This window comes from Coffea arabica, chromosome 9e (assembly GCF_036785885.1).
Source record: "Coffea arabica cultivar ET-39 chromosome 9e, Coffea Arabica ET-39 HiFi, whole genome shotgun sequence".
NCBI classification, from domain to species: Eukaryota; Viridiplantae; Streptophyta; class Magnoliopsida; order Gentianales; family Rubiaceae; genus Coffea; species Coffea arabica.
This window is the reverse complement of record NC_092327.1, coordinates 31,488,610-31,612,575: the sequence shown is the minus strand read 5'-3', so window position 1 is coordinate 31,612,575 and position 123,966 is coordinate 31,488,610. Positions and strand designations below refer to the sequence as shown.

At 34.1% G+C, this 123,966-nt stretch overlaps 11 protein-coding genes and 1 long non-coding RNA gene across 18 annotated transcripts in view; 7 read left to right on the top strand and 5 right to left on the bottom strand.

Annotated features, from left to right (window-relative positions):
* The first annotated feature begins 5,918 nt into the window (after nucleotides 1-5,918).
* On the top strand, nucleotides 5,919-7,638 carry LOC113709548 (O-acetylstemmadenine oxidase-like). The gene has a single exon (XM_027232336.2). It carries the CDS (start codon nucleotides 5,919-5,921, stop codon nucleotides 7,500-7,502), a length of 1,584 nt encoding a protein of 527 aa, XP_027088137.1. The 3' UTR covers nucleotides 7,503-7,638.
* A 5,861-nt stretch (nucleotides 7,639-13,499) lies between these two features.
* Nucleotides 13,500-15,391, top strand: LOC113709513 (O-acetylstemmadenine oxidase-like). Its single transcript, XM_027232289.2, has one exon. It carries the CDS (start codon nucleotides 13,608-13,610, stop codon nucleotides 15,294-15,296), a length of 1,689 nt encoding a protein of 562 aa, XP_027088090.1. The 5' UTR covers nucleotides 13,500-13,607; the 3' UTR covers nucleotides 15,297-15,391.
* Nucleotides 15,392-17,379: 1,988 nt separating this feature from the next.
* Nucleotides 17,380-18,044, top strand: LOC113708211 (monolignol oxidoreductase AtBBE-like 13). The gene is made up of 3 exons (XM_072065763.1): nucleotides 17,380-17,452; nucleotides 17,505-17,558; nucleotides 17,614-18,044. Exons 1-3 carry the CDS (start codon nucleotides 17,380-17,382, stop codon nucleotides 18,042-18,044), a joined length of 558 nt encoding a protein of 185 aa, XP_071921864.1.
* Nucleotides 18,045-24,459: 6,415 nt separating this feature from the next.
* On the top strand, nucleotides 24,460-26,032 carry LOC113709872 (berberine bridge enzyme-like 22). Its single transcript, XM_027232721.2, has one exon. The coding sequence runs from the start codon at nucleotides 24,467-24,469 to the stop codon at nucleotides 26,030-26,032; it is 1,566 nt and encodes a 521-aa protein (XP_027088522.2). The 5' UTR covers nucleotides 24,460-24,466.
* Nucleotides 26,033-28,930: 2,898 nt separating this feature from the next.
* On the top strand, nucleotides 28,931-31,042 carry LOC140014820 (uncharacterized). The gene is made up of 3 exons (XR_011821518.1): nucleotides 28,931-29,182; nucleotides 30,384-30,475; nucleotides 30,587-31,042. It is a non-coding gene; the product is annotated as an uncharacterized lncRNA (long non-coding RNA).
* Nucleotides 31,043-37,467: 6,425 nt separating this feature from the next.
* Nucleotides 37,468-48,955, bottom strand: LOC113710231 (uncharacterized). Of its 2 annotated transcripts, XM_072066557.1 has the most exons (9): nucleotides 48,805-48,955; nucleotides 48,529-48,584; nucleotides 48,291-48,426; nucleotides 46,336-47,618; nucleotides 43,432-44,993; nucleotides 42,254-42,381; nucleotides 41,418-42,172; nucleotides 38,960-39,069; nucleotides 37,468-38,185 (listed from the first exon to the last, which is right to left on the bottom strand). In XM_072066557.1, the coding sequence occupies exons 2-9, from the start codon at nucleotides 48,580-48,582 to the stop codon at nucleotides 37,846-37,848; spliced, it is 4,368 nt and encodes a 1,455-aa protein (XP_071922658.1). In that variant the 5' UTR covers nucleotides 48,583-48,584; nucleotides 48,805-48,955; the 3' UTR covers nucleotides 37,468-37,845. The 2 variants fall into 2 exon arrangements, with proteins under 2 accessions (XP_071922658.1, XP_027088921.2); XM_027233120.2 differs by having other exon boundaries at nucleotides 48,529-48,955.
* An 8,966-nt stretch (nucleotides 48,956-57,921) lies between these two features.
* On the bottom strand, nucleotides 57,922-64,603 carry LOC113710593 (dihydroceramide fatty acyl 2-hydroxylase FAH1-like). 3 transcript variants are annotated; one of them, XM_072065869.1, is made up of 9 exons: nucleotides 64,445-64,603; nucleotides 64,175-64,308; nucleotides 63,094-63,241; nucleotides 62,818-62,880; nucleotides 61,203-61,295; nucleotides 60,880-61,076; nucleotides 60,656-60,761; nucleotides 58,776-58,922; nucleotides 57,922-58,447 (listed from the first exon to the last, which is right to left on the bottom strand). In XM_072065869.1, the coding sequence occupies exons 3-9, from the start codon at nucleotides 63,097-63,099 to the stop codon at nucleotides 58,328-58,330; spliced, it is 732 nt and encodes a 243-aa protein (XP_071921970.1). In that variant the 5' UTR covers nucleotides 63,100-63,241; nucleotides 64,175-64,308; nucleotides 64,445-64,603; the 3' UTR covers nucleotides 57,922-58,327. The 3 variants fall into 3 exon arrangements, with proteins under 3 accessions (XP_071921970.1, XP_071921969.1, XP_071921971.1); XM_072065868.1 differs by having other exon boundaries at nucleotides 64,175-64,576; XM_072065870.1 differs by lacking the exon at nucleotides 63,094-63,241 and having other exon boundaries at nucleotides 64,175-64,574.
* Nucleotides 64,604-71,479: 6,876 nt separating this feature from the next.
* Nucleotides 71,480-77,913, top strand: LOC113710434 (uncharacterized). 3 transcript variants are annotated; one of them, XM_072065595.1, is made up of 3 exons: nucleotides 71,480-71,849; nucleotides 72,153-72,259; nucleotides 76,622-77,913. In XM_072065595.1, exon 3 carries the CDS (start codon nucleotides 76,749-76,751, stop codon nucleotides 77,664-77,666), a length of 918 nt encoding a protein of 305 aa, XP_071921696.1. In that variant the 5' UTR covers nucleotides 71,480-71,849; nucleotides 72,153-72,259; nucleotides 76,622-76,748; the 3' UTR covers nucleotides 77,667-77,913. The 3 variants fall into 3 exon arrangements, with proteins under 3 accessions (XP_071921696.1, XP_071921695.1, XP_071921694.1); XM_072065594.1 differs by lacking the exon at nucleotides 72,153-72,259 and having other exon boundaries at nucleotides 76,632-77,913; XM_072065593.1 differs by lacking the exon at nucleotides 72,153-72,259.
* A 7,424-nt stretch (nucleotides 77,914-85,337) lies between these two features.
* LOC113709463 (dihydroceramide fatty acyl 2-hydroxylase FAH1-like) lies at nucleotides 85,338-89,108 on the bottom strand. The gene is made up of 7 exons (XM_027232232.2): nucleotides 88,648-89,108; nucleotides 87,673-87,731; nucleotides 87,422-87,514; nucleotides 86,874-87,070; nucleotides 86,486-86,591; nucleotides 85,844-85,990; nucleotides 85,338-85,725 (listed from the first exon to the last, which is right to left on the bottom strand). The coding sequence occupies exons 2-7, from the start codon at nucleotides 87,721-87,723 to the stop codon at nucleotides 85,609-85,611; spliced, it is 711 nt and encodes a 236-aa protein (XP_027088033.2). The 5' UTR covers nucleotides 87,724-87,731; nucleotides 88,648-89,108; the 3' UTR covers nucleotides 85,338-85,608.
* A 3,138-nt stretch (nucleotides 89,109-92,246) lies between these two features.
* LOC113709873 (uncharacterized) lies at nucleotides 92,247-94,297 on the bottom strand. Its single transcript, XM_072066246.1, has one exon. The coding sequence runs from the start codon at nucleotides 93,830-93,832 to the stop codon at nucleotides 92,477-92,479; it is 1,356 nt and encodes a 451-aa protein (XP_071922347.1). The 5' UTR covers nucleotides 93,833-94,297; the 3' UTR covers nucleotides 92,247-92,476.
* Nucleotides 94,298-115,371: 21,074 nt separating this feature from the next.
* On the top strand, nucleotides 115,372-118,550 carry LOC113709368 (tubulin beta-5 chain). The gene is made up of 3 exons (XM_027232117.2): nucleotides 115,372-115,900; nucleotides 116,727-116,996; nucleotides 117,676-118,550. The coding sequence occupies exons 1-3, from the start codon at nucleotides 115,507-115,509 to the stop codon at nucleotides 118,350-118,352; spliced, it is 1,341 nt and encodes a 446-aa protein (XP_027087918.2). The 5' UTR covers nucleotides 115,372-115,506; the 3' UTR covers nucleotides 118,353-118,550.
* Nucleotides 118,551-123,341: 4,791 nt separating this feature from the next.
* LOC113709875 (cytochrome P450 CYP749A22-like) overlaps nucleotides 123,342-123,966 on the bottom strand; it is a 5,198-nt gene continuing 4,573 nt past the window's right edge. For both annotated transcript variants that reach the window (XM_072065458.1, XM_027232723.2), the window contains exon 5: nucleotides 123,342-123,869. In XM_072065458.1, the coding sequence (XP_071921559.1) occupies nucleotides 123,438-123,869 (432 nt within the window). In that variant the 3' untranslated portion in view covers nucleotides 123,342-123,437. The remainder of the gene's footprint in view (nucleotides 123,870-123,966) is intronic.

The window sequence follows — 123,966 nt, the reverse complement described above, 5'->3', positions numbered from 1 at the left end:
AATAATTCAGAATGTAATTAGTTGAACTCCATAACATAATATTACATAAGTTAAATCAATGGGCCATAGGGGAATTTTACCGTTGCCATAGGGCCCACCTTCAATGGATTTACACGCATCATATCCATGATGCGTGTAATCTCCATGACACGGCTCCCCATGCGGTGTAATGGCTCCCCATTACACGGGCGTTGTGGCTGCCCTAACGGGTACTGATTGAACACTTATTAACATGCATAAAACTTACCTATCAGGTATATACACATACTAACAATTATTATCGTTCCTTACATTTTTATACTTTCCCTATTTTATTTTATCTACCCTCCTTATATTTATTTACTTTTTCTAACTTATCTTATATTTTAAAAAATATAACACTTGAAATATATTTTAACGAGTGCACAAGTTAAACAGACCCTTAAAACATATTAGTAATATTTCATGTGATTCGCAGATGATTCTTTTATCTTTAATACAAGTATTGTGTACAATTTTCATAATTTAGCAATGGTATCATATAGAATTACTAAATCATTTAGTCCGTCAAATCATCTAATCATTTAATAGGTATTTTACATTCATTATGTTTATCCAGTTTAGTCCATTAAATCATCTAATCATATACCATGTCAATAGATTAGTTGATTTGATATTATGATTTAGCCTTTTTTCCTTTTTCTTTTTTATTTTCATCCTTGTAGATTCCTTTGAATTTTTTGGGTAGTTAGGTTTCCCTACTCTCTCCAAAACAAATTAAGCACAGGCAACAATAACTTTTTTTTATCCTAAAATCACCTTTTTCTAGTATTCATATGAATATATATTGACGATCTTGGAATTAGAATTAGAAGTGTACCTCCACTTTTGATTGTAAAAGAGTAGTCAATTTTTATCTCTTCTAACATAGCTATTCTTGATAAGCACTTGAATTTCTTTTAACTTTTATACTTTAAGATCTTTTATTCCTAAAGTTTAGTTCTCTTCAGTTTTTTAAAAAAATGTTCACTATACTGAATCTTACCATATTTTCGTATTCCTTTTTTCTTCAAATTTTAGAAAAATGACTTCTTATAGATTTCTCAGTTTACCAAAATTACTATATAGTAAATCTGTCCTAAATGTTAAATTAAGAACAAATTGAATACAATCAATTTTTAGACATAAGAAAATTTAAATGCTTAACAAATTAGAGTACTATTATATTAGTTCTACCTTTTTCTCTTCCTCTTTTCCTTCGTCATATACTAATGGGGTTCAATTGTCTTGTGATTTGGGAGCTGTGAATGGTGTCATTGTCTTGTACTCACAGATGGAAAATCATGAACCTGGATGGTAACAGGTAGGCTTAGTTGTTCGTGCCCAATAAATAATACCCTATATGCGAACAGGCCCATCAGTTGAGGCCTCGTTCAAACCTTAGCTCATTATCTTTGTAGACAAGGCCTTAAGATGACCCAAGGAGGGAACCTTTAACAAAACCCATAAAACATGACTAGATTTGTTTGTTTAATCAAGCAATAGGAATTAGCCCAAAACTATAATTACGAAAAGAGTGTAACAAGCATTCATTGATCATTGAGCAATTGGGGCGAGTCGTACCTCGCAACAGATCTTTTGTCCCACATTCTATGCTATTCTCTGTCCCACTTTTTATTTATATTGCTATTTCTTCTACATAAATATCATGTTTTAATTCTTTTTTGTTTCCTTAAAATTCAATAACTATTAATTGAGTAATACACAGAATTTAACAAACTCAAAAAATCAAAATGCATAAAAAATGAGATTTTTTATGAATTTTCTGCTATATTTTTTAATTTTCTATTATATATTGCTTTTTTGAAACTGCTGTATTTATTTTGTACTCAATTAATAGTTATTGGATCTTAAGGAAACAAAAAGAATTAAAACATGATGTTTATGTAGGAGAAATAGCAATATAATAAAAAGTGAGACAGAGAGTGGTATAGGATGTGGGACAGATGATCCGTTACGGTCATACCTTGTCTATTGTCTCCTTGGTAATAGACAAGAAATTGACCTATAACCCTTTTTTTTTTTTTTAATTAATCGTCAACTCCTGAATATCTACGGCAATTTTGTCAATAAACGCTACTCTAACTCATAACAGAAGAGGGTTTAACTAAGCCAAACGGAATTAGAGGCAGAGGAGCCCACCTTTAAATAAAAAGAGTGCACTACTGCATACTATTTGAATTTTATTGCAAGTATATAGTTTTGAATTCCTGACCTGTAGTTAGATCTGCACCTTATGTTTCACCTAGTGGCCCACCATCGCAAACGATTTCCTTCTCTTAAAAAAAAAAAAGAAGAGCTGATTGGTCAATTTCTTTTTTCAAAAAAGATAGAAGTGCTAAGATTTTGTGAAAGAATGAAAGTTTTCCATTTCAAATTGGTAGAGAAAAGCTTTTTTCGAGTTAAGCAATCCTAAACTTAATTGAGTATACGTTTCCTATGGAGAAGTAAATTATACTCTAGACAAGTTGGTTAAGATTGCAGGTTAATTGGATTATCACTCCTAAAATTTTGCCAAATTATAAAGTTTACCCAGAATTTTTATCAAATTACAATCAAACCCCTTAAATCACAAACATTTTTATCAAAATGCCCCTTCACGTAAACTGTAGTTTGGTTCATTTAGATTAGATCATATATTTCCCTCACATAAATCCAATTATACCAATTTCCACAAATATTAACACTATCATACAATTATGGATTTGACATTTTAATTGACAATAGATTACTTAGGTAATCAAATATTGGCCAATTATCTAATCACCCAAAATAATCTTAGACAATAAATTCAGGAAATACTCATGAGCATAAATAACAATAAAAACAAATTCATATCTCACAATTATTGTCGAACCAAATCTTGACTATCTTTCGACTAGACTGACACCTTAGTTGCTTCTCATGGAGAAAACCAGCCAAAACAAAGTAAAACAGAGTTTTTGTTCTTGAGAAAAGCAGAACGAAGAAGGAAAGTTTTAGTATGAGAGATATATCCATCTTCTTTCTTCCCCTCTATTTATTCTATCCTAAAATTATCTCTAAACTAATTTCTTAAAAAGAATTATCTCTAAACTAATTTCCTAAGAAGAAGAAATATCCCTAGTCAACTACGTATCTAATAAGATAAGATAATAAGATGAGACAGTTGTTTTTTTTTTTTGGTTGCCTGCCACAGTATCCAGGGCTTTGCCCTGACTAATCCGTTGGTCGACCCGGGTCGCACACCTGGCTGTGGTGGGTGAGTCTCCCAACAAGGATAGCTGCATACGCCAGGTTTCGAACCCGAGACCTGCTTAAGCGGAACCAAGCTGCTTACCACTTGGCCCAACCCCAGTTGGTGATGAGACAGTTGTTGAAGGAGTATTATCAGAAGTATAAGCGCATGCCAAAACTCTCAAAACATCCTTTGTACTTAGACATAGGATGTTAATAACTAATGAAATTTTCAAACGCCTGCACCTTTGATAAATGCTATTTAGGATAAATTTGAATTGTTATACTTATTTTCACTTGAACTATATCTTCATTTAGGGATACGCAATTTTTTCCACCCGAAATAGACAGGAAGAAGTGTCCATTTTTATAGTATAACTAAACCTTAAATTCCAGTCAGTGCTTCTGTTGTAATTTAAGACCTTCGTCAAATGACAAATTGCAAGGTTACAATCCGTAACTCGCCATCAAGTCATGAACACATATTGGGTGCAATTTTGTTCGTTTCATTTTGGGTTCAATTCGAATTTAATATAGTTATGGTGTCATTGTTTTAAAATTAAGAGAAGCCGCTGCACACTGGAGCTTTTGTCAAATGTAATACTACTAGAAAGAGCTGCAGGCGATTAATAATTCTACTTATTTTGACCAGATTTATCCTTATAAAATCCAGCACCCAGAATTTACGCTTATCACATTTATTTTTTCAACAAAGCGTTGAGGAAGTTATCTAAGGGGGACTCACCAAAATCCAACATCCAAGCAATTGCTAACTGGAAGGGAACTCAATGGATCGTAAACACTCACACTCGGCTCTCTACTGAACCGATGTGGGAGAAAGGAGACACATAACTTATCACATTTATTAAGTTGAAGTAAATATTCAAACTTAGACAACTGTGAAACACAATGCAGCTGTCAAGTTTATCAACCACTTGAATATTCCAGCATATATAGACAACCCAAAAATGTTGAAATCCTACTTTGGGATTTAATAGTTGACTTTCACTCACACCATTAAAGAGAGGGGACATACAAATGGGCAACTTGAAAGATGTGATGCACAAAATCTTTATGCGCTGTGTTTTTTTTTTTTTTTTTTTATAAATTTGAAGCAAAACCCTTTACAGGAAAAAGTCAAACTTTTCACAATTTTGGCATAGCCAACAAAAGAAAATGCCTTTGATGGTACGAAGCCAACCTTATTGCTTCATTCACCCGTCTTAATGGAAATAATAGCTATCTCGATTTACATATTTTTACTGCACATTTCAAAGTCTAGCTTTCTTAATCATAATCCAGGACTCCTGTATTTGCCACTAACAAGTAACACCAACAAAATTAGGTTTACAACTCCTATTGGGTCGAATCGGGCTGGCTCCATGTAAGTTGTTCATTTCAAAACTAATTTTTGTACTTTAAAATAAATTGACGACTTAGATCTAGGTCATATCAGGTTAACTCGATCTGAGGCATCAGTTGCTTTGATCTCCAATCTCTGCAATTATAGTGAAACAACTCTCTTTAAACCCTTGGTCTTTTACCTCTACACTACAAGAAAAAGTTCCTACGAGGAACATATTAGTGGATTCTATATAGTAAAGTCAAGCTATCAGATTCTGTTTTAGCCAAGTAATAGGTAGCTTAATTTTTATGTTTTTAGTTTTTCTTTTGGTAAGATTGCTACTAAGCAACATTAATAGATTACAACTAAGGGTGCATTTGATAAAATTGAAGTTTGAAATCTAAAATCTGAATCCATTAAATTATTGAATTATGAAGTATTAAATCTAATACATTTAAGTGTATATCGTATTCAATGATAAGTGAATAGCTTATTACTTAATTTTGGAAGCAAGTTTTGCTTAATAAATTCAGTGCTACTTAATTAATTCAGATATTTAATTTTTTATTATTAAACAGTTTGAATATATTTAAGATCTGAATCCGTTAAATTTAAGTATTGAATTGAGTTATCAAACAAGATCTAAATAACATTTATAGGCTGAATTCATATTCGCTCAACTGAAAGAAAAGTGAGCTTTTAAGTTTTAACACGCCTAGAAGTAAACATTAAGTAGCACATACAAACTCTTTTCTTCCTAGAATTCCAATTAAATTAGTAGATACATTAATTAGATAACGCTGAAATTCCTATATCAACTCTCAAGCTCTCCTAACTCCCTTTGTCCTTGTAAGTTTTAACATCTCTATTGGACCAAATGAGAAACGAGACATACAAATTGATTTTGGCCTTTCCCCCCTTCCCAAAGCTGATGATGAAACTGGACCGGTGGACAAATTGTTTAAAATGGACCACTGAGTGTTCCCTGTATGGGCCCCTCCTGGGTAGTTCGGTTGGTCACGAGATCCTCTTTAGGTACCATTGTTCATTCTCCTCCACCAGGGATCGAGTTCCAGTGGTTACCGGTTCGAGAAGATGTGGCCTCTCCTCTCGGACCTCAGGGGGATTAGTCGGGTCCAGCATACCCGAAGCCCGAATACCCCTGAGTAGACAAAAAAAAAAGAAAAAGAGTGTTCCCTGTATGGTTTGACTCTGACTAGGGACTTTTCTTCAAATCTTCCAACATGGCCAATCAGGGATAGTATATATATTTGCCATAGTAGGAAGGAAAAGAAGTAGATATTGAACAAAGAAAGAAATGGAGAAAAAACATATCTCCTTAGTTTTAACTTTCATTTCCCTGTTCCTTCTTACTTCATCATCACATTCATATTTGATCCTTGATAATTTCATTGAATGCTTTTCACATGATTTTCCATTGTCTACTACATCGCTGGATGTTATACATACTCCAAGCAATTCCTCTTACTCATCCCTCTTGGAATCTCCGATCAGAAACCTAAGATTTCTCACTTCCACTACCCCTAAACCACTAGCTGTCATAACACCTTCCACTTATGATCATGTCCAGGCCACAGTTACGTGTTGTAGAAAACATGGAGTACAAATTCGAACACGAAGTGGCGGCCATGACTACGAGGGCCTGTCCTATACATCTAACGTTCCTTTCATCATACTTGATCTTGTAAACCTTAGAGCAATAGATGTCAACTCGGAGGAAAACAGTGCATGGGTTCAGTCTGGAGCTTCCCTTGGCGAATTGTATTATTGGATTTCGCAGAAAAGCCCAAGCCATGGCTTTCCAGCTGGAATTTGTCCAACAATTGGAGTTGGTGGACACTTCAGTGGAGGTGGCTATGGTACCATATCGAGAAAATATGGATTAGCAGCTGATAATGTTCTTGATGCAGTCATAGTTAATGCTGACGGGCAAATTCTTGATAGAAAATCCATGGGGGAAGACTTGTTTTGGGCAATCAGAGGAGGTGGAGGATCAAGTTTTGGAGTCATAGTTGCCTGGAAAATCAAAATTTCCTATGTTCCACCACTTGTAACAGTTTTTAGCCCATCCAGGACTCTAGACCAAGGTGCTACTAATCTTGTTTACAAGTGGGAACAAATTGCAAACAAGCTCCCTGAAGATTTATTCATCAGGTTAGTTATAGTAGCGGATGGAGAAGGAAAGAATAGAACAATTCGAGTTACTTTCAACTCATTATTCCTTGGGAGGACTGATCAACTTCTCGAAGTAATGAAAGAAAGTTTTCCTGAACTTGGTTTGATAAAAGAAGATTGTAGGGAGATGAGTTGGATTGAAACAATACTTTATTTTGACAATAGAAATGGGCAAACCATAGATGGCCTTAAAAATAGGGTACCTGACCCAAAGGGTTTCTTCAAAGCAACTTCAGATTATGTGGAGGAACCATTATCTCAGGCAGCATTAGAGAAGCTATGGAAATGGTGCTTGGAGGAAGAAAGACCTGCACTTATTTTTGAACCCTATGGAGGAATAATGGATAAGATACCCGAGTGGCAACTTCCATTTCCCCATAGAAAAGGTAATTTGTATAATATTCAGTACTTTGTACAGTGGAGTGTTGGAAGTAATGAAGCATCAGAAAGGCACATAAATTGGATGAGAAGGTTGTATCAACATATGACCCCATATGTATCAAAAGGACCAAGAAGGGCTTACTTGAATTACAGGGATCTAGATTTTGGTGTTCATAGTAATATTTCTGGTACAACTTACTCAGAAGCCAAAAAATGGGGAGCCAAGTATTTTAGCAAAAATTATAGGGCATTGGCATTCATCAAGGGTAAAGTTGATCCTGAAAATTTCTTCAATGATGAGCAAAGCATTCCTCCCTTTAAGTGAAGGGGGTGTGGCCCTTTTACCTTTGTTCTCTCTCTTGTATCATTAGTAAAGTTGTGTAGGTTCAATAAATTTACATATGTAAGGCTTTATTGATGTTTATTTTCTTCGTGCAAAATGAATAAAACGAGAAATTTTATTCTTATGTGAAGAACTCTTTTGAAATTTGACTTGCATATAGGCCTTGCTATTCTCTACTTATTAGGCTTCTCTTTGACTTTCCCAAGTTATTAGTCCTTGTACCGTCACGCTTTTGTTCCATGAGAGTTCCTGTTTCAAAAGAGAAAAGTCCCAAAGTGATCAAATTCTAATAGTTGAAAATTTAATTTGAAGGAAGAACTCAATCTTGATTACTAATTAACTATTAGTCGTGGAGGCTAGTGGTCAAAGAGTTGAACTCTCGCCTCACAAAAATCAGAATTCAATCCTAGTGAGGGAATAGGGCAATAATGGCCAGCCCCTGAACTTGCATTAACATGAATAGACATGGTATTGCAATCGACTCTTATGGGGGAATCTTGATTACTTATTTTCTTCTCATGAATCATAATATAACAAACATTTGGATAGCTGTATTGTTTAAAGAAATTCTAAGAGCAGAACAATGCAGTTAGCCAAAAGCAGCCACGACAATATCTTATACTTTTCTCATTATACAAGACAAGAACTTTAATTGCATAGCAAGTCAATGTTTTCAGTCTTTCAAGATTTAGACTAGTTTAATCAATTGGAAAATTGCAACAAATTGCAATTTTGACTACGGAATTATTGCTTTTTTTTTTTTCATATTATTGCTTCAGTGTTAGTTTTGCCTCTTCCTCCAAAAACTAATGAAATCTTTAATTAGCAGCTGAAGCAACCGCAGTTGAAAGATAATTTCCAGATCTATTGAATCCCTAAGTATACGGAGGAAAACAAAATCAAACATGATCTATTGAAGTTAGTCTAGCTCGTAAGAAATCAAATATATATAGGGGTCCTACTTCTGGATAATTTCCATTTGTTTATACAATCAACATCTGTCGGATCCTCTAAATATTAGTCTTTCAAGATTAATTACGCTAGTTTAATCTATTGGAAAATTGTGTGAGATTGTTTAAATTGTATATAATTGTTTCCGTTGAAAATTAAAGCCATGGAGAAAAAGCCTATGCGTTACTGTCACAGACAGCTAATAAATTCAAATAAGAAAATAAGAAACCACGTTCGACATACTAGTATACATTGAATGTACATCTTAAAGACTTAAACATTACTTTTTCTGTTATCAAAAAAAAAAAAAAACACTACTTGTTCTTTCTTCTCTTTTTTTTTCGAAAGACACACTATTAAGCACCTTTTTTTTTTAGTGTAAGCAGAAGGACTCGAACCCGAGACCTCTTGCTTACACTCCCACCCCCCATACCACCCAACCCATCCCTCCCCCAACACTATTAAGCACCTTAAACATTACTTAGGTTTTGTTCTCAATTCTTTTATATTTTACAAAATCTAATTATAGAAACTGATTACAGAGAATAATCAGAATCAGTAAAAGCTTTTTCTTTTGCATGAGTATAGATTTTAGCTTTTTCTAATAGTTAAAAATTTTGTAATTAAAATCCAAAAGTAATCGAAAACATCACAAAATTTAATTTATCTAAAATCACAATCTATCATTAATTAAAATAATTAATCGAGAAAGAAATCCTTGGTTTGGGACAGGCTTAAATTGGGCTGATCTGTCAAACAGCACCCATGTGTAGTTGAGCTAGCTTTTAGGCCTATATTCACCTTTGCAACGCTTATACTAATTGTGCAGCGTCAGCTCAGCCTTGTTATTTTTGGGCTCAACCATTTGAGCCCGATTCAACTGCGCCAACCCAGTCAAGAATGGGGGAAGGAGAATAAATTGCAATGTTGCAGTACTGTCGAGAAAATCATTAAGGTTGTTAATAAACCATCATTCATGATCAATAGGCTAGGGTTCATTTAATAAAAGCTGAAAACTGAATATAAAATCTAAACAATGAAATTTCAAGTGTTGAATATATTAAGCAACTACATTGCAAAAATTAATCAAAGCTTCGTTTCATAGAACTAAAACATTGCATGCTTGAATTTAATTACATTAATAAGAGTGGTATTATAACATAGTATATACTTCAAAAAACTAGAGTTCCTTTTATTATTTTTTTCGAAAACTAAACTTTAGTATATATATATACATACATACATACAGACATATATACATATGTATGAACATACGTACGTATATACACATAGCAAGGCCTTAAAAAATAGCATATACTTCAAATAACTAAAGTTCTACTTATTTTTCTTTTCAGAAACTAAAGTGTAGTGTAGGGTGTGTATGTATGTAAAGTTCAATGCGCGTATATATATATATATATATATATATATATATATATATATATATCAGAAATTAAAGGTCTGTGTGTGTGTGTGTGTGTATGGACACACATATGTATGTATGTATATGTAGTTATGATAATGAATTAAGATGAGAGTTGTTAGATTCGAATTTCTACTAGTCTCAATTTTGATTGTTTGACAACTACACACGAAGGCCTTAAAAAAAAAAAAGAAAGAAAGAAACTACATACCAAGGCCTCGCTGGACACTGACATGTTCAGATTTTGCTTTCATCTTCACTAGAGGAACCAATATCGGTTTATAGCTGAAACTAGGACTAAAGCAACTTGTTTGTTGACACACAAAGGGAATTAGTGGCCGGCCTACAGTAATTTGTAAGATATCCTTTAATAGTATACGAGATTATGGTAAATATGGGATGGATTAATAACTTTATGGTGCAAAGTTTTATATGCAAGTTTGCAACAATTAGTAATTTGAAGGTGTCAAACATCCAAGAAAAAAAAGTTAAAATTGCAAAACGAGAATGCAGAAAAATATTACGGGTACAATGTGAAATTAGTATAATTTGTTATTGATAAATATTTATTGTGTTTTCGGCAATGATTTTTAGCAGCCCAAGAACTTATGCTAATTTCACTGCCGCTGATGTTGTGGCTAAGCATGCTATCATTGGAACATGCTGATGTGGTTGGCGAGCTATTGTACGGGGTAAAATTTATTTAGTTCGCACTTTTGGATAGTCACTACGAATTTTCTTATCAACAAAAAAACGTGCTATAATTGAAAGAAACTGAACTGACTGATTGTAAATCGATTTGATTGAACTGATTAAAATAAGAAGTACACTTACAGACAACTGCTATTTGTTTTGTATTGAAAGATCTTGAGGACTTAAAATTATTGTGGGAAAGCGACCCAAAGGAGAAGAAATGATAAAGAAAATGGAAGACAACAGCTTGGGATTAAACTGTTTCAACGACCCACACATTCCTTTTTTTTTTTTGGTGATAAAAGGGACTACCGACACATTCCATGGCAATCTCATCGTAGCATTATGCCGATGAACTACAACACCACGCTTTCCGGCCCCCTCTTTCTCTGCTGGCCTATTCCCTTTGCCTTCTTTTTATTCTCAATCTTTTCTCTATCGTTCTTCCTCTACAGGAGGGAAATCTTGGCCTCATCTTCCTTCCTCTTATTTTATTTTTGTTTTTGCTTAATAAAATCTCTCCGTAATTATTCTAATGAGTGTTTTCTCTCTCTCTTAATGTTTATTAGTAAGAATCGCCGTCTCTCTTAGGTTATTTTAGTGAGAGTTTTGTTTAATTTTTTGTTTTTTTTCCTTCAAATCTAGACGATCAGTTCTATCTATTAGATATGAAATTTTTTGGATCTGAAATTTGTTGGAACTTCTTGTCAGATCTCAGCATTAGTTTTGAACTGGAACCAGTTGTACAGTAGATCTGATGGAATGGACATGCACAAATATTTATGAAGCAATATGTGTAACTGGTCATATTTGATTTGACGATTTATGACTCATAGTGTAATTTTTTATATTTTATAACTCTATTAAATTTAATAATTTTTTAGATGAGATATATCTATGACATGTTCTATGCATTTTTTTTGTCATTAATGTAGAATTTACTGATTCCCTCCGGCCAGAGTACCTATCACTGATGACTTTCACTGATATCGGCTGTCATTTTGACCGATTACTTGGCCTATTATTTTGAGCCAATTTGTCTTAAATTAAGTCGTAATCTATCAATTGATATTTACCAATTTCATCAGCGACTGGAAACATTTATATTGGCAGTGTTGAGAACTACAAATATTTTGAACTCATGGCCAAGAAGCCCATAATTTCAGCCAATAAGGATAGACCGATGAGGATTTTATTAGTGGAACAATGTGAAGATTCAATTCTTTTGCAATTTTTTTTGCTACAGGTACAATAAATTATTGAGGTTTTCAAATTGATTGGACACAGCTACTCTTTTTTTTTCATTTAGAGATGTCCCAACCTTATTTAGCCAAACTAATCGCTTAAAACTAGCATAGTCCTGCCCAAGAATATCAGAGAGGTATCTCACAGGAGTCGAATCTGGACCTTGCAGTAAAGATTGACGGCTAGTCCAGACCGAGCTACCCGTGGGGGCTAACATAGCTACTCCTCTTACTCATACTCTTGCCGTTTGCCAATTTGAGCTTTCTTTCTACACTGTCATTAGTTACTATACTTTACAATATTTATCAAGAAAATATGTTAAACAATAATGATTTAACATACAAGTTGAATGACTAGTAAGACCAAAGAATATAGGATAATTCTTTTTTCTTTTCTTGTACTTTCATTTTCTATTTACTAGATAAACTCCGATTCCCATACCGATGAAATAAAATTATAACCCTCAACCTTGAAAATATACAACTTGTCCGGTAAAGACTAATCAAATGTTAGAAAGGTTAATTCTAACCAAAAATAATTATAATGGCATTATTGCCCTTCTATTATCATTGAAAATCAAATTATGTATATAATTGTTTCACATTATAGTGGCAAAGAAATACCTAAAACTCTAATATGCTTTAATAGTAGTCAAACTTTAGCACTGAAAATAGACATTCTTTTTAGTAAAATCATCTTAATAAAGGATAAAAAAAATATAATAATTTCCATTTGGATTGATAATGCAAATGTCTTAAGACATCTATTCTATTGTCATTAGGTATGTTACTCTAAATGATATACTTTCTTGCTACAGAGCAAGTGTTTTAAGTCTAATAAAATTATCCACGTCATTATAATATAATTAAAACAATATATTCATCAAATTTTTGTGATCTTGCATCTATAATCACGTTTTGAAGTACAAATCACGGCAGAGTGCTTTTAAACAAAAAAAAAAAAAAATTGAAGCATTGTCCAAGAAATATAAAAAAATATTTTGACACCAAATCCATTAATTTCTATACATACCTCGTTTCCTTTTTATTCTTTGAGATTAAAGTCTTGAGGCCAATACTCATAATTTTGAAAAGAGATTAAAACCATAAGCTTATCTATAATGCATTGTGAAAATTTATAACAATACAAGTCGCTTACTCCATCTAGAGCACATAAATTATGAAAATAACATTTAGAGAATTTTAAATTAATTGTGAAACAATATGAAACTTATTTTCAAGAATTACATGGGATTTTTGTCAAATAGAATGAAGCATATTTGGTCTTAAACATTACAATTTGTACGGTAATCATATGGTCATTTACGCATACTTAAATACAATTATCAATTGTTAAGAAAAAATGCTATTTATTTCACCAAACCACCGATTTTTTTTTTATATGATAACACTTAAATTTTGAAAATATATGCTTTGCACCCTGAACTTTGGGGAAGCCACATTTACAATAGGGGCAATTTTGTATAGAAGTGTGATGCTCGCATTAAAAAATATTAACGATATTATCTTGAGAGCAAAGTGAATATATTTAAAATCAGTAGTGGTAAAGTGTGACTATTCCCGAAATTCGAAGAGGCAAAGCCCTATTAACCCCAAAATATATGCATGTTGGTGCACGCGGCTTGAAGTTCCATCTACAGCCTGTGACTTGTTTGATCCACCAGCCACTTATTATATTTCAAAATCCAGCTAAATCAGCCATGATATGAGCTGTAGGAGAGACAACAAAAATAGAACATTGTGGAAGCTAAAGAAATGGAGAAAAAGAACATCTCCGTGATTTTATTACTACTGTTTTTCAGTTCCCATTTCCTTCTAATTTCATCATATTCTGAGCTGATCCTCAATACTTTTACTGAATGCCTATCCCAAGATTTTGAATCATCTACCTCAATACTGAACATTCTATTTACACCAAGAAATTCTTCATATCAATCTCTTTTGGATTATCCCATTCAAAACCTGAGATACCTTAACTCATCCAGCACAAAACCTCTAGCTATAGTTACCCCTTTAAATTATTCCCACGTCCAGGCCACAATTACTTGTTGCGAGAAGCATGGACTACAAGTTCGAATCAGAAGTGGAGGCCATGACTATGAAGGTCTGTCCTACACTTCAACAGTTTCTTTTGTCATTCTTGATCTTCAAAATCTTAGATCAATCAGCGTTGACTTGGAAGAAAAGAGCGCATGGGTTGAATCAGGAGCTACTGTCGGCGAATTGTATTATTGGATTGCACAGAAAAGTCCAAGTTTCGGATTCCCAGCTGGAATTTGCCCAACAGTTGGTGTTGGTGGACACTTCAGTGGAGGTGGCTTTGGTACCATGATAAGAAAATATGGACTAGCGGCTGATAATATTCTTGATGCTGTCATTATCGACGTTAAAGGACGAATTCTTGATAGAAAATCCATGGGAGAAGACCTGTTCTGGGCTATCAGAGGAGGTGGAGGATCAAGTTTTGGTGTCATAGTCGCTTGGAAGATTAAGCTTTTGTATGTCCCGCAGATTGTTACTGTTTTTAGCACCGGAAGGACCCTAGCCCAAGGGGCCACTGACCTCGTTTACAAGTGGCAACATATAGGACATAAGCTTCCTCAAGATCTATTCATCAGGGTGATTATAGAAGCTAATGGAGAAGGGGAAAATCGAACAATTCGAACCACATTCAACTCATTATTTCTTGGTAGAATTGATAAACTAGTTGATATAATGAAGGAAAGTTTTCCTGAACTTGGCTTGAGAAAAGAAGACTGCATTGAGTTGAGTTGGATTGAATCAGCACTGTATTTCTGGGGATACAAAGAGGGAAAAACCATAGAAGCCCTTAGAGATAGAGTGCCTGAACCAAAGAGCTTTTTCAAGGCTACATCTGATTTTGTCAAGGAACCATTGTCTCATGCTGCGCTAGAACAGTTGTGGAAATGGTGCTTGGAAGAAGAGAAACCAATAGTGATTTTTGATCCTTTCGGAGGAAGAATGGATGAGATTCCAGAGTCAGAAATTCCATTTCCCCATAGAAAAGGTAATCTATTTAATATTCAGTATTTGGTGAAGTGGGATAACCAAGACACTGAAGCATCAGAAAGGCACATAAATTGGATCAGAAGGCTGTACAAAAATATGACCCCACATGCATCAAAAGGTCCAAGAAGTGCTTATTTTAATTACAGAGATCTTGACTTTGGTGTTGAAAATATTTCTGGGGCTAGCTTTGTAGAAGCCAAAAAATGGGGTGACAAGTATTTCAGTGGCAATTTCGGGAGATTGGCAATAGTTAAGGGTGAAGCCGACCCACAAAATTTCTTCAGTGACGAACAAAGCATCCCACCTCTTATTTGTCCAAGCCACAGTATATTGAGTCATCAAAATGGAGCATACACTCTTGATTCGTGTTCTCCGGGTAAGTTGCAACCTTGGTCCCTTGTGGCTTCTTTGTGAGGCACAGCAAGATTCAAGTGTAGCTGGTCTTATAGTTTATTTGTCGGTAGAAATTTAAAAAGGGGACAACTCTCTCTGTTTTTTTCTTGGAACAACTCTCTTATTCAAGTGTGCAAATTAATTTTATGATATTTCAATTTTACAGATATAGAATATTTTCCAATTTCCTCAAGTTAATGATTTTTTATTTTTACATATACTCAAGTTATTGATCGTTGTGAAGGAAAAAGAATTAGTAAAGTAAAGTTGTCATCAAATCTCAACGTGCATAAATGAGCATGGTTTTTAATTATCTTTTTGTTTTTTCAACTATTTTTTATCTCATCTGCAATATATTAGAGAAAGTGCTGCAGTAGAATTCTAAAAATATTTTTCAAACAATCTTCTATATATCTTGGCCAACATATTTTCATTTTAACTTGGGAGTTTGACTATCTTTTATCCCGGAATAATGTTGCAAGATGAGGTATATTTCTGAGTGGACAAGGCTTTGGAATGTTTAACTTGGCTTTTGTAACTGTTCCCTTTGAAACAACATGCCTTGTGTTTGCTCCATTGAATATGATTGCTTTATCTTTGTCCCTCAAGTATTTATATATTTGGTTGGGAACAATTATCATTATTTTGTTTGTCTATATATGAGTCTCGTATTAAGTTATTTTCTGAAACGAAAATTTAGAAGGTAACACTAACCTTGTTTTTTCATTTGTATCATTGTAATACGTACAAGGTAAAGAGTTGGCTCACAAATTTCTTGTGGGTAAAAATGAATTTATAAACTCTTTGGACTACGTTGTAGTATTTAGGCACGTCAATGGGTCGAATTTTATCCAAATCCAACCTGAACCCAATATATTTGAATAAGATTTGGGTTTAATTGTTAAATTTAGATTCTATCCAGACCAACATCTCATAAGAGAGTCATGAGTTTGGGTAGGATATGATTTTCTATGATCTAGACTTAAATCCAAATCCATACTAGTTCTCTGTTTGAGTTTGTAATATTGCATTCAATATCTTGAATTAATGTTAAATTTATTATTTGAAAATAAAAATTAGATAGTATTTATGTTATTTTTAAACTCTATATATTTTCAAAATATTTTTATTTTAATTTTTCATTGTATGTTTAGAAAAATATCCATGGATACTCAATTGATACCCAAACCCATGAAGGTATGGATCTAGATTCACCTTTTCAAACCCATAAAATTTTGGGTATGGGTCTGGCTAAATTTAATATATTTGAATCTACCAAGTTATTCAACCTAGATCCTGCCTATTGCCACGCATAGTATTTAGTCTAAACATTAATTAGTGTTTTCTTAGCGAACAAAGATTAATCTTAATAATTGGAAACCATGATCCACCAATTGATGTACACATCCTACCCTTCACTTGTTTGCCTAATAGTCATTCCAACATAGGAATAAATTTCCAGTTATGATGCAGACATTTTCCATATTTAATTTGTTGACTAGGATTAAGCACAACATCTTCCTCTAACATCCTCTCTTTGAAAATCCCAGAGCATGTAGAATTTAATGTCGTTTAATATATATATATCCTCATTAAATTTGTTCTGTTTCTATCTTTTTCTTGTCAGTTACATGTAAAGAAGAATATTTATGTCAAAAGAGATTCACAAATCTGACGTTAATTCTGTGGTAACATAACGAAATGTTCCCTCTAGTTTCTACAATATTTGCTGTATTTTGCTTCCTTTTTTTTTTTTTTTTTTACCGCTGAAGCCCAACAATGGATTCATGGACCAATTGATAACTTTCAAGAATGCCTTTCTACGGAATCTCGCCCATTCACACTGGTAAAACATATAACGCTTAAATTTTGGTCAGAATCATATGAAACCATCCTTCAAGAAAGAGTAAGAAACCTAAGATTTAACTCCACTCTAACACCAAAACCTTACTGCATAATCATCCCAGAAAATGCCCATCATGTTAGAGGAGCCATAATTTGTTGCAAAAAGTTTAAGTTTAGTCTTGAAATTAGAATCCGAAGCGGTGGTCATGATTATGAAGGAATCTCCTATACATCTCCTAGACCTTATGTCCTTCTAGACATGTCGAAAATACGAGAAATCGATGTAGATTTGAAAAATCAGACAGCTTGGGTGGGAACTGGTGCCATACTAGGTGAGTTGTACTATCACATTGCAAATAAAAGTGCAACACCTGCCTTTTCCAGCCGGTGTTTGCCCTAGTGTAGGCATTGGCGGGCATTTCAGTGGAGGGGGACAAGGTATGTTAACGAGGAAATATGGTCTAGCTTGATGCTGTAATTGTTGATGCTCAAGGAAGAATTATTGATCGAAATATGATGGGGGAGGATTTTTTTTGGGCTATTAGAGGAGGAGGAGCAGCGAGTTTCGGAGTTGTAGTCAAATGGAAGATCAAATTAGTGCCAGTACCTCCAATAGTCGCGACATTTGCAGTCACTAGGACACATGAAGAAGGAGCTAACAGGGTTTTTTTTATATGGCAACATTTGATTGATAAATTGCCTAAAGAGATTGTGTTAAGAATTTTGATAACACCAGCTAAGACAGCAACAGGAGAACCAAGCATGAAGGCAGCATTTCAGGGATTATATCTGGGAAGTATTCTTTTGCAGCCTTATGGGGGAATATTCAATGAAATTCCAAGGAGTCAGACTCCTTTCCCTCACAGAGCTGGGACTCTGTACAATGTACATTATTACGCAATGTGGCATGGAGAGAGAACTTAGATCATCAAAGAGAGATTGGATTGGCTGCATAGGATCTATGATTTCATGGGTGATTTCGTCGAAAAACCAAGGACTGCATACCAAATTACAGGGATTTAGATTTGGGAAAGAATGATTATTTGGATGAAAGTTACTCTAAAGCAAGCGTTTGGGGTCGTGCATATTTCAAAGACAATTTCAAGAAATTAGCACAAGTGAAACAGCGGGTGGATCCTGGAAACTTTTTTAGGCATGAGCAAAGCATACCACCTCTTAGGAAGAGGAAAGCAGTATATCCACAAGATTAATAGTTGTCAATGGAATTCATTTACTCTTTCAAAACAACCACCCTGCACATCTTATGGCTAGTTTTCTACATGCTCTATCAATTTCAATTGATTATGATTAATATTGGTATTCTGGAGACTTTGAGAGAGGGAGGAGGAAGAAAAAAGAAAGAAGATCAGGAGTAGTTATTCTACATGGTAGTGTATTTTTAGTACCCTTTTAGTTTCTAGTAATAGCTTAATAAATGCATATTTTCATGGTATAGATGTTCTGGGTTCAAATCCCATTTATTTTCCTTACTTCTTACATTCTACCCTTTCCCTACTGAAATTTTTTTTTTTTTTTTAAAAAAAAGCATTCCTTGACGTTCAATGTTGAAGTGAACTATTAGATCTAATAATTTCCTTTATCTTAGAATCGATATTGTACCTCCAAAATATAATTATGTAATACCTAATGCAGTGAAAAAGATTGTGCAAATATATTGAGAGCTGCGATGATGGATTTGGTGTATGATTATTTTTTCCATTTTTGCTTAGAAGAAAAAAGAATTAAGGGCGATCAGATTAGCAAATTCTCTCTATGCGTATCATTTCCCTAGCTCGGAGTGTCTTAGTACTGGTAGTAACAGAAGTCACTTAGGCAAACATATCATGATGGTCCGAACAAGATGTAACTAAATAAAAAATTGGATTATTAACCTTAACAGTATATATACTATTAATCTTGGATGAATGACATCTATGTAAAATTTGAATTTAAAATTTAACATTTATACATGTTTCATAGATTTAATAATAATAATGTACACACTGTCAGTGTATATAAGATTTATTATAAAAAATTGGATTTAGTTTATATATAACAACTACTATCACAAACTGTACAAAACATCGTTTCAAATCAACTGTTCCGAATTTTGTTTCTGTCCCGTCTGTCCATCCCTATTTAACTATCATGTATATTGTGCTGTTGGATTTATCCCCCAATAGAATCCTAAAAATTATTGATTGTTGGACTATCCCTTTCTCACAAAAACCTGCTAATCTTGTAAAAAAGATTATTAGTGTAAAATCTTTGGCAAACAATTGAAAGAAACTAATTGAGCTGTCATGTGAAACACACATCACCTATTAAAACAACAACAAAGATTACTGCTTTAATTCTTTATCTTTAAGAAGTTATCTACTATTTAGTTTCTTACTATAGTTGGCTAATGTAATATCGTGAATGGAAAACTTGAATTTAGAGGCTTGTAAAGGTTTTTTACCAGTAATTTGGACCCAAAATGTATAAAAGTCTTATAGCTCCTAAAACTGACTCAATATAATTCATTGCCCAAGAAAGAAAAAATTCATACTTCAACAAACATATCAATGTGTGGCGAATCTTAAGATTTTTTATACATTGTTTTGTATTTTTCAAAATTTAGGTGTTGTCCTAGATTGGTGGCACAAAAGTCGAGGTAAGTTTTGTTGTAATTTTATACTCTAACATTTTGCATTTTACTAGATAAAATGTCATAGAAACCTGAAAACCTCAAAGTATATTAGAACTTATTCGGAGTTGTGGTAGCTTACAAAAAGACTTCAATTAGTAGAGCCATTTGTCAAAGTGCTTATTAAGTGCTTAATTATATTGTTTGAGTACATATTTGTATAAGCACTTTTTCTATTTGACGATATGTAATATTAAAATTCTAAAGCATATTTATCTCTTCGCTTATATCAAAATTTATAATGAAATTATTAAAGTTCATTTTTTATTTTTTGAAACATAAAAGTGACTCTAAAAGTATCAAGTTTGAGGTTGCATCAAAAGTACTTTAATGGACAAAAACTCTACTCCTAAATTCTAGGAATGATGTTCGCCAAATATGTTAAAAGTGCTTTTATCTTCTAAAATACTTTCTAGCAAAAGCATCGCAAACGCCCCAAATGAGGCCTTAGAAAGATACCTAATTTAGGATATGAAATTTATGATGTTATTAAAAAGATTGGCAATTTCAAGTTGTGGGTATTTTTCTGCTATATTTTAACCACTACAAGACAAAATTACTTGACTTTATGTTTAAATTTTGGTTTTAGGTTTTTTCAAGGAATCGAAAAATATTTTTCATCATTTTAAAGTTCTATTTGTGAATTTTGTTGACTCTCATAACTGATTTTTTATTTTCTTTTAAATATTTTTTTATGTAGACTAAAGGCATAGAAAGTCATAAAAATGTCTCTTAACTCTGTTAGAAACTCTCATTATTCTATGAAAGGGAACATTGTGGCTAAATTTGCACATAAAAATATCAAAGTGTTGGGTAATTTTTTATGACATTTTAATCAGAAAAAGACATAACAACTTCAATTTATGTTTAAAAGTTTATTTTAGGAGTTTTCAAGAACCAAAAATTATTTTGCTTCATTTAAAAGTGTTTTGGGTGAGTTTTTGGACCTTTAGAAATTATTTTTGTAATTCTAAATATCCTTTGCATACACTAGTCGAACAATAAACTGTAAAAAGCTCTCTTAAGTGTATAAACAACTCTTACTTTTCTACTAAAAGAATCACATTGGGTATTTTTAATGTATAAGGACTAAATAATTTGTAAGAACATCTAAATGAAATTCAATTTTAACTTTTTTTTTTTAAGATTAAGGAGATACTCTAAGCTTTACAGGACCTCATGTAATAGATTAATAGCTAAAAAAAATTTTTTTTTTGCTAGAAAAATGGTTTCTAAGCATGTTGTGGATGTTGCTGTCCTTAAGATTTAATTCGTCCCCACAATTAGTATGCGAAGGGGTTCTAAAAATTAACCGCTACAATATAATACCTATTTGACAACGTTTTGCACCATTGATCAAACTACTTAATATTTGAAGGGCTTGCGAGAATATTTTTCAGAGTGTTTTGTGTAGAGGAGAAAATTTAGGAGAAACAATAGTGAATCTTATGAATTGTTGTATGTCCTTGTAACCATTTCATAGTTATCTATATAAGGGGTTATGTCTGAACAATGAAGAAAACAAATCCCTTATTCAATTCAACAAACAAATGAAGAGTTACGAGAGCCATACATATTCACAAACAAATAACTACACATAATTGACATCGAACAAAAGTGCCATTATTTTGAAGTTCTCCTTCATTTTTCAGTTCAAGACTTGAAGGCTAAACCAAGCACAAAGCTAGCCAAAGTAGAAAACTAAGCAGCCTATCTATAGGGTTGAAAAGCAGTAGTAGTGGGTCGGAGAGTAATGTGTGTGTGTGTGTGGGTAAAATACAAAAAAACTCCATGTGATTTGACAAATATTTAATTTAACTTCCTCTGGTTTGGAACCTACACTATAACTCCCTGTGGTTTTCGACTAAATTGAAAATTGGACTGAAAAGATCTAATTTAACCGTGGTGTGTGAAATGTCAATATTGCACCTACTCTACGTGAGATACTTTCCATTCAATTTTCAATTTAGTCAAAATGGCATGAAGTTATAATGTAGTTTTTTAAACTAGAGGAAGTAAAATTGAACATTTGATAAATCATGAGGAGTTCATTTATATAGGAGCAATATTGATATTTCACTTATAACCGTTAGATTAAATGCTTTTCATCTAATTTTCAATTTAATTGAAACTACATGGAGCTATATTGTAGATTTTCAAATCAAAAGAAGTTAAATTGAGCATTTAGCAAAACACAAGAAGTTTTTTGGTATTTTACATGCGCGCACACGTATGTATAGGAATTGGATTTCAAGAATTCATTCTCAAAAGATGTTAACACACACTAGAGTTTGGATATATTGGTTTTAGTGAAATCCCACTTATCGAGACCCAAAATCCAATTTAGATTGTTACAACAAGTTTTTTTATTTTTCTTTTCCAAAATATGACACTTCTAATCCTACTTAATTTTTTAGCCTCTGGATCTATTACTGGATTTTTTTTTTTCTTTTCTTTTGGTTAGTTGTAAACCTGTGTGGCGCGCGAATAACTCATTGTAAGCATGATGCTTTCCAAAGAGCATTTCTCATCCTTTGCTCGTCCAAATGTACCTTTAGCTAACATCTTGGTATTGAATCTGTTTTTTCTCCAAAAAACAAAAAAGTAGCAGAAATATTCTTACGAATTTATTATAGAAGATCATTAAATTCTAAATGTTCAACTACATACTATTTTTTAAAACAGTTATACTTGAATTTGTTATAATGTTATAGTATTGATTGAGTATTCTAATGCATAGACAGAAGCTAACGAGTATTTTTTTGAGATAGTTTACAATGATTATACACCTAGAATTACATATTTATTTTTTTGATTAATAAAAAAGATGCAGCGATTCATTTTCTCATGAATGAATATCTAATTTTAAACAAAGTTAATGAACTTACCAATGTAATAATTAAAACCACACTATGCAAAGTACGGATACTAAAATCCACAATATGTTAAAAAAGATAAAGTTGTTAGAAAGATTGGAACCATAAGATAAATCCAATTAGATTTTCTCTTCAACTAGATAAAGAGTTAGCAGTTAAAATATAAGTTAAAAAATAAGATACTTAATATATATGAAACACATCTATATAAAAGTTGTTGGAGGAGAGTTGGATATACAAACAGTTAACTCCATATTACCTAATTGGCCCATCACTTCTCTAAAATTAATTATGACTAATAAGAGAGAAAATACTTGATTAAGTTTTTATGCATGTATGCATATATATATATATATATATATATATATATATATTTGTATGCATGTCTGCATATATCTTGATAGTTAGTAATATAATTCAAGAATTTTTAATAATCTGAAAAAAGGGAGAGAGGGATACATCTAATTCATGTCTGATATGTTTAAGGAGGCAGAAAGTTAATGTATAATTTTATTAGTTATTGTGAGCCATTTAATATTAGTTGATTTAGGGGGTGATCCATAATCTTTTTAGTTGTAATAAGTGAGTGATTTAGTTGGTGAGTTGTGAATAACTAATCAAAGGTATTATTAGACATAAGCACAAATTGTAACACCTTAGGAGGTCCCGGGCATTAAATGTGGTAGGATATTACTAGATTAATAGAATTAAATAAGATCTTGTTTTGATCGCGAGTTTTCGCAGAAAAATTTTGGAATATCGATATATTTTCTAATCACCTTTTTTACCTCGCACACATTACATCATTACAGTATATTTTTCTATAAAAACTCCAAAAACTTACAATCCAAATAAGGCCTAAGCAATCTCAAGAACTCAGGTTATTTTGTACGTTTTATCAAATCCTTGAGCCGGAATTATGGAAATATTTAATTGGATAAAGTGCACTACTCGTTACCAAACTTATACAAAACCTTATGTGGTTAATAATACTACTATTTCCTATATCAATTGGGCCATACATACTATTTGCTTGATTAAGAGACAAAAGTCATGGCAAGTTAAGCCCACAATCACATTACTGACAACATCATGGATGAATAATAATATGTGGGCTAGATGAAACTTTCAAAGGGCTTATTCGCTGTGGATGCACTTTTGTCCAAAAATCATCCTAAAGTAAAGCAGAGAAGTCTTACCAAAAAGTTATTACTCAGTTGATTTCCGATTGGTCTAGTGACTGAGGTTGAAACCTCTCCGCGCCTTCCGTTTCTCAAGTCCTAAGCCTCTTGTACAGGAAATTTAAAAAAAAAAAAAAACAAATGATCATTGAGTTTTTAAATCTTTGGAACGTAATAGAATTATCTTAGTAAAAATAAAAAATAAAAGAAGATTCTGAAAACTAGAAAATCACAGCCCTAAAACTGGAAGATATTAATGAGCATGGTGACAAATTTACGATCTCCTTGCAGAACATCAATTATCAATACGCAAGAACCAAACTACATCCAAGATTGTCCATTATTAGCCATGTCCGATTTGCCAAATGGACATTTCAAGATGAGCAAGAGCATGGTTTAGTGTAAGTAAAAGCCGACCAGAAATAACATCTTACTAACAACAAACAACAAACTGACACTTAAATTCAGTCTTGCATTGAAATAATCGTCTCTTCAATAAGAATTAGCTGATTTAAGAGACTCCTTTTCCAAGAACTTTTAAGACTGAATACAGAGCAACTTAATTTGTCATTTGAACAAGAAGGTAGGAGGAACTAAAACATGAATTTTCATGCAATATTTCTTCTTGTACTTTCAATTTGGCTGAAACATTCTGATGGACTACATGAAGGCTTTGTTAAGTGCATGTCCATGCCCATCAATTCTACTAGCAAAATCAGTATTTCCAAATACATTCACACCCCAAACTCCCAATCATACAAAAATCTACTCCAATCTGCTGAGCAAAATCCAAGATGGTACAATTCCACAACTCGTAAACCCCTTTTCATTGTTACACCATATAGCGAAATTGAAATTCAAGCAGCCATTTTGTGCAGTAGAAAAAATGGGCTGCAGATTAGAGTGAAGAGTGGCGGTCATGACTATGAAGGCCTCTCATTTCTCTGCAAAAACCCTTTTGTAATCATTGATCTAATTAATCTTCATGCGATTTCTATCAATTTGGAGGATGAAACTGCGTGGATTCAATCAGGGGCAACTCTTGGAGAATTTTACTATGCTATTTCGCATAAAAGTAGCGTCCATGGATTTCCAGCAGGACTTTGTCCCAGTGTTGGAGTTGGCGGGCACTTTAGCGGAGGTGGGATTGGTACCATGATGAGAAAACATGGCCTTGCAGCTGATAATATTCTAGATGCTTATATAGTTGATGTTAATGGGCGAATCCTTGATAGAAAAGCAATGGGAGAAGGTTTGTTCTGGTCTATCAGAGGCGGGGGAGGAGCTAGTTATGGTGTAATATTCTCCTGGAAGATCAAATTGGTTCGCGTTCCAAACATTGTAACGGTTTTTACCATGCAAAAGAAGTTGGATCAAGAAGGAATGAAGCTGGTCGAAAAATGGCAAGAAGTTGCTCCAAAGCTACCTTTAGATTTATTCATTCGAGTAGTCATCCAAAATGGTGAGAATCAAACTGTTGTAGCGTTATTTAACTCACTGTTTTTAGGACCAAAAGAGAAGCTGGTTCCATTGATGAGCGATGAATTTCCCGAGTTAGGTTTACAGAAACAGAATTGCAATGAGATGAGTTGGATTGAATCTGCCCTGTACTTTGCAGGGTTTTCAAAAGGGCAAGCTTTGGAAGTTTTATTGAATAGGACTATTCAATACAAGAGCAAGTTCAAGGCAAAGACAGATTTTGTTGTCCAACCATTACCAGAAAGTGTGCTGAAGGAAATAAGCGAAAGAATTCCTGAAGAACAGTTAGTTTATTTGATTTTGGATCCTTTGGGAGGAAAAATGGATGAAATATCAGATTATGAAATCCCTTTTCCCCACAGGAAGGGAAATTTGTACAACATTCAGTATTTGGTGAAATGGGAAGAAAATGGCCTTGAAGCATCGACAAGTCAAATAAATTGGATTGGAGACTTGTACGAATATATGAAGCCATATGTGTCCAAATCTCCTAGGGCTGGTTACATTAACTACAGGGATCTTGACTTGGGAATCAATTTGAAAGAAAATGCAAGCTACTCACAAGCTAAAATATGGGGGAAGAAATATTTCAAAGGTAATTTTAAGAGATTAGCCAATGTGAAAAGCCAGGTGGATCCGGGGAACTTCTTCAGCAGTGAACAAAGCATTCCACTTCTTGTACACTGAGTGCAATGTTCTAATCCAATTTATGCTAATGGATTGCCTAGTTCGAACCAGATGCTTTATACTTCTAACTAGCACAAGAAATGTCCATCTACTTGACGCGAATTATGGACAGTTTGTGATGCGGTAACGGAACCGCAGATTTAGAATTTGTTTCACGAAAGAAATCCATAAAAGAATAAATGAAAAAGGATCTTGTTCTAATTCCAAAATAAACAAAATTCAAACCAGAATCTTAATCCTAGGGCGCACTCGAAGGAACATGGCAAAGCCAACAAACGCAACAAGTGTTAATAAAATCAATAATATTATCAAAAGCCTCTATTACAATAGTTCTAATAACCCTATTTATAGGGTTACTTTTAGTAAAGACATAATAGGAAAAGGAAACCTATAAGATAAGGTAATTTCTTAACTAAAAAGTTCCTAAACACCTAATTAAACAAGAAAAAGAACTAATACTAAAATCCTAAGAAAATATAATGAAATAAGAAAATAATTAAAAATATATTAATGTGTCGAATAAGTCGGATGCTAAACATAGCACCCATCTTTGGACCGGTCATGATTTGGAATTGTGCAAACTGCTTTCTCTTATTTTTCTTTGCATGCTTCTTTGACGCCAACAATCACTATAATAATCCTACCAAAACTAATTAAAAAATAGCGATAAAATCATGAAAAGAATCCTAAATTCGAATCTAAATAATTTATTTCGATTGGGACATGCATTCCTGAACTCAAGGGTAACTCATTCCACATCAGACTCCCCTACTTGAAAAGAACTCGCCTTCAAGTTTGAGATTGGCACACGATCCATGAGAAAATGCAGCCATAACTCTTCCACGAATCTTGTAAGGATAATGCTTACGATGGATTCTAAGTGCCCATTTGCGATCTTAGGATCCATATGGAAAGCTCAAACGTTACAACTTTGCTAGCTTTCATTGTCCAAACAAATTTGATAATTTTTCCTAGATTGATAAGGAGCTCAACTTTCTTGGTCTTTACAGGAAAACATTCTTCCATTGGAGAAAATTTGTCAAAAATCATTTCCTTACCAAAAACAAAATTCTCATAATCGAGGACAACAATTGGCTCAATAGATTTAGATGGCAACTCATATGGTGGTAGTGGATTTATAAGTGAAAGAATTTGATTGATTTGAATCTCCCTGAGAGGACTTTTATTTTCGTCATCTGGAATTACAACTGCTCCATAGCCGCTAGACATCAAATTTGCTTGGGGTTTAATAATTGAAATAGGAACCTCCTTTGCCACATTGGCACCTTCAACTTCCTTTATACCTGCATTAAAATTGCAATCCCTGTGTGCAACAGGTAACAAGTTAGTCGTAATCAACTGACTAGATTTGGATTTTGAACCTCGCTTCAATGGCACGAAGATAATATTTTTGCCATCTTTGACAAAACAATAAATATTGTCATATCCATTATGCATTGCATCTACATCATACAGCTATGGTCTACCAAGCAATATATGACAAGCGTCCATATCCACAACATCAACATATTTATCAATTGAAAATGAAACATGACATCTTGAATTTATCTCAACAGGTTCAGCCCCTTTTATCCAACCGACCCTATAAGGCTTCGGATGCTCTTCAACTAACAATTTTAATTCATCAACCAATTTCTTAGAGACCATATTTGAATGGCTACCACCATCAATTACCAAATTAAAGACATGATTAGAAATCCTACACTTGGTTCGAAATAGTTGATTTCTCTAAGACTCATCTTCCTCTAGTGAAAGATTGCGAACCTTATACACGGGTTGCTAGATTACTGGTTTAGACTTTCCTACAACCATAGGGCTTTAGTTTTACGAATTAGATGTTGATGATCAGTGATCCCGTATCGACAATCGTTATAGATCTGATAACTATGAGAATTCGACGAGACTTCACGAACACCAAGCTTGTCAAGAGTGACTCTCCTAACTGCACAACAATGGTGTGTAGATCTCTTGAAATAGCCTTATGCTACAAGCCTATGGTCCAAATTTTGGAGGCGACATTCCAAATGATCTAGGGTAGAGTCAAAGCCCTCTAGGTAGAATGGAATACATCAGGGTTCGTCAAGGAGAAGTTTGATCTGATACCACGGTGGCAGAAGCGTGTAAATAGGACTTGTTTCATGAACGAAATTTATGAAAAGAATAAAGAAAAAAATCACGGTCTAACCCGAAATAAACGAGATTCAAACCAAAATCTTGATCTTAGGGCGCACCCAAAGGAATATGGCAAAGCGAACCAACACAACAAGTGTTAAAAAAATCAATAATGTTATCAAAAGTCTCCATTACAATAGTCCTAATAACCCTATTCATAAAGCTACTTCTAGTAAAGACATAATAGGAAAAAAACCTATAAGATAAGGTAACTTCTTAACTACGAAATCTCCTAAAACACTTAATTAAACTAGAAAACAAACTAATACTAAAATCTTAAGAAAATACAGTGAAATAAGGAAATAACTAAAAAATATACTGCTGTGTCGACTATGCGGGTGCCCGACACAGCGCCTGTTTTTGGACTCGTTATGATCTGACTTGGAATTGTTCGAACTTCTTTCTCTTACTTTTTTTTTTTTTTTGCATGCTCCTTTGACGCCAACAACCACAATAAAATCCTACCACAACTAATTAAAAAAATAACAATGAGTGCGTTTGGCCTGCTAAAATTTGAATTTATTAGTGATAATGCACCTATACCTATTTGGACATGTTAAATAGAACAGCAAATATATTTTGGATTGATTTTATCTCTACTCTTTCCACGTAAGTAGCATGGTGTAGTTTCGTTCCACGTACATATTAGATAAACAGCCCAAAATTGCTGGCCGTTAATTTTGTCCTTTTCTGTCTGCCCTTTGTGTAAGTTGACAAAGCTGCACAAGGCTTTACTCATGTTAGCCAACCACCCGACCTTCTCCTTTACTCTTCAAATTTCCTCATCTCTCTCCACCAAATAATCACAACCATTTATCAGATCTGCATCTTATCCCATAGGGGCCTGGGCAAGCGCATGGTGTTGGACGAAAAACTTATTTGTGGGATTCACGACAAACCACTGATGAGTTAGAAATCATGCTGCCTTTATCCGCGACTCCAGGCTAATCTATAGAGGTAAATAAGAGTTTATCAGCGACACACTCCAGTGACATCCAATGTATTTCCTTGTTCTTTCAATTTTAATTTTTCTGCTATCAACATGTCTTCCCCTTCTACACCTACCAAGGGGAATTTTTTTAGCTTCACGGGAATTTAATTTTCTATCGAACTAATACCAACCTAACGGTCCATGAAAGAGTTGTTATGTGTTGCTGTTCTGATGATGTATTCCAGGCAAACCTACAGCAATCCACTAATACTTCTATCTTTTGTTACAGTATGGTTGTATTGAGTTGGTCAATTGTACGAATTGCACACTATAGTCCATTTTTGCACGGTTATTAAGACATGATTATAAGTTGTATACTACTGTTCTGTATTTTATCTCCAGAACTAGGGTTTGTTTGCTTGTTTAATTTTTTTATAAATTGAAGGCTACTCTGTGGTGGTAATCATTTAAACTATAAATGGATGTGATTGGGATGGCCATGACTATCTGTAATTTCACCCTTATTTATGCTTAGCATGCTACAATTTTAAGCACAAATTAAGAGATGACAAACTCATATGTTACATCTATAGGGCTGAAAATATAGATGCGGCAATTATCTATTGGTCTGGTAATAGCAGCTTGTGAGCTGCTGTTACTATCTTACAATTTTTTTTTTAAATTATTTTAGATGTAGATATTTGTCCCCGTACATTTAAGTTAAAATTCCTAACTTAACTGAAATTGAAAAAGCACTAAGTGACACGTTTGTTTGCTTAATTATATGACTGTTCCAATATCTGTAACACTTTATTCATCCATTTGTGCTTACACTCATAACAAAAAACTTGTCCATGGATTTGAAAATAATCTTCTTTTGTCCTATACATTTTTAAGCTTGAATGGATGTTGGTGTGTGACTTTGTTCAAAAGACGGATATGCAATGTTGATATTACAAAAATTGTCATCTTAACTGGTTCTAGAGTCCGGTAATTCGTACTCCTTAAGTTATTTGTGGTAGCATTGTTGCACCTATTTTCCTTATAGGTATTGCAAACTCCATTGTATTTGTTAAACCAACACTTGTTTAGCCTACAATGCATTAGTCATTCAGCCCATGAATGCAGCTAAGTGCAAAATTGACTTCCTCTGTAAGTCCCTCTAACCTTTATTAGTGTCATATATTCATTCATGGTCTATTACTAAACAAATTTCGCAATTTGAAGCTTCTCCTACTAGTTGCACATCCTATTGCTCTTCCAACTCATCCAGCGGTTCAAATAACTTTCAACTGTGTATGGACAACTACAATCAGCATGTAAAGCACCGAGAACCTTTATGCTGTTCTATTTTTTTTTTTTGGTCCAAACTAGTGACATTTACATGCCGATGTGCATAACAATGGCAAAATTTCTGCTCTTATATGCAGCAAATGAACAAGAAATTGTAGTGGACTTATACCATGGACTTCAACTTCATCACCACATATGTTGATTGGAAGCAAACGAAAAAATGCAACAATCGTAAGGCAAATGACTAGAATTACGATATGCTTGCCGCATATTTGAGGGAACATTTTGAGATGCAAGTCACCGGAGGCCAGTGCCAGTCAAGATTGTATAGGCTCAAGAAAAAGTGGAATGTGTTTTCCAATTTTCGTGGTTTGTCTTCTAAACCTGAGACTGGGATTGGTTGGGACGAAGAAAGTAACTGCTTCATGGCCAGCGACAAGCACTGGCCCCAAATGGAAGCAGTATGCGAGCATATATTTGCATTCCTTTCTCCATGCTCACCCTCCATTTGTGTATCATACTTGCTCAACGTGAAATACCTACTCAATTGCTTTTACTAAAGTTGTTCAAATAAACGTAAATTCTTTCCAATACTTATTTTTATTCCAACCATTTTTGTAATGTCTGAAGCTACAAAATGACCAGTTTCCAGTCCGTTATTCGATATTACATCGACGTACATTCCTCCTAAATGTTTGACATTTATCGGTTGGCTATTAACTAACTTATCGATCTTTAATTTTAAGGTGACCAAAGACTACAAAGACTTCAAAGCTCTTGGAAGTTGCTTCCTATATGATATTTATACTCAAACAACTTTGAAAAAAACTACAACAGGCAGCTACGCCCAGTCCGCAAGTCAACTGGTCCCCGAGGATGAACACCAGCGGTCACTTCTTGGAATGCTACAAAGAGCAAAAGAAAGGCTCCAGTCTCAACTTCGGCGGCCCTTAGCTACCACTATTACCCTTGGGAATGAGATGATGTATACTAATACCTCTGGTACCGGGAGCGACACTTGGAAAGCGTCCCACCTCAAGTTTTGGCACTACTGGTGATCGTGAGGGATCTAGAGGTGCTAAATCAACAAGATTGTCAAGTGATAGGGAAAGACTAGATGATGCAATTAGCAAAATCTTTTGCATCACCACTGCTTCCATGGAGACAAAACACAGTAGGTATGAAGAGGAAGCAAAGTACAGCGTACCGGTAGTGCAGGACATCATGAAGCACATGCAACTTCCAAAATCGATTAAGTTGAAAGCTACCATGTACTTTGCCCGAAAAAAAAATGAGGGACAAAGAATAGCATTCGTACGCTTTGATGAAGCCAAGTGCTGTGATTATATTAAACTCATTATGGAGGAGCTTGGTAGTGGCATGCCCCTGGAGTGAGTGTTCATATGGATAAGGAGTTGGAGGAAAAGGCCGAAGAGTGTTTGTCCATACCTGCCGAAATTGGACTTGTGCCAATTTGCTTTGTAATTTTCAAAATTCAATTCCCATGCCGAACTTTACTTGAACTATCTCTTGGTTGCTTCTTGACTTAATTCTTAATTGTAACGTTTGGTCTACTCGAACCGGGGTGCTTGGTTGAGTGTTCAATGCTGGTTCTTTACTTCTTCTGAGAAACTTATTTGTGGGAATTATCTAATTTTACAAACGGGTGGCATTGGTGTGTGGCTTTATTTAGAGGAGGGTATTTCATTCTACGTTCAAAATAACTAATGGTGCAGGTGCAATTGTGAAAGGGGTCATAATAACCCGTGGCCATGATTGCTTGTTTTTAAATTGGCAAGGCCACGAAGTTATCACACAGCTAAATTAACAAAAACGTTCGAATACTTTTTTGTTAGAATAGCATTACATCAAGTCCAATTGTTCATAATACATTAATTGAAATTGTTTAAATGGCATCATACCGGTAGTGCATTGTGGAAATGTAGTCATGTCTCTATTGTGTGATGTTAGCCTCAAAAGTGCATCTGACATATAAGGACTTATCAACTTTTTTGAAAATACGAGTCATTTTATCAGTTGCAACCAGGCACAGTGCTCAAGTTTGATAGTGCTCAGTTGTGGCATAAGGAACAACTAATGGAATCCAATGTTTGAAGGATGACTTTGCGAAAACAAGTTGGGACTTGCATTTCTAGGGCGATGGCCCCTATCAACAGGGGGGCCGGGTAGAAAGAAACAGTGCGTTCGTGCTCCGAAAAAATATCTGCTCCATACAGTTCTATATTATAGTGTCCTTGCATATGTTTCAAAGCACGAAATTACTCTACTTTGGGGGAAAGAGTTAAGGAGGACTGCCTCTTGGACAAGGCTCCAGTTCATCAAAGGAGAAAACCAAGCAGGTGAGTTCAAGGTTTGGTTGATATTTTATTTTCTTTCTTCAAAACTTGTACAAAAAACTCCCTTGTTGTGTACTTATTGCAGGGGATATAGATTGCCATGAATACAGTAGTGGCATTCATAGCTCAAACAATGACCTAACATCTGATAATGAGGAGGACGACTTGCTAGTTACACTTGTAGCAGAGTTGATACTTTTACATCCGGAGGTATAAAGGTACAGAGGACCGAATATCAAAATTCCACACCATGATGGCTCATTTTCAGGGTGCCAATGGGTTGAACAGTTGATCAATGGTTATTACAAACGAATAATCTTTGGTTGACGATTTCTTCCTACTTTATGACATACTAAAGTACAATAATTACGTACCTCAAAACTATAAAAAAAAAACGAGTCAAAATCGAAGAGGCACTGGCCATGACTTTGGTAATGGTAAGTCATAATGCCCGCAACCGAGTTTTGACAGAGCGTTTCAATAGATTAACGGGGACAATTAACTGAAATGTAAGGGAAATTCTACACGGTCTTTGTATGTTTGTTTCGCAAATAATTTGCCCGTTTGACTACGATCTAGTACATCCAAGAATCGAAAATTCGACAAAATACTTCCCGTGGTTCAAGGTTAGGCTGTGTCTACCAAAATAAGTATGCAAATGTTTGAAGTTCTTTTATCTGAACACAAGCCGTTATAAGAGAGCAAATGTAATTTTAATTGTTGGAAAATGCAGGATGCAGTGGGAGCAATCGATGGCACTCACATTCCTGCGTGCCCGCCCTCGGGTCACTAAATGGCGTACGTAAATCGACTTGGGTTTCAGTAGCAAAATCTTCTGGCAGTTTGTGATTTTGACATGCGATTCACGTACATATACGCTGGATGGAAAGAAAGTGCACATGATGCCCAAGTGGTGGATGATGCTCTATCACACTCGTTGAACTTTCCAATGCCACCTCAAAGTAAAATGTTTTGTAAAGTACGCTTAGAAAAATTAAGGTTAAAGTACTTAAAAGTACGTTAAAGTATATAGTTTGACAGTACTAATTTAAGTACTATTTTTTTGAAATATTTAAACATTTAAAGTACTACAGTCAAACAATATACATTTAAAGTTCTATAACTTTTGCTTCGAGATGGGTTTCTGTTTTAGAATTCAAAGTACTTTAAAGCCACAAGTTTTTTCAAGTACTTATTTAAGTACAATTTTTTTGAAGTACTTTAAACAGTTAAAGTGTTATAGTAAAACATTTAAAGTACTATAACTTTTGCTTAAAAATTCTACAATCATTAGGAACTGACACCTAACTATATACATTTAAGGTAAATACTACCTTGTAGATGCTGCATATAAGAATGTTCCAGGTTTTTTACCACCGTATAAGAATGCAGCACGGGAAGGGGGGTCCAAAAAATGTTTTATTTAGTACGTGCCACTCGAAGTTTAGAAATGTCATTGAACGAACCTTTGGAGTGTTGAAGAATAGATTTAAACTTTTAAAGGGATCAACTCAAGTTTTTACATGACGACTCAAGTTAGTGTTGTTATAACTTGCTATGCATTGAACAACTTTCTTCGCTTAAACCAACCAGGCGACGCCCACTTTCAATTGTACAAGGAGGGCAATGTTGGATTAGAGCACCAAGAGGGTGGCATTGAGAGGGCAAACATTCAGCCATTGAATGCATCCCGAGCTGAAATTATGGCTTGGAAGGTTAGGCAGGATGCGATTGCAACTGAAATGTATGGAGCACAATGTAGGAGGAAACGCTAGACAGTGAGGAGTGTAACTCAGACCTAGCGTTTCACCGAGGGCATTAAGTTATATTTGTGTTTGAAAAAAAGGGCTCAAATGGTTGCCAAGCAAATTTAGATTGTGTATGAATAAACCACTATTCTACTATGGTGTATCCATTAGACAGTAGATAATCATAGATAAGCTTAGGAAGTTCCATGTAATATCCGTAAAGCTGCGTGGTTTGTATTGCTATGGCTGGCTTTTACCATGATTGAATGTTTATTTTATTTGCAACGGTAAATGTGTGTGTGACCGGATGGAATGAGTTTCCTATTGCACTAAATAATTGTCAGGTTATCCAAACACCTATTTGGAATATATTCATGTTGTCCAAACGATTATCTTTCACCCCTACATTTCAAAAAGTCAACAAATAATTATTCAAAGAATTATACCAAATAATCTACTATCGAAACTCACTCAATAAAACCATGAAGATAGTCCTAAATTTGAACCTAAATAATTTATTCTAATGTGGAGGATGCATCCCTGAACCTAAGGGATAACTCGTTCCACATTAGTTTGAAAACAATTGATATCGGCATTTAGGTGTAAAATGTTTTACATAGGCATATGTTAAAACAATTGATATTGGCATTTGGGTGTAAAATGTTTTACATAGGCATATGTTATTGGTTTAACAATGAATAAAACCATGAAACATGTAATTTTGTGAAAAACGTTTACTTGAAGAAAGATTTCTTGACAAGCTTTTACTTAATGGAAGTGAATAATACTTAATGTATTTTTTTCGTCTAATAAATATGTTAGATAGTGTTTGGGAAGAATAAAATAGACTTGACAATATATCTATGGTTAAAACATACAAGGGGTCCTAACTGTTGTCACTTTAGAGAAGTTTGGGATCAGATTTTACCAAAAATATAAAAATTCAAAATGTAAGATACAGAAAACACCACGTAATTCTAATTCAACTAATATGTGCAAACTCATCTGTACTCAAGATGTACAAATGGTTATCAACGAATTACAATATGCTAAAAAATTCTTATATTATTCAGGAATGGTTCACTGGCAACCGTTCCTCAGTGTTTTTAAGATCGGACCGGACCGGACAGTCGAACCAGTTCGACCGTGAACTGCCAATGCTGCCGGTCTGGTTGTATGCTAAACCCGAAGGATGTTAAAGAACCGGTCAAAACCGGTAAAAACTGTTAAACCGGTAAAACCAGGTTGAAACGTAAAAGTTTGATTTTAAGTTTTCTTATCAATATGGCCCACTTTACTAAATAATGAATACATTTGCTCCTTGATTTACTCTTCCACACCAAACGTCCACCAACATAATTGAGAATATCACTCCTCCGTTACCAAACTTCCACCATCATCCAAATTCCACAACCTTATCTTTATCTTATTGAAGTCTAAAGCATCTAGGATTAGTCCAACCATTATATCTTCATCTTTTAAACCTCAATCTCTCATCTTGGTTTCATTCACGTCATTCAAGGCAAAGACCGTAGAATCCAACATCAAGATTTTCTCTGTCTTCTTGAACAAGACCAAGAAGAAGATCAGTTGCATCATCATTAGCGGCAAAAGATACTTAAAAGAAGATCTACACTATATGCTTAGGTATCAAAGATCAAAGTGTTTTATCAATCACTATTGCTTTCCAAGACCAATCTCACTAGATCTGGGGGTGTTCAATGTGGTGGTGGAGGAGATGCACCTCCAACTTCGATCAAAGGCAATTCCCAATTAGATGTTGGTTTTTTTTCGCTCTTTTCTTATTTTCTTCGTTTGTGTTTTGGGGAGTTTGAAACCTCTCCCCAACTCAAAAAATCTGAAATTTATTTCTATGTACTTAAATTCTTTTTTTTTTTTTGGTTTTGGTGAAAAAGACAATTAGTGGCTGATTTCTGCAAAATTGTTTAATGTGATTATTCTTTGTAAATCATGATGATAAATTTGGGATGTTGATGTTATACACTTGTCACCGTAGATCATGTCACTACTGCAGATGGGGTCATTGATGGTGACAGAGATTATTTTTAGAATTTGTAATTTTAAAAAATAAATATAAAAATATTGAATCATTGACCCAGCCAGTTAAACCGATTGAACCGAAAAAAATCGGAACCAGTAACTCAATCGAGTCGTTCACCGGTCCGAGTTTTAAAATATTGTCGTTCCTACCACTCTTCCGATTAAAATTGTACTCTGCAAGGAAGTTGAGGTGGTAAGGCATGCAAGATGCAATGTTATGCTTCCTATTAAACCATACAGTAAGGCATGTCTCCTGTGATACCTTAATTGATTAGCTAATATTAAATGAGAAAACACATATTCTTATGATGTGTGGTGGAACGATTAGTGTACCAAATTTTGGCATCCTAAATCCAATTTCCTAATTTATGGTCAAATGTCTTGCTTTTCAACTATTCAAAAATCTCGTAGAATTTCATTCCAAGCATGCGAGGAACAAAGGTCCAAGCTTCCAAGTTTTATTGCCATTTCCCACCTAGAGCAAATTATTTCCATCACTTACACGACATAAGTTTGACAAATCATAAGGTCTTGTACGGTCACTCGTGCTTCCGAATGCGGCCGATCAAGTCACAATCGCACGCCTGCATAACCAAGGGAGTAATTGAAAATTAACAACTTCTGGCCAAGCACCAACCAGAATTTTGGCATGCTACAAATTTCACCTAGGTAAAATAGCTCTTAATCGATGTAGGTTAGGAAATCAATACCCGATCTTCACATCATTATGTGATGAATTATTGAAGACTTGGCAATTATAATAATTTAGAAGAAAAAATACAAAAAATGCATTATACATTATAGAAGTATTCTTCTTAGCATCATCATCAACACAAGAAAGACAAGTGAACATGTCACAATACTCATTTTATAATGCAGTTCTGAAATTCACATATTTTGAATACTGTTTCAAAAAGAAGGAAAAAGAATAAAGCAAGATTCTCCCTATCCACGTTTCAATACAATGTTGGCACCTGACTTTGCAAATATTTACTAAGTGTGCCTTTGTATTAGCCGCCTAGCATCTAAACCTCTATGGGTACACTTTAACATAAACCCCAGAGATGAGTACAAAATTGATCAACTAGCACTGTCTTCATAGAGATGTATTGCAACACAATTGACATATCTCCCTGTGATATCTACTGGTCGAAGAATCTGCTTCAGCCTCTTCACATGGAGCGAGGAGATGTCAAAATTTTAGCTGCAATATCCACCCTCCAACATGAATCAAGCTGCACTTGCAATAGTCTGATTTGCATTTGTGGAAATGCATTTGCTAGATGAATGAAGAGACCTAAAGGATGATTGTTGCTCATTGCTCAAGGAAGAAAACCACTTTCTTACAGCGTCCATTGCAACTGGTTGATTACCAGTAGCAAAACTCTCAAAATTCGCTTCAACAACTTCTTCAAATGACTTAGCGATTAGATCAAGTAAGGCAAATGCAGAAGCAAACTGGATCAGAAGACCAAAGTCCTTAAATGTGGTGCGGCTGAGAAAAGCAGACAACCATTGCCTGATGCTCTCAACTCCAGAATTCTCATATCCATTGGCATCGACTCCAATCCTGAGTGCATCATAGTACAAATAAATTATTTGATTTAATGGATTAAACCAAGAAACTACCAAGAAGTGCATGTGAATTCAAGGAAAAGAAACCCACAATAATGTGACAGAAACGGTCTTAGTGTTGGCAACGACTAGGCAAGATATGAATTCCAGTGTACCACTAAAAACAATGAGCTATAACTACGCTGACTTATTGCCCTGAAGATGAAATGCAGCACATGCATATTCTCTACCAGTTTCTAACGCATTTTAAGCATCTTCAGCTGATAAGGCATTACCTTGCAACAATCAGGAAATCTCACAAATACTGGAGCACACAATACAACATTACCACCATGGAGACCGAGCCAATTAAAAAATATTTTAAAGTTCACTTAAATATGTACTCTTAAGCCGCATAAGTCAATGACAGCAACTGTTTTTCACCTTCAAATTTACACACTACCTCTTCTTCACTATTGAAGGGAGACTCAAAATTTGTTGGAATACAACTTCAAATGACTCGAGATGATATTTACAACACAATAAATACAAAACCGACTGAACATAAAAGGTGATGAGAACACAATAAGCTCTCAATTGGCAAATCATCAAGACAGTAACAAATCCAAACTCCGGAAGATCAACAAATTATGCTAGTTTCAGGAGACTGCTGTTGCTTAATTCCCTCCTTTTGTAAATTTGAATTAACAACTTGCTATATTACTAAAGTTCATACAACAGTAAGCATTTTTACAGCAATATGATGTACATTTGCATGTTGATGGCTTACCTCCCAAGTTGACCCAGAAGAGTTATAATGGCAGGAAAAAACTGCTCTTGGACACAGTCCAGCATCCGAAAAAGCGGCAAGACAATATTGCCAAATGTCCAGTCCCAGCTCTGTATACGATGGATAAATGGGTAAGATTGAGATAAAACTTCTTTAGTGGAGGGGAAAATTTTGAGACAGAATTAACATCAAACAATGTGTTTGGTTACTTAGGAAGAGAAAACAGGCATCAACTTGTTAAAAATAAAAATATAAAAAAGGAAATGAACAAATGAAAGATTTACAAACTTAGAGATTCACCAAATCATTATAAGATAACAACAGGTTTAAAACTCAGTAATGGACGGGTTTAGAAATTCTCATATACTTCTACTCATTTGGTAGAACATTCCTAACTGCTTAAACCAACTACATTTTGGTTTAAAAGAAAAAGAAACACTTAAGATATACAAAATTATAACTGCTTTTCATATCTGCAGACTTTCCTCACCTACATGCCTCTTTAAATGTGATACATTATAGGATAATAAATGAGCGTGTGAAGTTAACAACATCCTCAATGGACACCATCAAACAAATAAATAGACACTAGACATGAACCAATTAATTCCAAATCAACCTCATAATTTATCCAAAATGTAACAAATAATTCATTACAACAACTTAACATTATTTCCCTAAATTGACACCAAACATGAACCAAATTAATTCCAAATCAACCTCATAATTTATCCAAAAAAAAGTCACAAATAATTGATTACAATAACTTAACATGATTTCCCTAAATATCCATACAGTTTAATATCCAGAGTTAAGAACATTCAAACTACTCCAGATGACATAAGAAAATTACCTCTCTCTCCCAACTAATCAACCTTTCTTTGTTGTTTATGATGTTATAGATTTCTCCAGTTAAACCCAAAATAAACAAAATCACAAAGCTACACAACTATCAGGGTGTTGGTCCAAACTAACTCACAAGAAGAAAGGCAGCCAAAATTGGCAGTCTTTTCAGTTCATTCAATTCGACGATACCAGCATAAGTAGACTTATTAAGTGCTCCACATTTCCAGCTCAATCATGAGTTCCCTGATGAGGGTACTCATAATTGACAAGTGCACAAATTTCATTCCTGGACTACCAACTAAAAACAGGTTCATCTTCATAGAATGGCTAAAGCTATTGAGAAGCACAGATACTTCTAGTATAAATTGGCAGATCATTTTTTGAGATGACTTGAGAAGAGATCCATAAGCAATGATGCAAACACCTAACACTCCATGGACGAGGAAACACTAAAAGCAATACTCCCTTGTTCCACATACAGAAACTTAGGCAGCATACAAAATTGTAGCATGCAAAAATTGAACTAAAATTATTTGCAACAACAATTACATTCTGAAAGCAAATCCAGATTTGGAACATGTCAGAGTTTTAAAAACAAGTTCACTGGAGAAAAGAATTAGAATCTTGTAAGAGCGTGTCTTGAGGGTATTTTGACAAAAATAGCTGATTGGAAGCAGTTGTAGCTCAAAGTTTACGAGTAACAAGCATGCTGTGTTTCTCATAGCTTGCAGCAAGGGAAAATATTGGGTCGGTTACTTTTAATTGGCATTACAACTTGGAAGCACATAATAATATGGCAGGGTAACGCTTCATAAAAATTTAAGTTCTCTACATGGACAGTTAGTCCGTCCTAAATTGAGCCTCAACATGTATGCCCTATATTGAGAAATATCCACTGGGCAGCAATGTTGCTTCACATCATCCCATACACAAGGCAGCCAATTTGGAAAAAGAATTAGCATTAAATTTAATGAGCATCCTTAACAATCCAAATCTAAACAATCATCGTAACAAGATGGTTAAAATCCTTAAAAGGTTAAATTTTTTTTAATTAACAATGAAACAAAGAAGTTACTCGAGGTAATCGGATCAAAACCACTAAAGCAGGTACTAGGATGGCAAAACTGCAGGCAAGCCAAACTCCAAAAAAACTAATCCACGCATATCTATTCTTAAAAATTCATCATTTTAACTTCCACGCAAAATCATTTTTTTAATCCTATGGACAGGACAATCTATCAATAGTTTCTGCCAGAAGTAACTAACAAATTACAGAGGAACTTCGAGATGACCCTCTGCGAATATGCTCCTGCCACAGGTAAAATGACTTGTACCACATCTGAAGAAGTTCCTAAGAAGTTTGCAAAGTGTATTCAACCAGATTCTAAGAAGAATATGCAAAAACAACTTCTTAACCATATTAGCTATCAAGCAACAAAGACATCAAATTTTCCGCGCAAGTGAAGCTTGTTAAAATTCAGAGATGTAGAACCTAGTAATTCCTGAAGAATTTTGAATATAAGATTTACAGATAAGGAAGGAAGATTATATGACAAAAGTTATCAGCTAAATGATAAATGTTTAATAGTCAAAAAGCATTGGAGCAACGTACCACAGAAACTGCCACAAGTTCTAGCAATGAAAGCGTATCAATGAAGTTGATCAAGTTTTCATTAGGAACAAAATTCGATGGAATAGCCTCTCCATGGCATTGAACATCCATCTTTTTCATTTCCAATATCACTGATTGACAACTTGATGAATTCAATGCTTCCATTTGTTCCTTAAGTTTTCCAAGGAGAATGGATACAATAAAATCAACTGAAACCACACCATCCTTAAATGGACATGAACTACATGCTGAAATCTTCATTGATGTCCCAGCAACAGAAGGCAAGCAGGAAATGCAACCGCCTGACAAATCTTGCCTCTCAAGGAACACCACAAAACATTTCAGGACAGACATTTTTAAACTGAAGCCTTCTAGGGTAAAATATTTTGAACTGCAGAGATAGGCAAAGACATGGAGAAGCCTTAGCAGCAACAGAGAATTAATCTTCCTCATGCTAAGTATGTTGCAAGAGACCTCACAAATGAAACCAATTTCATCAACTGCTGCAAATATCGAAGCTAATAATAATCCGCCAGCAAACAGCAAGTCAGTGGAAGCTGGTTGGATGGACCAGAAAATGCAATTATCGTTAAGGACAACCTTGGCTCTTGAATCATGTTGAAGCAACACTCCATGGGATACATCATCATACACCAAGATTTGCCTATTTATAAGGAAATCCTCAATAAGAGACACTAGTTCATGCAAATCACATGATTCCAGAAACATTTTCCTAGTATCGGCATCATTCAGCACTGCAAATACAGACAATTTGAGAAGTAGGATCCAATGAAGCATTATAAGAAAAAAGGACATCCAAAGAAGGGATTACACACCTGCTCGCATTTGTTGAGCAAAAGAATCTATAAAGCCAAGAGAATTGCACACTAAATCGCCATGGTCACCATTTGCAATCTCAGATGTGTAATGCAATAACAGCGAAAAGAACCCTGAGACCCGTTCCCTGGGAAATAGCAAAGAGACGAAAAGCATGTAAGCTTACAATTCAAATGAAGCATAATTACAGCCACCAGATCAATTCCAAGAAAATACATGCAAATTCCACAATATGAAGAAGAACAGAATAATGAAGATTCATCACACCCTTTTCAAGAGAAAATTGATTATAAAATATTGAAAAGGCAAGCTTCTAGCGAACCTTTCCACCAACAAGCCATTTACATACCAACTACTGCCACCCTTACCTGCCCTGCAACCCTAATATTTCAGTAGTATGAATTACCTTGTCCACAGTTCCCATTTTCTGAGACAAAAATTATTATATTTTGTAGCAGAAGAAACTTCAAAATGCAATTGAGTATGACTTCACATGTAACAACATTTAATACACCAGGAATACCAATCAACATCTTTATTATAACATCTACACCAATGAAATGCAATCGAATATGACTTTACATATAATAACATCTATATACCAATGATTATCTATACTAAATGGATAGTAGAGGGTTGGGTGTTAACTGTTTTTTGTCATTTTCTGTATTTCCTCATTTACCCTTCACTAAAAAGCTAAAGAGTACCACATCTTCCTCAAAAAAAAGAACAAAAATATACACTCGCATTTATTGGTGAAAAGAAACCTCCAATGACTGCCTGTAACTTCTTTTTCTTTTAAGGAAAGGAAAACAAAATACTCCCATTTACAAAACCTAAGTAAACCTTTAATATTTGCTAATTATTTTTTTCTTATTACTTTTTCTTCTAATTTTCACACACATAGGGTGTGCCTGCCCCATTAGTGAAGACTATGATTTTTATCTCCTATCCAGTTATCTCACTCTATGCTACTTCCCAAGACATCCCTGCTGAAATAGGTGAAGCACATCCCATGCAGTTGCATTCACAGCCATATTAACTTCTGCAGTAAGAGTACTACACTTCAAGAGTTACAAACTGTGTATAGACAATATTTAGTAAACATAAGACTTCTAAACAAGTTGAATTTAATAAGATCCTACCACACCACCAGGAGTCTAGAAAATACACTTACTGAGTTGAAAGATTGTCGGCCTTCTGTAAAGAAAGCAGAATATTCTGCATCCATAACTTTAACGAAGAGTTACTCGACAACTTTGACATACAATCAGTGATAAAACTGAATATCGTAGAAATGGAGCTGCTGTCATTATTACTTGAGGAAACAGCACAGTATACTGGATACCCATTGAATGCAGCACTCCTGCTTTCACAGGGCATTTTTAACTCAACATTTTTCTGAGCAGTTGATGCCATGATCAAGTTATTGATCTGACTGGAAGAAGAACTGCTCACGCATATAACATCTGAGTCGTAACTCCCATTGTTACCCAAGTTTTCAGAGCTTCCTTTAGTAGCCATCCCAAGTGACAAAATCTTTGAAGCCTCAATGTCCTTCAAATTCCTGTTATTGGAATCAATCTCCAAATTAACCACATCAAAATTGCAAGATGGTACAACATTCTGCTCTGCATTTGAAAATACTTCACATAAACTCTCATCCGGTAGAGATCTAGAAGTACAAATTTCAGTTTCAAAAGTCTCATTAAATGGAAACTCAATATTGCATAGGACAGGAGAAAGGGGAGAAATGGGCTTTCTAATTGCTTTGCAGAATCGGTTTTCATCAATAGGATTGTCCAATTGAACAAGTCCCATGTAATCATGACCAAACACTTCTTCAGCGTTCGTTAGCTCATGCAGCTTGCTTCCAAAATGATTAGTTATGCCGTCCTTCAAAGTCGGGGCAGTTTGAAGTACATCGCATACAGCTGGTGAAGCATTTTCGCAAACATCAGAATCTTCAGCACTGGTTTTCAGGACACAACGGTCACACAAATGAGGTACTGCTACACCTTGTCCATTGGATACTTTTTTCTTCTTATCAGGTCTAACCAACTTGCTATACATATTATCTTGTACCAAAACTCTTTCTCTGAAAGATTTAGGGCATTCACCATCCAACATGCCATGAAGCACAGATAATTTCTCTAAGACCTGCTGATGCCACTTTTGACCTGCTGAATATAAATCTTCAATGGATTCAACTGCATCAGAAACCCTTTTCCTTTTCCTTTTCTTGTAGCTCCCACTCTCAATAGCACCAGATTTAATAGGACTTCCTACACTATTTTCGGCCCCCACTGCAAGTTTTTTGTCATATCTTTTTCTTGTATCGCTTGACAACCTGGAAGCGGTTGGTCCTATAGTTTGTCCATGTGCCAAATTAGCTGATGCAGTGACAGAAAATGTACCTCTTTCCTGTGAGCCGACCAATGGTCTATCAGAAAAAGATGCCGAACTGGAATTTATGGCAGAACTCTGTAACATTTTTCTGTTGGAACCTCTAAGCAGAAGCTCCAAATTAGAATCAATACCTGTAGTGGGACTTAAGTACATCTCTCCAGACACAGGAGGCAACGACACATTTAATCTTTTGTTTCGCTTCAGTGGAGTAGATCCACCCGTAGCAATGCTGGTTATACAACTTGGTTTTACGTGCTCATTCTGAGTGTGAAGTACCAACTGCGATGGTTTGAGGTGAAGATGCTCTTGATCCAAGTCTAGGCCCCCTTCCTGCAACAAGGATATAATCTTTAGCAAATAGAGCCAGGCTACATAAAATTTTGGATGGCCATAGATCCAGAAATGAAAGAAATACTAGAGATATATAAACACGAAACATCAAGCTAATGGGCACAATAACTTCAAATTATTCAATCCTTAAAAAAATTCTAGTATAGAATAAGTCTAGATGGCTAGAAAAAAAAATCTACCCAATTCATCAATTACTTTTCCTAGTAGGTTCTGTATTTCTTTCACTTTTTTCTCCATGCAGTAAGGCAGCCCATGTCTTCAATTCCCAACAGGTTCAGTATACAGTTGAGTAGAAAAAGGCTCACCAACTAATAACTTTGGTAAAAAAGAAATAATAGTCGCTCCATCCCACTGTCTTCCTTCAACTTTCTCACCACCCATAAAATAGACTGGCAACACATTTTCTCCTTGCATAGTTCCAAACTTTCCATTTTCTCTCTGCATACTTCCAAAATTTACATTTTCTCCCTGCATACTTCCCAACTTTCCCTTTATGATAACAATGTATCTAATAGCAGGATATACAAATCAAACACATCAAATTTTTTCAAGACTGCATGGTTATAAGAAATGCATTTCGTGAGATGTCCACATTAAAGGTTCAAGCACTTCGTCGACTAAGCAGTCAGACCAATTACCATCTTTTGGGCATAGGCCAAAGACTTGCATTTTAAATCTCAAGAGCTAGGAGTTATGCTCAAAATAAATGTAAAGACATAAATATCACTGAATATGTTAATAATACTTACTAAAGGAGAAATTTTTTTTTCTATATTGGGAGGAAAGCAGAGATTGCTGATTGATGCTGTGGAATATACTATGCAAATTTTTTTTTTTCTATTTCAAGAAAAAAATGTTAACACCAAATGAAGTAATCGCGTATACATACATACACCACTTAAATACCCACACCTAGACATCCAATGTCCAAAAGACATGTACGCACTCAGTTAAAACTTTAGAAAGGACAAAGCATTCTCATATTTTGCATTTCCAAATCCTAGCAATCTTCAGTTTTTAATTTTCCCTGGAAACTGCTTCCTCTTTCTTTTCTTTTTTTTTTTCCAGTTTCGGGACATAAAAACACTTCCCAATATTCTAATGATCACCTCAATGCATAGTGCATTTTGCAGCATTTTTGGAATGCTATCAAAACTTTCTGAGAGCCTACTAAGGCTTGTCTTTCTTTTTTGAATTTTCTTTTACCTGGTTCAGAGGAATGCCTTGAAAATCACCACTTGGAACTTGCTTTTTACGGATCCCAAATCTCAGCTTGAAAAAAGACCAAGACACAAGTAGAAGAGAAATAAAAAATACACACCTTTTCCAAGTTATTTATACCATCAAATTTGTGAAAGAGGCAGTTGTCCAGTAAGTCTAAGCGCTGTGCAAATGGAATAAACTCCTGCTTTAGGCGATGTACTTCTTGCTGAAGTAGACAATTGCGACCTACTTCCAACTTAGCCACTTCTTTGGCATGCTTTACACGCTTCTTTTCAAACTTCAATTGTTTCCTTAACAGCTTGATTTCAGCAGTTTCATCTTTCAAACTTTTACCAGATGCAGGATGAGATGACTCAAACAATTTACCAGATGAAACAAGTTCCTGAATCTCTCTTTGCACTTCCTCCAACCTTTTTCTATTGCCCTCCAGTTCATGAAACAAATGATCTGCATGATTTTTTTCCTCCATGGCTTTCCTCTTGTATCTTTTTGCAGCCTTCATCTGGTTTTTTGCTTTCTCAATCTCAGATATTGCCTGCTTCTTTTCTCTAACATTTTTCTGCTGCCATTCCCCAAGCTTGTTACGTGCCTCTAGTGCACCAGCTTCACTCTTCCAAGTCAAGGACCCTACTTTACCAGCAAGTTCTGCAAGTCCACCAGGTGGGTTTTCAACGGGAATGTCAACAAACTTTCTGTTAGATACAAGATTAGATATCTGCTTCTCCAATTCTTCAAGCCTATGTTTATTTTTGTCCAACTGCCAAGCCAAAGCATCAGCACGACTTCTCTCATCCATAGCTTTCTTCCAATTTTCCTCCGCAAGCTTACCTTGTTCTGCAGCTTTGGCCTTCTCCATGTCTGCACGCATTCTCTCCTTAGTTGTGTTTTCTTTTTCAGCTTTGAGCTTCTTGTTTTCCTGTTCATGCTTTGCTGTCTCCAACGCCAACTTTGATTTTGCTTCATCCACTTCACATTTTAAGCTCTCCAACTGATGTCGAAGTTCCTCAACCTTTACCCTTTCAATATCAGCAATCCTCTTTTCTTCGCTGGCCTTCTTTTTTTCTGCATTTAATTTTTCTGCTGCATCTCTGGCTTTTTTCCTCTCCTTCTCAACTTTCTCTTTTTCTGTATCTACTCTCTTTCTCTCCTTCTGTAAAAGCTCCTTATGCTTATTTATCTCTGTTTCAGCTTCCGAAACACGTTGTTGCAAATTTGCAACCTCCTCATCCACTCCTTTAGCTGCCAAACCTCCATTCTCCTGCAACAAAAGAATCTGAGACTTCAGAGTAGAAATCTCATGCTCTAAAGTAACTCGTGTAGCAGATTCTAACACTTTATCTTGCTTTTCACTCTCTGCCCGTGCCCGCTCATCCTCAAATGCTGAAATGGAAAAATACTCAAACATAAGCAGACACAAAAAAACAACAAACTGATTCCCACACCAAAAATACACTATCACAAAACTCAAAAAAAATCTTGCACTATGACATTAAAACACGAGTTACTCTCCCAAAATTAAAATCCGATGATATTCAATTAGCATGATTTGTATGAAAATTTCTTAAAGTACTTCATTAGATGCATAAATGAGCTGAAGTCAGGCCTAAATTTAGTTTGTTCAATTTTTAATTGAATTTTATGAAATTATATTTTAATTTGGCTTATTATAATCCAACCTTAGCCCATTGAGCTTTTATCAAGCGAAGGTCAAGTTTTTGCTTGATCAATTCACCTATAAGTCTATAACTTCAAGTTTTATGCTTATTTAACTAATACTGAATCCAGTTCAACCTTAATTTGATTACTTGACGAAGCCATCTCACACAGCCTGATGATCAAGCCGAACTCAGATATAGCACTTTGGTTCGTCTTTCAACCCTAAATGCAAATAAATACAATTATTGTACCTTAACTAACCCTATGCATCATGATCAAAAATTACAATACCCAAAAAAAAAAAAAGCAACCGCAATTTTCTTGAACTTGCACCAGAAAAACAAATCAAAGTAATTTATATAAAAAGAATTATCAACAATTATGAAAACATTGTACCTTTCTTGAGAGCTTGATATTCAGATTTTAGCTTGTCATTTTCCTGCTCAAGAAGTTTGATTCCTTTCCGAAGAGCATTTCGTCCATCTTCAACCTTGGAATGCTTCTCTTTTAATTTCGTATACTTCTCTTTCCACTATCATCATATTCAGAAAAAAATATCACATCAATGATAGAATATTCAAGAAAATTATGCAATAATATTTTTGAAAAATCAGTGAAATGAGGAGAGCTTTACCTGTTGACAGCAGGAGTTGCAAGACTCATCCTTTACCGTAACATCTTCCTCCATTACTAACACCATTACAAAGTGTTAATCAAAGTTAAGATCATCAAAAGCACATCATTCCAAGGAAAAAAATTATGATTCCATATTTGCGGCTGAAGAGCTCACAAAGATGGAGCTTCTTCAGCGATGGTGGAAAGGAAGAGGGCGGCGGAAGCGGAGTAGCGGGAAGTGGGAAGTAGGAGAGGGCTCCTGGACGACGGCGTTTGGGGTTTCTTTAATTCTTACCTTTGAGTAGGGAAGAAATCGCTTACTAATAGAACCAATTGCATACTCTCAGTTCGGTTTATTGTGATATTTGTGGCTTATTTGTTGTGGTTTATTCCTTTCCGGGTGCTTAGTCGGTTTATCCGTTAAGTGGAGGAGTAAAGGACGACTCTGCAATTCTTGCGAAGAACCGGACAAACGAATCAAACCGACTCAAACTGAAGATAATTAATAGTAGCGTTAAATTTTCAAGGGATAATTTCAGAAACCTGTCCCGAGATTTCTAATAATATCATTCAGCTCCCATAAGATTTTTAAAATCTTACTTACCTCTCTTAAATTGACATTTTTGTAACATTTTAACCCCTTTAGAGGAAATATAAGAAAGATAAAACTTTTGTTTCAATACTACTCTTATATTATCCTACTTATGAAATTTATAACGATAATAAAAAAAATAAAATAAGGTTAAATTTTTATAAGGTGTGAATTTCTTGACGTAAAGTATTTATTTTAGTTTTATTAGAACAAAAGCAAAATTTACACCTTAACAAATTTACGCGTATGAAGAGACTATTTCAGTTTTCAATAAAACTTAAACTACGCCATGAATTAAAACATATTTTCCCAAAAAATATCTTGACTTCTTTAATTGTAATTGTGCATGAAATTTTTTAAGGTGTTAATTACTCTCTAAAATCCTCCTAAGTGGTTGATCTTGATTATATTTAATTTATTCATGTCATTTACTATTTCACCTTGACTCCAATGTAAAGAAATATGGATCATTATTAGCTAATAATTTGTTTTTTTAATTTACATTTTTTGCTTTTAAAATTTTATTTTGTTTCGTATTTTTGGTTAAATAGTTATTAAGAGCAAGGGTAATGTTGTCAATTTGTGACCTTTGATAGGAATATTGAGTCTAGTCAAGTTAACAATGGAGGTAAGTGAAATTTTAAAAAATTAAGGGGTGCTGAGTGATTTTATGACAAACCTCAGGGGAATTTTCTGAAATTATCCCAATTTTCCACGCTCAAGTTGGGAGCGGTTGAAATGAGTCGGGCCTAAATTTTCTGGTTTGGTTATGCGTTTGAGAAGATAGAACCGACATAAACTATAAATTGTAGCTGGAATAGGTAATTTGGTATTTACATAACCATATAGATGATAATCCCCATCACTCAAGTATAATAAAAAGAGGGGATGATTTACTGTAACCATCCAGTTTTTCCTATACAAATGCTTTTCTCACCTGCCAATTGTTCTTGGAAGCATGAAAGCGACGAAATCCCGCATAGATTAGGTGCTTCCTATAGACCCAAAACTCAAGGATTTTTACCCAAGAAATGGACCGCTGTTTGATCTGTACTCAATTTGATTTTGCAACCATTCAATTTTTTCCACAAACACCCATCATTCCAAATTTTATTTTGAGGGTTTGATGGGATAGGAAGAGAGTCAGTAGTAGTCATTTAGGTTTTTAGATTTAGCGGGAAAAGTTTCTGAAAATTTTTTGTTTGGATGGAACAAAGCAGTAATAGATAGAGAGGAGTGCCCTATTCTGCCTCTACATGCTCTTCTTTTGGTAAGAAAATTTGTTTGCTTTTTCAAATTTGATTCTTTCATACATAATAATAAGAACAAATAAATAACAAGCAAGCATATATACAGATGTGTTAATAATTTGGGTTATTACGTTTACCACCCTTGAGGTTTGGTCAAACTACTAAATAAACCTCGAAATTTAGCCAAATAACAACCAAACCCTTTGAATGAAAAGATGTATCAAAATACCCTGATGTCTTTCACCATTAAAAATGGTGTTAATCAGAGTTCAAAAATGCCCATGTACATCGAATCTATTCTAAAGCAACAAGATATAGCTTATCAAATGTCAACAAATTTTTTGACTGAAAATCTTAGAAATTCGTGGATCTGGAGAGCTGAAATGGGTTTAGAGGTTTGGGGTCTTTAGGCTCCTAACCTTGCTTAGTTGTAGGCTTGTTTATGTTCTATGCATGATTATTTTGTTATAACTATTGTGGGTTTTGCGCTTGATTTCATTGGGGCACTGGTTTGCCTTCTTTTGATTGGTCTATAGCCACTGTGGGCCAAATGCAAATTTCACTTAAAAAGTCAGGCAGTAGGGAGATACTGCTGCTGCTATCACAGTTGCTCTAAAATATTAGCCAAGAAGATCAAGATAAATTAGAAAAAAGAAATTAAAAAGGGATTAATGAGGGTTTGTCAAAACTATGACATTTTGGACATAGGGGTTTTGGTCTTATCAATAATTCCGTTTACAAGATTTAACAGAAGTTACTCCCAAGGGGCTATCCGTTATTTGGTCAAACTTCAGGGTTTGATCAGTAGTTCGGTTAAACCTCAAGGGAGGTAAATGTAATTAACTCTAATAATTTTGTTGTTGCTTTCTTTCTTCAAATTGAGGTTTTTGGTAAAAGAGAAGAGCTTCGGATAAGGATTGGGTTCATCTGCTAGTTAGTTTTTGTTCTTTTCTAAATATGTAGTCATATATGTTAGAAGATATTGAAAATATTGGATTTTTGGCTAAGTCTTTTCTAAGTGTACTCATAAGCTCTAATTTGGGAGGTAATTCCTGGGACTTGCTGGCTAATGCAGTCCGGGATGGGAATCTAAGAGTACTTGTAAAGCTCCAAGATGTCTATTTTCTTGTATAGTGAGTGATTCGAATGATCTTTCCAACAAAAATAATGGAAAAAAAGAAAGAAGTTGAGAGAAATACTTCAACAAAGTGCAAAAAGTGGTTTTTGTTTTTCCCTAGATGTAGATTTTGAAAACCACTCGCAACAAATTTTTTTTAGACTTTAAGAAATCACATAACGTTTGAAGGTTATTTCGTAGTTTTGTAGCACCTTTTGATGATGATTTCAGTTATTACATTGAAAAATGTGTGAAAATGGTGCAATAGAATGATTAATTAACAAAGACAGTGCAATTTTGTATATTAAAGAACATTTATATCAGTTTCTCCACTAAATGTATGGTTTTTTTTGTACGTCTAATTATACATCCTGTCAAAAAGTTTGTATAAATACCCTTGAATTTGATAACAAGTAGTATATAATTGCATATTTCTTTTACATTTTTTCCCCTTGGTCAAAGCCACATGTTATATATGAGAGTCTTGCAGGCGGCCGTTCCCGTTTTGGTGATGAGTAAAAAGAGTATTTATTTTTTATCGCAACGATAACATTTCTATAATCTACTCTATTCTATTTTAGGGGGAGAGGGAACTTAACCGACATGAAACACCATTGGAGGAAATCATTGAGAGTGGCAAATCATAAATAGTGGCTGGTGGGAGTAAAAAGAGTGCTGAAGAGGGCAAAATTGCATCGTTCATTAATTGACAATGTTAGCAGTTAGCACTGCCTTTTTCACTAATCTTGGCTCTTGGGTAGAAAGGCCTATGAGTCTGACCTTAATATACCTTACCAAGTCTTACACCCAAATTTCCTTTACTCATTTGGCGAAGTGCTTGCTTCACCATGTTGATGCAAATTCGTCCCAGGAGTAGAAAATCTGTACCTTTGACCATCTGTGTCAAAGTAGCTTATGGGCAGCTGAAACACTATAACTACATCCAAGTAGCTTATGGGATGCTGAAACACTATTTTCACCGTAACTTTGCATGGAAAACTTGGAATTGAATGTCATTTGTTGCGTTGAAACTAGATTTGAAGGGCTTTAAACTCATGTAAGTGTCTCATGCTAATTCCTTACCCAAAAATTGGCGAACCTTTAAAATTGACCCTTGTATTTCACTAGATTAAGAAGATAATATAAGTTATCACTTAGGGGTATTGTTTGGAGTTTTTATTGTGGTAAATTAGTGTGATGAATAGTCTTTAGAGCTAAATTGATTATTTTTGTTATATCTAAGTAAGTAAGTAGTAGGCTACAATTTTGAGTCCAAAATACATTTTTTTGTCACAAATTTCTGTTATCATAATCTTCTTCAATTATTTGTTTATTGTATACTAATATTTTAGTCAAAGAAAATATATTTGAAACTTTTCGTTATGTCCGCAATATTTAATTATGCTATTGTATATAACAAATGATGCAATCATTAATAAATGTTATATTTAACTAAATACATAGTGTTTAATTATCTTATCAATAAATACTTAAATGATCTATATACAGATAAGTCAACTTTTCCACCTATCTTGTCCATTAATTACGTTTGGATTTTAAAATAAGAAAGAACAAGATTTTTAGTTTGATCACATGCATTACAATATGTTACATGTAGTTCCAAAATTTTTATTTTGGACTACCCCTAATATTTTAGATAGCACAATTTTAGCCTTAATTGATTATACTATTATATTAATTGTACATGAGTTACATTATTTATTGCTCTATATGTGAATTGCAAATTTAAAAATTATTAGTATGAGCATTTTTTTACATTTTTTATAGGATCTATCGATCCAATCCTGCAACCACAAAAACGATCCTAAGTAGAATCCCGATTTTGAAAGCCTTGCGTCCAACCCCTTTCAATCATCTTCACTTGCATGTGCTATATCAGATATCCACAACCATCAGCACTCTCAAACAGTCTCTTTGGAATTTGCAAGTGAGTTTTCAAGATACCAAAAATTGTTGACTCGGTGTTTCAAAAATAAAAATTTGTTGACTCGGGACTTTGCTTTACAAAAATGTCCCTTTTGAGTTCTATGGACATGTACAATGTTGCAAGCAAATTGAGTAAATGGTGAACCGACTTGGTCAAAGCTCGAACTCAAATTGACTTAACAAAATGTGAATTAGTGTCAGGACTTGGGGGCTTAATTGTAAATAGTAATAAATAATAACAGTTTCTGTTATTGGTAGTTAAGGTGCTGAGTCAGATGACGTCAGCAGGTCAGTTTGTTAAGTTGGTTAGTGATCGTGTAGGTCATTCCTTTATAATGAGCTCTCTGCAATTGCAGAGGCATGAAGAGAAATAACAGAATTGATTCTTCTCCCTCAAGCTTTCACTCTCTGTCTCTCTCTCTTTTCCTTTCTCTCCTACCCTTCTCCCTCTCTTGTTCTTCATTCCACAGCTGCATTGCAGCTCTATCTCAGGAATTCTACTTGAATTCCGGACAATTGGTACCAGAGCAGCGATTCTCGGACTGATTGCAACTATTAACAATGGCGGAAGGCACACGATTCAAGAATATGGATGATCAATTGATGAAACAGGAAGTACGACTGCAGGAAGCTCTGTAAACAATTTTCTCTCTCCAACAGAATCAACAAGAAGTCCAGCAGCAATTGCGGGGAGAGATGGAGAATTCTAACCAAGAAATGAGAGCATTAATCTCAGGCATGGACCAGAAGCTCAACGCATTGATCCAAATTATGGCCAGAGAGAAGCAATTGGAAAAAGATGAGGCAGTTCAACCAGAGAAAACTCCATTTCTACCAACACCCCCAGCACACACGAAGCTCCAGTCTGAGCTTGGTGTTAATCAGTGCTCCAGAGCCAAGCCTTCCAAGGTATTCTTACCAAATCCCCCAAAGATTGAGTTACCTCTTTTCACTGGAGAGAATCCACGCATTTGGCTTCGTAAATGTCAGAAATATTTCCTCACCTACCAAATTCCTCCAGACCAGCAAATGGAAGTAGTTGAGATGTTTTTGGACAGTAAGGCGGATGTATGGTATCAAGGCATCAAAATGGAATTCCCAGAGTTATCTTGGCAACTATTCACTGAATTGCTCGGTGAGAGATTCGCGGAAAAAGGAGCTCGGGATGTAGTAGAAGATTTCAACAAACTGCAGCAAGTAGGGACAGTGGAGGACTACCAGGAAAGGTTTGAGGAATTAAAATCGTTGATGTTAGTTAAAAATCCTCACCTATCCGAATCATATTTCGTTTCAAGCTTCATTAGTGGATTGCGAGATGAAATTAAGACTATGGTAAAAATGTTGAAGCCAAACAAGGTGTCAGATGCTATGGACTTAGCCAGGTTGCAGGAGGAAGCCTGGAGGTTACAGCAGAAATCTGCTAAGGAATTACCAAAGTCGCCTGTTGATCCTAAGTTTGGCTTATACAAAGGTACTGCTGCTGTTCCAAATGCCTATAAAATTTCACCGACTAATGTAATCAAAAGTGAGACTAGTTCAGCTACACCAATCAGGAAAATATCGCCTCAAAAAATACAATTTAGAAGGAATAATGGACTGTGCTTCAAGTGTGGTGAACGTTTTGGGGCAGGGCACCAGTGCAAGAACAGACAACTGAACATGATGGTAGTCGATGAGGAAGATGAAGGAGAATTCTTGGATGCTGTAGGGGAGCAAGATGAAAGGACAGGCAACCCTGGAGAATTGATGGAGGTATCACTCCATGCACTTTCTGAGGCACTGAAGAGGAAAACAATCACTCTCAGGGAAGAAATCAGGGGAGTTCCCATACATATTCTGGTGGACATAGGTAGTTTAGACACCTACATTAGCCACCATCTGGTTAAAGCTCTAGAATTGCCATATGTGGTCACCACTCCTTTCACAGTAGTTTTTGGGGATGGCTCAATGATATCAGGATGCACTAAAAGTCCTAAGGTACTTTGGTCCACTAATAATCACAAATTCTGTTTTGACATGGGGGTCATGGAGCTAGGTGGATAGGATCTGATTTTAGGGGTGGATTGGATGGCTCATTATAGCCCCATCATATTTGACTTCCACAAGCTCATTATAGCTATTCATAGTGAAGCGGAAGAAATCATCCTGCAGGGATGTGTGGTAGAAGCTGAGCTCAATCTGTTGAGAAACAAGGACCTCAGGAACTTCATTAATTACAAACATAGCTGTTACAGTATATCTCAGGGAACAAATCCAGACGCTGAGTCACCTATTGAAGTCAAGGAGTTGTTGGGCAAGTACAAGGATGTGTTTACAGCACCTACAGGCTTACCACCAAAGAGAAGTCTGGATCATGCCATATCCCTCAAATCAGATGCTCAGGCCTTCAAAATCAAGCCTTACAGGTACCCTCACTCACAAAAAACTGAGATAGAAAGGCAAGTTATGGAAATGTTAGACAGTGGGATCATTAAGCATAGTAATAGTCCCTATGCTTCACCTGTGTTGCTGGTCAAAAAGAAAGATGGCACCTGGCGTTTTTGTGTTGACTATAGGCACCTGAATAAATTGACTATCAAGGACAAGTATCCCATCCCTAATATTAAGGAGCTGATAGCTGAGTTATGTGGATCCAAATATCATTCCAAATTAGACTTAAGGGCAGGGTATCACCAGGTTAGAGTTAAAATCCAAGATGTGCATAAGACTGCCTTCCAAATTCATGAAGGGCATTATGAATTCCTAGTCATGCCTTTTGGGCTGACAAATGCTCCAGCCACTTTCCAGGCATTAATGAATTAGGTTTTTCAGACATATCTGCGCAAGTTTGTGTTAATATTTTTTGATGACATACTGGTCTGCAGCAAAGATCTAGATCAGCATGTGAGACACTTGGAGATGGTATTGAAGGTACTGAGAGAGCATCAACTGTATGCCAAACTGTCTAAATGCTCATTTGCTCAGCAGAGGATAGGATTGAATATCTGGGACATATGATTTCATCAGAGGGGGTAAGTATGGAAGAAGGAAAGATCAAAGATGTTCTAGATTGGCCTACCCCCAACTCAGTTAAGGCATTAAGGGGATTCCTAGGCCTTACGGGCTACTATAGGCGATTCATCAAACATTATGGGATCATATGTAGGCCATTGACAGATCTACTCAAAAAGGATAGCTTCTGCTGAAATGAACAAGCAGATGCTGCCTTTAGAAAACTTAAGCAAATCATGTGTACTTCACCAGTTCTCAGACTACCAGATTTTGAGAGGCCATTTGTGATTGAGACAGATGCCAGTAATGGAGGCATAGGTGCAGTGTTGCAGCAGGACTCTCATCCCATAGCTTACCTCAGTAGAGCTCTATCAACAAGGAATTTGGATCTATCTGTCTATGAGAAAGAGTTAATGGCCTTGGTGTTAGCTGTGACCAAATGGAGACATTATTTAGTGGGACACCATTTCATAATTAAGACTGATCACCAGTCATTAAAATATTTGTTGGAACAGAAGTTAACCACACCCCTGCAGCACAAGTGGTTGACTAAACTTTTAGGCCTGGACTATGAGATACAGTATAAGAAGGGTAGTGACAACACTGCTGCTGATGCTCTATCTAGGAAAACGTTCTGTGGCCAGGAAGACCAGCCAGAGAACTCCTTACTAGCAATTTCTGCAGTCAAACCCAAATGGATGGAGGAATTATACAGAAGCTATGAAGGGGATGAGCACTGGCAATCTGTTATAGCTCAATGTCTGCTGGACTCACACACACATAGTGATTATCAGATCTTAGATGGCATCATTAAGTACAAGGGAAAATTGGTAGTAGGGTTAGCAAATGATATCAGGAGCTCCTTACTCAAGGCAGTACATGATACTGCTCTGGGAGGGCACTCAGGCCAAATGGGGACTTATCAGAAGCTGAAAGTCGTATTCTATTAGGAAGGAATGAAGCAAGATGTGATCAAGTTTGTCAGTGCTTGTGACATGTGCCAGAGGTGCAAGCATGAAAATGTGTCTTACCTAGGTTTGTTGCAGGCTTTGACTATCCCTGATAAGGCATGGTTCCACCTCACCATGGACTTCATTGAGAAGTTACCTATGTCACAGGGAATGGATACCATTCTGGTGGTCATAGATCGCTTCACAAAATATGCACATTTTCTGGCACTCAGACATCCTTTTACAGCCACACAGGTTGCACAGCTCTTCCTGGACAGTGTATACAAGCTACATGGATTGCCAGTGTCTATTGTCAGTGATAGAGATAAAATTTTCACTAGCAAATTTTGGCAGGAGTTATTCAGATTGATGGGAGTAGCACTACACCTGAGCTCTTCCTATCATCCCCAAACAGACGGTCAATCAGAAAGACTTACCGGGCCGCGTTTAATAACTATGACTCTAATTCAGTAAGCAGTCGGAAACAATTAGATAAAACAGAAAACAACGGCACGCACCAAAAGCGAAGACGAAATGTAATGGTACATGAGTAGGAAAATACAAGTTTCAGGAGGCAAGCTCTCAAATTTATTCCTCAAATATCCACGGCCCGCTTCCTCAAACATGAGTACATATATCTATAGATATTACTAGTTCCCTAAAACACTGGACACCGAATTAATCAAGGAAAAGATAATACAATTGGACTCGGACACTTTAACCGACATAAGCCCAAGGAGACTAAATACGACTCGGACGTCACACCAATTTTGGACGCTGAACTAAATAATTAAATAAGACTTGGTTTAACTTTCTACATTGCCACCCTTAAACCAAGGTCTTCAAAATCTGCTAGTTTTCTTAGAAAGAAAAATAGCATAAGAAAGAATATTTGGAGAACGAAATAGACCTTAAAATCTGCTATGTGCTTCGAATGATCGCGGCCGAATACTAAGTTATTACACATCAAACTATCTGCTCTTCTCAGCTGGCATTGAGGTTGGTAGTGTTCCAAAGACCTTATCCCATAATGAGGAAGTGATACCAAAGCCTTTATTTTGGATACGAAAGTGATGATTCAAATGATATTTCTGCAAAAGAGAGATGATCAGAAAGATATGCAGATCAAACCACTTGTGCAGTGGAGAAATTCCTACCTTCTTCCAGGTTCAGGTGACAAAACGGCCCCAACTGAATCAAGAATTCATACGGGCAACGGAAAATTTGATTTGTTCATGACAGATCATTCTAGATATGGGGCTAATGCAAGTCTATGCAAATTGTTTCTACTAAAATGATAGCATGTATCTACGATCCGAGTTTGTACATAATTTTTAGTATGTAGATTGTTTTTTACACACATGTAAATGAGAAATGTAATGAGACTCAAGTTGTTCTGATGGATTTGTATCTCTTTACCTTGAGGTTTTTTGGCACTTCACTTGTAGGCTGCCCATGGTGCAAGTAATAATGGGTTACATCATACATCACATAACCCAGTAAACCACCTCCAAACAAAGCAGGAGCAGTAGAAGGAGTAGAAATGAGTTTTACTAAGTTGTAGAACTGCAAAACAAGAAGACAAGTATCAGAAGAAGAAGAAGAATGTGCTGTGCATATACTCCTAAGAATTAACTAAAAGGGGAAGACTTGGAAGAAAGGCCCGAGTTTAAGACTGCTTATCAGACACGTGTAGCTGAAGGCAAGCATAAAATGGATTTGCATTTCTTTTCAAACAATTTTCTGTTATCTGTACTCATTAGCACATGATGTACCGCATTCTCCAGTTATCTCGCATAAATTCAGTCAAAATATTCACTCCATATAGACAAAATATCAACTAAGGTTCCGTTTGATAAAACTGAATCTGAATTCTGAAATCTGAATACTGAAACAATTAATTTATTGAATTTTAAGCACTGAAAAATATATATGAATGTCTGAATTTTAATGCTAAACCTATTTATACTGTTTGATAAATATTTATAGCTGAATGCTTAATAAGTTTAATTTGACAATTTTGCTCTTATATCCTTTCATTCAAAAAAGAAATAGAATCTATGATTTAATTAGTTTAAAATTGTTCGATATGAAAATGACAATATTTATTTTTAAATCAAATTAATATAAAAGATGAAATATATTATATGAGAAGTATGGAGAATATGTGAAAGTCATTAAAAAGGGAGAAAAGAGAAACTAAAAATCGTTAGATAGAGAATATTATGTTGTTTAATTAGATAAGAATTTTGAACATAATTAACAAACAATGGTAGATTTGGTAGATAAGATAAGATAGCTGAAGTAATTCTATTGATTCTTATCAGAATTAAGCATTCAGTTAGGATTCTTGTGCTGAAAAAAATACACACAGGTTCAGCACTGCTTAACAAGTTCAGCAAATAGATTTTCATTTATCAAACACTCAAAACATCTGAATGTCTGAAAAAATTCAGATTCAGCACTTTTTTATGTTATCAAACAGACCCTAAAGCTCAACAAACCTCCAGTGAGAGCTGAAAGAGTAAATTGGAGCACTTTAAGACAACCACCATCCAAAATGGCAGAAAATCAGACACTGAAACCAGACTCGAACTTGTTGTTTAGACAGTTTCAGTAGGTGAAAGTTCATTATGTACTGGTCAGTACCAGTCTAAGCAACTACATTTTCAACATATTCAATGGAATGTCACAAGCAAATTTTTCTCCCTCCATGCATCTTACTCTCGAAGACAACAAATATTCATGTCCAGTGCCTCTTAGATGTCATTGCTAACCCAGTAGCTACTAAATTGTATTTCTAGAATTATGGAGCAGATAACATCTTGCCCTCTCCCTCCCTCTCCCATGGGGCATGAATCTGGTGGCCACCAGCCCGATGTCATCCTCAACCTAAATGCTAGCAAGGGAAGAACTTTGATGCAATGGCTACTCACTTAGGAATAGTACAGAAATCAGCTGCTAGCAGTATGTCACAGTCAAAAACAAGTCTCACAGTTGAGATTCCTATGAAAATTTCATATCCCTGACCTGGAATCCTTTTCAGTCACATGTATCTTTTATGCACTTTTAGTAAATGTGTCAAAAAAATTGCATGATTACATGACCTGACTTGGTCAATTACTGGCAGGAACATTTGTCTGAAAGACATGCGAGGATCCCAGTAACTACCAAATAGCCTTACTATGAATATTGTAAAGCATAGCACGAGTTATTAGTAACGGGAAGGGAGTGAAGAAAGAAAATACAGGCTTTATACAGTATGAATAAAAAACGAAACGCTGCAGAAGGAAACATACAGGTAAGCACAGCACAGCAGTTGCAGCAGGAGGGAAGACAAGGCGCAGACCATCCATGGGGTGCTTATGATGGCAACCATGAAGAAGATAATGTATGGTATTTCCCCTACAACAAGTTTTTACATATTTCATTACATAGAGAAGAAAAAAAACACAAATACAAATAACACCGACAAGAAAGACGACAAACAATTAACATGCCTACACACATAGCAATGACTAACCAATAACTTTTCGTCTTGATGTGGAAAAGGAAACGATGTAGAGTGTATTCTAGCAAAGTCCATACACCGATTCCAGTTACCACCGTCAGAGCTATTTGAGGAAGTGTATGACCCATCACAATCGACTTTGAAACAAACCAACATACAACTGGGAGCCAAACAATGGGGATTACCCACCATTCTGTGCGGGTTAAAAACTATTTCGAGTAAAAATGAAATCAACATCAGCTCTGTGAAGCATGACTTGATAACATACATATAATAATTATTCAAGTGTCAATATAAATGAATAATCATATTATCAAATTCACCAGAGAGTATACCTCCCAAAAGTCACTTCCAAAAAATCGGGGACCTTCCTTGCTAACTATAGGCTGGTGAACCCACTCCTGATAAGATTCTCCAAGATGACCTACCTGTGTAAGATTTCAAAGAATTTCATAAAGCAAATTCAAAAAGTTAAAGTATGGTTTAATTGACTTAAACAAATATATCTCTTATGTGGAACAGCAGCACTAGTATCCATCAGCTAGAAAAGGTTACAAGTCAAAAAGGAAAACATGTTCTGCTGCATGTTAGTAAAACAAACGAATTGGTCTATTATAAGGCAAAATGCCATCTTGCCCAGTTCAACAAACTTTTTATGCCTAGTTTTGTTTGTCCTTTTCACGGCTTGGGGGGTTTTATTTGTTTTGTGGGTGGTGGGGGGGGGGGGCGGCGAAGAAAAATGCAGGACTTAGACCTGTTGATGTTTTCATTTCTCTACCTTATAGTTTCCTCTTTGAACTGAGAATAGAAAGATAAACATGGCTGCATCACTAAATCTAGAGCATAAAAATACAATGCAACTGGCAGGCTATGATATTGCTAACAACAGTTTATTTAAGTACTCACTGCATGGGAAGGACAAAATTAAGGGATGCCATTAACTCAACTTTTGCTTCTATTCACCATAGGAATCTGTCATTTCTAGTGACTGCAAGACACTGAACTAATTACAAGGACTCTAGCATGGGTGTCACGTCTGGGTGCTCCTCTAGGTATCAGATTCATAAACTTTCTAGAATTTGGGATACTGGGACCGCCAAAGAGTCAGGTTTATCTGGATATAGTAGAGAAGATATACATAAACATATACATACATATATTATATTATATTATACATACATACATATATATTATATTATAATGTATAATATTATATTATATATTATACATATATTATATTTTTCGGCTAATAGTGTACTTTATTGAATCTCTTCTGAATGATAACTAGTGAGAGGAGGAAAAGTTTCAGAGAAAAGGCAAGGGTGGACCACAGACATATGATTTAAGGTATTAGGCTACTCATGGAGTGTGTTATTTGCTTGACTATCAAGTAGTGGAGAAGACAATGAAATTGGTATAGTATATAAAATCAATAAAAGTACTTGTGATATATTCAACATCATCGTCATGTGAGCCAATGAGGTTACTCTCAACTTTCTGATACATATTCAATTGCTTATCTTTTATCTTTTGAAATTGAAGTCTTCTGATCTCTCTCACATCTACTACTCCTTGCTTACCCTTTCCCTTTCTTTAATACGCTTTGATTTCAGTGAATCTCTGAAACAAAACCACCATATCCTCTCATCTCCCTCTCCTGCAAGTTCCGATCTTCTTCCCATTCATCTCACACCTGATCGAATTCAGAGCTACCAAGCAGCCAAGTATCAATTTATTTTGACCATGTTTGACACGGATATTACACCTGCACCCTTCACTTGTTACACCGACACTGGTGTTCCAGGGATGAGTTAAGAGTCTGTAAATATAATTCATAATTCCTAGAAGAATAATAGCTTGGCATGCAAAGATTTCAACTCTGTATTCAGACTAAAGCATTAAGACCAAAGATATTGTAAGTGAAAGATAAAAAGAATTAGGAGTTTTCACCTGGAAGACAAGAGGTTTGTTTAAATCAACTGTGAAACCCTGAGCCACCATCTTGGCACCAAACTATAAATGGTGTGACATATCAAAGGAAATGAAAGAATGATTAGGCAGATACAAATAGGATCAAAACCTAGTGAAAGAATTTACACATGATGAAAAATTTAGAATAGCTTTTAGAACCAAGCTGAAGTAATGAAACACAAACGTGAACCGATCATGAATGACAATAATTGAATTGTCACAACTTGATTTAAGAATTTCACACGAGCAACGTACTTCCATCAGGCCTCAAAACCATACAAAGGCAAGCAAAGCAAAGGACACAACACAACTTTATGGAGGAAACAATTCCATTTTATGATGTTCCCTACTCTTCCAATCTGCATCTCCATCCTTTATTCCAAGAACTCCTAACGTATTAATCCTAGGCAAATGACACAAGTAGCCAATTTAGTCGAAGTAATAGTAGGGAAAAATGTACCACTCGAGTGCAGGGGAACTTGATTAAAATGGTACACAAGATCAATTTAACATAAAATAAGTAAGAATAGCAGTTATGGTCCTGCCACAAACCCAACTTATGCCAAATTGAATAGAGCATTAGGACTACAGCATGGAGCTAGAGCCTTTGGTACAAGTACAAACACACAATACCAAAATTTGACATGAGCAAAGGACATAAAGAACACAAGGGAACTCACATTTGCTTGGTATACTGTCATTTTGGAATGCAAGCAATTTCACATTTTTTGTAAAACAATACTAACCGAATTTAGCAGATAACAGAATGATTAGGGATCTTAACCGAATATCTAGTAAAAAAAATCCTGCACAGTGTCAAGTAGATCTTAACATACATATTTTGATCTTGAAGAAATGCCTTTTTGCATATTGAAACACAAAATTGGACACCATCTCAGCAACATCTACTAAACTAACTAGCAACAGATAACAAGAAACACCAAATAGCCAATTAGCTTTGGCTTTCTCCTTGAAACTTTCCAAGATAATACTTCTAATCCAACCATTAGACTGCAAAAAAAGTCACCATTTCACGCTGAGAAATTAAAGAAAAAGAAAAACCATTTTTTTCCCATACTGAAACCACCCTTCAATTCTGATTAAACACATAAGATAGCATCCATCCCAAATGCTGTAAAAATTGGGTCTTTTTCTAAGCTTTTAAATCCAACCCAAAATGCAGGTTACCAATTAGATCAAAACCCAAAAAGGGTTCTCATTATATCACCATTACAACAGATCTACCAACCAAACAATCAATCAAAAACTTCAACTTCTCCAAAAAAGTTCAGAACAAGTAAAAACGAAGATGAAACAATGATAAACAAGCACCGACCCAGAAGAATGCAGGCCTGATCGGTGAAGTCCACAAAGGAATTGGACCCGTTCAGGAAGAGGAAAACTGCGATCCGCAATAGCAATTGCAACAGCAGCAGCAGCAGAAGGCAGGTGTCTTTGCTGCCACCCGTTCTAGTATGGTAGCAGTGAAGAGTTAGGGGACCATTAGGTGGATAATTTATTGCTTAATTTACTAGTATTAGTATGAGTAATAGAGTGATTTTTGTGAATATTTGGAGAAATTTTTGGGGAAAGGATGGATCTTGACCTTAGATTTTGATATCGGCATCGGGGATGGTACCATCAGCCAGCGGATTTGCACGTTAGAATCTTGAGATTGACAGCCTGGCAAGGTGATGGAGATACAACTCATAATTATCTCTGTCCATGTCTTGTTTGTTCGTTGTTGAGAGTCCTGGTCCAACCGGTTTTCTTTTTGAATTTCAAGTTTTTTTTGGTACATTAAATTCTAGGGATAATATAAGAAACCTCTCCCTGAGGCTTTTGACAATTGCACTAGCATCCACTGAATTTTGCAAAATTACACAAACCTTGTTGAGGTTAAGGTTTTGATAACAAAATTAGTCCAATTAAAAAAATAACATTAAAAAATAATTTAAGGAAAGAGATGAAACTTTTATTCCATAAATACTCCTTATGCATATATAAGTTGTATTAGTAAAAGAACAAAAATAATTAATAATTAGGAAAAATGATTAGTTTCATCTCTCACATTTTATAAAAATATTCTTTTCGTCCCTCGCTTTTAAAATGAAGTGAATTCGTTATTGACATTTAAAAACTAAACTATTACATCCCTATACTCAACTTTCAATCTAAATCCAATCACCCAACAACCCGATTACAAATTTCAAGGTTATAATTGGTAAATCATTTGGTTAATTCGACTTAATATTCATATGAAAATTAATGAACTCAAAAAAGGAAAATAAATAATTATAACATAAAAAAGAAGGATTATTCTTTCTTATATTGTCATTGTATATATTGATAGGTCTAAATACCTACCACATCATTTCAATTTAAATTTAAATAACAAACTTGTATGTATGGTATATATCTAGATTCACAAGTATATACACTAACGGTACATGAAAAAATTTACTTCAAAAACAAACTCTACTATTCCAAGACAAAAGAGCGGCCTTTTCTATTATAATTTTTTATTTTTTTCATTTTTTGGTTCAATAAATGTCATGTAAATGTAATGGAGTTGACCTAGTGATCCATCAATACTATCCATGAAATTCGTTACTTGGTTATTGAATGGCTTGATTCATATTAGAAAGTTAGGTTCATGAATGCAATAGATTCAATTTTTAAATGTTAGGGATGAATTTGCTTTGTTTTAAAAGTAATGGATAAAACAATATTTTCCAAAATGTGAGGGACGAAACCAGTTATTTTTTCAAATAATTAATACACACATTTCACCATTCAAAAAAATCATATTCAATAAATTAGATAACACAAATAAACAAAGAAAACTACACTAATGATCACAAGATTTAGCAAAACAAATTAGTCATCTTTTTTAACGTGATGTTTGCTATAATTCTTGTGTTTTTTAATAGAAAAAATTTTCTAATTTTGCCTTTCTTTTCCTTTCTTTCTCCTTTACTTCCACAAAATTACTTTCCAACTATCACAACTTTAAGAGTTTCAAAGAAAATATTCTCATGAACAACCTTTTTTTGTCCTATATTTTTTTCTTCTGTCAAAGTCCTTCTTCTCACATTATGTACAGCTGATTTTTGGTCATTGTCAAATTCTATCAATCACAAAATAGGGTCATTAGGTATATCAATTGGTGTTATTTTGTAATTACAAGTCATCGTTCATTATTAAATAATTTCAACCGTTATTTTCATTAATTAGTTACTAATAGTTAATTAGTGTTCTAATTACTTAATTGTTAGATACTAGTTTCTAATAAGACATTATGTCTTAAGGTAAATGAATAATTTCTCCCCATGTGAGATAAGTAACTAGGCCCACAATTCTAACCAAGAGAGACGAGTGTAATTTTAAAAACCTCAGAGGACACCAATGAAATTGTCAGAAACCTCGATGGAGGTTTCTGAAGTATCCCAAAAAGAAAAGGAAAGAGAAAGAAAAGAAAAATGTCCTTGGAACAACTTGAGGAAATGATCATTTTAGTCTTTCAAATTTTTTTATTAGTGCTTTTTTGTTTTGGAAAGATTTCAAATGGCAATAGAGTCATAAAAGAATCAAGTAGGACACGAAATTAAAGTTTAAGGATTAAATTGACAAAATAAAAATCGAGAAACTAAATTGGCTTTAGTAAAACACGTGAAAGACTAAGGAGCCGTTTGGATTGCTATTTTTTAGAGTTTTGTAAAAAAATGTACTGTATCGATTTGATATATGAGGTAAAATGGTGATTTTTGGTATTGGAAGTTATTTGAAACAAGTTTTTTTGTATTATTTGCCGTAACATTTTTTGTCTTATTATGTATGAGATGTAAACGTGATTTTGAAGATAACAAGTGGTTTGAAAATGTGTTTAAGGAATAATACAAAAAATTATAAATAATGAGTAATCCAATCATAATTTTCTTTTTCATCCTACTAAGAGTTTAGCACTCAATCTCCACTTAGCTCAGATTACATTCCTTCTCTAAAAAAATGTGCTTTATGATATGATATATATAAGACAAAAAAAATTCTGGAGAAATAGAGATATGAATGGTGCCTTGTTAGTGAACAGTCCAAAATATGTAACAAAAATTTGACTATTCAAATGTCATTGGATTATTATGCTTGTGTATTGTGAAAATTTTGTGTATATCAGAAAATAACAGCTATGTTTGGATAGCAAATTTTTTCAAAAAAAATTTCGTTTGCATCATAAGCACACGCAATCCACCTTTTTATATTCTCAACCATCTTTTTATCTCACATACATCACATCACAAAAAATGCTACAGTAATTATTCCAAATAATTATTTGAAATAATACTCTATCCAACAACCTTTTAATTAACCTTTCTCGTTAAAAAGAAAAATAAAAAGTGTGTTTGGATAGGAGATTATTTGGGATAATTTATTGAAAAAAAATGCTGTAATACTTTTTGATGTGATGTATATGAGATAAAAATGTGATTGAAAAATGTGTTTATGATGTAAGTAAATAAATTTGTACAAATAATAAACTATCCATGAAAGATTGGCTCTACTTTTTTCTTCATGTTCTTTGGAACTATGATGAGAAAAAAAGAAGAAGAAGAAGAAGAAAAAGTTCATTAGAATTGATAGTTCTTTGTAAAAAAATTTGTTTAGAAAATATAAGAATAATTTGTATGATATAATGCATGTGAGACAAAAAAAATTTCTGGAAAAATAGAGATATGACTGGTACCTTCTTAGTGAATAGTCCAAAAAAATGTGACAAAAATTTGACTATTCAAATGTCATTGAACTACTATGCTTGTCTATTATGAAATATTTAATTACATCAAAAAGTTATCTTTCTCACTAAAAAGAAAAATAAAGATTGGCTTTATGATGAGACAAAAAGGAAGGAGAAAAAACCGTTTGTTAGAATTGGTAATTCTTTGTAAAAGATTTTGTGATTTCATTATAAACATGTTTTTCAATCATTTTTTTCTACCATAAAATTACAAAAAGTTATAGTGTTATTTTAATTTTTCTAGAATAATCTTCTATCCAAAGAATCGACGAGAAGAGGAAAAAAAATTATGTTATTAGGAGTTTTAGAGACTAAAGAATGGTTAATCTTATATATGTATATATATATATGTGTGTGTGTGTGTGTGTCTATATATATATAATATTAGTCTATTAAAGATTAATTCATTAAAGTCTATACAATTTCTCTACAATGTATAGTGTGAAAACTATTGTGTGCCACTTTTTGAACTATCATTTATGCCTTTACCACTAACAAGTGTTTGATAAACCGATTGAGTACTTAAACTTAATGAATTAATTGTTTTTTCTATTAGTTTTGTTTAATAACAAAATTTCCTTGCATTTGAATTTATTAACCCCTCGTTTGGTACGTAGAAATTGCCTAGAATAGAAAGGTCTTTTTGACTTGTCTATTTTACTTTCGTGTTTAGTATGGGTATTTTAAGTTGAGAGGACCTTTTAAGTTGAAAAGGCATTTCCCCCTTAGAAAACTCATTCAAAATATTTTTTTAAGAACCCCATTCCTTATAAAAATTTTAAGCTCTTTCTAGCTTTATGTTAGAATATCCAAAATTATTGGGGTTAGGTTTATGCTCATACATCTTTTAACTACAATATCAAATTAGGCTTTTATTAATTTATTTGATAATTTACCATAATTTTATTTTTAAAAAATATTCTAGTAATTTAAAATTGATCATAATTTTTTTTACTTTTTTCATGATATCGTTTTTTTAAACATTTGTGCAAATGTATAAGAATTTTTTTACACTTGACATAGATAGTGAAAACAAAATAAAGAGAGAATATGAATGTTCGACTTTATGTGATTTAATTTTTATACGCTTGTAATTATACTAGATTACTATTAATACAAAAAAAAATTAAATAATAGTCATATTTTAGAATTAATAAACTATTATAATTGAATTATTTTAATAAGTACATTAGTCATTCCTAATATACTAAAAAAGGTCAAAGTTCCTTGTATGAGGTAAACAAGTATCATAGCAAGAATAAGGAAAAAAAAAGAGAGTAAAATTATTTAATATTCTATAATAGATTTCAAGGTAATTAAGCCAAATTCGTGCATAATTTAATCCTATTTTGGCATCTAAAAATTGATGATATCAAATATTGAAAATGGAATGAGCATTCCATTCTAACTTGCATATCAAACATTGTAATGAAAATGTTTCTTTCGTTTTATTCTTGCTACAAAGGCATTTTGGTTGAAAAAACTTTTCATTGTGGGCATTCCGACATAAAGAGCCATTTAATTTCTACGCAAAATTTGAGTGAATGTTTGATCACTTAAATTGCTGAATATTTGAACTAGTGTAACATTTATTGTTCTCTCAAAAATTATTGGTTCACATAGCCACACACTTTCATACACACACACACAAAGTCTCTTTCTCCCTCTCTCACATACACATACACATTTTTCACAGTTCAATTTGTTTACCAAATGGGATGATCTAGTTTCATCAGGTCTCTGATTTTCATAGTACACACATACATATAAATATATAAATAAATAAATACACACACACACACACTTGAATACATAAATAAATACATATGAATATTTTTTTTTTTGGTTTTTGGTTCCTTCAAAGTATTTGGAGGAATATTCTGAAATGTGGCGCCAAAAGTTTATAAATTTCCTGACTCCAAAATATGGTTCATCACTTGTTACTTTCTTTTTGGTATCTTTAAAATTTTTTTCAGTTGGGGAAGGATGAGACATAGGGAGTAGGGAAGGAACAGAGATATTTGAATATAAAATCTCTAATTCTTGAAATCTCAACTTTAGCTATTGGACCAAAGTCTCGTCGAATTATATTCTTGTCAGCAAAAATCAAAATTAGTGCACTTCCTTAGCCTGAAGAGAATAATGCATGAGGTGCATGTTTCATTTAACTAGTTAAAAAAAATATATCTACAGCTAAATGCAATTCATAATCGTCAAAGCCCCTGAACAATAAAACACATTGAAATTAATAGAACAAAGCTCTAAAAATATTTAAGGATACGCAAAAATATATCAAGTACTTTGTCATTACAAACAGAAAATGATAACCATTAAAAACCAATTACATAAGGGATTGGGGCAAGTTTTATCTAGTTATTGTACTTTTACATAATTTGGTATACAACAACAAAATATTGCCGTATTAGAGAAAAGAATTAGTGCAAACAAATAAAAAAAATATTCAAGTACAACAACACATTTTGATTGTACACTAGATACTTAAACAACAACATTAGCTAGATGTAACCACGCAAAGCACAATTATATTGGTCCAAGACTACGAGGTCCATTACATATGATAGGAGTAATAAATGACTTCTTGTACAGTTAGCTAAGAGGAAAGTACAAACCTAAAAAAAATAAAAACATCAATTAGTGATAGTCACTAGCGCAATTAATGACCATTTATAAACAGCAGTAGGTAGGAAGACAATTTTAAGCATGTTTTATTGACTCATTCTTTTATTTTTTATTTTTTGTCAAAGTTACCGACTAATATAGGCCTGTTAACGGTTCGGGTCTGGATCTGGTTCCAGATTCGTATCGGACCGTTAAATTTTTTCGGGTACGGGATCATATAATTCCGTTATTCAGATTCGGATCCGAACTCATTTAATCTAACAAAAAAATGGGTTGAATATGGAATATAGTATTTCGATCTGTATCCAATCCGAACCTGTTTAAATAAATAAATATATACATATATATATATGAAAGTAGTTATTTTAATCAGAATTATTTCTCACTCCTATGTGACATGCCTAATTAAAGAGAATTAACGGGTTATGAATCACTTGCGTTTTACCTATATTAAATCTTATTTGGATTATATTATATGTTTAAAAATTATCTCTTATTTTAAAATAACTTTAAAAAATAACTATTCTTATCTTAATGATATTGCTTTAAAAAAATCTAATCTTATGTTAATGATTCTATTTTCTATCAAATTATTACATATAGAACTATACTAAAACCTTTTTCAAATCATAATTATTAAAAATCTTACATATCCCAAATTACTTCCTTTCACTACTATACCGTTGATTAGTATTCAAATTGTTCATATTTCTTCCCTGAATTTTGAATTAATTTAGGATAAAAAAGAGAATTAACTGTTACACTGATAGATTTGCCAATATTGTTGGAAACTGAATATTTATCAATGAAGAAAAATGAATTGCTGGATTTTTTTCTACTTAATTAAATATGAATATATAGTTATAGATTTATGATTATTATAAAAATTTAAATTATCTAAAAGAGTATTTGTAAAAAAATAATATCTATCAAGTTTTTGATATGAGGCACATGATTTGATATATACTATCATATCATAGTGACAAGGATGTAAACAAATTTTTAAAAATTAGTAAATAATTGTACCTTTAAAATATATTAATTTTTTAAATTTAAAATAAATGAATATATAGGATTGTTGTTAATTTTTGTATTTAAATTATTTATATTTGTATAAATTCAGAATAAATAAAAAAAATCATGCTAAGACACGAACAAAATTCTAGTTAATAATTAAAAAAATATATACTAGCAAAACAATAATACTATTCCCAAATTTTCCGATCCCTAATAGTCTAATACCCCAATTTAGCTACACCCCCGCACATCCCTCGTTCCCTCTCACTATCTCCTCTTTCACTCCGCCTCCACCAGTCCGGCGTGAGATGAAATCCCTCACTCCAGTCCGCCGTGAAACGGGCAAGCTTCCAAGACGAAACCCCTCACTCTATCTCTTTCTCGTGCAAGTAAGCCATTTCTGAGCTTCCGCCAGATTGTCCGCTATTTCCGTTGATTGTCGAAGCCACAGCAGCGATTAGCGAGGCCGCCGGCGACACTATTTCTGTCTCTCACGGTTGCAGCTACAAAGAAGCATATTTTCCAGCTCTTCCAGCGGCCCAGCTCTCTCTCTCTCTCACGGGTAATTTTTTTTTTTAAAATTTGTCAATACCCTAAAAGTTTCTGAAAATCCATTCTAGTAGATGGGGAATGCGTGTGTGGTATTTTTTGTGTTTTCATGGTGTTATTGTGTCTTTAAAATTCATGTTTTGGGGAAAAAAAATAAACTTTACTTATTTGTACTGCCTACTAATCCCACCGCTTAAATCTTGACTTGTCCGAAGAAAGCGAAAACTCGATTCCCAGTTCCACTTTCTCGTGCAAATAACGAACAGATCCATTCAATTAAAGAAAATTACAGTAGTATATTCTTTTTCTTGAACAGCAATCACTATACAGTAGGACAGTAATAAGGAAGACTCTTCTTCTCGTCCTAACTCCTAAAGGGCTTTGTGGATTCTCTGTCTTTCTCTGTCTCTATGGCTTTTTTTGGTGAGTCTATCACACTGCTTCTTTGATCTTCTTCTTGTCTGTTTACTGGCTTGCTTGTTTCTGTGATTTCTTAATTCTTTTTGTTGTTGTTGCAAAGTTAAAAGGTCCTTAATTAAAGTAAACGTTGATAATGGGGATGTGGCGTCGAAGAAGTTCTACGGAGGATAAGGATGTCAGGGATTAGAGGTAGGAAGACGCGATGTCGGGATTAGAGGATAAAGGTTTTTTGTTTCAACTTCACTTGTATTGTATTGGTGTTCTTTTCTTTCGCTATTGGTAGATTGTAGTAATAATAAAATACAAACTGCAAGATTAAAACCTCTTCTTGTTTTGCTCAAGCAGCGAAGTAGTTTTGCTTTTTTTGTTTGGATTTTGGTAGTATTTGAAAGGGTTGGGGTTGTGGAGGAGGAAATATTTCAGGATGCAGGTTAATAAGTGAAAGATAATAAATTAATAATATATATATGTATGTATGTGGATAATAGTCTGTAATGGGGATGGGGGTGGTGGGATTATTATTATTATGGGAATATAAGAAGCAGTTTATTGGAGAAGTTTGTAAGGAGCGTGGTAGCAGTAGCAGTAGGATTATTTGCAGAATTTTATAAAGATTTGTTGGTGTTGGGGTGGGGATTGTGTTCTTATTAGTAGCTTGTAAAAAAAAAAATTGTCACAAATTTATATAGTATTAGTAGTAGTAGTGTTTTGATTGGGGGAGTGGAGTGGACGGCGAGCAGCATAGCCACGTAGAGAAAAAGGGAATTGGAGTCAGAGTACATAGTAGTGTTTGTTGCAAAGTTAGGTGTCCTTTGATCCTTTTCGGTCTGATGAGTCACTCATTTGAGTAATCGTGAGTCAGTGAAATGTTTTGCATTGAAGTCTAGGAAATTGGACCCCTTGTAGAGCTGGATGATGGCTCAATCTAATTAAAGGACCTCTAGAAGGAAGCTTTAATGGTTTTTTTTTTTTCGGTTTTCCTTTTTTTTTGTTTTGTTGGGGGGGGGGGGGGGGCTGGGTGGACAAAGATTTGCACAACATTGATAAAAGATTCAAATGCAAGAATGACTTCTAAATTTTGAAGTGTTATGCAGAATGAATGAATTCAAATGCAAGAATGGATAGGTCAAACCCATGCCATCTTAAAGTGTTCATTTTTTCCCCTACCATCTTGAAGTGTTCCCATCCCCTGAAATATTTATATAGAAAAGAAAAAAAATGAGTGGCTGTTTGTCATATTATCTTCGCATGGTAGATTGATCTCGGTTTCATAAAAATATTTTCCTATGCATATGGCTAGACTAGAATTACACATTGCAACTGTATTATTATTTCATTTTAAGAATCCACAACTTAACCATAAATAAAGCTGAGATAAAATATATTAGACCTAGGCCTTATCCTATCAATCTTACAACAAAGCACAAAATATTTACGAGTAAATTTTGTTGCTAGACATGAGCCATTTAGTGAAGTTTTGTAGGGTTGCTCCATCTGCCCTGTAGTGCTTTTGAGTAAAATCAAGCAAATCTAACCATCTGAAATTTGGGTACTTCCTTGATGCCTGTCTCTCTACAAGATCTTCTGGAGGTTTTATTAGTTTGTCTTCTCTAGGACACACAAAATATGCTAGTGATATCTTCTCTTTGTACCTGTTGACGATGGCTCAATGTAAGTAACTCTTGAATTCTCCATTTGATATTGCCTGCATGAGCCAAATTAGACCAATAATTGATGTACAATTGGCTGCTTAGGAATTGGTTAATTTCACTGCTGGAAGAGTGATGTTAGTGCATGCAAAAACTATAGACAGTTGTTCTTTTGACAATAACTTTTATTGGTCCAAAAATAACCTTCTTATTGGCCTTTAATTTAAGAATAACGTGTTGGTTCAAAGCAAGTCGAGGTCTGATTTGGGGACAGTTTCAAGACCCATTACGGCCCTTCAAAAAACTTTATAGGAGAGGAGTTAGTTTCATTCTCTCTAAAACTTTCGATACAACAGTTTCTCTCCCTACATTTTCTTTCTTCACAAATTACATTATTGGCCTTTTTTTACAAGTCATTCCTAGAATATTATTGGTTACCACCTACTTTAAATAGTTGCCATTTTTTTTACTATCAACAACTTTTGCACAAATCTTTGTACACTTGAAATTTCTCAATTCCTGTAAAGGACACATGATCAGTTTTGATTGCAATGATATACGTGTTTTTGGGGGTTCTTGGACAAATTTCATAGTTTTAGTTTCTATGCTATGACAATACAAGGTATTACGTGAGGGTATCTACTATTAATTATAGCTACTATTTTATCACCAAGATTGGGCACCCTAACTGTGACTCACTAACTCAACTTTGCACCCTTAACCATACTTAAGCTTTGTACTGACTCTTATATTAGCCTTCTGAGTTTCAAATAAGATTCTTTGCCCTCTGAAGTCTTTTACCTGTAATGGTTAACAATATTTAGAAAACATGTTGAGGAAATGCACTTTTTTTTTGGTAGAACAACTGTCATCTTTTTAATCAAATTTTGTGTATTATTATGTACGTATCAAAATCCTATGAAGTCTGATTTGAAAGTGTTAAAACATACAAAACGCATATTGATTAACAAATCCTCTAAATTGGGCTTCTCATCATCATTCTAATGATTAAATTCTTCTTTTATGTGCTAATAAATAGCAATAACTGAGCTTCTGACTAGAGACAATTAGGATCAAAGCATGAATTCCTCCAGGGATTTTGTCAACTTATTTCTTGTTCTACCACATAGGCTTCCCTTGACAGACAGGAAGATTACCCCAACTTATTCTATAATCTATCAGAAACGAGAATTCTAGTTCAGGTTTTAGACCAAGAATTCTAGTTCCGGTTTTAGAACAAGGATTCTTGACTTTGGTTCTACTATAAACCAATGTTTAAGCTATTAATGCCAACCTCTCGATAGACACATCAATCATCCTTGCCGTCCATATATGCATACTAATTTAATTACCTTTTCTTGATGATGCTGAGTGTGATGTACCTGAAACATCTTCTTAAACTCAGATTAGTTCTCCAATTATTGTAGCCTCAATTTTGCTATCTTTGACCTTCTTCATAAAAATGGAATCACTAGATCAAAAGTTGCTTTACCAAGAAACAGAGAGACAAGTAGCAGACCATCAGATGTACCAAAGATCTCACTTCTACAGACACGTGTCCACAGGTCCATCCCCTAAAAGAACCTGTAATATAAATTTCCTGTAATATAAATTTTATTTTCTCTGATTGATGAGGCTTTGTTTCTACTTAAACCTAGCATAAGAGTGCTCTCTAACTTGGTGAAGGTTTTTGAATTCCATACCCATCTATTCTGTTCAGTAATAGGGCATTTTCTGTTTCTTTTGCAAGAACCTATTGAGGTAAGTAACAAGGGTCGTGTGATCTTCATCATCAGATTCTGAAATAGGTTATTCTTGTAGATGGCAGTAGTAGATGCAGAAGCCTTAAGCATTCCACTTATTTCTACAAAATTGTTCTGTTTATCTCATCTTCCATCTTTTTCCATCTTTTTCCAATGCTTCTATACTTCTATATTGGAAATTAGAATCCATTAAAAACAGAGGGGGAGGAACGAACACTAAACAGGCAACACACTTTGTGTGAGAGTCAAGTTTCCTTCAATTAATTCCACTTTTATTGCACCTGTAGTTAAATCACACCTGTAGTTAAACTTGTAGTTGATTCCTGCATAGCACCTCAAATTTCAAATTTGACACTTTAATTGCACCTAAAGTGTTTAGTTGTTCAATTAAATGCAATCATTGTTAAACTTGTAGTTGATTCCTGCATAGCACCTCAAATTTTAAATTGACACTTTAATTGCACCCTAAAGTGTTTTAGTTGTTCCAATTAAATGCAATTGTTGATACTAATAAAGAACTTATTGAATCATATTTTATATATTTTAATTGCACCCTAAAGTGTTTTTGTTGTTCCAACTAAATACAATTGTTGATACTATTAAAGAACTTATAGAATCATATTTTATATTTCTTGTTAAAGGATATTTCCCCCCTTTTCTTGACAAATCTAGCTTAATTTCATTTCTTTTCTTCTAACCAATCCTAATTTCATTTCTTTTCTTCTCACCAATAATTTTGACAAATGATTTATTATTTTTGAATAATTAGTTCATACATTTGCATTTGGTGAGCACCCTTGCACAGCATGCACCCGATTGGTTTTTCTAGTTGGGAGATGATTTGAGTATTAGCTTCCATTATGCCTATGATTACTTCAGCTAGTTGAGAGAAACTAGAAATCAGTTTCATTATTTTCTCACCACTGCACTGGTCTAATACACTAATAAATTAGGTCTAAACAGTAGCAGCAGTCTCCGCCTCCTCCTCCACCAGTTGAGGGCTAAGGCTTTTATCTCTCCATCATCTGTGGGGGAGAGGATCCGAAGAAGAAGGGGCAGGCACAAATCACATCATCGACAATGGCAGGTCTACTCTACCACGTGTTCTCATCCTCGGCTCTGCTCTCCTTGGGACTCTACCATCTCATCTGCACCACCAAGAACCACCTCAAGTCTCCCCGAGATTACACCGCCAGACCCTACCACCCTCTCCCCAACGGCGCCCACCGCCTCCTCCGCCATCTCCAGCTCTACCTCCTCATCCTTTGCCTTCTCGTCGCCTTCACCCACCAAACCCTCATTTCCTCCGATTCCGACCCCCTCCTCAAGGGCCGCACCCCCGTCCACCGCTTCACCTCCCTCCAGTCCGCAGCCGTCCTCTTCCTCTTCCTCCTCCTCGCCCTCACCCTCCTCCTGTCTGAGTCCACCCCTCTCCTCCCATCCTTACCTCCAGATCTCTTCTTCGGCCTCGCCTCTGCCATCTTCTTCCTCCACTACTCCATCTCCTCAGCCTCTGCCTCTGTCCAGACCTCCGATCTCCAGGCTGAGTGCGACCGTGTCTCCGCCCGGGTCTCTTCCCTCTCCTCCCTCCTCTGCCTCATCCTCGCCTGCCACCCGAGGCTCTTTTTTGCCGATGCCGGCCTTGCCGCCTCCCTCTGCCTCCAGGGCCTCTGGGTCCTGCAGACGGGCCTCTCCCTCCATGTTGACGCCTTCATCCCGGAGGGCTGCCACAAGCTCCTCGACGTGGTCAGTGGCGTCGAGGGCTCTACCAAGTGTGATCTCGAGGACTCCAAGCTGAGGGCCGTGGCCATCCTAGATCTCGTGTTCGTGGTCCACGTATTCTTTGTGCTTCTCATCCTCACGGTCACCTACGCCGCAGTCGCCAAGACACTAGGCTTGGGGGGAATTAGGGGATTCGGCTCTTACGAGGTCTTGCCTACCGTGGACTTGAATCACAATCACATTCAAATGAAGGCTATGTCAGGAACGCAGGCCTGACCGGCGTTGGAAGAATGTATACATAGCACCATTGGATATACTAGTACCAATTCCCACCCAAAAAAAAAAAAAGAAGAAGAAAAGGGCAGGGTTAGTGTTCCAGCAACCTCCACCTCCTTTTCCTTCGTCTTTTTCTCCTGTCATGACAAACACCTTTGTAATTCTTGGAACTTCTCTTTGTTGGTTCGTAGTAAATTTTTGCTTGCCTTAAGCTTGAAAAAAAAAGTTTCATTATTTTCCTTCAAAAGTTTCAATAGTTTCATTATTTTCTTTTAAAAGTTTTCAATTTTTTCGGCTTCAGTTTCTAATATCTCAAATATGTATTACCATCAAAAGAGCCATCTATTAAAAAAAAAATAAAAAATCAAAGGAGCAATCTAATGAAAATCTAAAACTAGTGCCATTGTTGTGGGACTAATGAATTTCTAGTAGCATATGTTGTCGTACTTGTGATTCAATCAATTTTTTTTACCACATTGATGATTGGAATAAGGTAATATGGATAAAACACTTAAGGTACAAAGTGTCACGAAATTGAAGTTTGGGGGATGCAATATGGTATCAATATAGTTTAAGGTAGGAAAGTGATGTTAAGGTTATATTTTCTATCATCTTTTCTGAACATGATGTTAGGATTATATTTTGTTTGTGTAGTTTAAAAGCGCAGGACTAACTATTAGCTGCGGTGTAACTAACTATTTTGTCTGGGTTGGCGGTGGTTTAGTCCCCTCTGGATTCTTTTTGGGCCTCTTCGGATCCCCCTTCCTCTAATATAGAGTAAGTGTAGGTCTATCGTGTCTGAAAAAAACAAAAACAATTAGTCGCGGTCTAACTAATAAGACAGTTTAGATACAATGAGTCCATATCTTAAGTTTAAATGAACTAGTCTTGTTCTCAGACTATGATTGACCTTATGTTCAAAATGGTCTTAAAAATGTCTACTGAATGATTCTACGAGCAGAAGATATCCTGTTAACAGAAAGAGTAAAAGTTGAATTGATACCTACATCTAGAAGGTACAAAAAAAAAATTAGTTGAGACCAAATCTGCGTTGCTAATCGAATTTCTAAATTGGACAAAGGTTATTAGAAGATTGAGACAAGTCAAAAATTGACTTGAACAAAGAGAACTTGATTCTTTAATACTACCATGATTCTCTTAAAATTTCAAAAGATGGAGCCATCCACATGAATAGAATAATGTACAGGATAAGTTAAGCAACCTTCCTTCAACTGTCAGGGCTTTCTTCAGTTCTTTTTCAGTTTTGCTATATCTTATTTTGTAATATGTTGGTTTATCTTATGGTTTATCATGACATGTTAGATGCATCAAAATTTCAATAATAGCCTCAAATTCCGATTTTTCATTCTTACCATATTTCATTGGTCTTATGTGCTGAACTTCTATTAGCTACGATACATATCATTGATGATATTCAGAGCAGATTTGAAATGAAATTTGATGAACATAAAGAATCAAATGTCAAGGTTAAAACTATGGACTCCACTTTGATATTTTTTTTCACACAAGGAGTTGCAAATGAAACATTTAAGATACTATAATTTGAGGTAGCGAGGGAGCTAAAACCCCAAGGTTTGGGGCCGAAAACTGCTTCAGTATACAATACTATATCACGGAAGTCATATTTTATTTACATAATAGATTAGAATTTAATTTTACATACACTGACAATATATATATTATCATGGTTGGATGCATGACACATATTCAAAATTTGAATTTCAAATTTAAATTTATTTTAGTTGTCATGTATCTAACGGTGATAGTGTATATACTATCAGTATATATAAGATTAATCCAATAGATAAAAGTTAGTATAGGTTAGCATAAATAACCAGCACAAGAGAGATGTTTTGATAATTTTAAAATTATAAATTTTTTTTTTACAGACAATAGTAATATTGAAGCAATGATTTGATTAACATTTCTATACACTAGACAATTATAGTTCTTGAAAAATGAATTCAAACAAAGATAATTCATTTATTTTTAAGTACCCATAATTTTAGGATTCTTCTTTTTTTTTGGACTAATTATTGATTTACATTTTGAATGTGTTCATCCTTAAAGTGGGGAGAAAATTTAATTACTTTACAAATTTATGAGGGCAATGCAAAGGAAAAAAGAACATTTTAAAATTTTAGAGGCGGAAAATGTAAGACAAAATTAGAAATTTTAAAGCTTTTCAAGCCAACTTTTAAAACTTTTCAAAGTTGAAAAGAAGCCCACCCTCAACTGAAAATGGCTATGCACAGAAACTTTAACGACTTAAGGAACTTTTTTGGTAACCAACAAAAAATAAAAAATAAAAATAGTTTTAAGGAATTATCCAACAAATTGATAGTTTTTTTTTTCCGACAACGATAACATTCATATAATTTAATCTATTCTATTGGGGCTAACAGGTATACAGACCTGACTAGATCAAAGAGGTATTTTGACACCTCTTTTGAACTTTTTCCACTGCAGGTGGGGTTCAAATCCCTGATCTACAGTCCAAAGAGGGACTTAAGCCTTGTTTGATAACTCAGTTTAGTACTTAAATTTAATAGATTCAAATCTTAACATATTCAGACTGTTTGATAAGTAAAAATTAAACATCTGAATTAATTAAGTGGCATTGAATTTTCTAGGCAAAACTTGCTTCCAAGATAAAGTGATAAACTATTCACTTATCATTGAATGTGATATGTACTCAAATGTATTCAATTTAATATTTAACAATTTAATAATTTAATGGATTTAATTTAGAGGTGTTTTTGGAATATATTTTGGAGTATTTTTAAAATTTAAAAAATTTTAGTATTTTTTAACCCACCATCCCCTCCCTCTTTCTTCCTCCTCATCCCTCCTCCCTTTTCCTCTTCCTTCTTCCTCCTCCGTCTCTTTTCTCCTCCCACCTTTCCCTTCTCCTCCCTTTCCCTGCCACGTCTCACCCCTTCCCTTTCCCCCTTCCCTTTCATAGAAAGGGAAATGGAGGGGTTGGGGTGTGGTAAGAAAGGGGAGGGGAAGGGGAAAGAGGAGGAGGAGGAGGAGGAACGGAGAGGAAAGAGGAAAAAAGAGGGGATGGTGGCAGTGGTGGATAAGGGTGATAATGATGGATGATGGTGATAGATGGAAAAAGAAAATGATGTAAATTTTATTTCTATTTATTTTTTTTATATATTTGAAATTGTTTTTGATATATTATAAGGATGTGGTATTTTTAGAGTTATTTTTATTTGTATGTTACTATAATATTGTATATGAAAATTTTGTTTTTTAAAAAATGAGAAATCCAAACGGAGCTATAGTTTTTCATCATTCACCTTAAATGTTTGGTTTGGAACTAAAACATGTTTCATTCTATTAACAAGTTAATAGATTTAAAAACAAGTCTTAAATAAGTAACAATAACGAGCAAACTTTTACACTTTGATTCCTATTGAATAATTCTCATAGGGACTCAAAAGTTAACATTTGGAGGGCAAAACTAGTGAATGAGTATACTTAAGGAGGCATTCTTATATTTTTCCTAAAAAGCTCCATTGGCAAAGTTTAACATTTTCAAGGATACAAGTGAATTCGTACGTTACAAGTTAGATCTCTCCTATCGCAGTGATTTTAGGACTAAACAAGTTTGATATCTCCAATCGCAGTAGATTCTATTTCGAGGCCATTTCCAGGGTGAAATGAGTATTAATATATAGTGTTCGAATTTAGGATTTAGGATAGCTGATTGTAGAGATGTAATATTACATTACATCTACGAAAGTTTTCAATTGTGTGAAGTGAAGTATACCCATCCTAAGAGCCAATAAGAATTTTTAAAGTCTCCAAATTTGAACCATAGGTTAGTTTGGCCAAATAAAAATAAAAAACAAAAGAGAGCAGCATAAAATAAAATAAAAGACTTTCGGTTATTTTTTGGGCCAGACGGCCAAGCTCAGGTATTTATAGATATTTATAAATCAAGATCTACATGGCTGACTTTCTTCATGAAGCAAATAGAACTAAATATTTCTAATTATTGATCCACATGCTTGATACAGAAGATGGTTCATGATTATATTGGAGTGGCTGCGGTCGACATGAAATTACGTACAATTTTGAAGGCACTCCCTACCTGTCTTCACAAAGATACACTCTGATGCGCGGGATCGTGGCGCATTCCTCCGACTTGGTTTGCCGGCTCGGATCCTAAGTATTCGAGTCGGAATACATTCCGGATTACAAAAAAAAATACACTCTAATGGAATCCAAGGCAACAGTTCCAGCTTGTGAACATCTTGCCATGCACTTGATTGAATTGGGTACATCAACTAATATTATTAATTGGTCCGACCAAGGAGAGTGGCAACATCTTGGTATGGATTCACTTTTATTTATTTATTTATAGTGTAGGTTCACTTTGCATTCTTGTTTATTTGTTTACTTCTTTTCATTAGGGAAAATAATTGATGCACAAAACCCTCAATTACTACCCGTAGAGTATCATGTTGATTTCAGGGTCATACTCTGATGAAGAAATAAGATTTCCATGTGTGCTTAATAACTTGAATAAATTGGCCATGTTTCAAAAGGTAAAAACGTTGGACATAATTTTTTTTTGTTTTTGTGAAAGCAAAGCAAAAGCGTGGAATAAAAAACCAAAAAAAAAGAAGACTACATATACTTTTTTGCCTTGATTTGTAAAATGTTCATTTTTTTTGATAGTTTAAGGGTATCAAGGGCACTAAAATAGTCTCTCTTCTCTAACATGAATTTTCCAATATTACTTTTGGTTAGAAGGGCTGATAATGTTATCAAAATGTCAATTCAAGGGGTGCTAAGTGAGATTTTAAAAATCTCAAGTGAGTTAAATGATATTTCGTGAAATCTTAGGGGAGGTTTTTGAAATTATCGCACAAGGAAATGGCTAAACCTATACACCCTTTATTCTAAACCTATACTCCTGATGAATCGATGATTTGTAAATTAGCTTTTGGAACTTATAGTATTAAATTATTAGTATTAAAAATTGTACGAAGTATAAATTTGGGACAGAGAATATGAATTTAGCTTATCCCTTTTTAAATGGTTTTCGATCTAATTCTAGCTTGGATTTATTTTTAGAGATGAAGAAGTGGATAATTGCTCATAAGCTATCTTGAAACTAGATGCATTCCCTAGATACCAAACTAAATAAATAAATAAATAAAAAGCAAAAGCACATTCCAAGTGGAATGCATTGTAACTAGAGGTATTCTCACACAACGCACAAAAAAGCACATTCCAACTAGCAGGGAAAGAGATTCTCCTAAACGCAAACACTATGGCAATACCTACATATGCAATGTCATGTTTCAAACTTCCCGTGAAACTTTGCAGAGAGATAAATGTAATGATGGCAAAATTCTGGTGAGGAGAAGAAAATCGAATTGGAAAATTCATTGGTGCTTGGGAAAAAAATTAACAACTGTGAAGGATGATGGTGGGATAGGATTTAGGGATCTCAAAAGATTTAATAAAGCATTGCTAGGAAAACAAGTATGGAGACTCCTAACTTGTCCAAATCTGCTAGTCAGTAAAGTTTTGAAAGCAAAGTACTATTATCCAAAAGAATCACCTCTGAGCTATATAGTAAAGAGGAATTCATCTTGGATATGGCAAAACTTAATGGGAGCTAGAGAAGAGTTAAACATGGGAGCTAGAAAGAAAATTGGAAATGGAAGAAGTACAAGAATCTGGAAAGATACATGGATATAGGATTGCAAGAAGGGAAGTTAAGTTCTCCTAAGTCTCAAGGATGCAAGCTTAACATGAATTGATCTCATATTTCAGATGGAACAGAACAGCTAATTTTCAGGACGTTTAGCCCAAATAAGTGTAGAAAAATCCTAAAGACAGCTACTTTTGGAGCCACAGTATCACAGGGTATACTGTTAGATTAGCATATGAAACAATGACCAAAGATGAGAGATAGAAGGAAAAAAGACCCAACAGTGAGGGTGAGACAAGTTTTGCAAGAGAGAAAAAAAGAGCTCGGAAACAGCTATGGAAAATGAAAATCAAGCAGAAACAGAAATTGTTCATCTGGAAATGTCTAAATCATGTCTTATCAGTTAGAGAAACTATATTCAAAATGACTAGAAAAGGTGAACTGATTTGCCAAAACTGTGGGAAGGATGCTGAGACATTGGAACATCTCTTCTTTCAATGTAGAAAGGTGGGAAATATTTGGAAGATGGCCCCCCTTCAATGGGGTGGTCTATCTGAGCACACAGGAAATTTCAGGATTTGGTGGACAAAGCTGATGGGAGCTAGGAACAGAAAAGATGGCATGGAACATATAGCTCTGACAGTTGACATACTGTCGCAGATTTGGAAGGTTAGAAACGACAGGGAGTTTAAAGACAAAGCGAGGCACCCAATGGAAGTAATCCAAAAGGCAGTAAATGATTGGGAGGAATACTATCAAACTCAACATACACTGGCACAGGTAAGCATTTCAGAAACAGAGGCAGCTGTAGAACAAGAACAAAGGCTTGTACAAGAAGAAAATATGCTGAAAATAGGTGTGGAAGTAGGACAACACAAGAAAGGGCAAAACATGGGGATATGGATATCTGCTGCAAACAACCTGAACCAGTTGCAAGCAGCATGGGAATTGAGGGAAAGAAGTACTGGCTTGAAGGTCCTAGACCACCTGTAGGCCATTAAACTGGCCTTAAGTAAGGCGAAGGAACAAGGGTCGGAGTTTATCAAAGTTCATACATCACGCACCCAAGTCCTAAGCTTAATCAAAAAGGCATCCTCAAGTGACATTAGAATTTCTGCACACATGGAAGACATCAAAGCCTTTAGCCCATTGTTTAGGAAATGCTCATTTGACCGTCCTGGCTTTGAATAGAATAGGCTAAGTAATATGTTAAGCAAACCAGCTCAAAACATAGTTCTTGATGAGGAATTCTTAGATCCTCAATATTTTAGTGCACTTTTGTATAGCTCAATATGAGCCCTTGCTCAAAAAGTGTATCCTTCTTTAGTCATAAATAAAATCTTATGTCATTTCAGGAAAAAAAAAAACTAGGAGTTATGTAAAAACAATAAAAAGAAAAAGAACAAGATAGGAGACGACGAAGATAAATGACCTGAATTTTTGTTCTCTCAACTATATATTTTGGTGTCATTTTCCTTACTTTCTCTTCTTTTTTTTTTTATTTATTTTCCAAATGGACCTGACGACATTTTCATTGCAAAATTGCCCCTCAACAAACAACATTTGATATATTGCACCAGCCAAAAAGCTTGGAACCAAATTGGCGCTAGCAAAAAGTTTTAGGGATTAATGGTGTATTTAACAATGTAGCACTGTTTGATCTCAATTCAATGTCAATAGACCCTAGAACTATCTCCAAATTGTCTATGAAAGAAGAGAAAAATACAAATAGACAAAAAAAAAAATAAAGGTTTTAACAGCTGCAATGGTTCGAAAAAATTATGCTTCCCAAATTGGTGAAAAATGGATAAATTTATATGCAAAACAGTACATCGTCCAAGATGTTTTGCTGGTTGTTGATGGAGCAGATTCCTGTGGTCACATTGCAAGACATGTAATTTGATGGTTCTACAGTTAGAGGATTTTATAAAGTACCCCTAGACAACCTTAAACTATTTCTAGAAGTAAAATTGGGATGAACAAACTTTCTTGAGATTTGTTGTACACTCTAAATTCTCTCTTTAATACTATAGTTCTACTATTATTTACGCAAAGGTTAAAATCAGACAAAATAAGTAGAATATACCACTACAAGAAGCCTAGTATTTGCTCCAACATAATAGCCTAGGCATGCATTCCATGTCAAAGCTAGGTCTAGGATCCATTCAAGAAACTCCAGCACCTGAGAATACATACATGCATGTATATATCAACTATTTCCTCCAGAATTATTACATCATTTCACCTAAGCTTTTTGCCTGATTTGGGTGGAAGTGTTCCAAAAACCCTATCCCAAAAGGTTGAAGTGATTCCAAATCCCTTGTCCTGAATTCTGAAATGATGGTTCATGTGGTATCTCTGTGATCACGCAAAAAAAAAAGAAAAACTTAGAAATTTTATGATCTTTAGGCTTGTTTGAGTAATTTACAGTTGAAAAAAAAAAGAAAAAGAGAATTTTCTCTGAGTAATTATCTACCTTCATTTTACTAGAGACTCCTTGCAATGGCTTTCCATGGTGCAGGTAGTAATGAGTGCAATCATACATAACATATCCCAACAAGCCACCTCCAAGTAGAGCCGGGGCATACAGTGTTGGTGTTAGGAGCTTAATCAGGTTCCAGAACTGAATTTACATAGAACCAAAAGAACGGTAAATGAGTTAGGAAAACCTCAGAAAATTTTCATAGGTACAACAAAATTTTGCTAAAGAAAATAGCCAAATAAAATTTGGCTTTAATTTATTAGTTGTTGAATGTTTGTTTTTAGCATAAAAGTTAACCCCAAAGCAAAGGCGGTTAAAGTATTTCTACCAAAAAAAGACGTTTAAGGTATAGAGATTTTGAATCTAAATCATGGAGGCAGAAGCTAATTTACCAATGATATTAAACTACCAGTGAGACATAAGCCAAATACATTTCCATTACCAGATTATGTTTTGATCTTTTGTCTGATAAATTCAAGGCCGGAATTCAATTTGAAATTTATCTAATTCTAAGGATTGTCATGATCTGCTTAAAACTAAAATGACCATATTGTATTGTTAAATTCTTAATGTTGAAAGCTCAGATGCCACGTTTGAAACCAGTCTTTACAGTCTACAAACGAAAATGGTACTTACTGGCACAAGCAAGATTGCAGTTGCAGCAGGAGGAAAAACAAGTCGATATCCATCCATTGGGTGCTTGTGATGGCATCCATGAAGAAGGTAGTGAATTGTATTTCCCCTGTGTCACAACAATTTTTCATTCCCAGCATCTTTGGATACTTTAACAGCCAAAATAAGACTATTAGTACTTTTGTTACACTTTTGGTGTTATACTTTATAGTACTTCATGGATTTAAGTTATACTTACCGTTAGAGAATATTAAATGAGAGGACACGTATCACTCTACAGCATTATGTAACACTAAAAGTGTAACGGAGGATCCATACTTAAAATGAGTTGAGAAATTCTAACTTAGAGTGTCCCTGCAAGAAACTTTAAGAGGAATCAGTGATAACTTACCAGTATGTTTTGGTTTTAATGTGGAAAAGAAAGCGATGCAGAGTGTACTCCAGCAATGTCCATATAAAGATGCCTGCAGCGATCGTTGCAGCTAACTGATTTGAAGAAATGCCCATATTCACAGATGACTTGACGAACCAGCATACAACAGGAAGCCACACAAGAGGAATCACCCACCAGGTATTAAGTGTTAAAAACTGTTCCAAATTCAATTCAAGGAGCAGAAGGGATTAGAATTCATTTCCAACTTTCATGTTTAATAAGCCTGTGAAATATTACTTTTCATAAAATCAACCTTGACCTGGTTGATGACTTGAAAATGAATCATTGGAGAGCACAATTTTGAGTTGCATGTTCATGATCTTCATAATTTTGCAAGTAAAAGACTTACAATAGATGAATATTATTGTGTACTCAATATTCAATAAGTAATACTTGAACGTGGAACTTCTGAGTTTAAACACCATAGTATCACACTTCTAATGCTTCAAGAATGCGAAAACGTATTAAAATCCACAAATATTGATAGGCCAGATGATGAGTAATACCTCTAGAAGATCATTTTCGAAAAATCGGGGGCTTTCTTTGCAAACAATAGGCTGGTGTACCCATTCCTCATAATCTTCTCCAAGATGGCCGACCTGTGAATTAGAAACACCTGAAGTTGAGACAACTGAAACCGGATGATAAACAAATAAACACAGAAGCTGGACTTGGTTATTAAAAAATCAGGTAATATTATATGCATTATCAACTACAAAGCTTAATGGTTAGAAACTGAAGTCGTACGAAATCTAACCTGGAAAACAAGTGGCTTGTTCAAATCCACAGTGAAGCCTTGTGCGACCATCTTGGCACCTTTAAAAACGAAGTTAGTAACAAATAAAACTCTTAGCCAAGAGAAAAATGAAAGAAAATTCCCATATGACGCTTTGCATGATCATTATGGACCACATTAAGGCAGGGGAAGAAACGAGCATAATACATAATCAAGCACAGAAGAAAAAGGAGGACTCGTAAAGCAATACTTTTCTCTGTTATTTATTCATTTATTTTTCTTTTGGTGGTGAGAACATTGAGGTGCAATAAGGCCACTAATTTGACGTAAATATTATCATACAATCTGAAGTTGAATTCATAATTCTTCGTTTGTATAATCTAACAGCAAGTTAAAGGGATTAAAAAGAAAAGAGTTTACTATGATGCGGAATGTACACAAGGCAGATGCCACTTGACAACAATTCATGGTATGATATCATTTTTGTCATTAAATCTGTTTCTGTGTACATAAGATGATGCATGAATTTTTCACATCATTCACTGGCTTTTGAATAGGTAAGTTTTGTATTACATAATGCGATAAAAATGTCACCATTTCATGCAGGAAGGGAGACAACTAAAACATCGAAAATCCACACATTTGTTTTTCTTTTTCTCCCCCCAGTTAATGTTGGAAAACTATAAGTTTGATTGGAATTTGCTCCTCGAGGATCGCATAGAATGTCTCATACAATGATAATTAACCATAAAACAGTTCATGCAAAATCAAATGATTTATAACATGCAAGGAATTTTAGGAAAATAAACTTTATGAATTTGAATCGGATTAATCCTTTCTGGGGCTGATTACTTGAGGAAGAATTTTGAATACATATGAAATTTAGAGTGAAAAGTTTCATATCTTGAAAAATGGAAACAGAAAGAATATTGAACGATCATCTCAAGAACATGAAACATTTTCCTGTAAATAAATGTATACATGAGGATAACTTACCCAGGACAATGCTAGATTCTCTTGAAGCAATTAAGAATTGAAACCCTCTTTCTTTTCGCTCGAGTGAAAATAAACCAAATTGGGGATATGAAGTTCTTGGTATATTTAGCCTCCGAGGTAAGGGGCGGAGTGGAAAAGGGGAAAATTTGAACTAGTGATGCAAAATCCTTTTACTGAGTTAGTATGCCTACAATAAAACTGAGGATGCCATACATAATTTGTGCTAACGGGATATAAGGAGAACCATACATACAAGGGCATATAGAAGGGAGATGTCTATCAGCGAAATTAATTTCCCTTCATGCTAGAGGCTGAAACTCCTTACAACACCTCAAATTGCTCTCAACTCTTGAAGTGTCAAATTACCCTCAACTTTTGAAGAGAATTAGGCTTTACAGAAATTTTAAGATCGTCTAATGCACTTTAAATTCATATTTAGGCAAATGATATTGAAATTTTCTCTGTAGACATGTACAGGCAAGTTTTAATTTGCACTGTGAAACTTTATGCGAGTTTTCATTTAGCTCCCCAAACTTCAATCTGGGATGCTTTGCTTCTTGAATTCTTGAGTTCATCGTACTTTGGTCTAATTCCTAACTGACTTTATAACCAAATTTAAAAAATAATTAAAATTAAAAATAAATATATAATAGTTAATTAAAAATTATCTAAAATCCTTACAATGAATGCAATTTAAACTAAGAGTGCATGAAATTTTTGTACAACTATATAAATATTAATTCTTATCTAAATTTGTAATTACGCTTGAAAGATGTAGGCATATTTTTCTCTGACATTTAATTTTCAACATTGTTTTCAACAATTGTAGCTATGACTCTTTTCAGGACCCTTGCATATATATTTTTGAAAATATTCAAACTTGCTTCATTGCTTCATTCTTGTGTTTTAACATAGGACGCACTTGATTGAATTTCTTGAAATCAAGATACAAAGCAAAATCTCTAGTAATTTATTGAAACCTTCTATAAAAACTACCTAATGTAAATTTGTTTAGATAATTTTTTAATTCATTAGAAATTAAGAAGTCAAGAATAACATGAATATTTGAAATATTAAATTAGATTATTTTTTTGAACCCAAGAATTCTAACCCTAAAGTCTCTACCTTAACAATTGGACCAAGGCCTCTTGGGCATTTATAAACATGCGTATATAAATATTTAACAGTTTCATATAGGAAACGTACTTGTCCACCCCATAATCTAATAGTATCTTTGCAATTCTTGCTTAAGTTCAATATCCAATCCATAATTATTCTTCCCCTTTTTCGACCAAAGCTAAAACTATCCATCATTATAGCACCAAACGAAACCTTCCAAATTTGCTAAAAGAAAAATAAATACAGTTCTTAAATTTTTAGTATATGATACTCTGAAGTGATTATGACACAATTAAGTCATGAAATATAATTAACATATCAAAATTCATATTTGAAACACTAATTGTTATACCTTTATCTTACGATGTTATAGTTTCTTTGAAATATGTATAGATTCTGAAAAAAGAAATAAAAAGGATATGAAAGTTTTTCCTAAACATAAAAATAAAAAGAAAGCCATTAATAGCAATGTAGATGGAGGCCTATGTAAATATGATGGTAAAATTACTCTATCTTGTTTTCAAAAGATATCCAAATAGCCCATAAGGAAAATGACGGACCATTATTAGCCACACATCAATTTTTAAGCGGATGGGCTACTTTCTCATCCGGTGATACTTATCTCCCTTCTTATCCTCTCTTCCTTTCCCAATTCACACGGTTTCCTACTTTTCGTCTCTAGACTCTTTCAACTTTTCATTTTTTTTTTTTTTGTCATCGTTACTAGAGATTTTTTTAAAGAGGCTACATATTATGACAATTAGTGGGGAGTAAGGTTTAAACCCTTGATCTCGCATCCCACCAAATCTTAAGAACTTAGTGGTGGCCAATAGCCTAAAAGCCGTTGATTAACTTGGTTAACTTTTCGCTCTTCTTGATACTCTCCAATTATATTTTTCAGTCACTCATTCTCCCTTCCCTTCCATCCTTGTACTTCCCTCTCCTCCCCTTCTCTCACCACCACACTATCTTCAAAGTTTTCAATTCTTCTAGAACTTCTTCATGCACCTTACTCCAATCACGCAATTCCTACCTTTTTACCTAACAACATTTGCCTCAATTTCCTTCAAACCATAAATTGAGACGTATAATTGTACATCGAACCAATCTTTGTATCTAACTTCAAACTAAGTTATTCTGTTTTGTTTTGTAACCAATGACCAATTAGAAGGAATTCAAAGATTTTCTAGAAAAAAGAAGATTCTACCAGTGGTTTGTGAGGCAGAATTGTTTCACCAGTGGTTTGTGACGAAACTTTTGTAAATCTAATTGTAGAACCATATTTAATGGCTTAAAACAGACTTCCAATTGGGTTATATTCATTTTTTCAAGATTCATTGTAGTCTACGAATTTGTGATTATTTTCAACGAATGGCAGATAACCATAACCAGTCTCAATCTCCAAGCATGGCATTTTTCTTGTTTAAGCCAGGAAAAGCAAAGGAATTTTAGCAACCGGTAGGTACAACATCAAAGGAATTTTTCTAATTGATTAATTTATTACAAGAGAATTAGTTTCAAAGGCGGTCATTAATATTCTAAAACCTCAAGGGTGAACTTTGAAACTATCAAAAACCTCAAAGGAGGTCTCTAAAATAGTAAAATTATCTTATCATTTACAGGGCTAGGAAGTCAATAAAGGCCACTGCCCTGGAATCAGCCATCTGAAATGTCCTACCAACCATGATAAAGAAACTCCAGAGCCCACTGAATTGCGCACAATCTTCGGAACAAGATTCAACACAAACAAACTATTTCTCTCTTCTTCTTTTTTTCCTTTAATCCTAGCCGTACAAGCAAAACCAACAAACAATAAAGGAGCTAGGACGACACGATATGAAAAATGTCATCCAAAATTGGTAATTTTACGTTAATCACTCATTAGTACACATAAAAAGTTCCCAAAATCACAGCCCATTTGTAGTATGCAATAGAATAAAAGAAATGCCACCTGAATTGAGCACATAAGAAAAGCTAACAAGAGGGCATGAATAGTTGAGTATCAGATACACATATCCTTTAGCGTTCTTGGCAGAACAATGATATAATTGAAACATATCAGACAAGGATGGCAACTCAAGGAAGAAAAGAGTAATATTTTTTGACAAAGAAGAGAATCCACCAATGAGTTACGAGTGTAATGGAGAAGCCTTTCAACCTTATAATGCACCAATGAACCTTGATCTCGGACAAAAACATATAATAACACTGAGGAAACATCCCTGCAGCATCTCATCTTCAGATGCTTGTCATTCTTTATTCTTTTATGCAGAAACACTAGAATGCAGGTGGAGAGCAGAAAGCCGCCACACTAAATTCTGGACCTACAAAATGCCATCTTACCCAACCCAATTCTGTGCAGGTTATCAAAGATAAGACACAAGATGTAGGGCATTAGCCTGATCAATAAGAACCCTTAAACGTTCGGGCAATTACAAGAAAAATCGACTTTTATAGCATCACTCAAAGCAGACTTGTCATTGTAATTCAAGAAATGAGTATCATATATTATATTTGATTGTTGCAGATTTACAGTTCAATGTACAACACTTCAGGTTCAGGACCAACCAAAGGTTGAAGATTCTGTCAAACGTAACCTCATAGAACAAAAACAGAGCTTCACAAGAAGACTCCATTAGGAGCAAATGAAAGATGAGCCAAAATTTATGAAAACGCCAACACTAACAGTCAAGAACACCGAATGTTCCAACTAAGCATTTGGGTTAAAAAACCTGATCACAGGCCAAGTTAAGCATCTAACTAACTTTCCACCAGATTTCTTCAGAAAGCACCAGGACAAGATGAACATCAATGCAGATATCTTGCCTCCAAAAAGTCCAATGAGAACAATTAAACAGAGCATCAAATACCCAGAATTCCCCTTGTTCAAGATTTCCTCCCCTTCCCTGCTAACAACTCCATCGACATCCCCCTCCTCCAGCAGTACACCGGAACTGGAGATGATATTCAATGCCTCTTCCCCTTCACAGCTTCCAATTGAAATGGATGATATATCGCTGCTAGATTTTAGCTCTCCTCCATTCCCATATTCGCTGTCTTGTTCTTCAGATGTCATCACATTTTCCTCTCCAATTGGACTTATTTCACCTTCCAATTTTCCTTCTTCTTTCTTCGCCCTTCTTGATTTTCTTGAAAAGATGTGCTTCATCTTGGTTTTCATCTTGGCTCTGCGTGATTTTCTTTTCTTAACCTCACAGCTGTGCTCCTCTTTATTCTCCAAAACCACCACCTCCGAGTCTGATCCTTGAAGATCCAACTTTCCATCACAACTGAATTCATCAGATTTCTGCTCCTGAGATTGTATATCTTCAAGAAAGGGCTCCAAGAATCTCATCGGCTGAATAATCTCAACTTTGCCAACTGGATCAATCGATCTCTGATCCTGGAAATCAGAACCACCTGACTTATATATCTCCTGTTGCCCCTCTTGGTCCAGAGACACCTTAAACCCTTTATTCTCTCCCTTTTCCTTCCCAATTCTGAGAAATTTCAAAACCATCAATCTCAGCCTCTTCTTTGCCTCAGAACAGGGAATAAACAATCTATAAACATGAATCCCCACATACTCTACAAAGAACAAGAAGAATGCCGACATAGTTAGCCCCAAAGCGAATTTCTTAGTCCCCAACGCCAAAACCACCACAAAAGACATCCTCAAAACCGCCAGTAAAACCCCTTTGAAATTCTCATCCTCCTTTTTAAGCTCATTGACGGATTCTCCACGAGTTTCCTCCACCGTAGTACTCAAAAGGGTCGAAGGCAGAGGCGAAGATGAAGACGATGACGAAGAAGAAAGCTCCGGAGGTGGAGAAGACAAAGGCGACGGCGGAGGGGATGTCAATATCGAAGAATTGGTTTCGTTCTTTCTCATCTTGGACGACTTCTTAAATCTCTGACGATTCCTGACAACTATATCAACCAGGGAAGTTGGGAAACCGGTTTCCACCACCAGCGGTGGTCCGCCGAGACGCCTCTGCGAGTCAAGATGATCAGTTACCAATTGCGAAATCTTGGTATTCTTCACCTTCTTCCACGGAAAAGGCATGATTGGAATCGGGATTGAGAAGAATTCTCTCAGCCCTTTTCACAAACACCTCAAAAGCATTCAATTTGTGCGCTAATTTTCAGAATTACCAGCCAACGAATTCAACCCAGTTGTATTTCTCGACAAAAACCCGTCAAGATTGACAACAAACGAATCTACAAAGATGGGATTTCAAGGTTGAAATCCCCAAATCTTTCTTGGTTTCTTTGTTTTATTTCGATAACATGCATGTTTTCTACAGAAATTCAAGGAAGGGCTCCTGGAAAACAGAGTGATCAAGAACGGCAGAATTTAAAGCGCCTTCCTTTTTGGAAAGGTCACTAAGCAGTCTAATGATTATTTTGCTTTTGGGTTATACAAATTGGAACTGTAGTACAAATCCTAATTGGCGCAGGAATTGGACAAAACGGAGTAAATAAGCGCGTGGGAAACCTGTCCTTAGGAGTTGGACAAAACGGAAGCGCGTGGGAAAGCTGTGTATCAATTGTGATTTGGGTTGTCTGCCGCGTAGTAAATAAACCCGGCCGCGTAGTAAATAAACCCGCGTAGTAAGGATTGACCCGGACACCCCTGTGTTCGACAAAAAAAAAAAAAAAAACCCAGCCTCAGCGGGATCTCAGTGCAATAAAGGGTACCTATAGACTATAGTTCTATACTAATAAACCACTGGGCCAATGGCTCAGTGACCACCAGGGAGGGGCTTAAGTCCCTCCTTAGACACCTTCACCTGCAGTGAAAAAAATCTAAGAGTTGTGTCATAACATTTTCTTGGTCTAGTTGGGTCTGTATACCCACTAGCCCCCTACCACAGCCTCCTTAAGCTTCCCCTCCCCCTAGATTAGGATAGAGTAGGTTATATAAATGTATTTTTGCTGAAAAAAAAAATAGTTCTATACTAATAAACAAATACTAATACATTTAGTTATGAAAAATAATTATTGAATTAGTGGTTGAATGGACCGAGATTTTACTTATTGAACCGACAGATATTTGTCTAGTTTAGAGGTTTGTTTCATATCCAGTCTAATTACCAACTCAGTCCAATTAAGTGGCCGATTCACAAGATTAATTAGAAAAACTACCGAGTTGGACTGGGTTTAATAACTGTTTATAAATATATATTTATATATATCTGTGTGTGTTTGGGGGGGAGGGGGAGCTAGGAAAGCTCCGAAGATTCTATGAAAAATAAAAAATGTCGAAGTAAGTTGTGACCTACAAATAGGAAGATGAGGAGAGTTGGGTCAAAGCAAAAGTCCCTTCAACTCAATAAATATCAACGTCGTGATCAGTTAGGGTTGTATTATTTTGTCAGAAAAGAAAGTGTGAAATTGGTTCCAAATTATATACCATTTTCAGTATTTTACTTCTAATTGAACCCGAGCTAATGTGAAATTTTATATTACTTTTGTTTGCAGCTTAAATCCCACGTAACTTTCTGTATGTTGGCTTATATTATTGCCATATGAAAAGCAGTATTAACACTAGAAAAATTAAAAAAAAATAGCAAATTGAATTCCATCTTCATTTTTTTGGTTCTTGAAGGCGACCAAATATCTATAGAAGGAACCAAAAAATTATGTTGAATGAGTGAATTTTAATATATCCAAATTTAAGTATATAACATAAAACATTCTAAAATGTTTCCATGAGGAAAGGTTCTCGTTTGGATGATCCTTTTTAGGAGTTTCTGTAGAAAAATACATTATAATATATTTTTTTGAAAATATGATGTATGTGAGATAAAAAAAAGTGATTAAAAATATGCAAATGAATATTCTCATGAAAAATTTTAAAAAATATCACAAAAACTACAATCCAAACACGGTAATTTCTACGAAAATTTTTTTTGAAAGTTTTTAATTCTTAGTGTGAACAAAATCAAGTTTTCTAAAACTTGAGGGGGCGGTGGCTGCTTCCTGCCGCTTCGCCTATCCGTCCCTACAAAAACTGCCTTCGGTCATTGTCTGCTCACGTTTAAAATTTCTTCAAATACTTGCACAACTCGTTTAAGCCAATTCAACGTTTGACCGCTTCCACTTCCACTACTACCAACAACTGAGGTAAATGCAAATTTAAATTTTTAATCTAAAATCTAAGGTCAAAATATGAATACTTGGAAAGGCAGCCAATAGAATTTGGATATTAATTGCCGGAAACTTTGAATTCAATTTATTAAAGAAGATTTTATGAAATTTAATTAGTGGATGAAAAGAAATTGAATAAAAGGATAAGGAAAAGAAGATACAAATTTCTTCTTTAAGTGTTAATTGAAAATGGCACCCTCTTATGAGTAATGAACGAAAGTAACGTCAGGCTAAAAAGAAAAAAGGGATAATTTCAGAAACCTCCCTTGAGGTTTCAGAAAATATCACAAAGCTCCCTCCATATTTTTAAAATCTCTCTTACCACCCTTTGAATTGACATTTTGTTAACAATGTCAGTCCCTCCAACCAAAAATATTAATAGAAAATGCATTTTGGAGGAGACAGAGTGTTTTAGTTCCCTTAATACCCTTAAGCTGACCAAAAAAAAATCTACGTAGAAAGTGAGAGGGTCAAAGTGTGAAATGCATGAAAATTGGACTGCAAGTGAGAAAGGTGAATGACCGTTAGGAAGGCAACAGTTAGTTCTGGCTTCCCAGCAGCAATATTAAAAGGCAGAAATAGCTTTAGAAAATGGGCAGATTGAGAGGAAATTGGTACAAGAAAATGACCAGCTATTAAAAAGTATGACATTTTACTCTTATTTATTTGTTTGTGCTATGTTATTTGTACACCTTCTTGGAACTTTAAAACTTTGTAATCAGCAATGTATAATAGAAAAATTATATATTAAACTTTTTTTTGACAAAAACTTCCAAGAAAAACCATTCAAAACCACCCCAGTTTTTTTCAATATATACAAAGTTAGTTTCCTTTCAACTCACCCTTGTTATAAGGGTATTATTATTGGATGTATGCATAAAAAAAATTCGATATTCCAAAGAACATTATCGTAGCCACATATTCTGATTATATGAGTGTAAGGAAGAAAATTGAAAGAAAACTAAAATAAAACAAAAATATTAAAAAAGATATCGAATGGGTAATAATAAGGATCATATTCTCGTTTCTAAACTTGCTATCGATGTTAGATGTCAAAAGACATGGTGTTGATTTCTTTACCCCAACTAAGGATAATAGATTAAGAAATAACTAGTGAACTAAGGCAAGTATGAAACTAAAACAAAGGTGGCCATGGGTAATTTTTTTTAAAAAAAATATTTGGTTATATTAAAAAATTATCAAGACGCTTGCACAATATCAATAATGATTTATACTAAGTGCACATGAAAAGTCAAAACTGTTATGTCTTGGCCCCAAATTCAAGTCAAATTATAAAGTCCAATGTTAAAGGAAAAAATTGAACTAGAAATCAAAACAATTTTTTTTTGTAAATGGACCAATTGTTTCCCGGGCTTTAGGCTATTACATGCTTTCTTTCTCTTTTTTTTTTTTTTTTTGCTTTTCATATGCTAATTAATTGCTAGAGGAAATGAGGTTATTATTTATAATTTATCCATTTTGATAGTGACATGTGACACCACAATCACTTGAGGGGTGGTAAGAGAGATTTTGAAAACGTGGGGGGAGCTTAGTGATATTTCACGGAACCTCAAGGGAGGTTTCTGAAATTATCCCAAGAAAAAAAGCAATTGTTAGCTTTTGTAATTGGATGGAGACGTGGCAAGGTATTCCTATATTATGCAATTCCACTATGCAATTCTAGACGTAATGCCGCTAGAGAAGCAAGAGTCTTAGAACAAGAAAGGAAAGTAAGAATGATACTTTAATTGATAAATAATTATTGGGTCTGTCTAATTGGTGCCTAATAGGCACTCGTTAAAATATATTTTAGGTATCATATTTTTTAATTTGTGAGCTTAATTAGGAAAAGTAAATAAATATAAGAGATGGTAGATAAAATTAAATAGGGTAAATATATAGAAGCAAGGGAAGATAATAATTGTTAGTATGTGTATACATGATAGGTTAGGTGAATTTTAAATACGTTAACGAGACCCATTAGAAAAAACTCATATAATTATATACAAGAAAGCATGTTTGTATCAGGTTATCCAAATCCATTGCAATAATTGTGGTTATAAACATATAAGTTTTCCCTTCTTGATTGGTGATCTAAAAACATACTTTATTTAGATCATCAGAATATGAAGAATAATATGATACTACAAGGAAATTATGATCCTTGTAACTGACTTTATTCAAAACATACTTATAATATACTTAACAAAAATATATTATCACCTTAATAGTTTATTCATAACATACTTATAAAATACTTAATAAAAATTATAAGCCTTACTATAATAGTTTACTATCAGCTTCTGTTGTATTTTGAACATTAACTCTTTGACTTGTTTATCTTACCAACATCTCTTGAGTGTGCTCAATGTTAAGGTTCTTGTTGATTTTTGTTTATTTGAGAATTGATCATGTATCACCCTCAAGTATTCTTTTTAGAAAAAGTTCATGTAAAAATAATCTATCGCGTCATGTTCCTTGGAGAAAAACATATATATATTCTCCCTTTTTTCCCATATTTTTCTCTTTGGTTTGTTTAAATTCTCAGTGGACACTCCTTAATAATCATGTCAAGTATTTTGATAATTTAATGCGAGGGGTGACAATATAGCTTGTGGGCTAAAATTATGATATGTTCTTTTTTATTTTTTTTAATTGTTACAACTCTCATAAATTATATATTGCACGCCTAGAACAGTGGCCAAAACTTGAGTAGATTGGTTCTTCAAAGATTCAATGCTCAAATTGTGCCACACCACTGATGTGATAGTGATGTGACACAATTTGAACTATAGAATTTTTGAAAATTAGATCCAAGAAAAAACGAGTGAATATAATAAATTAGGAGATGGCAAGAAAAACGATAATAAATTAGGAGATGGCAAGAAAAATCAGATAATTTAATGCGAGGGGTGACAATATAGCTTGTGGGCTAAAATTATGATATGTTCTTTTTTATTTTATTTTTTAACCGTTACAACTCTCATGAATTATATATTGCACGCCTAGATATAGTGGCCAAAATTTGAGCAGATCCGTTCTTCAAAAATTCAATCGCTTAAATTGTGCCACACCACTGATGTGATAGTGGTGTAACACAATTTGAATTATTGAACTTTTGAAAATTAGATCCAAGAAAAACGAGCGAATATAATAAATTTGGAGATGACAAGAAAAACGAGTATAAGACATCATTGTTCTTGTTTTAAAAGGTGGGGTCTCAAACAATTCATATTTTGCTTCTTTTTGACTGGGAGAGGTTCGTCAATTATTAACAAGGAATTTTTTGTTTTTCGAAATTCCACCTAGTTGGCGTACCAAAAAGTCCCAGTCAGGTAAAGAAACGAGAAAAACGGAAAAAAAAAGAGAAAACAATTTAGTGAAAAAATTCATGACCATGATGATGTCATCAGTTGATGCCCCACAAAAAGAAAAGTGTAAAATGAAAGTAGTTAAATCCACAATGTAAATGTGTCCTTTTTTTTCCACAAGTGAACAAAAAGATAAACAAAAAGATAATCAGAAAAATATCCTTTTTTTATTTTCCAAAAAAATTACCTTTCCTCTCTCTTACCACTTGCCCCCCATTATTGACAACCTCCGCCAGTCATCATTAGTTATTTAATATACTTTCATTTTTATTTTTTTAAATGTATAAATATTTTAATATATTATTGTAGATGATATTTTAAATAAAATTTTATTTTTTAAAATAGATTTAAAAAAAAAAACAGCTTATCCAAACAGACCCAGATCTGTCTTAACCTACTAGTATAAAAAGACTTTGTTTAAGACAAAACATATATATTATAAAAGAATCATTACAAATTTACAATATCTGATGATAATATCTATCTTTATGCATCTCAGAATTTCCATCTTGCATGTATTATGGTGACATATGTGTGAATTATCTGAGCTCCTCTAAATTCTCAAAAATGCTTAAATTTAGAAAACCAAAAAACTTATTAACATTTCTCTTTTCGACCTGATTGCTGAATACAGATGAGCTGTTCTCAAAACATCTACTTCTAAGGGGGAAAAATTTATATGCTATTTTTCAACTAACTTTTTATTGGCATATATTCTTCCCAACAAAATCACTACACTAAAAGTCCTATAAACACTCCAAAGGACAGCCAACTAATTAAATGGATGGTCTGCTTTCGAGAAATTTTTTTTCAAAAAAAAATATAAAGACGTTAGTTAACAATTTTTTTAATCTCATGTACACAATAATTCAAAGAAGTTCCATATTAATATTTTAATAAAAATTCTTCAAGATGTGCTAATCAAAATTGTTTAGTGGGTTGGTTGGAGTTGACATGTTAAGCACACTGCATACAGTAGTAATCACTTTCAAGTTTCCAAATAATGAAATGCATCCAAAGAAACATATGGGAAGTTTAGAAATCCAAAATTTTCAAGTAAAAACGTATATTTTTCCTCTTGGGGTAATATCACACGTAATAATATTGTCCAAAAGTTGCTTACAAAAACTCATTTATAAATATCCATAAAAGTAAGATTGAAAGAACAACTGGTAACGTGATATCCATTAGGATGCCTGTCGGCCTCACCCCAATCTCATACTAATTAATACAATATTAATGAACTATTGTAACATGTGATATTTTTTGTTCCTAAATCTTGTGCTTGATTTGCCAACTTGAGCAATTGATCACCAAATAGATAAATAGTACATCAGTGAACATATATTGTTCACTTTAAGTAGCATTGTATCTGTATATGATTTATGTAATTTCTACCACTGGTGCAGATTTAATGAATGATGATCTTTTTGTCATAATTTTGAATCATGAAGTGGGTTAAAAGTGGCAGAAAGGGTAGAAGTTGATGGTACTCTAGTATTGAAATTAAAATTTCAGGGTGCAAAACATTTTAGTACTGCTGAAGGCTTTCCACCCTTTGAATTGACACTAGTTGCCTATATTCACTCACTAAATTAAATTCAAAAGCATGACCTTGTTCTTCTGTTTTCTTCTGTTTCTCGAGAAGAAAGACAATGGGTTATTTTCAAGATAACTAGCCAAAAGCAATTTATGATGGGGTTATTCTGACGGTAATGTTGTTGCTAAGTTATATAATTTTTTTTTGGAATTAAGGGCTAAGGTAAAAATTTAAATGATATTTTTTTTCGCAACGATAATATTTCTATAACCTAATTTATCCTATTCTACGGGAAGTGAAGCTTAAAAAAACTGTGTAAGAACTAAAAATTAGTAGCTATACAGATCTGACTAGACTAAAGAGGTGTTTCGACATCTCCTTTGAATTTTTTTTCACTGCAAGTAAAGTTCGAACCCTCCAACCTATAGTCGAAAGAGGGACTTAATCCCTTTTTAAATGATATAGAAATTTAGAATTTTGTAGATAATTTAAAGCAGTTTCTATTCCATAGCTACATTGTATCTATATCTTTTTCAAACAGGTGGAAAAGGGAATTGAGAATGAAACACATATTCTTTCAAACTACATAAAGACGTTAATAGCAATGGGTGGGAGAAGGAATACTACTATTCTTAAAATTTTCCCCTTAGATTTCTACTTTTGCTGTGCGTTGCAGTTTCGAGATTATAGATCATCATCATATTTCATCATTTTGTCCCTCGTTGCCCCAATTTATAGGGTCTAAAATGCTTAGATACCTTTCAGCTTTTCTTGTTTGTCCTCCGTCTCTCTTCCAATTAAAGGAACTAGAATCAATTTGTGATTACCTTAAGTTTGATTCTTTGTCCTATGACTTCTATAGTTATATTCCAAGAAAAAATAGATAAAGTACACTAATTATTTTCTTGATCTTTTCATACTTTCGAAGCCTTCTTATTACACAAAAGAACTGAAATTTCTTCTCTATTGATTACTTTCGTTAACATGACTTAACTCTTTGCAACACCACATTTGTTTTTTTTGCCTTCCGTTTATGTAATCATCAAAAGCATAGTCTATGAAAAAATAAACATTTTATTTTGGTAATGTTAGCTTATGATCTTGATGATTTTTTTTTTTTTGGAAAAAACAAAAACTAATATTATTAATAAATTAGTAGAAAATCGTCCAACACGATTTACTTAATAAAAAAAAAGTTGCACTAATAGCAGAAAATACATATAGCATGTCACAAATATATCTAATTTTAGAAATCATTAGATTTAATAGAATTATAAAATAAGAAATATTATATTGTGTATCACAAATCATCAGATCTAACCAATTGCACGGCCTGCTCTATAAATATTTGCACATGTCTATTCCTTCAAATCTATTATTCAATTGGTTCAGGTTCAAAACTAATATTGAAATCTGATAAGAAAATCCAAAAAATTTCAGATCTAATATATAAATCTGAAAAAACTCTTAGATCTAAGAAAAATAACAAAAAAAATGAAATAAAACTCCCACTAAGATAGTCTAGAAGAGAAAAAAAAACTCTCATTATTAAATACTAGGAGAGAGAAAACTCTCACTATAATGTCCTAGAAGAAACTTTATTAACATAAAACAAAAATAAAGGAAAAGGAAGGGAGACCTTAGTTTGAGACTAAGATCCCTCTTCTATGGAAGAAGAACGGTGGAGAGAAAGCTGAGAGTAAAGAGAGAACAAAGAGAACAGGTGATGTTGAATGATTTATGTTACAATGTCAGTCTAATTTACAGTGCATCAAAGGAAGGCTCCGTTACTATGACAGCTTCAAAAAGTCAATTTAATTGAAATATATATATATATATATATATATATATATATATATATATATATATATATATAACAAGAAACAGAAATATGAGAGAACTGTCTTATTGATTTGGGCCCTAGAGGTGGTCCGAGTATCTTTATTATCAGGGTTGGTAGCAGATAAGCCACTAATAAGACTTTGCTCCTCTTAATGCTTAAGGGTAAATGGCTATTTTAGTCCTTTACTTTTAGGGTTTTGGCCAATTAAGTCCTTTATTTATGACCCCAACCATTTTACTCCCTTATCTTATCTTCATGAAAAAGTCAATCTAGGACCTCTAACAAGAAAATAAAAGATCTAACGAGAGTTTGGCACATGCACAACACATGCACAGTTAAAAATGATCGTTTTGGTCTATTATTTTCAAGGCCATGTCCAATTTTATTATTTTAGCAATTTAAACCTCATTTTCACAAGATAAAATCAATATAGGACTTCTAATGAGAAAATAGAAAACCCTAGTAGAGTCAGTTCCATGCACTATAAATTACATTTGAAACCAAAAAAAAAAAAAAAAAAAAACAGAGAGAGGGAAAGAGAGACTAGAATTGAAAGAAAAACATGCACACACATCCCAATTGGTATGCAGTGGCATATCTTACGGTAGTGCCCAATTTTATCTCCTATATACCACGGTCAGTGAGTGACGGAGCCAGGATTTTTTTTTTGGGGGGGCCAAAATTGAAATTCCATTCAAAGATGACTAATTCATATATATATATATATATATATATATATATATATATATATATATATCAACTCTCATAATATAAACTAAAATTGAAAAAATTTAGGGGGGGCCAATTTTATTTTACACACATATTTACATATTATGAATTAAAATTCTCAAAACTTAGGGGGGGCCATGGCCCCCCTCTGCCCCCCCTTGGCTCCGTCATTGACCACGGTATACTATTTGGGGCATATGTGTTTGTGTGTGTCTTGCTTTCATTTTTGTTCTTGTAATTTTTTCATTTTTTATTTCAAAGGTAGACTCATTGTACATGAGATTCTAATTCTTCTTTAAAAATCCTACATTAACTTTGGAAATTGGGATTTAAATTGTTGCAATGACAAAATTAGACATGACGTTGGAGGTAATGGACCAAAATGGTCATTTTCAATGGTGCGCGTACAGTACACGTCACTTATTCCTATTAGAATTTTTTACTTGTCCATTAGAGATACTAGATTTTTGTTTTTTGTTTTGGATAAAGATAGGTGACTAAAATGGGTCATTTTAATAGTGCACATGCCATGCACATGACTTAGTCCTAGTATAATTTTTTACTTTCCCATTAGAGATCCTAGATTTTTTTTTTTTAAAAAATAAGGGTATAATTATAAAGGACTAAATTGGTCAAAACTCTAAAGATGAGGGACCAAAATCGCTATTTTTCCTAATACATAATACTCCTATGATAGGTGACAATCGGGGAAAAAAGAAAAAATAAATAAAGGTTTCTCAGATCATTTTAAAAAGTCGAGTTTCCTTAAAGCCAAAGTGAATGCCATGCCTTAATTACGTTCATAAATTTTCTTCAAAATAGCTTTCACTTCTTTAAATAATAATAATATTTTTAGTTAGAAAAAGTTTCTTGTAGTATGTTGTTCACTAAAATGGCAGTGATTTTACATTTTTCTTCGATCACTTTAAGTTTGATTAATCTAAATCTTGTGATCATATATTTTCTATTTGTTAATATGATATATTTTAACTAGTTCCAGTCAAATTAACACGCTCAGTTTTAATTGAAGCATGTATATGGTCCTTAAGGATCCAACTATGTTGAAATTCAACTAATCAGAGAAACGAGACAGAAGAGAGGATAAGAATGAGATGTAAAGAAAAAATGACAACTTTGGAGTACTAGTTTTTATCATAGCATTCTTCGAAGCCTTCTTCTCTCAGGAGCTTGGTACGGCTGGATACAACATCTTGATTTGTTTTCAAACAAATGGAGATGGTTACAAGCAGAGGCGGAGCTAGGAATTGCAATTAGGGGGGACGAGTCTCTGTTATTTGGATCAAACCTAAATAACTTTCAAACATTATTGTTTGGGTCCTTGAGAGGGGGCAAAATGAAATTTTTTATCAATATTTTGGGGGGGAAACAATATAATAAAAAAAATTTTACTTAGAAATTTTTTTTATAACAATTGGAGGGGGGCAAAGTGAAATTTTTTATCAATATTTGGGGGGCAAAACAATATAATAAAAATTTTTTTACTTAGAAATTTTTTTTTTTAACAATTGGAGGGGAGGCGGTTGCCCCCCCTGGCCCCCCCCCCCCCCCCCCCCCCTGGTTACAAGTGGAACTCAGTTTGATCTTTTTTTTAGCAACATTTTGTGCTGGTACAAGAGAATGCAAACCGCAATGTTTGACCATTTTGGAGAAACGAAAAAAGCAAGAAAATCGCTGAATAAGACTATGAAGATATTAATGGTGGGTTTAATTTATGCCATAAAATTGTTTCGAGAAAGGTGGTCACAATGGACTCCTATTTTTCTCAAGTCTAAGAAGGTGTGTTGAATGATTTGTTCTACGGTGTCAGTCTAATTTAGGGTACACCGAGGGAAGATTCCATTACTATGACAGCTTCCAAAAAGTCAATTTAATTGGATAAAAAAAAGGGACAATATCAAAAACCTCCCTTGAGGTTTCTGAATATTTCACTGACTTCCCTCCAAATTTTAAAAATATACTAATTTTCCTTAAGATTAATTATCTTATAACATTTAGGTCCAATCAATAATTAAAAAGCGACATTAGGAGAGAGAAAATAATATGATTTCATCATTATCCCCCCATCTACTACATTATTTAATTAATTTAATACCAATCCACATATTAAAGAAAAATCCTAAAATTTGATACTGATCATTGGTGATCAAATCATGTGTAACATCAAATAGTATATCATTTTATATCTTTCATTTAATACAAGATTCAAATAACTCTTTTTAAGTACATATCAATTATCAAACATGATCAACAACAAATCATCAAAAAAATTTGTAACCAAAATATTACATAGAACAAACTTTAACATCATAAATATTCTTGTTAACATATTAAGGTTAGTTGTTGAGATTTTTATGGAATTAAAGTTCGCTCTTTGTAATATTTTAGTTACATAATTTTTTGATTATTTGTTGTTAGTCATATTTGACAGTGAGTTTGTAACTGAAAATAGCAATTTGAATCTTACATTAAGTGAAATATATATAATGATATACTATTTTTGATGTCATATGTGATTTAATTCCTAATGATAAGCAGCAAATTTTAGTATTTTCTTTAATGTTTGGACTAATATTACATTTATCAAACAATTTAGTAGATGAGGGGCAATCAATGGTGGAATCATATTATCTTCTCTCTGCTAATATCTCTTTTTAATTGTTGGCTGAACCTAAATGTTACAAGATAATAAATCTCAAAGGAGGTTAGTATAATTTTTAAAATTTGGAGGGAGGCCAGTGAAATAGTCAGAAATCTCAAGGGAGATTTCTAAAATTATCCCAAAATAAGAAACAGAAATCTAAAAGAATTGTCTTATTAATTTGCAAGTATATTCATAAACTATTAGTTTTAAAATGATAACAAAACTATACATTTGCTTTTTTATTAGGATTTTAAGATACTAAAATTCTACTTTCACTTTGATCCTATAACTTTCCTAAAAATACAATGTGCGATCCGAATATTAAAAACATTAAAGTTTGATCCAGTGGTCAGCTAAATGATTTGGTGCTTATGCAGTCAAACATGCCATCATCTCATCATTATTTCATCACTCATCACCATCTTACATTGAAAACTTAAAAGATAGAATAAAACATTTTCAGGATTGCTCTCTTGGCATGATCAAGATTGTTGATTATTTTTTCTGTAATACAATCATTCGTTGTATTGCATGCCTAAATAAACATGCGATTATGCTAGTAATTAAAAAAAAAGGAGTAAAATACATCAACCATTGTATTTAATTCAACTAATGGCTTAATCCAACTACCAATAAGTTAGAGGAGATTGTGTTTAAATCAACTAACCAAAAGCTTAAAACCACGAAATTGTATATATTCTAGTGATCACGATTTAAATCATTTCCTAACCTTTTCTCCTTGTACATGTGAAAATTCGGGAATTTCATCCACAAAGGCAAAGTTATATAAAGAATTTTTGCAAAATATAAATTCAAATTTTTACTTGTCTCCTCTTTTGATAGAGACGTACTTGCGAGGAAATCTTGATTTAATGGCTAAAGTTTAATCTTTGGAAAAATGCGCCTTGGGTTCAAATCCCTCATTTTCCTTCACTACTTCTTAAAATCCAATCCTTCCCTGCAACCAGAAAAAAAGATACATACTCAATTGGGTTGAAGTATGAAACTATAATTAGTTGAGCCCTATTTTGCAATTTCAAGAGAAGCGAAAGGGCGAGGAAAACTCGCATCAACGCACGCGCCGCTTAGAGTTGTAGTTTCCTTGCGCTGCATTCCACCAATTAGAACAAACTTTTGACTTATCCCTTTTAAATTTGACCCACTAAGTACTTTGTCGGCACTAGACGACTGAACGAGTAAACACAAAGGCCCTGTTTGTTTGATGAGAAAAGCAGACATGGAGAAAGTAAAGTGAAGTGCGGTAAGGAAATGGAAATTAATTTTCTCAGTTGTGTTTGATTAACATGAAAATGATGCAAGAAAATATAAATTCTTGTGTTTTTTTTAGCCGAAAAGTCACAAAAAATTGGCTAGTATGTCGATTAATAGAAAATATTCAACATTGAACTTGTTCATTTCTGGTATTTAATATATGTAAAATAACATGCAATAAATATAACATTTTGCATATTGGAAGAGTTGTTTACCTCAAAATTAATCATATTCTTTAACCATAAGTTTACATATGTATGTATGTATGTATGTATATATGTGTGTGGGTGTGTGCCTGTATATATATATATATATATATATATATATATATATATATATATATATATATATATATAATGTGTATAAGTTATATAGACCTAAAAGACTAGCATAAAATATAAAAGAAAAAAATGCTAATGTAATATAATTCAACAAATTACTGATTCATTAATTGTTAAAATAAGGATAAAATGTCTAACTACAAGCCGGTTTTTTGAATTGTAAATTTTAAGATATTCTGATTTATGTAGAAGTTTAGAATGGAGGAAATAGTTTAGAAAAAAAGGATTAGTAAAAGAATTCTAATTAGCTAAAACTATCTTGTAACTCACTTTCCTATCAATTTTAGCAGGAAAAATTTTACAAGAAAATGAGCGCTTATGGGAATATTTTATATAATGAATCCCATAAGTTTCTTGAAAATACGAACATTCAAAACTTGCAGAAAAGTTCTTTTCCTTCCCTCTTTTTTGGCAAACAAACACCATGCAAAGCACTTTGCATTTTATGTTATTCTTTATTCTCATCTAAGATATTTTATTAGCTGAGATCAATAGTTCATAGTATATGCTTGGACAGCTTGGACTTGAAATCATGTATTAGGGTTCATAATTATCAAATCTGTCATTCCAACAACTCCATCAATCCACTAGCATGGGAGTACAACAATTGTGGGGAATGTTGAATGTTGACTCATCTAATCTAAATCCACTTATATGGAATATCAAAAAATGACCCACGTAAGCCCATTTCATCTTTTCTTTTCCCTTCCTTTTTTTTTTTGGGTGGCACTTTTGCACAGGTTAAACAAATATACGATCTACTTTTGTTTGAATGATTCTGGAAGCACTTTTAAATCTGAAACCTAAAGAAATCCCTCAGCACTCTTCATACTTGGAAGTTTTCATATTTTTATGATAGTTTTAATCATTGAGTTGGTTGGTATGAATTTTCTACATTATAATTAGCGTATGCAAAAAGTTATAGTGGGAAAGTAAAAGAAAACAAATTGCTTTAGACTACCCTAGTCAAGAGATGTAGATTAAGTATGTCTACAAGTGTGTCTGGATAGTAGATTATTTGGGATAATTTTTTTGAAAACAATTGTAACATGCGATATATGTGAGATAAAAAAATGATTAGAAAATATGTTGATACTGCAAATAAATAAATTTTGACAAATAAAGATAATCACATTCAGGTATCAGCAATGGTTCATACCCTAGTTTTTTTTCCTCTTTTTTTTTTTTTCAAAAAAAGATACCGTTCCACTCTTCTCCACGTCCGTCTCACCTTCAACTGCCATACTCAAGATTCGAAACCGAAATGTTACTCGACACCTTAAAAGAATCTGTTAGATGCGATATAACTAGGGTTTGATATGGTTTTGTGGAGGGACATTGAAACACTAGTGTTAGTAATTAAGTTATGAAATGAATAGAGGAAAGAAAAGGAAATGGCAAACCTCAGTTAGGGCATTCTCCTGGGCTGCATCACTTGCATCCTCCTTTACTTTTCCAAAACATGAATCATCTATAATTCCCACAGCAATTACAGAACCGTTTATATAACTTAAAGTGTCTATATGAAATGAATAGAGGACATCCTTTTTTGTCTCACACATATATGCACTATGTCCGTTGAAAACAGCCAAGATACCATCAAAAAATGGTTCAGAATTTAGGCATAACCTTGTCAATAAAGTTGCAGAGTCTTCCTATTTACATTGAAGATCACTTAGATGGTGACATAATTTTTAGCAACTTCATTTAAAGTATCTGAACCACGTCGTATTTCTCAAACACTTATATTTCATTATCTAAAATCTCACCCTATAAAATTATAATTTATACATTCATGTAACTATTTTTTCATTTTCCAGATTAGGGTGTTTGTAATGTTACCTATGTACTAAATAAAGTGTACACCATTCGCTTCTAGATGCTAATTCAAAAAAGGATTTGTCAAACGAGTGCTTATTCTTGTTAAGAGTGTTAATTTTTTTACAACAGCAAAGTTAATTCAAAAAAAAAAATTTAAATATATCTCCTGTTTGGCAAATAAGTTTTTGGTCAAATTTGTCTGTTATAAGTTTTTTAACAACTTTAACTAAAGTAATCTCAAAATTTTTAAACAATCTATTTCAAAATATTTAAAAATTTACACACTTCAAAAATATTTTCTACAATTTTTACAATAAATTACAGTAAAATTTTAGACAAAAACTCAAAAAACTCATTTGCCAAGCAGAGCCTATTGTGCAGTAAACATAAATAAATGTATCTCCATTGCGAATTAGATATAATTTAAGTATGTTAATAAGTGTTTTTTTTTTACTTAAAATATTAACGAATGTCTAGTAATCACTCCGAACCATAGAGAGCTACTTAACGCTGCTAATGTAACCAGTGGAGATTTTGACACTTATGTCAAATCGGTCGTCATGGGAACAAATGACTCATTTGGATTTTTGACTGGGCCAGCGCGGGGTGTGAACTGGCGACGGATTGGACTAAAATTTGAAACACTAGATAAGGATACGTAGCGGTGTAACGTGCAAAAACACGTGATTTTGACTTTTGGTCATTCTTGCTTTAACTCCATTCACCATAAGTCCGTGTTTAAAGTAGGCTTGGCTATGATGGGTTTCAATCTTTTTCTTTCTCTTTTTTTTTGGGATAAAACAAAGTCAATATTATTAATAAACTAAATAAAAATTATCTAGTATGATTTGTTTGATAAGAAAATTGTATTAATTATACAAAAAATATATAGAAAATATCATGAATATATTTGATTTGAAAAATCATTAGATTCAATAGAGTTATAAAATATAAAAGATTATACTGTAAATTACAAATAAAAAAATTATATTATGAATTACAAATCAATCTTTTTTTTCTTTTTTTTGTTCAAGATAAATTGATGCGTTTCCACTCAATTGAATAATATATGGAATTAATCTGACATGTGACTGAAGCTTTATCCAAAGCATCTTTTGTAGTATTTTGAGTTATTCTACAATTAAATCATAAAGTATTCGAAGTGCTGCCAGATGGGCACTGGCTAGGGCACTTTACCTGTACACACTTTACTATTCAAGTATAAAGATTAACATGCATTGCTTTCTTTTCAGGATTTTTGGATAGAGTATTATTCCAAATAATTATTTGAAATAATTACTATAACATTTTTTGTGATGTGATGTATATGAGATAAAAAAGTGGTTGGAAATATAAAAAGATACATTGAAAAATGTATTTATGATGCAAGCGAAATTTTTTTTTTTTGAAAAAATTTGCTATCCCCGGTTGGATTAGCCCTAGTTATATTTAGCAATTACATCACATTGTGTTTTTTTTTTTGGGCTGGAGAGAAGGAAGGGGGGGGGGGGATTTCATAGCATAACTCAAAAAGGGTTAAAGATTTTAAGGTATGCTTGACACAAATGCAAGCTACATGGAAGTATGCACGGTGTGGTCCATGGTTTGTATTTCGATTTTAAATCAGAGCTTGTTTAGAGTTGCGATAGCTTTCAAGAAGTATTTTAATTAATACAAGTTTTTGTCAAAGTACTTATTAAGTGCTTAATCATATTGTTTGGGTGCATATTTGCATAATTTCTAGTTGATAATGTATAATTTTAAAATTCTAAAGCATATTTATCCATTCATTTAATTTAAAATTTATATAAAATTATTAAAGTTAATTTTTTTTTTTTTGGACGTAAGCTAATCAATTGATATAACTAAAGGAAAGCTATCTAAATTAGCCACCTCTTCGCAGTGATCTACCAAGCTAGCTTTCACTAACTTACCATCGCATGAAATAAGGCATAGCAAGGCTAAGATAGAATGCACTTTCTTCATACATGGATTAAGCACTATGGTAAAGCTATATGTCTTTCTCATTGTACTTCATAAATTTCTTTTAATAAAGTTTAGGATTGACAATCCCTCCCCTACGTGAAAAAAACAAAAGAAAACAACAAAAGAAGGAAATGAAAACTTTTAGAACCAAAACTTTTTGGAAGAGACACTTTTTTAAGTCATATATGGCCTTCTTCTACGTCCCAATATGGACCATGCTCATGATTCATCGATTAAGACTGTGGCTTTCACTTATTTGCCCTCCAGCACGTATTACTTTAACCATGAAAACTGGAAATAGCATCGAAGATAAAGGTATAAGAACTGCCTTTTACGTTGATGATTATCTCTTAATTCAGATATGAGGATTTAGGACAAGACGACACGAGAAAAAGCAAACAGATTCGTCACACGAACAACTTCAATGCTACCGAGGTCCAAGCGAGCATATCGTTTGGATTGCTATTTTTAGGAATTTTTGTTAAAAAATGAACTGGAAAAAGGTGATCGAAAAATGTAAAGCAAAAAGATGATTGGAAAAATGATATTAGAAAATGTGTTCACGGAAAACGTAAAAATTTTCTGCAAAAAATCACAATCCAAACAGAGCAATATATGTGAAAGTTGTTTTCGACAAGTAGTTATAATTACCTTTCACACCACGTTAACTGTATATAGTCTTATTCACATGAGGTCGTCTTGTAATACTTTTGCAATATTAAGTGTTTGTTTACTTATAGATCATCTGATAACAATTCATATTGATTATAAATACGTCTAAGAAATTTGAGATTGCATACCTTTGTACTCGGAAACACTTTGTCGATAGGGTCAGATCAGTCCGAACAGCCTAAAAACATTAAAGCTGAGCCTTTAATATCATTCGGTAAGAATGAACTTAAACCTCAAAATGAGGCCCAAATAATTGTGAGCAAACTTGGGCTGAAAAAGGCTTAGCCAGATTAGAGCCCAGCTGAACCAATTAAGTATATTTAACTATATATATATATTTTTTTATTATAATGATGTATCCTTATTAATAATTACATCCATTACAACGTGCATAATATGTAATTTATATATAGTGGCAAAATAAAATATTATACGCATATTATATATAATTACGTGAGGTTGGGTCAAGCTCAAATTAGGCCCAAAACTTTAATATCTTTGTGAGTCAACCATGAACCTTACACTTCAATCCCAAAACTCGAGCCCATGCCCAAAAACTTGAAAGCCTACTGCATCTTTTGAGCAGAGCTTGAACTTTTCAGAAACCCGATTACGAAAACAATTGCAAGAACTACCTCAAATCATTTGTTTAAGTCCATTAATAGTCAAAAACTCGTGTGAGATAACACATTTTCATTTTAATACTGTGGCAACTCATTTTTTTTTTTCAATAAATTTACTCATCCTAAGGATTTCTTTGTCTTCTGTTGATGAAATAAACATAAATAACATATAATCTCTTCAAATTAAAGTATATGTGAACTTAATTTGAAAGTTTCAAAAAAATTTCATTTCTCGAAAATTTTCAAAACCAACTCCCAGTAGAGGAGTTAGCCACCACATTAATAGTGGAGTGGGAGGTCAAGGTTCAAATCACTTGTCTCCCATCAATGTGCCTCTATACGAGGAATGTTCTAAATTCATACCGATGAGTGGTGCACCCGTCTGGTCTGATGGTGGTTCAATCTCCATCAAGTTCCCTTGACTCGATTGGGCCACTCTTTAGAGTCGATTCTCATAGAGTAGGTTCCCCCTCCCCCCGTAGGAGTAGGAGTAGAAGTATGATAGGTTAGACTAGATATACCGTTACGGGAAAAAAAAGAAGAAAATTTTCAAGATATTTGCAGTAAGGCCACAAAAGCCTGTTACTCTGAGCCAGGCCTTGATACAAAATTTGAGCAATTTTTCCATTGGTGTCCAACACTTCATGGGCTCCAATTGAGGGTTCAATCCCCAGCCACAGATAACAGTCTTAATCAAGGTCCATAGTGCTGCGTCAATTCTATGCAATCAATTTCTTGCATTGATCACCGTACTAATGAAATTTGTCCTAGTCGCCATCCTAACCAAACACCAACAAATAACTATTTACACATAAATTATTATTATTTTTTTACTTTTGTAAACTAATTCCATTTTTAAATAACTATTTTGATAGTGTATATGCTATGGGAGAACTGAATTAAAAGCACAATGTACATAAGAAAGGAATCACTTGAAAAGGTAGACTCCACATATGAAAACTTTAGCCACGTTATTGCAATATTAAGTGAATTAGCACAAATATATGGCATAAACTCAATTCATTCTTTAAAATCTTATGCTTAAACATTTAAACTTCAACAAAGAAAGATTTGAACTTCAGCCAAGAAAGAGGAAGGGTTATAGTTACAGAAATCATACAAATATACCTGAGTAGTTTATGCCAGCACAAGTTGATTCAATTGATAAAAACTGTCATATTTTAAAAAAAAAGTCATGTATTTGAACACTATTTTACCTTTTATCAAAACCTATGATTTCAAGAACAATGCCCTTGATATATGGTAGTTTAATCGAAATTGAATCCGTGCAAAATTTTTTTTCCCTACCAAAAAAAGAAAGTTTTGATTCAAGCCCAAGTGAAGGTCTATTTAATGCAAACTTTGAAGTCAGCCTCAAGGTTTCTGCATGGAGTTATGGACACCGACACAACACAGATTTGGGAAGAATCTGAATGTAAAAATTTATTCATGCTATTCTTGCCTTCTTGGGACTCGAGCCAAAAGTAAAGTAATCCTTTCCATCTTTGTAGTACTAATTTAGATGGCAAAACAAAATCACTTAAATTGTTCATTTGGATGCCAACCAGTAATTCTCAAGAAATGCTTTTGAGTACATCATAATAAAACTTTGGATTGATGTTTCCTTACTGATCATGTAATACTGGTAAATTTGATGCATAACTTACTTGAATTTGAAATATTCTTGTTACTCGTATGCTTGAAAATTAACCTAAAGAACTTATATTTGATACGTTAAAAACCTTTATCCCAAATTATAAATGGGACTAACATTAACACGTCCAAGGATCCGTTTGGAATTGCGGTAAATTATTTAAAAGTATTTATCTACTAGAACATTTAATAAAAGTATTTATCTACTAGAACATGTAATAAAAGTATTTATTATTTGCTTAAGTACTTTTAAATATATTGTTTGGAAATATAGTTTAATAAATACTTACTGTATTGGGTAATGTGTTATTTGTAAAATTTAAAAAGTGTTTATCTCTTTATTTGGTTCATAATATAACATAAAATGATTAAATTTGATGTTTTATTTTTTAAATCACAAAAACTACTCTAAAAGTACTAAATTTGAGCTTTTGCTAAACGTGCTTCTAACACCAAAATCTCAACTCTTAAATTTATGGGATGATATTCATCAAACACTTTGAAAGTATTTTTAATATCTAAAAGTACTTTTTTTTAATAAAAACATTACAACTCCAAATGGGGCTTAAATCAAATGATGTTAATTGTCATTTCCCATCTTGTACTTCAAAATTTTCTCAAAGAAAATAAAATTTTGATTCTAAACCAAAAAAAAAAAGGAGGAAGAAAACGAGAAAAGGCAAAAACTTCAAATTAAACAAGAATCCACCTACAACGTTTTTAACAGATACAAATATAAAAATCGCTAAAATCAAAGTAGTGAATCATTTTAGTTTATTTCGATGTCAAATGTTTCGGTATAAGATTTTTCTTACACGAATTGCATGAAAAAAAAAAAACCAAAAACAAACCACAAATCCAGGTCATGATTCATCAGCAAACATCCATTAACCTTGTGATTGGCCCATTCCCACTATAAAAGTCCTCAACCCCCAAACCCTTTCCTATTCCCCTCCATTTCCTCTCCTCCACAGCTCCACTCCCCAAAAACAGCCACTCTTTCACACACACTCAAGTCATCCACCCAACAAAAAATCCAACCCAAAAAAAAAAACACCAAAAACAGAAGCGAAAATGAGAGAAATCCTTCACATTCAGGGTGGCCAATGCGGCAACCAGATCGGAGCCAAGTTCTGGGAGGTCATTTGCGACGAGCACGGCATTGACCACACTGGAAAGTACTCCGGCGACTCAGATCTTCAATTGGAGCGCATCAATGTCTACTACAACGAAGCCAGCGGCGGAAGATATGTTCCCCGGGCTGTTCTCATGGACCTTGAGCCCGGTACCATGGATTCCGTCAGGTCCGGCCCTTATGGTCAGATCTTCCGCCCGGATAACTTTGTTTTTGGACAATCCGGTGCTGGGAATAATTGGGCTAAAGGGCATTATACTGAGGGTGCTGAGTTGATTGATGCTGTTCTTGACGTTGTTAGGAAAGAAGCTGAGAATTGTGATTGTTTGCAAGGTCGAATTTCGTTTTCCTCTTTCAATTTTATGGAACTTCGGTTTAATATTAATTAGATCTGGGTTTTGTTTTTCTTTATTGTTGGAATGTTGTTTTTTGGGTATAGATCTGCATTTTTTGCTATATTCCATTTGCGGAGAGTTATGAAAATTTGCTGGATCTAGCTTTTGGGTTTTGTGAAAATTAACGGATTTATGGTGTATATTTGATTTTGCATCGTTCTTCACCTGAGAATTGTAGTGCACGCACGTGATATCCTAATTTAAAGTCTGTGAAAATGGCGCGCTTGGATTCTTGATTTTGGGCTATTCCTTTTTCTCTTTTTCGTTGTACAATAGGTACAATATGGAAATGCCCTTTACAGTAAATGGCCTAAATTCGTGCTATTTGTACTAATTATGCTTCCAAACGTCTCTATCTCATTGGCTTTTGGTTTCGTAACTGGAATGCATTTGGGTTTTGTAATTTTGCCATCTACGCCTCTGAAGGAAGCTTTTTCGAGTTGGTAGATCTCACTTTTGTTGAGGATGTAGGTATATACGAATTTTTTATATTGATGTTATCATTGCCAATTTAAAATCAGTGGTGATTTCATTTAGGTGACATTTAATAGCTTTTTTTTTCTAACTTGCTTACCTGTCATGCTAATGTGTGGAATGGTTTTGTGGTGGTCTCACGAGGCAGTATGTTGTTTATTTGTTAACCTGAGGCTGATGTAATTGAGATGAAATTTTAGATACTGGTGCTTAGATTTTGGTTGGCTGTATCTTGATTGACGTATTGCTTGCTGTTAATGATTAGTGCTGATGATTATGTTGTTTAATAGGATTTCAAGTGTGTCATTCATTGGGTGGAGGTACTGGATCTGGTATGGGCACACTTCTCATTTCAAAGATCAGGGAGGAGTATCCAGACCGCATGATGTTGACGTTTTCGGTCTTTCCTTCTCCTAAAGTATCTGATACTGTGGTCGAGCCATACAATGCTACACTGTCTGTCCACCAACTTGTTGAGAATGCAGATGAATGCATGGTTTTGGATAACGAGGCTCTATATGACATCTGTTTCCGTACTCTCAAGCTGGCTACTCCTACTTGTAAGTCCTCATGCTGACTACTTAGGTTTGATATTTGACTTTAATATTAACTTTGTGGTATGCATTTTTAACCCATATTTATGGTCTGGTGGCTAGGGGATAGGGGTTAATGCCCTTCGCTGATCCCCTGACCAGTCAGGGTGGGAGGGATTTGGGGTAAAAAAGGGGGGGGGGGAGGGGCCAGAAAAAAGCCCAGGTTTATGGTAAAACAGCTTGGGCTTGAAATTCCTAAAGATTTTATGGTTTTTGGTTTTTCCCTTTTTTTTCAATAATTAATGGGTAGAGGTTAAATGTGGTAATAAGTTTTACTGTAGTATTGGTCACTTATTAGCCACTCCATGTGCTTGGTTGGTGGTGGTTGTTCTTTGGCGTTTTCTTTTCGGCCACAGTTTACATTCTTAACGTGCCTCTCTTCATTTGGTTGATTAACTTCAGTTTTTCAATGCATACACATGCTCTGTCTCCATCTCCCTCTCTTTCCCTCTCTCTCACACACACACACAAAACAAAAACATCAAGGACATAGGTTTAACTGATGTTCTAGAAATATGGGATGTTTTGGTTGTTAGTTTGCTTCTTGTATTTGCCTGAGACTAGTTTATATGAAAGCTTTTGACATGGATCAAAATTTGAACCGGGAACACTTGCTAAATTGTGCTTGTTTTTGGCTGTACTTCAGTTGGTGATCTCAACCACCTCATTTCTGCTACCATGAGTGGTGTCACATGTTGTCTTCGCTTCCCTGGACAGTTGAACTCTGACCTGCGTAAACTTGCCGTTAACCTTATCCCATTCCCACGACTCCATTTCTTCATGGTGGGCTTTGCACCTTTAACATCCAGGGGTTCCCAGCAATACCGTGCTCTCACTGTCCCTGAGCTGACACAGCAGATGTGGGATGCAAAAAACATGATGTGTGCTGCTGACCCACGTCATGGTCGGTACTTAACTGCTTCAGCCATGTTCCGTGGCAAGATGAGTACCAAAGAGGTTGACGAACAGATGATCAATGTCCAGAATAAGAATTCATCTTACTTCGTTGAATGGATTCCCAACAATGTCAAGTCCAGCGTATGCGATATCCCACCCAAGGGTCTGAAAATGGCATCTACTTTCATTGGCAATTCAACTTCCATCCAGGAAATGTTCAGGCGTGTAAGTGAGCAATTCACAGCTATGTTTAGGCGCAAGGCTTTCTTGCACTGGTATACTGGTGAAGGAATGGATGAAATGGAGTTTACCGAGGCTGAGAGCAACATGAATGATCTGGTAGCTGAATACCAGCAATACCAGGATGCCACTGCTGATGATGAGGAATATGAAGAGGAGGAAGAAGAAGTAGGAGCAACAGCATGAGGCATCTTTCACATTTCATCAGTTTGCTGGAGGGTTATGGTCTGTTTGGTTTCTTTAAGTGGGTGATGGTGTTTGTCATCAAGGGATCAATTAGATTGATGTACCAAGTAGTATGGTGTATGCTATGATTTGTGTTGTATTTGAGTTGGGTTTATTACTCTGGTATTAAATGTGAATCATGTGTAATTTGAACTTGTATATTCGTTGTTTGTGTTATAGCTTTTGGCTTTTAATGATAGTTTACCTGAGCTAGAATGAAAACAGAAAAACACAAAGATGGTTTGACATCAGAAATATTTTGTTTTGTTTTTGACTGTAGCCGATGTTATCACGTGATCGATTGGATGCATGGTTTTACTAAAATGGAAATTTTTAACCTGGCCAACAAAAACAAAAGGATGATGGTTGCCTTCAAAATGTCTTTGAAAATGGGGCAATGGAAAAGGCTCACATTTGGGTAGACAAAGTTTTAAAAGATTCAATGGGTCAAATTGAAACTCATTGTTTTACCAAATCATGTGACACAATTTAAATTATTGTATCTTTGAAAATTGAATTTATTTGGTGTGACACAATTTAAATTATTGTATTTTTTAAAATTGAATCGACTCAAGTTTTGATTAATTGAATTTATTTGGTGTGACATAATTTGGATCATTGTATTTTTGAAAATTGAATCTACTTAAGTTTTGGCTAACCGGAAGATACTGGAGTAGTCTGTCACAAGTTGCATTGGACATTGGATAATAGCTGTTGCCTTCGGCCCTTCGATAGTTAGTGTGTGTTGGTGATATGGTCCTCATGACAGTTTTTTCTATCTTCTTTTTGTATTCCCACCCCTTGCTACATTCTTTCACCCCCAACTGTTTATTCGGCCATAGGTTTGAATTCTGCAACCCTTTTTGTGGATCATAAGGTGGTTACCAGCTAATAGGAATAACAAAGCAAAAATTTTCAAATAAGTAGAAAATTTCAAATGGCAAACTCTCCCCTAATAACTGTACCATTCTGGTGATTAAATTTTCTCATGTTTGTTTTGAGGTGTGCTTGGATGGCAATTGTGCAGTTTTTTTAATATATCAAACATTTTTTATTATATTTTTTTTTATCATACACACAAATATTCATCAAAAGAGCGTTGTACTATGATTTTTCTAAAACTTTTGAAAACCACATTTTGGTTCACTTTTGACTAATATGTCAATTATTCGAAAGATTTCTTGCAACTTTAGTACTAAGGTTAAAATACGTCAGCTGTGTTTAGGGATGGAAATCGAAATCGGTAATTTAGAACTTTGAAATCGAAATTTTTCGGAATTTTGGTATCAGAATTTTCAACCGATTTTGATTTAGAATTCACCAATTCCGAATTCAAATTCGTTCCGAATTCAATTCGAAATTCGGTAAATTCCGATTTCACCGAATTCATGAATATAAAAATTATTATTATTATTATATAAATATTATATTACATATATATAAAAAATATTATATATATGTGTGAAAATGAAATTGTTATCGAAATAGGAATTCCGATTTCACCGAATTCATGAATATAAAAATTATTATTATAATATAAATGTTATATTATATATATATATATGAAAAAACAGATTTGAAATCGAAATAGAAATTCTGAATTCCGATTTGAAAAATCTCATTACTGAATTCGACCCGAATTCGAAATCAGACATTCCGATTTCCGTTCCGAATTACCGAATTCCGGAATTCGAAATTCCGAATTCAATTTGAATTCGATCGGTAAATCGGAATTTTTCGATTTTGCACACCCCTACCTGTGTTCCCAAAACTCATTAACTCAACTTAGATGATAGGAATATTGGCCAGACTACGGTGAAGTCCCAAGTTCATCTTTTAAATCCTCTCTTTTCCCCTTTTCGGATTGACGTCTCCCTTTGAACTAAAAGAAGTATATCACCTTTGTATTAAAAAGTAATATAAAATTACACTTAAAAAAATATTTTGACATAGACAAGTACCAGGGCTAAGTTAATCCGCTGAAAGCCCTTTTTGTTTTGTTTTAATTTTTTTTTAAAAATCATTAAACAGGCAGTTCAACATATTATTATTAGGACTAGGTTAGAACTTAAGTCACAATTAATTAGGTGATGTGAGGATCAAGGGATGGATCAACTATAACTGCTTGTTGCATTTCGTTCATGTGGCCCGCATAATTGCGGAATGATTACTTTTAATGGAAGGTTAATTAAAGTTCCAATCATAGACCTAATAAGTGCAATTAGCTTAATCCAGTTGTTTGGTCAATGTGGTTGATACAATTAAGAACAAGTACCATATCAGCTTTTAATTAAATGTGTCAAGGACCAGTACTTTTTCAGATTGAGAACAATAACACCATTTTCATTCCTCCACACATCCCACATCTGGCACCTAACTCCATTAAAAAACGATTAGATGGTAGCTAAGAGGGGAATAACAGCTTCGATGTTTTTTAATTAATACATTTCATTTTCAGTCATTTGTTTTTATTTTTTTTAATTAATTGTCTTTGAAGCCATTGGCATCGTTGCTTGCATGTATTTTAGTTGCATGTCATGGGTAATTTAATTTGCACATCAATAAACTTCGTCTAGAAGGGCTTAATCTCAAGGGTAGTTTTATAGTATCTTCTGAATATCATACTCATGAGTATCATCAATTCATCGTTCGATGTGTAAAAGGAGTCATCAGTTCTCAGATAATTTTAGGAGTTTCAATTATTGAATGATATGGTAAGAGTTTATTAAATTATAATCACCGAGATGGTAAAAATTCCCAATCTGAGGGTCTAATCTCGGAAGGTCTATTGATACCTGGCCGACAAAACCAAAACTTTCAAGTGTATTAAACATATTTAATCCAAGATAGAACAAGACTGCAGTAGGTGATCAATTAGCCAACTAGCTAGACATCCTCTCTTGGTTGTTTTTGTCCTGTCTTTAGCAGCAAGGGATGTGAGGGGCCATTTGATCCATCCTCATCCATTGATTCTTGATTACATCCCAAAAATGTTGGTGGCATTTGATATTAAAAAGCAAGTCTTCCTTCTGGTTCAGACATGAATGAAAGACACTTCACACTGCTTAGCTACAAATGATTGTGACGAAAATTATTTCTTGTTTTCCAACCAACAAATTTGGTCCCACTATTTTGGAGATATTATTGGTTATTGTCTTTAATTGATGTAATGTCCTAACAAACATCTCGGTTGTAAATTACCATCTGATTGAGATTTGAGGAGCCCAACAGCGGCCGCTATCCCTTGGAAGTCTTGGAATCCTTAACTAATCAAATACCAAATGACTTGCTTAGTTAATACTTAATGCAACACATATTACTGTCGGTCGAAAATACCGAAATAGGTCAATATTTAGCTACACGAGATGCTAATATCAAGTGAATATTGAGATCAATTTCGAGACTCATGAATGTGAAATGGAGTCTGTTTTGAATAATTTCAATAAGTCACTGGCCTAAAATATTACTGTTTGATTCATTAACAAGTCATTAGGGAAAAATGTTCTGTTAATTTGTTTGTCTAAATGATATGTTAGAAGGATCTTGCAGCTACTGCATGATTTGTCATTGCAAATTCAGGAATTATGTTCAATAGCATCTCATCTGGTAAGTTTAACAGATTGCAAATTATGAAATTATTGATTAAAATATTGCTAATCTTGTCAAATCTTCAGTTTATTGATAAATTAAGCAATCAAGTTGTCAAGGGGTAGCGTAGCACATCTAAGGTGTCATTCTAAGTTGTTAAGTTTTGGGGTCATTTGTGGTAGTTGATTTTTGATCAATTTTTTCATCAATTGGAGGGAAAATGATCAGACTAAAAGATTATAATATATGCAAGCTTTCGATCATATAAAAGAATGTAGAATAGGGATGATGGTTGGGGTACTAACAAATGAAGTAGCACTATGGATGAGAGAATAACTAATCAAATACAACCAGATAGGTGAGATAAAAGTTTGGTATATCAAGAGAAAATTTTAGCGCTAGCAGCTCAAAAGTAGAGATGATTTTTTTTTTTCAAAGCAGCATAATAGAAAATTGCATTATACAAAGGCATGGGAAATTAAGCAGAAACCTTCATGTCCCTCAAAATAATAGGGGAAATATGCCTAGATGTCTTCATGTGTGCAAACATAAAAAATGTCTTTGGCAATGTAGGGGGATGTCTCAAGAACATAGTTATAAAACACGGCCCGACTCGATGGTCCAATAGATCAATTTGATGAATTGGCCAAAATGTCGGGTTGGATCACTAATTAGATCGGTTAAGCATTAAATTCGTTTGACCAATCAACGATCTGAAGATTCAATCAATGAATCAGAAAAGAATTACCGATTGAACTGTCAACTTAAAGATTTTATTATTTTTATAATTTAAAACATATTATTATAATATATAATAAAGCTATTGTGTAACTCGCGATTGAACCGGTGAGTCGGTCACCTCTTTTGACTAAGCTACGAGCTGAATTTAATAACTATGCTCAAGAGGTTGAAGTAACAATATTTGATTACTTTGAGACATGAGAAATTTCAATCTATTTAAACCTTTTTTTTTGAAGAAAAAAAGTAGACAATTTTATTAAAGAGATTACTAGAACCTGTCCAACACCATTTGCGTTACAAAGATTATAGAGGGTAGTTCCAAAAAATGTTGGCCAACTTGACAAAATGTGCTAAATTATGTACGACTCTATTTACTTCTCTTGGGATCTAAATTACATCCACATCGTGTTTGTCCAAGGCAAAACGCCTGCCTTCAATTACAGAGCCTATGCCCGAGAGGATCTCCACTGACCTGAACCTTTCGTAATTTACGAACCAAGAAATTTAAACTCTTGCGGACACTACCAGTTTGTTCAATTCACTGCAAAAAACTAATTATATTGTCTTTCTTCTACAATTTTTTTTTTCTAAATTTTAGGCTAATATAAGTTTAATAAGATGTTAAAAAGAAACAAATCGTAACTCGTAGCAATTTTAACTAGGAGGACTATAATGCTTTGATTCAAGTCAGACTACAAAAGAAACCCAATGTACACATTAGAGAGCATGGAGTACCACTTGTACCCCATGTTGAGGCATAAGGGCAAGCATCTGTACAGGAGAGTGTACATAACTTGGGGAGAGTGTGAAAGCATATCTCTGCAAAATCATTGAGAGTGCGATCTTTACTTCAGTGATTGCAAAATTCGAGCCAACACATGTTCGAGGTCCAAGGCTGAAAGGCAAAAATGCTGCTGGATTGTTGATCTTGGTTGCTCCAGAAACCCCTTGTGAAAATCTTTCTGGATTAAAAAGATGGGCATCATCTCCCCATATCTGAGGGTCATGGTGAACTGCTAAGATTGCAATAGATATGTTTAGATCAGCAGGAAGCTTGTAGTTCCCTAATTTTGCTCCTTCCTTTGTTGTTCTTCTTGCGTAGATTGCTGGGGGATAGAGTCTTAGAGTCTCATTAATGATCATGCTAATCTGCACAAACAGATGGAAATCAGAATCATAAGAGAGGAATAAAGTTCCTTCTGATCATTTGAAGGCGAACTCCAAGAAGTTCTTGTTTTCTTTCATC

Excerpts from the sequence above, each read along its gene's own strand:
- LOC113709873 (XM_072066246.1), bottom strand. The coding sequence starts at position 93,832 with ATGCCTTTTCCGTGGAAGAAGGTGAAGAATACCAAGATTTCGCAATTG.
- LOC113710434 (XM_072065594.1), top strand. The coding sequence starts at position 76,749 with ATGGCAGGTCTACTCTACCACGTGTTCTCATCCTCGGCTCTGCTCTCC.
- LOC113709513 (XM_027232289.2), top strand. The coding sequence starts at position 13,608 with ATGGAGAAAAAGAACATCTCCGTGATTTTATTACTACTGTTTTTCAGT.
- LOC113710231 (XM_027233120.2), bottom strand. The coding sequence starts at position 48,594 with ATGGTGTTAGTAATGGAGGAAGATGTTACGGTAAAGGATGAGTCTTGC. Across the intron at positions 48,427-48,528 it reads GCAACTCCTGCTGTCAACAG|TGGAAAGAGAAGTATACGAA; the intron begins GTAAAGCTCTCC and ends ATATGATGATAG. Across the intron at positions 42,173-42,253 it reads TGCTCAACAAATGCGAGCAG|TGCTGAATGATGCCGATACT; the intron begins GTGTGTAATCCC and ends CTGTATTTGCAG.
- LOC113710593 (XM_072065869.1), bottom strand. Across the intron at positions 60,762-60,879 it reads ATCAAGACGAAAAGTTATTG|GGGAAATACCATACATTATC; the intron begins GTTAGTCATTGC and ends AACTTGTTGTAG. Across the intron at positions 58,448-58,775 it reads AAGTGCCAAAAAACCTCAAG|AAATATCATTTGAATCATCA; the intron begins GTAAAGAGATAC and ends TCTCTTTTGCAG.
- LOC113709463 (XM_027232232.2), bottom strand. The coding sequence starts at position 87,723 with ATGGTCGCACAAGGCTTCACTGTGGATTTGAACAAGCCACTTGTTTTC. Across the intron at positions 87,515-87,672 it reads ACAAGCCACTTGTTTTCCAG|GTCGGCCATCTTGGAGAAGA; the intron begins GTTAGATTTCGT and ends TCTAATTCACAG. Across the intron at positions 87,071-87,421 it reads TCGAAAATGATCTTCTAGAG|TTTTTAACACTTAATACCTG; the intron begins GTATTACTCATC and ends AATTTGGAACAG.
- LOC113709872 (XM_027232721.2), top strand. The coding sequence starts at position 24,467 with ATGAATTTTCATGCAATATTTCTTCTTGTACTTTCAATTTGGCTGAAA.
- LOC113709368 (XM_027232117.2), top strand. The coding sequence starts at position 115,507 with ATGAGAGAAATCCTTCACATTCAGGGTGGCCAATGCGGCAACCAGATC. Across the intron at positions 115,901-116,726 it reads GAATTGTGATTGTTTGCAAG|GATTTCAAGTGTGTCATTCA; the intron begins GTCGAATTTCGT and ends GTTGTTTAATAG. Across the intron at positions 116,997-117,675 it reads CAAGCTGGCTACTCCTACTT|TTGGTGATCTCAACCACCTC; the intron begins GTAAGTCCTCAT and ends GCTGTACTTCAG.
- LOC113708211 (XM_072065763.1), top strand. The coding sequence starts at position 17,380 with ATGTCGAAAATACGAGAAATCGATGTAGATTTGAAAAATCAGACAGCT. Across the intron at positions 17,453-17,504 it reads GGGAACTGGTGCCATACTAG|CCGGTGTTTGCCCTAGTGTA; the intron begins GTGAGTTGTACT and ends TGCCTTTTCCAG. Across the intron at positions 17,559-17,613 it reads TTTCAGTGGAGGGGGACAAG|GAAGAATTATTGATCGAAAT; the intron begins GTATGTTAACGA and ends TTGATGCTCAAG.
- LOC113709548 (XM_027232336.2), top strand. The coding sequence starts at position 5,919 with ATGGAGAAAAAACATATCTCCTTAGTTTTAACTTTCATTTCCCTGTTC.